This window comes from Oculina patagonica, chromosome 2 (genome assembly GCF_052425735.1).
Source record: "Oculina patagonica isolate OP01 chromosome 2, crgOcupat, whole genome shotgun sequence".
NCBI lineage: Eukaryota > Metazoa > Cnidaria > Anthozoa > Scleractinia > Oculinidae > Oculina > Oculina patagonica.
In genome coordinates this window covers 40,942,144-41,082,911 of record NC_135759.1, presented here as the reverse complement: position 1 = coordinate 41,082,911, position 140,768 = coordinate 40,942,144, and the positions used below count along the sequence as shown (strand labels likewise).

The 140,768-nt window shown below is 37.8% G+C and overlaps 13 protein-coding genes, 1 long non-coding RNA gene and 1 pseudogene across 19 annotated transcripts in view; 6 read left to right on the top strand and 9 right to left on the bottom strand.

The window, feature by feature from the left end:
* LOC144641602 (dihydrofolate reductase-like) overlaps positions 1-4,728 on the top strand; it is a 6,788-nt gene extending 2,060 nt beyond the window's left edge. Inside the window, exons 3-7 of one of the 2 annotated variants that reach the window (XM_078500648.1) lie at positions 2,060-2,165; positions 2,657-2,780; positions 3,901-4,013; positions 4,342-4,434; positions 4,686-4,728. In XM_078500648.1, coding sequence (XP_078356774.1) covers positions 2,060-2,165; positions 2,657-2,780; positions 3,901-4,013; positions 4,342-4,420 — 422 coding nt within the window. In that variant the 3' untranslated portion in view covers positions 4,421-4,434; positions 4,686-4,728. Of the gene's footprint in view, positions 1-2,059; positions 2,166-2,656; positions 2,781-3,900; positions 4,014-4,341; positions 4,581-4,685 lie in introns of those variants that run through there. The other variant, XM_078500647.1, reaches the window with a different exon arrangement.
* Positions 4,729-14,969: 10,241 nt separating this feature from the next.
* On the bottom strand, positions 14,970-20,944 carry LOC144644718 (peroxisomal membrane protein 11C-like). Its single transcript, XM_078504242.1, has 4 exons — positions 20,592-20,944; positions 17,067-17,302; positions 15,878-16,369; positions 14,970-15,512 (listed from the first exon to the last, which is right to left on the bottom strand). The coding sequence occupies exons 1-3, from the start codon at positions 20,835-20,837 to the stop codon at positions 16,078-16,080; spliced, it is 774 nt and encodes a 257-aa protein (XP_078360368.1). The 5' UTR covers positions 20,838-20,944; the 3' UTR covers positions 14,970-15,512; positions 15,878-16,077.
* Positions 20,945-22,153: 1,209 nt separating this feature from the next.
* On the top strand, positions 22,154-26,908 carry LOC144644719 (HEPACAM family member 2-like). Its single transcript, XM_078504243.1, has 3 exons — positions 22,154-22,284; positions 24,664-24,794; positions 25,749-26,908. The coding sequence occupies exons 1-3, from the start codon at positions 22,263-22,265 to the stop codon at positions 25,890-25,892; spliced, it is 297 nt and encodes a 98-aa protein (XP_078360369.1). The 5' UTR covers positions 22,154-22,262; the 3' UTR covers positions 25,893-26,908.
* Positions 22,381-25,879, bottom strand: LOC144644720 (uncharacterized). Its single transcript, XR_013569183.1, has 3 exons — positions 25,751-25,879; positions 24,193-24,308; positions 22,381-22,862 (listed from the first exon to the last, which is right to left on the bottom strand). It is a non-coding gene; the product is annotated as an uncharacterized LOC144644720 (long non-coding RNA).
* Positions 26,909-34,315: 7,407 nt separating the features above from the next.
* Positions 34,316-39,849, top strand: LOC144641649 (uncharacterized). The gene is made up of 3 exons (XM_078500693.1): positions 34,316-36,365; positions 37,148-38,256; positions 38,345-39,849. The coding sequence occupies exons 1-3, from the start codon at positions 36,227-36,229 to the stop codon at positions 39,842-39,844; spliced, it is 2,748 nt and encodes a 915-aa protein (XP_078356819.1). The 5' UTR covers positions 34,316-36,226; the 3' UTR covers positions 39,845-39,849.
* Positions 39,850-41,386: 1,537 nt separating this feature from the next.
* On the bottom strand, positions 41,387-48,005 carry LOC144641599 (dihydrofolate reductase-like). The gene is made up of 6 exons (XM_078500645.1): positions 47,787-48,005; positions 46,293-46,342; positions 45,786-45,891; positions 43,981-44,107; positions 43,193-43,305; positions 41,387-41,616 (listed from the first exon to the last, which is right to left on the bottom strand). Exons 1-6 carry the CDS (start codon positions 47,894-47,896, stop codon positions 41,538-41,540), a joined length of 585 nt encoding a protein of 194 aa, XP_078356771.1. The 5' UTR covers positions 47,897-48,005; the 3' UTR covers positions 41,387-41,537.
* A 4,632-nt stretch (positions 48,006-52,637) lies between these two features.
* Positions 52,638-54,482, top strand: LOC144641544 (microfibril-associated glycoprotein 4-like; annotated as a pseudogene). Its single transcript, XR_013568569.1, has 3 exons — positions 52,638-53,182; positions 53,486-53,863; positions 54,127-54,482. The product of XR_013568569.1 is annotated as a microfibril-associated glycoprotein 4-like (transcript).
* A 9,054-nt stretch (positions 54,483-63,536) lies between these two features.
* Positions 63,537-64,965, bottom strand: LOC144642085 (uncharacterized). The gene is made up of 4 exons (XM_078501082.1): positions 64,878-64,965; positions 64,622-64,717; positions 64,258-64,318; positions 63,537-64,118 (listed from the first exon to the last, which is right to left on the bottom strand). Exons 2-4 carry the CDS (start codon positions 64,685-64,687, stop codon positions 63,769-63,771), a joined length of 477 nt encoding a protein of 158 aa, XP_078357208.1. The 5' UTR covers positions 64,688-64,717; positions 64,878-64,965; the 3' UTR covers positions 63,537-63,768.
* Positions 64,966-68,370: 3,405 nt separating this feature from the next.
* Positions 68,371-69,622, bottom strand: LOC144642084 (uncharacterized). The gene is made up of 4 exons (XM_078501081.1): positions 69,534-69,622; positions 69,281-69,376; positions 69,083-69,140; positions 68,371-68,968 (listed from the first exon to the last, which is right to left on the bottom strand). Exons 2-4 carry the CDS (start codon positions 69,344-69,346, stop codon positions 68,619-68,621), a joined length of 474 nt encoding a protein of 157 aa, XP_078357207.1. The 5' UTR covers positions 69,347-69,376; positions 69,534-69,622; the 3' UTR covers positions 68,371-68,618.
* A 10,224-nt stretch (positions 69,623-79,846) lies between these two features.
* LOC144641612 (uncharacterized) lies at positions 79,847-81,269 on the bottom strand. The gene is made up of 4 exons (XM_078500658.1): positions 81,140-81,269; positions 80,882-80,977; positions 80,528-80,585; positions 79,847-80,387 (listed from the first exon to the last, which is right to left on the bottom strand). The coding sequence occupies exons 2-4, from the start codon at positions 80,945-80,947 to the stop codon at positions 80,038-80,040; spliced, it is 474 nt and encodes a 157-aa protein (XP_078356784.1). The 5' UTR covers positions 80,948-80,977; positions 81,140-81,269; the 3' UTR covers positions 79,847-80,037.
* Positions 81,270-83,195: 1,926 nt separating this feature from the next.
* On the bottom strand, positions 83,196-84,892 carry LOC144641610 (uncharacterized). The gene is made up of 4 exons (XM_078500657.1): positions 84,864-84,892; positions 84,600-84,695; positions 83,668-83,725; positions 83,196-83,545 (listed from the first exon to the last, which is right to left on the bottom strand). The coding sequence occupies exons 2-4, from the start codon at positions 84,663-84,665 to the stop codon at positions 83,196-83,198; spliced, it is 474 nt and encodes a 157-aa protein (XP_078356783.1). The 5' UTR covers positions 84,666-84,695; positions 84,864-84,892.
* Positions 84,893-93,631: 8,739 nt separating this feature from the next.
* On the bottom strand, positions 93,632-94,930 carry LOC144641541 (prokineticin receptor 2-like). Its single transcript, XM_078500554.1, has one exon. It carries the CDS (start codon positions 94,749-94,751, stop codon positions 93,702-93,704), a length of 1,050 nt encoding a protein of 349 aa, XP_078356680.1. The 5' UTR covers positions 94,752-94,930; the 3' UTR covers positions 93,632-93,701.
* Positions 94,931-95,947: 1,017 nt separating this feature from the next.
* On the bottom strand, positions 95,948-115,227 carry LOC144641502 (G-protein coupled receptor GRL101-like). 4 transcript variants are annotated; one of them, XM_078500505.1, is made up of 13 exons: positions 114,206-115,227; positions 111,569-111,943; positions 110,942-111,191; positions 107,416-107,536; positions 107,148-107,219; positions 106,742-106,813; positions 104,537-104,608; positions 103,194-103,265; positions 101,490-101,800; positions 99,231-99,509; positions 98,275-98,684; positions 97,510-97,591; positions 95,948-96,911 (listed from the first exon to the last, which is right to left on the bottom strand). In XM_078500505.1, exons 3-13 carry the CDS (start codon positions 110,964-110,966, stop codon positions 96,751-96,753), a joined length of 1,677 nt encoding a protein of 558 aa, XP_078356631.1. In that variant the 5' UTR covers positions 110,967-111,191; positions 111,569-111,943; positions 114,206-115,227; the 3' UTR covers positions 95,948-96,750. The 4 variants fall into 4 exon arrangements, with proteins under 4 accessions (XP_078356631.1, XP_078356632.1, XP_078356630.1 ...); XM_078500506.1 differs by having other exon boundaries at positions 114,648-115,227; XM_078500504.1 differs by lacking the exon at positions 114,206-115,227 and having other exon boundaries at positions 111,569-112,559.
* A 2,406-nt stretch (positions 115,228-117,633) lies between these two features.
* LOC144641114 (uncharacterized) overlaps positions 117,634-140,768 on the top strand; it is a 32,054-nt gene continuing 8,919 nt past the window's right edge. The window contains exons 1-18 of the mRNA XM_078500164.1: positions 117,634-117,766; positions 119,837-120,430; positions 121,260-121,505; positions 121,932-122,055; positions 122,622-122,693; positions 122,788-122,859; positions 123,458-123,532; positions 128,051-128,122; positions 128,614-128,673; positions 130,095-130,169; positions 130,785-130,856; positions 131,492-131,563; positions 136,385-136,456; positions 136,831-136,902; positions 137,147-137,218; positions 137,817-137,888; positions 138,772-139,082; positions 140,286-140,567. Of these exons, the coding sequence (XP_078356290.1) occupies positions 117,715-117,766; positions 119,837-120,430; positions 121,260-121,505; positions 121,932-122,055; positions 122,622-122,693; positions 122,788-122,859; positions 123,458-123,532; positions 128,051-128,122; positions 128,614-128,673; positions 130,095-130,169; positions 130,785-130,856; positions 131,492-131,563; positions 136,385-136,456; positions 136,831-136,902; positions 137,147-137,218; positions 137,817-137,888; positions 138,772-139,082; positions 140,286-140,567 (2,467 nt within the window). The 5' untranslated portion in view covers positions 117,634-117,714. The remainder of the gene's footprint in view (positions 117,767-119,836; positions 120,431-121,259; positions 121,506-121,931; positions 122,056-122,621; positions 122,694-122,787; positions 122,860-123,457; positions 123,533-128,050; positions 128,123-128,613; positions 128,674-130,094; positions 130,170-130,784; positions 130,857-131,491; positions 131,564-136,384; positions 136,457-136,830; positions 136,903-137,146; positions 137,219-137,816; positions 137,889-138,771; positions 139,083-140,285; positions 140,568-140,768) is intronic.
* On the top strand, positions 133,563-134,730 carry LOC144641545 (neuromedin-U receptor 2-like). Its single transcript, XM_078500567.1, has one exon. The coding sequence runs from the start codon at positions 133,632-133,634 to the stop codon at positions 134,652-134,654; it is 1,023 nt and encodes a 340-aa protein (XP_078356693.1). The 5' UTR covers positions 133,563-133,631; the 3' UTR covers positions 134,655-134,730.

Below are 140,768 nucleotides of genomic sequence, written 5' to 3'. Positions count from 1 at the left end.
ATGAGCTTATTTTTAAATTTAGCTCTTTCTTACAGAAATTTTAGCTCTTTCTTACAGAAAGATGATGTGTTCGTTTGTTAGCCCCTACTTGTACTGTTGAGGCTTGTTTTAGAAATATTATATGGATGCACATAGGTTCATATATCCTGTCCAGCATACTTAAAATATCTTCGCCAACATTAATTGCCTGATGCACTCAGCGCCCTAAGAACACCCTGCTTTATGTTGAATCTATATTGTTCATCATTGTGTTATTTGAGTACTCATAATGATTCAATTTAGCGCCCGGGGCACTTATTTACTTTTGGCACCATAAGGGAGGGCGCTTATTCGGGACAGGGCGCTTGTTTAATTTTTTTTAGAAACAACCAAATGTTTAAAACAAAACTTTAATAAATATTAAAATAACTAACAATAACCGAAACTGCAACGGTAAAAATTGTTGAAAGTTTAGTTACTTTTAAAAGAAGTATTGTTCATTTTAACAGCAAATGTATACATGTACGGTACGGTGAATGTTCATGAGTTTATCTATTCAACGTCGATGATTTTAGTAGGTGCAGCTATCCACAATAATGGGCGCTTATTTGAATAGGGGCACTTAAAAGGATGCAGGCTCTTATCAGAATGGTGGCTCTTATTGGAATAGGGGCGCTTATTGACAAAAACACATGTAAAGGGGGGGGGGCCTATTCGGAAGGGGTCGCTTATTGGAACGAGGGTGCTAACTCGAATCATTATGGTATTACCATAATAACAAATGTACCTAAAATCTACAGTTAAACATCCCTTTACAGTGAAGACCCAAATATTTTTGAAACTCAAAATTCCTTCCGATTATAAGCCCACCCACCCCCGATAATAACCCCAACCAGCACCCATGAAAATAAGCCCACCAAAAACGTCTTTGAACAGATATCAACGCTGCCGGTTTTAGTATTAATAGTTACTGTACTTACTCAATTGAGCTCTGGGGTGCTCTTTAAGTTATCAGTGTTTCAGGGTTGCAGCACTTATTCGGATCAGGGGCACCTCTCTTATTTGAGGGTGGCATTCTTTAAAAAATCATGACATTTGTAAATGATAACAAGAGAGAAACGGCAATGAAATATAGCCACTTCAAACTGAAAACTACTTGTAATCCAGAAGAATAAATTTCAAGTCCAAGGCTGGTTTAGGTTTAGTTGTACTGTCCTTGTTCATCTACATCTACATTTTATTAAGTTGGTAAAAGTCCATTCGGATATCACACCAACGTCTTAACATAATTTGACTCCTCAAACAATTTTAAAGAGTCTGATGATGAAAGAGGCACTTATTTGAGTACGGTGCTTTTTAAGTATTTTTGTTCTAATTCAGCACAGCAGTCAATGGGGGCAGCAGTCAATGGAGGCAGTGTCTAAGGTCATTGCCCCGAAATAGAACTGAACATAGATTTCCAACCAAACTTTGCCTATTGGTTGATTACCTTAAGGGGACTTAATTTTGAAAGAAAAAAGTGGGGTCCCCATATTCGTTTAAGAGCAGGAAGACCTTGTATATTCCCCATAATTCCTTAATAATTCCCTTGCGAGCACTGGCAAAGTACACATTTCCCGTAATAATTTATTTTTCAAACATAGGAATTGACCTGTTTTCGTTTTACAGAAAGAACTTGATCGCTACACCCAAAATATGAGAAAAAATTGATAGGTCACCATCCTTGTTTACGAGAAAAGAAGATTTATTTTTCTCACAGACTAAGCCGCATAGAAAAAAGCCGCCATTTTGTTTATGTGCATGCGCTAATTACGTGTAAAATTCTGCGCAGTAAGGATGCGCAATGCAATACAGGGCAATGACCTTAAAAACAAACTGAACAGTTTTTATAGTTGATCTCATTCGTTTACAACTTTTATTTATAACATCTGGGAAATTATTTGTATATGAAGCTGTGGTTTTGTCGCTAAGATTCTTAGAGGTAATATGTTTTACTAACTAGTATTTGGTAAATTTATGAAATAGACTGAATTCAACCTATCAGTTGAAATTTATTCCTTTTTGTATATTGTTTTAACAGGCAAGCAAAATGCTGTTATCATGGGTCGAAAGACCTGGGAATCTATTCCAGAAAAGTACAGACCTCTTCCACACAGACTTAACATTGTGCTGAGTAAAAGCATGAGGTACAGTTCAGAACTTACCAGCAACTTTTCAGTACAATAAATTATGTTGGATTGAAACCACTTAGTAAGTCTGAGGTTTCTATCCATGTAGAGGGGGGCAGGTGGTCTTAACCTCCCACCTCCCTTACCTTTTACGGCCGCTTCCCGTATCTTTTACTCCCACTTCCCACCCTTTTGCGTATTGCCTCCCTTAACTTCTCTTTGTGGCATATATAATGAATATAATATAATGAAATATTGCAAAATTTTGCTCATTTTCTCCCAGTTCCAGCCACCTTAGGAATCCTGCTTCCCGTCCTCCCTTTCCCCACTTCCCGCTCCTTTTTCTCTCGGGCTCCTGCCCTTATGTCCCCCACCACATCCATGTAATACATGTAATGTAGACTCAACGTAAAGAATTTGTAAGCTCATCACTTTCTGGAGGACTGATTTGATTAATACCTGCAGCATGTACATAAAAACAATGTGTGGTTTGTTTTGTTCATTTGCAGTGCAGTACCTGAAGGTGTCCACCTCTGCTCCAGCCTGCAAGCTGCATTTGACATGCTGTCTGCTGCACCATACACAGACACTGTGGAAAGCATCTTTGTGATTGGTGGAGCAGGGGTCTACAGGGTACGTATAATTATTTCATATTTGCATACAAAAGACAAATATTAGACAGGCAGTTGTTCACATATAATGTCAGTACAAACATGTACAGAAGAATCATGGAGCTGTATGACTGACTGTGTCTGACTGATTAAAAATTATGTTATTGATTGATTGATTGATTGAGTCATTGATTGATTGATTGATTGATTGATTGATTGATTGATTGATCAATCGATCTATTGATCGATTGAAAGAACTGCCACTGGAAAGTTGAACCTGTCGCTTGAGATCATTTTGTACTGGTCAACTTGATCTTGTAGCAAGGTTGGTGCATTGACCTAACACCAAACACAACTCTGTTGTGCGAGAGTGATTGAGCGAGAAGCCTGTTACATACAAACAGCACACTTGCACAAATTTTAATTGTAATATACAACATTAAACTCTGAGCTTAAGGTTTCTGTCTGCTGGTATATGCATAAGGGGCTGGAAGGGGCAAAGTTCCAAGACAGCAATCATGCAAGGTCAACTGAAACAGAGAGTGCAATAACTGTCTTATATTTATTTATGCCCAGTTATGGTTATGCCAAGTTGGATTAGAAGTCCTGTATGGTGGCTTTTTCTGTGTCTATAAACTGTCAATCCCAGCGCATGTGTGATGATTTGCAAATAAACTCTGCAGATATGAGTTAGGATAATATGCGAGCCATGTGAGCCAGAAATCCCAAATCCCAATAAAAGGCTAACTGCAAGCTACCTAAACTAACTGTAGGCTAACCAGAGTACTATTTAGTCTAACCGGAGTGATATGTAAGCTTACCAATGTGTTATTTAGGCTAACCTGAATGGCTCGCATGACTCGCGAGGCATGTGAGCCATGCAAGCCAGAAATTCCTAATCCCCATGAAAGGTTAAACCGCAAAATACCTAAGCTAACTGTAGGCTAACCAGAGTGCTATTTAGGCTAACCAAAGTGCTATTTAGGCTAACCAATGTGCTACATATGTATTTAGGCTAACCAAAATGGCTCGCTGGCTCGCAGATTATCCGGAGCCCCAAAATTATACTAAGAAACAACAAATATACATGGCATTTGAGTACTGTTTGTGACTTAGTGTTGTTATCATCATTCATCCTTTAGGAAGCCTTGAAGCATCCTGGTGCCCACCGCCTGTACGTTACACGCGTGTTCAAAGATTTTGACTGTGATGTGCACTTCCCAGACTTTGACAAAACTGTTTTTAAGAAAATAAGGTCAGGAGAACCACGTATAGAGCTGTATGTAAAACAATCCTTTTTTTAAGCTTAATGTTTAAAGAGAGTGTTTCTAGTTTAATTGGTTAACCATTAAAATTGCCTGAGGGACAACACCCTTTCTTGTCATGAGATTCAGGCGCTCATATTTTGAGACAACTAATGACAAAATTCCCCTAAGATTAAGCTGCTTGCATAACTCGTTGATTTAAATCTGCTTATTTCAGAAACTTGTTGTAAGAGTAAAAGAAGGCATATATTTATGGCTTTTTTGTATAGTTAAGCCTGATTTTAGTTACAAAATAAAGTTTTTATTTTTTACTTTTAGTGACCCAAAAGTTCCAGGCGAGAAGCAGGAAGAAAATGGAATCGAGTACGAGTTTCAAGTGTATCAGCGAGATATCTAGTTTCTAAAATCAATCTGATGGCTGGATTATTGCATAAACCAACAATAATATTAATAGAGTTAATGTGAAACAGAATATAATGTAATGGACTAAAGGATTTGAAAACAGCCATGTGAGCCTTTAAGGCTTAAAGTACAAATACAATTTTATAAAGCGGAAATCTTGGAGTGTTCTTTTTTGATCTGGCATCAATCCAGGGGGAGATGCAATCCTCTCAGTACAAGTTTCAAGTGTATCAGCGAGATATCTAGTTTCTAAAATCAATGGCTGCATTATTGCATAAACCAACAATAATATTAATAAAGTTAATGTGAAACAGAATATAAAAAATGCCGCCCGCTTTAGGAGCGCCCTTCTGTTGGTTTTTCCTTAGTACACGTACTTACCGTACTACCCAGGGGCACTTAACAGACCGTTTTGGTGAATATCTATTCAGAAGACCTATAATCGCTTACAATTTTCGGATTAAAGTGTGATGAAAAACTGGAGATGTCTACAGCTCTAGCCTGTGTAGTTGGCGGTTTTGTTGGGGTTTAAAGCGCAATGTAATGCCTGCTGTTTTCGGAGAGAGAAAAAATGTCGTTTTGGGCACGAGAAAAGGCCAGCTACAATTTTCGTGAAGGCAACAGCGGCTAGTAAATTCGTGATTCGATTTAGCGCCCTCCTTGCAGTAAGCTCCCCCTTCCGAATAAGCGCCCCCCCCCCCCCCCGCTTCGAATGTGTTTTTGTCAGTAAGCGCCCCTTTTCCAATAAGCGCTCCCAAGGCATTCTAATAAGCGCCCCCATTCTAATAAACATTCACCGTACCTTACATGTATATAGTTACTGCTAAAATGAACAATTCTTTTAAAAGTAACTGCACTTTCAACAATTGGCTACTGTTACCGTTTCTGTTATTGTTAGTTATTTCAATATTTCTTTAAGTTTTGTTTTGAACATTTGGTTGTTTCTCAAAAAATTTAATAAGCGCCCTGTCTCGAATAAGCGCCCTTCCTTGAGGTGCTTAAAGTAAATAAGCGCCCCGGGCGCTAAATCGAATCATTACGGTAACAACATTTCGTTCCCTAAAAATTTCTGCAGATTGAAAGTTCAGCTAGCGTATCCGAAAAGATAAACCTTTCTAAGCGTTTAAAAATAAGGCTTTAAAACGCACAAAAAGGACACATAACGTAAAAACGGTGTTCCGACTCCTGTATACATTCAACTCTCTTTAAGACGGACACCTTCGGCATCCATGTAGAGAGTCGAGGTAACTTGACACCAGTAATTCTGAAATAATAAAGCTGAACCTATGCACAATGAATACACGTCTGTTTTGAGTCTGTTTAAAGTCGCTTACTTTAACAAAACCTGCAAACTGGGACAACAATAAAATAAGAAAATTGATTCGTTTGTTCATTACAATCGATAGTTCACTGCTTCTAAAAAATGAAAAATACATATTGCAAATTGTATCACGTCTATGTGTATTCGCTTGTTTAAGCAAACGTTGACGGCTTCTAGTCTATTCGCTTGTTAAAGCAAACGTTGAGAGCTTCTACAAACTGTAATACTGTAAGTAGGAAACGACCTCTTTAGTGCCCATACACGTAAACAGAGAAGTAATCCGTTAACGTGTCACTGTTTTTGGTTAGTAAGCTTGGTATACACGTATCCTAAGGGCGCTGACTAACTTTTCTTTAGGTCGATACGAAGCTTGGAAGTATTTTCACTAATAAAACATGATAAAAACACTTCTCAAGTGTCCGTTAATGATTTCAAAGTGTCCGTTGTCCGTCTTAGAGAGGTGTCCGTACAAAACGAACGTTTCAACTGTATAACATTATGCCGCACTAACGTACTTACACTACGAACGTTTCAACTGTATAACATTGTGCCGTACTAACGTACTTACACTACCAACGTATCAACTGTATAACATTGTGCCGTACTAACGTACTTACACTACGAACGTTTCAACTGTAAAACATTGTGCCGTACTAACGTACTTACACTACGAACGTTTCAACTGTATAACATTGTGCCGTACTAACGTACTTACACTACGAACGTTTCAACTGTAAAACATTGTGCCGTACTAACGTACTTACACTACGAACGTTTCAACTGTATAACATTGTGCCGTACTAACGTACTTACACTACGAACGTTTCAACTGTAAAACATTGTGCCGCACTAACGTACTTACACTACGAACGTTTCAACTGTATAACATTGTGCCGTACTAACGTACTTACACTACCAACGTATCAACTGTATAACATTGTGCCGTACTAACGTACTTACACTACCAACGTATCAACTGTATAACATTGAGCCGTACTAACGTACTTACACTACGAACGTTTCAACTGTGTAACATTGTGCCGTACTAACGTACTTACACTACCAACGTATCAACTGTATAACATTATGCCGCACTAACGTACTTACACTACGAACGTTTCAACTGTATAACATTGTGCCGCACTAACGTACTTACACTACGAACGTTTCAACTGTATAACATTGTGCCGTACTAACGTACTTACACTACGAACGTTTCAACTGTAAAACATTGTGCCGCACTAACGTACTTACACTACGAACGTTTCAACTGTATAACATTGTGCCGTACTAACGTACTTACACTACGAACGTTTCAACTGTATAACATTGTGCCGCACTAACGTACTTACACTACGAACGTATCAACTGTATAACATTGTGCCGTACTAACGTACTTACACTACGAACGTATCAACTGTATAACATTGTGCCGCACTAACGTACTTACACTACGAACATTTCAACTGTATAACATTGTGCCGCACTAACGTACTTACACTACGAACGTTTCAACTGTATAACATTGTGCCGTACTAACGTACTTACACTACCAACGTTTCAACTGTATAACATTGTGCCGCACTAACGTACTTACACTACGAACGTTTCAACTGTATAACATTGTGCCGTACTAACGTACTTACACTACGAACGTTTCAACTGTATAACATTGTGCCGTACTAACGTACTTACACTACGAACGTTTCAACTGTATAACATTGTGCCGCACTAACGTACTTACACTACGAACGTATCAACTGTATAACATTGTGCCGTACTAACGTACTTACACTACGAACGTATCAACTGTATAACATTGTGCCGCACTAACGTACTTACACTACGAACGTATCAACTGTATAACATTGTGCCGTACTAACGCACTTACACTACGAACGTATCAACTGTATAACAACGTGCCGTAGTAACGTACTTACACTACGAACGTTTCAACTGTATAACATTGTGCCGTACTAACGTACTTGTTGTCCGTTGTATTTTTCCCTTGCTTGGCAGCGGTTGAGTATTAACGGATTTGGACAGGTTTAACCAATAAACGAATTCCGGTCTGTATGAAATCAAAATTTGTTCTAAACGAGGTCAGATATTCTCTATTTTCGCATTTGAAGACGGAACGTTTCTAAAAAACTCGATCGGGGAAATATTTCTTTCCAATTGTAATTAAGTTTATTCGATAAAACAGTCATTATTACATTTTTTGTATGAGACCAATGTTAAAACAATTTTTTTTGTCGGTGGAGCAGTGGTAAATGGTTTATAAATAGAGGATAATACATGGTTGCGCGGAGATATGAAATTTATCTTCGAGTGTTCAACACGAGAAGATAAATTTCATATATCCAAGCAACCATGTATTATTCTGTTTATTATATAAACCTACTAATTACGATGTTTTTGACGATTTCCGAAGATTTCCGACCATTTTCCGAAGAATTCTGAAGATTTTCAAAATATTGTCCGAGGTTGTACGAATGATTCCGAATATTTTCCGAAGATTGCCGAAGATTACCGGAGATTGCAGAGGAAGATCCGAAGATATTTCGACTTAATATCGATAAACACTGGCTCATTTAGCATTGAAACATGGGAAACTCTACGAGCTGATTGATCAAAAATGATATCACACATGTGTAAATATCATTTTAATCCACACATTTTTTATCGATTTGCTACCACTCACTATACCACTGCAGTCTATATAATAAATGGTTTTAACCAATCACATTGCTCGCAGTGTCATGTTAATGTCATAAATAGTATCATTTCGACTCTTGTTAATCGGTCGTCGGCGACCGCTTCACGAAAGCAGGCAAACACTCTTTTTTTTTCTGTAGAAGAATATTGTTTTCCCGGCCCAGGCTGAATATTCTTATTTTTCTGGCGATGTTAGCCTGAAAATTGTCTTGTGAATATTCTAAATCTTAATTTCTAGCGTATGACATTTCCGTTTTAGAGTGTATTTGGATCATCAGTTAACAGTTAGTTTGGTGTTCGGTTTAGTTCATGTCTTTTGTGCTGTATACCATACATATGTATTACATGTACCGTTCATCAAACTGTCGTGGAGTAAATCGTAATAAAAAAAGCATCGAACATTTGGCTAGTGCAGGTTCATCGTTTTATAGGCAAGTTTTTTAATAGTATTGTATTTACAAATTTTCAACACAAAAGTTATATTCTTTTCAAAAAATCTCATCCTCTTTTATTCTTAAAATATTTTTAAAATTTTGCAAATTTTAGCCTCGCTATTCTTATCAAATAAATTCATTTCTATAAAAAGAGTGTAGAGGAACATTATATACCAACGTAGAATGGGGCAATGCTAGTTTAAATTGAAGAGAAAAAGATACGTTCTGAATTTAATCAGAGAACTGAACGGCTAGGATAAACTTGACCAAAACTTTCTAGTTATGCAAGACAGGTGAAACTTAATAGAAATGGCAGAAATGGCAGTTGGGCGAAGAAGCAGTTTTCCTCATTTATTGCCCTAAGTCACTGTAGAGAATTTTCTCTTGTTATCATATCCATGTTAATACTAGGGAGCAAGTTTTAGTAAGATGAACGAACAATTGTCGAGAAAACGTTAATTTGTTAAATGTATGATCAGAGGCGAAATTGTAGATTAAAAAAATACAAAGCTAAACAAATGTTTTGTGCCGACGGGAGATTACTGTTTCCTCCTCATACAGCCCGATTGTGTTTCTATGAAAAAAAAAATGAGTTAGGTCCACAAAATTCTTGTCAATTTACCTCATACAATGCGCCATATTCTGCGACTAATGGCTTCAGTTTGTGCTCAAATTAAAACAATACAGCTGAGCAAAAACCTTTTTTTGGAAAAATTACTTAAAAGACATCGTCAATGAATGAAGTCTCTTACCAAGGGAAATCACAAAATGAAAAAATTGATATGCAAGAGCAATGTTGTATGTGCAGCCGTACAATTGTTACTAAAGACACAGTGTTGACAAGACCATACAAAACCAAACCATAGCCAAGCTTACAAGAAGCTCATTCTCTCGAACTATCCATGTGTATCGATCATGATGATGAATAATACAGAATCACTCGCCAATTCCTTCAACGAAATCAGGTCAGTGTTTCGTTGCCCGACCTCGCCAGAATTCATCTGGGACTTAAATGAGACAACTTCTCTGAAGATTATTCTCGCCGTCATGACCATTGCTTGTCCCGTTACCATTCTGTTAAACCTCTTGGTGGTAATAGCCGTGAAGACGACAAAAGAATTGAAACAGAATTCAAACATCTTACTGTCTAGTTTGGCTGTGGCTGATCTTTTGGTGGGCGCTGTATCTATGCCACTGACTATCACTTTAGACGTGTTACTTCTGCAAAGGATTTTCTTGAAGGATATTATCTGTACTGTAGATATCATCAGTGACTTTGTACTATATTTTATTTGCGGTGCGTCGTTTTTACATTTGCTGCTAATTGCTTGGGAGGGGTATGTGGCGATTGTAAAATGGATGAAGTACAAGGTTATTGTTACAAAAGGCCGTCTAAAGAAGTACGCGAGAATTGCATGGCTGTTAGCATTACTAATGGTTGTTGCAATGATTGTAATGGAAACCTTTGGCGTCCCTTATGACGTTGTTTTAGCCGTGGATGTTATAACAAGCATTTTCTGGGCTGTGTGCATTTTGTTTATTCTATACTGTTATGTTAAGGTTTATCTCGGAGTGCAAAAGCAGAACCGAACGCAAATCCGCCCAGTGAATCGTGCTTTGGTTAAAGCGAAGCTTGAAAGAAAGGTTGCTTTCACCACTTTCTGGATAACACTTTTCGTCTGTATCTCGTGCGTTCCCACCCTTCTACTTTACCTGTTCAGGGGAATTTGGCCTTTTCTCCGTGAGAGTTATATCTTTCGATGGGCAGATACAATGTTTCAGTTAAACTCTCTCGCCAATCCACTATTGTACTGTTATAGAGACCGCCGTTTAAGGAAAGCTGCACTGGAGCTAATAAGATGCAGAAAATCTCAAAGAATTCTTCCGACAGCAGTTCGCACTATGTGTCGAACTAGGAGACGCCGCTATTCCTGGGCATCGCTAGATGTTGAAGAGCTTCAAATGGGACAAAAACGCCCCCGCTTAATAAGATCAGAGTCGGATACGGCTCTAGGAAGGTCGAATGTGACATTGAAGGAAAGACCCATATCAGCTTTATCGAAGGTAGCAAACGAGAAGGTCTTTACACAACAACGCAAAAAACTAGTTGTAAAAGTTCAGATTGAAAATACCCCAAGAAAAAAGCGCATTCAGTGTTATTCTGAATTATCGAAAATTACCACAGAGATTAAAAGACCTCAGCATCATATCGTTACTAAAATTGCGCGATCATCGTCGCTGAATGAAAACTCCTTTGTCACACTAACAAGCTATCATCAAAATGCAGCAGAAAAATATTTTCCGAGATCCAGGTCGTTGCCAACTTTGTCAACAAACTTGAACACACTAGACAACAAACTTACTGTTGCTAAGTTAAATAATGAAAAAGAACCTGAGTGGAACAGTTGCGAAGAAACGAAACTTTAATCAATTTCATCAATAATAACTTCATATATATATATATAACATTTAATTTCTTTCAACGTTCTAATGCAGTTTAAATTTACAATCGTGGCTACTCTAACGGCCATAGGGCATTTTTGCGTCTTTGAACAGCAGTAGAACAAATAAAATTGACTATTCAAAGTAATGGCATGTGTTTGTTTTCGTTGTGTCTTTTTCTGTCTTCGGTAGTTTGCTCTCAAAAAAAGATGAAACGTTCCCTTACGAATCAAGAGAAAAACCCCTATTTACTGCTATTTTTCATCTAGTCCAGGATAAAACTAAAACCAATCGTGATTTGTGCTTACGCGCAATTTTTCGCGTGCGCTTGTTGTTTTTTATTTCCTCGCGTCAAATGTGCCGATTGCATGTTTCTCGCGCTTTGGGGTCGTTTTTAGGTGACGCTATACAATACAAGATTCGAGCCACAATAGGTATTTCCGTTTAGTTTGATTCTTTTTTTAATAATAATAACTTAGGTCTCTTGTGTTACTGAGTTTTCAGAATTCTGCTCAGATTTCCCGCGCTTGTGGTAGCGGTTGCTTGTTTCCCGCGCTCGTTGTCGGTTGTATTTTTCCCTTGCTTGGCAGCGGTTGAGTATATTTACGGATTTGGCCAGGTTTAACCAATAAACGAATTCCGGTCTGTATGAAAACAAAATTTGTTCTAAACGAGGTCAGATATTCTCTATTTTGGCATTTCAAGACGAAACGTTTTAAAAAAACTCGATCGGGGGAATATTTCTTTTCAATTGTATTTAAGTTTATTCGACAAAGCATTCATTATTACAAATTTTGTCGGCGAAGCAATGGTAAATGGTTTATAAATGGTTTTAGCCAATCACATTCAGTCAACACTGTGTCTTAAGGTCGCGCAGGACCCTTGCTCATTAATAAATTCATTAGCCAAATTTCTTGACGGGGTGCTATCTTGTTAAGCTTCAATTCGCTACATTTTGAACATCGATTCCTCTAAAATTTATCAAGGATATTAAGGGATGATGGAATTACATCGTGATTGTCCTTTTACTGAGAGATGACCGTTTACTGTAATGTTACAGGCTCTTAAAAGTTTAACTGCAGATAATGCGATTTTGTGTATAAGTTTTCGGCTGTAACAGCGCACCGAATTAAATGATTACATAACCTAGTGATGAATCATAACCTCTTTTGTGTTATGACAAGAACGAAATTTTCGATTTCAAAAACCTCTAGAAGTTATCTGCTTCTAAGAGAGTAAAAATGTGAAATCTAAACTTTGAAACGTGCTATCTAATAATAATAATAAAAAAAAAAAAAAAACTTTATTTAACGAGGGTAACATAATTTACTGGTGGCCCAGTAGTTTACAATATGGCCCTCCCTAATTAATTACATAATCTTCATTTTAAGAACGAAATTTCAAAATTCGCTCTTGTCATAACACAATAGAGTGCACCAAGTTCATGTTCCTCGCGAATCAACTCCTGAAATTCTATATCGGCGAAGAAAACTTGGACACAAAATTGCAGGATTATCCGCTTCCGAAGACCTTCCGAGTCAATGTTTACAACCGACTTCTGCTATATTCGCAGCTGTGAATCTAGTTATGATAATTCGCTTTGTTTCAGCGCACGGTACGCTAAGCTGAGAACAATACCGTCTAATTACTTGTACAAAGAACTTTAAGAAAAACATTGTCATGAATATTTCGTTTGTTATCGGCTTCAGTCGTCGCAGTTCGTGCATACTCTTTAAATAAATGCATACATAATGATTTCAAGGGTCCTGCGCGACCTTAAGTAACCGGCTTGTACGGCCGCACATACAACAAAGCTCTTGCATATCAATGTTTGCATATTTCCCTAACAATTGTTTTCGCTAGGCATGTTTGGAAAGAGATTTCCATGTGAAGTGGGTAATTTCCTTGGTAAGAGACTTCATTCATTGACGATGTCTTTTAAGTAATTTTCCAAAAACTGTTTTTGCTCAGCTGTATTGTTTTAATTTGAGCACAAACTGAAGCTATTTGTCGCAGAATATGGCGCATTGTATGAGGTAAATTGACAGGAATTTTGTGGACCTAACTCATTTTTTTTTTTTTTTCATAGAAACACAATTGGACTGTATGAGGAGGAAACAGTAATCTCCCGTCGGCACAAAACATTTGTTTAGCTTTGTATTTATTTAATCTCCAATTTCGCCTCTGATCATACATCCAACAAATTAACGTTTTCTCGATAATTGTTCGTTCATCTTACTAAAACTCGCTCCCTAGTTTTACATGGATATGATAACCAGTGAAAATTTCCTTCAGTTCGCGTTAATTTAAGTCGCGTTAATTTCAAATACCTTAATAAACACAAGGTTAAACCAGACTGATTACAAGACTGACCAAGACTGGTAAAACGGCAGGAGGGCAAAATTTATTGAAATAGACTGTAAGTGAGGGTGGGCAAGGGGTGTGGGGGAGGTGTTGTCCCCATATTCTGCAAATACTATAACGCGACGACAAAATTGTCCACATAACGTAAATAGATTCATTTTTAGGGTTAAAACAACTGAAAATAGGATCTATAAAATTTTACTTTAAAATACGTGGTACAGGGTAAGAGTTGACCTCCCGGCACGTACCGTGAAAAATCTGAGCCTTCCTGAAACTTAGCACTCCCATTCTCAGATGCGAAAAAGCAATTGCGATATGTTTTTTTTTTGAAAAACTTAGGATGGACAGTTTTCAAAGTAAATTTATTTTGTTCATGACCTTCAATAATAATGCCCATGCATGAGACATATTTGTTTGTAATGAAGGTGTGGTTTTGTCATTCAGGGCCAAATTGACTGAAAGCCAATTAACACAAACCCAGGATAAAAAGTTGATTGAGGGTTTAATTTCTCTTTTGTAAAAGTGTTTTTATTACCTATGTTTTCTAGAGTTTCAGATTTGTCGGTACCAAAACTGGAGAACAGAACATATAAACAGAAAATCTCACTGAAAATGTCATAAAACTGAATTCAAAATTCGCGCTTATCCAAGATTAGCTTAATCATGCAACAACCCAGCCCTGATCCATAGAAGTAATTTCTTTGCTAGTTCCAGGCTCTCTGTGGTGGAAAAAGTAGGTGAATAAAGGAAAAAGTGGGGGAGTTAACCAGTGGACTAGCATTCCAGCTGGGGACAGAAGCAACACTCCTAGCCACTTTATGCTAAAGGGACTGGAGTAACACAGCAGCACTGGTGACCTACCAGGCTCCAAAATCCAAAAAAATAGAACAGACTTGAGCATCCTTATCATTTTAAAATAATAAGGGAAGCCTCAAGCCATGCGACCCATACTGCCAGAGCTTATCCCAGTTTCGGTAGCATTGAGCGGCTAGGAATATTTCAACTCCCCCCTGAATGGGATGCTAGTCCATCGCAGGGTACCCCCCAGCATTATGTCGCCGGTATCCATTTATACACCTGGGTGGAGAGAAGCTCTATGTGAGTTAAGTGTCTTGCCCAAGAACACAACACAGTGGGCATGACCCTGGCCAGGTCTCGAATGTGGACTGCTCAATTCGGAGTCCGGCGCACTAACCATTAGGCCACCGCGCCTCCCAAAGTCCTTATCATTTTAAGCTACATGTATAAAAAAATCTGGTCCAGAATTTTACTTTGTATATTATTATTATTTTAATTACCTTATTTTATCAGCTTGGCTACCAGATACATTTGTACATGTATACACATGAATATAAATAAAACAAAAAATATAAAAATATGCATATGTAAGGCAATACACCTATAAAGGTTTTTTTACTGAAATACGTATGTAAAAAACAACCCTCCCCCTCTCTCCAGTGCAATAAACCTTTCTATGAAGATTACAATGTATTCTAAGTATATATATTGTGTCTATTAACTTTATCCAACATGTATTTTTTTTCTAAAGTGAGTAAACTACATAAAAATACAATAATAGAAATTTATTATAATTACTATTATTTTATGAAATTGTATGCAGTAAAGATCTAAGGAATAGTATTTTTAGTAGAGTTTGTTTTTCCAGCTCTCTTATAGGGTCTGGTATATTTACAAACTAGGGGAGAATTGACTGATCGTTCTGCTTACAAAACAGGTGCCTGGTCAGAATTACATTAGTGCACATTTGGCAATTTGATTTCCTCTATACATGTAACTCTTCTGGGTCACTAAACTACAAAATGGTTGTTATGGATGGCTTCTAACCGTCATATCTTGTGCTCCCTTGTCCCTGGCTTTTTTGCCGTTTGTTCTTTTGAGGTTGCCTTCACGGTTCAACCATTGTGTCACCACACAAAACCCTAAAACTCACACCGCTAATTCCGTATCACGGGAGGTGCATAAAGCAAATCGTACATGATTGGAAAAACATATTTTTAAAGACATCAAAACTTAGACATCATATGCAACAAAATTCAACAAATCCACCTATCACTTCACACTCACCTTCAGAAAAAGTAAGCTGTGCGAGTAGGTGTGTCTGGTCAACCAAAATCACATCGAAATGAAAATTAATAAAAAACGAAAAACAAACAAGAAGCCATCCATAACAACCATTTTGAAGTTAAGTGTCACCCCCCTTTAAGATTTTTCCAACTTGTAAACGTCATTAGCAGATAGTACAGCAAAAACAGCTCTTGTTAGAGTTATTCTGCCAATATAATTTTGATAAGCTAGCTAAAGACAAAATTGTTAAGTGTTCAGCTTGATGAAAGGTCCATTGTAAATGTAACATCAAATGCTACCAAGAGCTTCATCAGGCAATGCAGAGGCAGGTTGGAAGTATTTGTATAGCTCACACAGAGATGATACTGTCCCAAGAAGTCCAACAGATCCAATTGGAAGCTTTCCTGACCATAGAATTCCAGAAGGTGCCCAGTTGATTGCCATCCCTAAATCAGCAGTAAATCCAACGACAGAGATAATAAGCCGCTTCTGCAGATATCTTATTTGATTTTGCCTTTCCAGTGAAGAACTGTCAGATTCTCTGCTGCTTTGTGGAATGCTGTTATCAGCTGACTGTGTTCTAAAAAAAAAAATAATAGCAGTTCATTATAGGCTCATTATTATTATGAATCAATTTTCAGACACAGATAAACTGATTAGATTTGCAAAAGAAAATGGCACAAAGTACCTAAATTAAAAAAAAAAAATCAGTGGGAAAACATTCTCTGCTGCTTTGTGGAATGCTGTTATCAGCTGACTTTGTTCTTAACAAAAAACAAATTAATAGCAGTTCATTATAGGTTCATTATAATTATTATGAATCAATTTTCAGACTCAGATAAACTGATTAGATTTACAAAAGAAAATGGCACAAAGTACTGTACCTAAATTTAAAAAAAAGTGGGAAAACATCCAGACCTTCTGGGGCAGCTTTCATAACATAGTACTACTAATAAACAAAGTTTATCAGAATGGTCACCCCTGTTAAAGGCCTGATCGAGTAAGACGACACTTTTTTCAACAGCGAGTTCTTTCTTTCTTTTTTCAACAACAACAACAAGTTTTTTCTTTGTCTTCTTCTATATCCTCCAAGTTTCTTCTTCTTTTTCCTTTCTCTTCTGCTTCCCGAAATCTGTTAATAATCTTTGTCTTTCATTTAAAAAAAAAAATCAATGTTTCAGACTACATTGTAGTCACACCAATAAGAACAACATTGCTGCCAACTTTGCAACATGTAACTAACCCTTATTTAAACACCTTCAAACAGTGAAACTGACCTGGATATCTGCTTGCTCTTTCCTCGTTGGCGAAGCTTTCTAAGAAGCCACAAGTCTCTTATTATGCATGCTATGAGTGACCCTATCCAGCAATAAAGACCCAAGTCCCACAGCTTGTCAGATTTGCCATGAAGTAATTTCTTGTCCCTTGCCCAGGCAATGTGCTCAAGAGGATAAAATGTCAAACCACAGAAGATGTCAACAAGATTTGTCCAACGGACAACTTGATCTCTTTCCTGTAAAGACAACAAATAACTGCACCCTTCAAACAAAGTACAGTAACATGAAATACACAACATTCACTGTACTCTGTTAATGGCTAAGAGGGGTTCACAAGGTTCACAGCAAAACAATCTGTCAATGGCTAAAAGCCATTGTTTTGCGGTTAACCTTGTGACATTTCATCAAGAAACACACTGAGGATGTTATGTACGACTAATCCATTGACAGTCTGACTGCAGTTTGTTTGTCCATTAATTTGGTTTTGTCAAAGGGATATTATCTTTACTTGACTTATAAGGGTTTCTCAGTGCACCCAATGTGCTTACTGGTCCATGTAGGAGGGGGGGGGGGGGGTATCCAAAAAAGTTTCATAGTTTTATATGGGGAGGTTCCGCCCCGAGCTCTAACCCCTTACCCTTTTATATACCATTTTGACAGAAATTGAACCCCTTTCGTATATCTTTTACTGAAATAAGGTACCTCTTTCATATACCTGAAAGACCTGGGATACCGTAATTGAACTAATAAACGCCCGGGGCGTCTATTAAATTTTAGGGGTCCTGAGGGGGGCGTTAAATACATATGAGGCGTTTATTAGAGAGAGGCGTTTATAACAGTTTTACTGTAACAACGTCAACAAAACAAAAAAAAAGATGTGTAGTTTGCTCGTACAATAAGATAATTGAAAACAGAGTGCGAATGGGAGACTTATCTACTTTGCGCTAATGCAAAGCCTAGAAACTTCGTTAATAGCTGGATATCGATGTCTTCATCGTCATAGGAGTCCACCATGTTAGCATTGTTGGCCTCTTTGATGTCCGAATCAAGAAAAAACTAAATAAATTGCGTGATTTTACTTGGTTCCTTGGTTTTCGAGGTGATTCTTAGGAGGGGTCTATTAGACGCGAGGCATTTATTAGAGAGGGGCATCTAATACAAACTTCACACGTCAGAGGAGGCGTTTATTAAATAAGAGGCGTTTATTTGAGAGTGGGCGTTTATTAGATCATTCACGGTAGACTTAGAACACAATGTTTTCTTGCCATATTTATATAGCGCTTAATAAATCAAAAACATACAGCCATAAATTGCAACTGTTCGAAATATTTTAATTAAGGGCCCTTTTAAAAGTCTAAATGACAGGTTTCCATACCATTTCGTATACGTAAACTTGTGAAATCCCTACCCTTTTATACACCTGAAGCCTGAAAAAGGTACCCCTTTCTGGCGGAGCCTCCCCGTATAGGCCATATTGTAATATTGTAACTTAAGCTAAGCATATATCAATGCCAAAATCAACGTAAGTCAGCAATATGAAAGAATTTGAGAGAATTTGGCGTGTGGCTACTAAAGTTTGTATACATTTACAGCTCTGAAGGCATAAAAGCCTATCCTGTTTGACATTGCAATTGGTCCATGTAAAGATACCCCGTTCAAGACAAAATGGGTGAAAACCATACCCTCTTGGGCCACACATTCCCATTTAGCCCTTATAAGGGATTACCCTCCAGGGGAAATGTGGGGATTTTTGCTTCTGGTAAAGTGAGAGGAGATTAAGAACTAGTCAGGTTTGCACTCAAATTATCCTTGATCTAAACTCAAAGATACATGTTTGTGAATAATCTTGCATAGAATGTAGTGAATGACATTTATGGTACTGTGGTACAATGTTCTTTATAATAGGTCTGTTAAGAATCTATTAACGTAAAGATCCATGTATAAGCCGCACCTTTTTCCTCTAAATTTAAGTCAAAAATCGGGGGTGCGGCTTATCTACGGAAACATCTCTGGTTGGAGTTCTCAAAGGCCTAATTAATATTCATAAAAAAACTTCTCAAGACGTCACTGAATAAACATATAACAACCTGAAAACTTTGTTGTTGTTCACTGCCTTTTAGTTCCTTTGCAAAGCTGTTTTCAGTGAAGCCCGCCGGTCACTTTGAAGCATGTCTTTCCGCCGCGTGCGAGAAAGCACCAAGATAAACGCAAGTACTCACAAGGCAAATGGCCGACCGCTTCGCTTTTTTATTGACCTTCACAGCAAATACATCTGCTGGATTATCAAACTCTTATTCTGCATGAAGTTTTTATCCTGTTGCGGGTAGCAGTTTCCAAGAATCTTGAAAACATGGTTTCTTTCGAAGAAAGTGCCGCCATGCTGCCGCCATGTTTGTTTTCAATGCCCAGACTCCTCTCTACATTTCAAAGCTTGGCTACTAAGCATTAACCATTCGCGTACGATTTGTACGAATTACATGTGTTTTAGGAGTGTTTAGAAGTGATAATCTCGAAAAAATGATATCAAGAGAGCATCCAAGTTCATGATATTGTGAACTAAAACTAACAAGGAGGTATAACAAGTGAAATTTCGCTTTCGTAAGACTTTACTTATATCATACATTGTAACAACCGCCGTGTCAGTGTTTTGAAACCGTGCTTGTTTGCCCTTGTTTGTTTACCAATATAGAACTTCACTTGAACTTCAAACTTTGTTGTCTGTATGTTTTTTTTCCAAACTTTGAGCTTCCAAATCGGGGGGTGCGGCTTATCTATGGGTGCGGCATATACATGGAACTTTACGGTAATTGTGGCCACAGCTTGTACTATACCTGGCGTATCCAATCGAACAAAATCGAACTAAGGAATCAATCAAACCCAATCGAATACCAATTGTTCGATTGGGTTTGGTAAAATCGAACAAAATGGAACATCTATTTTTCAATCTGACTCTACTTTGTTTGGAATCCGTCTCTTGATAAGTAAATCATGCAAGACTAATGAGGGGGATGGTGCACCGTCCAAATGTCCGCAATGTAAACAAACAGAAGTTTGGTTATCCAACGTTCAATTGAGTACGATTGTCGACTGTTCGGTTATAGAATGTTAGATTTTGTTCGATTGTCAACAGTTCGGTAATCGAACGTTCAATTTTGTTCGATTGACCAGATACAGTATGTCCAGGATTGAACGCTAATGAGATGCACGTTCCTCATGACATGCATCACAAAATGTCCTCATTAAGAAAAGTTAACCAAAACACACCAAATTCTGTCAAATATGAAGCAATATGGAAATGTCAAATAACACAGTCGAACATGAAGTACTTATTAAACAATACTTGCGTTCAATCCTGGACATAAGTGGGAGTTTGTAATACACATTTAGCAGTCCCCACAGGTTCTACAGGTGTCTTTCTGTCAACTCGGGGTCCTATATCGTCATGGTATAAGGAGTTTGCGAATTCCCCTTGGTTTCTAGTTATCACTGCCGGAGTTTTTATCCTGTTTAACTGTTATTGCCTACCTCTTTTCCAGTTCCATAATTGCGTGCGTACGAAAACATGGCCGCATCATCGAACAAGCGAAGAACCGTGCGACACTCGCTTAGCGCCTCCGCCAAAATTCGAAACTTTTCCCCACTGGACTCGAACGAGAACTTCTGCAACCCTCCACTTGCCAAAAAACTGGCATATTGAATGAGTCTCATTATCTTCTCTCTTCCTCTGTACGTTTCCAAAACATTCGCAAATTCCGCTAACTCTGCCGCCATCTTGATCAGCTGAACTTTGACCGAGACACGTTTCTTCAAGGCGTTCTATTCTTTGCTCGGGAAGACCTGGAACCTGGTACAACCAAACCTCGTGCCCAGGTTCCTCTCTGCGGAAAAAATAGGAACAAGTTTATCATTTCAACACTAGGTGTATAATCCGAGACGGAAACAATGTTCGTGATACTAAACCCAAACGTATACGTATGGGTTAAGCGAAAGAATCTAACCGCTTCGAGCGTCCACCCTGAAGAAATAAGCTTTATGTAATATTTAACTAGTTAAATTGGGTTAATGTAAAGTAAGTGATGTCACTTGATTATCGTCTCGAGTTACGGACACGTTTCACTGTGAACTTTGATCGCGTCGATCGATACGCCTCGTGTTTACTGTTGTTTTATTTGTACGTCCCGCCTCACCCTATCGAAAAATTGGGGCCAAAATAATGGAAATTTTAAAAGGTCGCGGGAATTAACGCTCCACTTAATTAACGGCGCGGAAATTAACGCTATAAACAAAAATTAACGCGAATTTTTGAAATTCGCGTAAATTTCATGAAGCGTTAATTTCCTATAATTGAGAGGAACCCGAGGATAGTGCACATGATGGATCTAGATAGGCCTAGATATATACTGCATATAAAGCCGTTTGCATTACTGGAGAGTTTTTCTTTAACGAATAGATAGTATCGAGATCACTCTATCTCGCGAGGAGGTTATTTTGATATAGCAATGACGTCATTAAAAAAGTTGAATAAAAACTTGGTCGAATGCAAAATCGGTTATCCCTGTCCTTTCATTGTTGGTGTGCACGTTTAAAGCTTCAAAAGGAAGCTACAGTCAGCCGTTTCTTTCAAACCACCAACTGGGAAAATCTTTTCTATCCAGTTTAATCAGGAGAATCAAGGGAAAAGCCGACTAAAAATCACGCGTCACTCTTTTTTTAAGCAATTATGCATGATATGATTTTGTGCATGTTTAAGGCTACGTTTACACGGGACCGGACCGGACCCCCTGGACCGGATCGGCTTCGGTTTACATGGAACCGTTTGGAACTGAAACCGGTCCGGAACGAATCCATAACTGGACTTGCAAAATAGCAGGTCCAGTCAGTTTTGGATCCGTTCCGGACCGGTTCCAGAACGGACCGTGTAAACAGAAGGCCTATCCGGTCCGAAAATCGGACCGGATCCGTTTAGAACCGGTCCCGTGTAAACATAGCCTAATTGTTGTTATCGTTCCTTTTCCGCCAATAAACAACCCGTCACATAACAAATGCACATGCTATATACCAGCAGCTTTGTATTCTCCAAGAGCATGTTGGGCTCTCTATGAACCAAGCGCGACAGTGCGATCGGGTGGCGGGCACGGCAGTTCTATCTTGACAGAACAGTAAAAGAAAGCTTTTCATATTTAAGCAAAGTTCAGGATGCCCTCCATATTGAGCGAAGGTAGGTCGAGGTACATATCCTATCCCCATATAAATTGAAACACTTTGCGTAAAGCAGTAAACGATTTATAGTAACTAAGAATATACCATGGTATTTCAATATTACGTTATGATGACACTTTAGAAGTAGCTCATTCTAACACAGAGCTATCTAAAACTTGAACAAGACGCTAAAATCCGATTATAGTTAAGCGAAGTAATAACAAGCAACCTTATTTCACTTTCTAAATATTTTTTGAAGTTTCATCGCATTGCTGTTTTTGTATTTAACGAATGTGATCGAATGTGGTTAATTACTGCTATAATTCAGTTTTTCACTAAGGTATATCGCCGGCGTTCTATGATCGAAAGACTGTGGCATTCATCTGACGAGCTAAATTTAAGCTTACTATTTATACTATTGCTAGCAGCCTTTTCATATTTGAAAATTTTACCAAAAATAATTTCACAAGCTCTTTCCTCGTAATTTTATTAAAGGTTTTTCAAAACGTCTTAGAAGCCATGTGTGTATCAATGAAGCTGATCCCGGATCACACCCGCCAATTAACACTGCTCTACCTGTCATTTCATCAAACGCACCTGTTGATAGGAAGAAAAAACATCACTTAACAATTGTCTACGAGAAAGCAATTTGGTTTTAATTTGGTGCCATTCGAATAGTTCAATATTGTATTAACAATACAAAAAACCCAAGTACCCATTTAAAATTACGAATAGATATCAGTTTTGGTCTGTATCTAAAGAGTTTCGACCGACTGATGGACCAGTAAAAAAATTGTTCGATTTCAGTACAAGGGTCCAGTCCTTAAAGTGTCACGCCAGTTTGACCAAACTCGACTGCTAAGTGCGACAAATTCCTGATATTTGTTCTGACGAACAATGCGTGAAAATGAGTCAGAGTTTGTTGACCGATGCATGAATTAAAGCAACTCTAAGGTCCTGTCCACACTGACCCGGGTAAATTTGAAAACGCATCTTTTTTTACACGGATAGGCCAACCGTCCACACTGAAACGGCGTTTTTGGTCACCGAAAACGGAGCTGTTCAAAAACGCTCTCCAAAGTGGGTGTCGTTTTCAAATTTACCCGGGTTAATGTCGACGGAAAACATTTTACACGGCGTTTTCAAATTTCTCCGTTTTTAAATTCACCCGGGCCAGTATAGTGTGGGCGGGGTCATAAGCAGCAGTACCAGGCTTGCGAGTCATAGGTAAGACCACGTAGGACTTGTCTGAACAGTTCTTTAGACCACACGTACATTTCTAACATGTTACCGGTCAAATGAAGAAAATAGATCATATGGCGAAGAATAAGAATAATAGAACTTGAAAATCATGAGACTCGACTCTCTTCTAGCTTTCTGTTGTCTGAATAAGCGTTCAACTTTTCCCTAAATGAAACCGCTGGAATCTTGCTCACATAAGTCAGACCTCTGTTAACAAAAAACTACCAGAGGTTTCTCCCTCGAGTTATATTAGCCCAAGACTAAACATTGTCCAAAACTCGAAAATCGTTTGGAAGCCTGGGGCTTACAATATCAGTTCCTATGTTCGCCAAGTCAGCTGAGTGCACTCTGATGTTTTTCCACGAGTACTATCTGACACTAAGGAAGTCCAGTAAGGTTCGTTGCAAGGGTTGATTTTTAAAGAATATATGTGAAAAGCCATTAGCAGAATTTGTCAAAATCAACTGTCAGTAGATTTTCGCTTATTATAATTCTTACGCATTTAAAGAGAAATACCACGCATCATTTGCGACGATTACACAGGCCCGTATAGGGTGGGGGGGGGGGGAGGGTTCGAACGAACCCCCTAAAATTGTTGAAGTCGGCATTTTTGGGGGGTTGAAGAAATAAAAAAATACACAAAACAACCAAAAGACTGTGACAGGTCGATTACACGGACGCCTACCTTCCTTGCCAGGGTTATCGGAGGAAGCCGCAACATTTTGGCACTATAATGTGAAGTTCTAATCTTTTGGATTGGTTAATTGATGTTTGTCTTGCTTTCCATCCTTGTCGTGGCGCCTGCGGCAATCAGAACTAGCGTTAGTTGGCTTGATATAAGCAAGCATGCGCATTTCTCAGAAACCAAATTTTCAAGATGTCTAAATCACAACACACACTAATTTCAGAGCATTTCATTTTTTTTCCTGGGGAAAAAAAATCCTAGACCCCCCCCCTTTTCCACACCACCCTAGAGGCTCGCACCTTCGGAGCTCGTGTTAGCGCCTCCGGCGCTAAAATACGTTCCAAAAAAATAAAAATACCCCCCTCAACAGAATCCACCCTACGGGCCTGTTATAGCAAAGAACGTTTTTTTAGATTATCGTCGTTTCTATAGCCATCTGCTCTTTTCTTAATCTGTCGTGTATGTCGTTAGTCCCTGTCATAGAGAAACATCCTGAATCCTGCACAGTTCAATTAGGAAGAGATTGCAAGCTTTTCTGTCATGTTACTGGCAAGAACCTCAAATATCGCTGGTACAGAAGGTCCAGATGCCTGGATGGAGAGGTGAGCGATTGTTTCCTTTCAATCATAGTCCTAGGGTCCATTTACATGGGTCATCCTCCTTTCATGAAAAATGGAATGATCCTAGCGCTAGGATCATCCTAGCGTTAAGGCTAAATGCAACCCTTCACATGTAAACTGAAAGCTGAAAACCATGAAACGGACGGGGATGCTCGTCGGAAATTTTGAAAAGGACCCCTAAAAGAGACCAACCTGGGTGTGGCTCAAGCTTTTCTTGAGCCCTTAAAGATACTAGAAAACTAAGAATAAAAATTTATATGTGTATATTTCTTCGTTTGTAACCCTAAACGAGACCATTATGGCTAAAAATATTGGCGTTTTGCCTGGAACACCCTAAGCGAGACCAAAAATCCGAAATTTACAACCCTAAGCGAGACAACGAGCATCCCCGTCACTTTCATATGCGCGTCCCCCCCCCCACCGGGCTGAAAACATATAGCGCTGGGATTGTCTTAGTAATAGGATGAGTCTAGGATGATCCTAGCACTAGGTTCATTCCATGTTACATGAAAGGAGGATGAACCAAGTGCTAGGATCATCCTCTTTTCATGTAAATGGGCCCTTGTATTATGTAATGATTATATAAAGCGGTTACTTACTAACTTGACAATAGTCACAAAACCAATCACTTCGTACGACTATAGTCAAAGTAAAGAACCAATCAAAACTCGAAGAAAAATGTAGCCGCGTCGTGAAAAGGCGGGAAAAGCAAGCGAGCGCAAGGAAAAAAGGCGCGGGAAAAACGACCGCGGGAAAAGCAAGCGCTTGAAAGTCACGATTTGGCTTCTGATTGGCTGAAAAGACATGTAATAAACGGTTTGTTATCACGATACTTTGTACGAATTTTACGAGTCAATTATTTATCTTTACCCTTTATGTAAAAATGTAGCTTTACTGAGCCCTGAACTGACTATTTGTTGTATCATTTGTTACCAGACCTCTTCAGTACTCCATATAAGGAAGGCGGCCATGAATGACGCCGGGCAGTACTCGTGCATCATTTCAAATGATAAGGAGTCTGTGATCACGTGGGCAACCGTTGACGTTATTTCAGTGATCTCTTCTCCCAAAGTCAGATAGCAAGATTGAAGCAGCAGATTCTTTTTGCATCTTTCTTCTTCTATTACTTAGACACTTGAGGATGTTGAACATTTTTTTCAAAACTGTAGAAGTACATCCCTAGTTCTGTCATTTAAGCTCGCGTTAAGTGAAACACTACTTTTTTTTGTGAAACATGTTGCCTTCGAGCAGGCTCAGGTTTGTGAATACGCTTGAGTGGCGACGCCACGTGATCGAGCGTGGTCTCGCGCGCCACTCGCGCGTGTTTTCTGAAACGTGAGCTTGCTCGTAGGCAAGGAAATACGTTCCAATGTAGACTTATAAAAAAATACTTCTGGCTGTACACCGAGGAAGAGGTTTTCAAGGCAGACTAATTTCATACTCGGGAAACACAGAATTGTTGTCCGACGCAGACGTAGTATGGCTCCGTGTTATATTTGCAAGACTAACTTAAAAGCTCTATTAAAACCTTCCCCTATTTTCAATTGATGACCTAACCAGCAACCAGTTATAACACGTATGTATTTCTCTTGTTTATAGTCAAATTATAAGCGTTTATCAAGTTACAATGAAATAATATTTAATATTTTTTTGTTATTAAAAATGTTCGAGATAAAGTCTTATCAAGCATAAATATAATTATGCCCAGATCTGGGACATTGTAAAACAAGCCCAGAATAACAACTAGAAATACAATACATGTGAGAACAATTACAAAGAGACTCCAGTTTTTGAAAGAATAGTGTTTTTTTAATCGGTGTTACAAGAGGGTTCTAAAGGGGGGGGGGGGAGGGGTATAAATCCTATTTTCACAGCCCAAACTTTGCCCAAATCCCATTTCCCAGCCTATTTTTTCAAAATCCCAGACCTAGTTCTATTGTTTTTCTGTCTGTGATTTCCATTCCCAGTGACTAAATCCCAGTCCCAGTGATCCAAACCTCATTATCCAAATGCAAATTTGTCCAAATCCCAGTTCCCTTTTCCCCCTTCCCCCCCCCTTACAATTCTTACAATGAGGATCCAGTGTGCTACCACCCTGCAATAAACTGCTGCTACATTGTAGCTACCTGTAAAACAGAACTAAAAAAATGTTTTTTCTCTCGTTTTCTTCTTTCAATAACACCATCATTATTTCCTGCCAAGTTAAGCTCTTTAGCACTGGCCAAACGGTAACGCAAGTGGACGCAAGTAGTCTCGTTCTGGCCAAACGGACTCGCAAGTTTACTCGCATGTGCACGCAAGTGTTAAAAAAACGATTTAAATGCTACTGCGTGCGCTGCAATTCAGTACTTGAAGTGGACAGCAAGACTTACGTTGACAGGCATTGTGTGGCCAAACGGTGAAAAACTTGCGTTGACTTGCGTGCAAATTTGATTTCGATCAAAGTGAACGCAAGTCGTCGCAATCCAACACAAGTGCACGCAAGTTCTGGCCAAATGGAGACGAAAGTGGACGTAAGTTGAAAACTTGCGTCTACTTGCGCCTCCGTTTGGCCAGGCCTTTACATGGAAACATGACAGGGTGGATCATCCCATTTTCCCGTCCGGGTGCATGCCCAACTTGTAATTAAATTAACAGCTGGTTATGCTAACCAAATGCAAATTTTTACTAAACGATAGAAGACCTGCGCAGAACATCATTACATCTTGAACGTGAAAGGCAAAGAACGAAATGAGAAACACAGTCTAGAGTAAATTCTTTTTCTAAACTTCATTGCATTGTTACTTCTCCGTTTCACTCTCATTCATGCTCAAACTTCGCTTAATATCCTAATAAAAGACATTTTGGCTGCCACTGGAGTGATTTAAAGTTTCGGTATAGTTTTATATTTGATTTTGCATGCAGTCTCTTTTGTACTTAATTTTTTTTACACGTAGCTTCTCCTAAGGTCGCTTAAACTCGATCACTGGAGACGGCTGAGTTTTGGATACTTTTTACATGAAGTAGCAGTCATGAATAGAACGAGACTTCATCAAATTGTATGCATACCGTAATTAAGTGCGTTTGCGACGATAAAATAAAAGACAAAAATTAAAAAATTAAACTGGCACTTTCCTTTAAAGACAAAGCGATGCCGGCGCGAATCTGGTGCCAATCAACCCGCTTGCTAAGAACGGCATCAGCCAAAATTTGTCATCTACTCGACTGTAATAAGAAAATTACACTTGGAGAGCTGTACGCCTTAACAGAGGCGACACATATTTTGCGTCGCTGGCTACACTGTCAGATAAGGTAATTGAAAACTTTTAAAACGTGAGATAAGGTAAAATTTTACAGCATTTAAGATAAGATGTAAAGTGGTTAGGCGTTTTAAATTTATCATCACCGTCAAAATTTATTCATAGCATTCAACTGAATGGGTAATTAAAAACTGCGTCTTCACCGTGAAAATGCCATCAAGTCGAAGTAATAGTAGTCTCAGGCTAATAACTAGCCTGAATTTCTGACGTCTCTCTCTCTCTGGTCGCCTAATAACTGACTCTATTACAATGGACAGCCGTCCAGCCTCGTTTTAAAAACTAGCTCAAACTAGAACGAGGCTAAATGGCGGTCCATTGTCCACCCCTCAGGGGGTGATCGTCTGAGCACTGGGAAGATATAATCAGCGCAAGACTCAGCCAAAGTCTGCCACCAAAGTTCCGGGCCAAAGAAGTCGGAGACTCAACATGTCAAATGTTGCTTTGACTAAAGCTTGTTAATCTAATGAGCAAGGATCCAGTTTTGATTGCATTCGCGCGAAAGCAATTTGCACCCGTAGCGCTAATTGAACATATATTTTTTTCTATCCATGAAAGAGGACAGCACATCTCCTACTTTGCAGGCCTCTTGCTTGGTCATTAAAATTTCCATTATTTAAATATCATAAGATCCACTGGTTTATAGGAGCTCTCCTAGCCAATGGTAGCTGCAGTTGGGTGGCACGCTCTTGAAAACATCACTTAATAAGTGTGATGCTTTCGGCGGTGTTTGTTTAAAGTTCTTAAAAAGCCAGAAAATGGAAATTTCATACTCGATTTGTTATTCTTACAGAGCGGATTAGTAAGCAGCAAGCGGAATAACAAAAGGACTAGATAACAAAAGGTAGGTGAGGCATAAACAAAAAGTACGATACCCTTTGTGATAACGTTGTCTTGAGAATCAGATTCCATGCTGAAACAAAAGACCATCAAATTTATGCCAGTCTATATTTTAGAGAGCACATGCAATATATCAAACAGAAAAAGAAAAGACACCTTGGAAGTTAAAGCGTTTGGCATTATTTTTTCGCACACAAATAGTTTTTCAGGCTCTTTCACTGAGAAGGTGAAAAAAAAAAAGAAAACAATGATATGAATTTAGGCGACCACTTTTTTGAAACATATCTTTGTGTTCAGTCCTTGCGCGTGGGCCTTCAGAACAACAGCTTACCAGGCGTATCGCTTATCGCTTTAGGTTATTGTTTTCCATGATTTGTTTTTTAACTTTCCTCTCCCAACAAAACTGCTGAATTTAGTCAACGCTTTTTCATCCCATTGATCATACTAATAATTTGACCATGTGGGCCATACCCCTGAATTTTGTTCGCGGTAATAAAGAATACATTGTTTACTTTGGGACATTTGAAACGTTTGTGAATAAAAGAGAAGATTGATGTTTCTATTTTTATTTACTTCCACCTTTCTGGTTGATTATATGTCCGGGCAACTGTAAGAGATAAAATGAAGTGAAATATTGTTTCCCGTCTTTTTTACTTGGTTTGTTTACGATTCTCAAGATCTAAAGCCATTTATGCGAAAATAGAAACAAGGTTACAAGTGCCTTCACCCGCCTTCGCTTTAACAAACTGACAAGAAAGCGTCCTGTCTATCATAACACTATTATGTTTTCTACCAGAGGAAAGCAGCAGCCTTAAAGCAGCGTAAATATAACGCTTTTACTTGAAAAAAAGGAAAGAGATAGTTTAAACTAATGGGTAAATTTCCCGGAGAAATATGTCAGCCCCCAGCGGAGAATTTGATAAAATGAATGTGGAATAACATCTGTCTTGTATTCAACAGTGTACTTGTGTCAGATGGACATATCCCGTTTATTAGCTTTTACTGCATGAATATTTCATTTCATACACCAACGATCTTTTCGCAAGATCAGTATATTGCTAGCACTCTTAATTAGCCCTAAGAAAGACAGGTGGCTTCGGTCGGCGATGTTTTTTAGTCAAGCTTAAAAGCCTGGCACTTCGACGCTGAAATTACATCACCGCGGTCTAATGGAAGACGGCTGAACATGATCAACCCGTAAGGTTTGAGACTGCACATTTCTACCTTAAATAATCTTGGAGAAACTGGGTAAGCCTCGCGTTTAATATCATAAACTAAACATGAATATATATTGATATTATATTCTGTTGCTACTATTGGTTTAAAACGCCCCATAAAAAGTTCAGACCAAATATTCAACTGTCAAAAACATAAATATATTATTTGAATGTATATCGGCCTGCGTTTCATAGTTCCTCAAGTGTGATTTCGGCGTTAAATCGGTGGCTTTTAAAATCGGCCATTCGGCCAAGTCACGTCCTTTATGTCTTTTTTTAAATATATTTTCCGGAGAGTTTGTTGAAGGTATCAGCAATATTTATCCTCTAGACCCAGATGCGTTTCTTTGTTTTGATAAGCAAATGAAGGGAACTTGTTGGTCAAACAAGCCAGCATTTAAGCGAAACGTGAACAAAACGGAATAAATATTCAATTTTGCGCCTATTTTAGGTAAACATCCACTATTAATTTCAGTTGCGAAAGAGAGACTGATTCTAATGGAGAAAGCTATGAATTCATAATCGAACTCGGGAAGCTTTGAAGTTTAGATTGATTTCGAAAAGCTCAACGAAGTCAAATCAAAATTAAAATTAGCATGAAAAAGAAAAACACTTTCTTTTAGCTATACTCAATAATTTCTTAGCTTCTAAACACCTGTCCGTAGTCTTCATTAGATTTGTTAACATATGAAAGTGAACACTTTTTATTGTCAGTTCATACGGAGATAGCCAATCAATAGTGCAGGCGTTGTTCTATAAATAGTTTTGTATTTTGGGCATAAGCACAAGTCAACCTCGTTCCCAGGGCTTTTCCCTGGAAACGAGGCATAAAGGTCGGCGGGACACACTTCACGACAAGTCGCAGCGACAGGTCTCTGCGACAAGCCGCTCCGTGTGTATAGTTCAAAACAAGTCGCTGCGTCAAGGAGCTTGTTCGGTGCACACGCAGCGAATTTGGAAGAGTGGGAATGTGAACTAGTTTTCCAATTCAATATGGCGAAACGCTCAGTCATTGGTTAGTTTATATTTTGTCGCAGCGACCTGTCACAGAAGGGTGCACACACTGCGACAACTGCTTTCGCTCACTTTGTCGCTGCGATCAGTCGCACGAATTCAAACCAGTTTGAATTCGTCTGACTGATTGCAGCGACAAAGATCGTCGCAGAAATGCACCATGTCACACGAGGCAACATGTTGCAGCAACTTGCCGCCGCGACATGTTGCAGCGACTTGCCGCCTAATGTCAATGTGTCCCGACCTTAATGCACAAGAAGAACGGACACACTCATTCTTCTACGCACTCCTCAGAAGGAATAAGAATAAACTTATCACAAAAAGAAGGAATATTTTTTTCTTGTGCTTATGTTAATGCTTATTCCCGAGCGAGGACAGGCATAACAGACATAACATGTATTTACATTCGGCGGAACTAAACTGTAAGTGGGAGTGACAGAGAATGTAAATAATTTCTTATTGGTATGAACCCACGTGAGCCGTTATGATGTTAATTGACTGCATTGTATATAAGGAGTTGATAGCTGTTATGTATTCATCTCAGCTCTCTTGCTTTTCAACTTTTACTTTATACACTTTTGTTATCTTTGTAAAATTTTATCATAAATTAATTCCCAAAGACTGCCGAGTCTGTATCCGCGAAAGAAAAACATAAAAAAGATTGGTGATCATATGATAAAATGATTATTGACCGAGTCAGGTTTAGCTAGGTAGACGGATATTTGGCTCTCGGTCAGGACGTAAGACCTCGAGACAAACATTTTAAGTGCCCGGCCCTCCCACTCAGTCAATAAGTACATACTGTTTTGACTATTTTCCAATTCTCAATTTCTTCTCGCTATTCTAAGCTAAGCATGTTTCCCACTTTAAATAAAGTATTGTATTGTATTGTATCTCAATAAAATTCAGTGCCTTGAATAAGAATGTCGGCGGGTTTAATTAAAGAATATCGATTGAAATATTGTTGAAATGGACTGATCTAAACTATGATAAAAAAAATGGAATTCAAGCCATTTTAATTCTAAGTGATTCTTGCTTCAAGTTTTGATCATTCACTTCACGGGGTAGTAACAGCTCCAACATTCAGAAGTTTTTGCCGACTAATTATATTGAGGAATAATGCTGACTTGAAGGATTATAGCAATTTATTCAGTGTAGTTGTAATGGTCTTGCACCACGAGTAATAATTTTACACTGATTCTGGTCTGCAATAGATGAATGTATCAGTGATAACTTAGTGCCACAAGTAGCTTGGCACAACACTGTACTAAATATAGAACCTTCATCAAATGTTTTTTTTGTGTGTTTTAATTAAAAGAGAGAGGCATCGAGGAAACCGACGTAGATGTCAAAACCATCTGATGAACTTCAATTTTGACGGCTAGCTAAGTCACAAGGAAAATATAGATTGTTATTTTCTGTCGCACTCAGTACGTATGCTAATCTCGGTTCAATTGTGTTTTCGGTCTTCCAATTGCAAATAGGGAACAAGGTAATAAAAGAAAAGGAAGAAGCAAATGCTGTTCTAGATAACAAAGATATGCTTTTAAATTAAAGACGGAAATTCTTTTGTCCAATTAAATCTCTTTGCTCTTTAGGTGGATGAAAAAATATATATTCCTTTTAGTCGATGTTGCGATAAAAATGCTTTCTATGGGTGAAATATGTGACAATTGTTTTAAAATTTATTTTTGGGCACTGTAGAAGCTATTTCTACAAAAACAAGAAAACGAAAATAAAATAAAACAAAAGAGAAAGAAACAAACCTCCTCACTGATTATTGTTAGCAAGCATAATTTAACCTTCTCTTTTAAGCTTGGTGCTCTTCAATGGCTTCTTGCTCTGTGTTTGTTTGTATCACGCGATCTTAGAAAATGTAACTTATCTCGTAATTTTGCTGCGTGGTTGAGAGAAAGTTGCAGGAGATGTTGCTTAGCGTAACACCCCTGGGCAACGCATTAAAATGGTTGGTCAGTTGCAGCGTTGCTGTAGAACTCGATTTCACTTTGTGCGACGTCGCTCCGTCGCTGCAACGGAAATATTGCGAGGCATGACCATTTCAAGATGTACAACACAAGGCAATTTTTTCTGCGAGTTAAATGGTGTATCTCATTACGTGCAGCGTAAACTCCAACCAAGTGCACGATCACTTTAAATAAATAAAGTTTCGAGGCTGTGAGACAAATTAGACGAAAAACAGTCTTGGTTAAGACTGCCTTTTACGTTTTTAGTTTGATAATTCGCTCGATTTGAAACAGAACGCGGCCTTCACGCGGTCAGTATAGTGGCAAGCTTCTGCTTCCCTTATATATCTCTCACTTTATTGTTATTTTTTATTTAGATTGCAATCGGTATCACAAGTATTTCTTTGTACTCTCTCTGTCCTAGTTTCACACAAACACCTGGGATATATATTTCAAAATATTAAATTTTTTCACTACAATAAGGCGTCTTCAACTAGTTTTACAATCTACACTACCAGGTAGAATCAAAGCTTCGTATACATTCTAAGAGTCATTTCCAATCGGCGGATCCAGAGGGTCAAGGATCAAGGATAAAGGGTCCCTATCCTAGACCCGTGGATCGCCTTCGCGACTTTTTCGCCGGTACTTAAAGCAACGCAAAATTTGAAATGCATGTTTTCCGTCCACATTAACCCGGGTAAATTTGAAAACGGTACGCTTCGTCGCACGTTGAGTTTTTGAGCTATTGTTAAGCTTATTAAACCTTTTGTTTTGACAGAGAACACGTGACTATTTGACGTCAGCGTTTTCAAAAAGTCCCGTTTTCGCCGTCCACACTACACCACCTAGCCGGCGTTTTAAAATTTATCCACTTTGGAGAGCGCTTTTGAAAAGGACCGTTTTCGGTGTGGACGGTTAGCCTATCCGGGTAAATAAAAAAATGCGTTTTCAAATTTACTTGGGTCAGTGTGGGCGGGGCCTAAGAAGCAAAACCGTCGCTCATAACTTCAAAGCATGTTCTTGTAGTGTGCCTACGAGTATTTCTACTCCCCCCTCTCGGATAAGATAGGTTATTCCCCAGCATTTTGTCCAGGTCTCCCTAACGATTCACAGGCAATCATAAATTTCCCCTAGCGTTTTTCAACCTTTTATTTACAGCAATTTTCTTTTAATCTGAAAACGAGGTTGTATAAAACAAAATAACGAGCGCATGCATTGCCGTGTTAAATATACAGGCCTATTAATGATTACACTGGCGTTAAATTGAACAAAGGCCCTCAAATTATGGTTATTATGTTTATTTATGGAGGTAAATTTGCTCGAATCCTAATAATTTCCTTTAATCAAGTTTTATACACCAAAATACAAGCTACGGTAATATTGACAAGCTTATTTTACTTGCTAAACAACAGCTGCATGTAATCTCTCTTGAATTGTCAATTAAATTTCAAGCTACAACGTTTTGATTGGTGGTCCTTGGATTAAAATTTGTTTTGCTCAAAATCCATTAGAATGAAACAAAATGGAACTGATATGTTTTTGACATATAGCATTCACATCACCCTGATGGCTAAAAAAAAAGAGAAATATAATTGATTCGAGGCCAAAAGTGATAAAACACGGCGCCTTCCAATTGAAAATGTCGGTTGTTTTATTCCTCCTTTATTTACAAGCGATGCACTTTTGACGTTTTCTCGACACAACGCGAAAGATGAATAATATTCAGGGTAGAAAACAAAGGCAACATTTTTTATAGCTTCTAATCTACGGCAACAAAAACACAATTAAGCTTAGACGTTTGCTGCAAATCTCCATTTTGCAAGCGATCATTTGTCCATTGCCAAGGGCAACCACAATTCTAAAGGCTGGTGAAGAAAGAAGCGGACTTTCACTCAAGTAGCAGTTCTTGTGAGGTGTTCTAATTCTACAGCGTACTTTGTTGGAAAAGTCTCTTTATTCGTACGTCTGTCACTACCTATTTCCTGTTCAACCTGACATAATCTTTCGTCTTGCTTCCTAGCAAGTACGAGACATGGAAAAAATTACCCAGCGTAAGTTGGGACGCCGCCATGTTTGAAGTCTAATCTGTGGGAAGAAGTGAACGGCCAACGTTTTGTCACCTACGTGATCTCAAGGAAGATTCCTGTGGCTTTCACCTCCCTTCATATTGACAAAACATTCAATTACTTTACGGATTTATGATCTAACGGAAGAAAGGAAATTCAAAACAAGAAAAAATTATGTTCGAGGGTGTTACCACATTTGACCAATAACACTTCATTCGTGTTTTCTTCAGCTTGACTTCACCGGTTAGAAAACGATTTTTAAACCCTTAGCGACGAATTAACTACAGTGCGCTCTGCCGCCGAGATCGCTCCGAGGTAAGACACAAAATTATCAAATGTAAAACTTTTTTGGGATGGTTTGGCTAGACAGAGTGTTTCTGCAAAGGCACAGTATGCTAGTCTAATAATACTCGATAGAGGCGGCAATCACATTACAAAAACAGTCGGGGACGTTTACTTCTTGAATAACTGTATTAGATCAATTTATTTTTATAATTTTCTAAACCCTTTGTTTACTCTAGTCTTTACCCAGTTTAGTACAAAAAATATTTTAATTTTGTGCAGTTTTCTTTGTCAACATGCAATGTTTAAGTCAAAACCTTCGCCAAGGAATTATTAAAGCGTAAAAATGTGGACTACGATACTCCTTCAAAATAAGGAGTCTACTCCGTTGGGTATTTACCGAGTACAAATACTAATATCGACTTATTTCTCGAGGGAACTTCGAGCCATGATGCGTTAATTAATGTAATTTCAGACTTCACGAAATAACTTCCGATATTACAACGAAGGCGACCATTTTTATTATATTCAACATTACATTATCAATTAATATGATTACTATAAAGGAAAGCAACGTCGACGAAAAGTTAAAAAAATAAACCGAAGAATATGGGACGTACGTTTTGTTGAGTGGCAAAGCTCACAGTTTGCATAACGCGTGGGTTTTTGGCGCCAAAACACCTGCCTCGCATTTGTAACAATAATCATGGCGGAAAAGAAAAGAACCTAGCATGGATGCTGTGCTTGTGTCACAAAGAGACAAAAAGCAGTCAGAAACAACATCCTGTTTCCTGTTCTAGGCATCACCGAAAGACACTTTTTCCAAAAAGATGCACAAAGTACAGTTTTTCGTCGGCCGAGACAAAATTCTCAGGTACCGTTTTTAGGTTTATCTTCAAATGTCCAAAAATAGTGCGAGAAAAAATCAAAGATCGCCGCGATAGCGTCGTCTTGCAGTCATAATGCAACTTAAAAGCAGTCACAAATGAAATCTCTTTCGAAGCTTTCTTTGTTAAATTCATGTATGCGGAATATCACTAACATTCGCCATGTCTGGCGCATGTAATGACTTTTTATGTGATATCGGCTGACCATCCTAAGTCAAAGATCATCCAGGTCATTTCTTAAATTGTTTAACATTATTTCCTGATCAATCGTCCAAAAGGTACCAAATAAATCAATTTTCTGAACAATCTTGAAAGAAGTAACGCAAAATAAAGCTCTTGAATAAACTGAAACTTTCTCGTTTATCGAGAAAAAAAAAAAACGAGAAAAAATGCTTTCCTTAATATAAGTAGCTCGGATCAAGGCCAGTGGCCCATGCATAGCCACAATTTTGGTTTGTAACATGCAAGTGGAATGGGTAGAAAGCTGGGAATCCTTTTTATTTTTTGTGCACTTTTACCAAGGCATCGTACTTAAAATGTTGTTTAAGAACTGTGGTGGATCCACACTTGTATAGGAGGTACGAAAACCTCACCTTTTCACCCTTTGGACGGGCCACGGCGTGTCTAAACCCCTTGTAACTAGTCTAAACGCAACGTGTCCAGACACGTAGTCTAAACGTAATGTGAAGAGACACGTTGTCTGAGCCTGAACAATAAGTGTCTAAAAAACTAGTCTGAACGCAACTAACTTGCAAAATTTATTCCACAGCGATGAACAACAAGGGGTCAGAAGCTCTGTTCCAGGCCAGCTCGACTTGCAAGCTTCGCCTCGTGCGTATGCTCGTGGAAGGTGGAACGTCGGTAAATGTTCGTAACGAGCGACTCGAGACGCCGCTTATGCTCTGTTGTCAGTCTAAAACTGATATGGACGAGAAGAGTCGAGTTGTGAGTTACTTACTCAGTAAACAAGCGAAGGTAAACTTGCAAGATATTGAAGGCCGCACCGCACTTATTTACGCTTGCATGTCAAATTCTGGGAAAGAAGTCATCAAAGCTTTACTTGACGCAAAATCTAATCCATGGATAGAGGATGAAATTAAAAATACAGTGTTTGACTATGTAATGAACGCAGAGGACTTGGAGACCACTAGACTTTTGATAAACGCTTGTCGCGAAAGCATGATCGTGGATGCGCGAGACAATGTTCAGGTGAAACATTTGGAGGAATGTTTGGCTAACATTCAGGACATACGCAAATTCTCCTGGCCGCTAATGGGGCCCAGAACCCGCAGAGATCACACGCAGTTGTACGCCGCTGAAAAGGAAGATCCGCCCATCTCTAGTAGCAATCTTTTGAGTGCTGAATTGGGTGGCGAGGATGGTGAAATAGCTCAGCCGGCGCCCGAGCGTCGAAGAAAAAGATCTGTGTGCCATTTTGATCCCCTAGATATTCAAGAAATATTAAACTGTTCAGAAGAGGCTGGAAAAAATACAACAAACACAGAAAACGACCAAGATGACAAAAGCGAATCAGAAGAGAAGAGGAAAACGTCCGTTCGTTCGCTATCAGAGGAGGAGAGGTTTAGTTTTCAGATCTCTGATGCCGAGAATGCACCACGCGATCTGTCTTCCGGGCTGGAGAAACTTCTAAAGCTACAGGACTCGTTTTGCTCCTCCTTCGATTCAAATGAATTTCCGTGCACAAGTGATTCGCGCAGAACTTCAGAGGACAAATCTCGCACCTCTTCCATAAATCAACATATTAGCCAAGAAGCCAACTCAATGCAAGAAAAGAAGTGCGTTTTAAGTCCTGACAAGCCAGAAAAGGAGGATCGACATATTTGGGAAGAAGCAAACTCAATCCAAGAAAGAAAAATTGTTCCTGGTTCCAGCGAGGTAGAAAAGACAGTCGAGACCAAATGCGATCGCTATCATTGAGCCTGGGGCTTCCGGAGAGGAAAGCAAGAGTGAACACTGTAGTTCATATTCACTTACCGAAAGAAGTGAGACTGTTAATTCCAACCAATATGAATTGTTCAATGAGGAAAACAGCAAAAGCGAAAGACTCTTCACGTTTCGAGTTTCCAGCGCGGCAATAAGCAAAACCGAAAGTTACACATCAGTTTCGGAAAGTTCAATTCAAAGTCTCAGACATGTCGTCATCAATTCCGCCATAGATAAAGCATTTGTGCAAAACGCAGAAAACAGGTCAAACCGGATTATATCTCCTGTGAGCAGTCAGCAGTCATCACCCGTGATGAGCCCCTTAGCTTCTCCTCGAGTGACGCGCCGCGTAACCCACACGTCAGTTACATTAAAACAGAGTCCCCGAGCCTCGCCTGTGCCAATCTCTGAGAACAACCGACGGGAGGCGGTGCCCATTGTTCGACGGTACACCATGTCCGCGATGGACATGGGGAAGTTTCAAAACGCGGGTGTCAAGACCCTCTTGGCGCTGCCAAAGCACTCTACTGACGCGCGGAGAGGGTCTGCCGTGTTAGAATCTACAAGCAGAGGGGGTCCTGACGGGGACATTGCCCCTCCCGGGCTGAGGAAGAGCAATAGTGATCTGACAGACTGGACGTCCATGTCACGCAACCTTCAAGGGAAGGAACTCATTGAGATTGGACCAAAACAAGGGCCAAGCCTACAAAGTTTCCAGCAGTTGACTGACCATGGCAAAGAAGGAAGCCATGTTCCCGAGTTTCTTTTGCCGAGTATACCTTCGGCGAAAATTGGAAGGCGTTCGCCGAACTTCATACAACCAGAGAACAAAACCCTCAATGCAGATCCCAGGATAGAATTTGCCCTACCCTGGAGAAATAACGGCGAAAAGCATCGCTTCTATCTCGGTGGTCAAGAATTCCCTTTGGACGAACAAAAACGCTCATCAAGTCCGAGTCGCACTTCATTACCATCATCACCAAAAGACCTTACAATCTCGCCCAGCAGCCCCTGTGATGTCATCGCTACAGCAAAAGTAGCAGACCTCTCTCCGAGAGGCGCAGACAACACATCAGGAGATGTCCTTCCGGACCTTCTATTCAACTCCGCTACCAAATTGCAACACAGTGAAGAAAGTAATCACAAGCAGGGAGGGTGTGCCGTGGTGACCCCTCAGAATTTCAACACTAGAACTCTCAAAGACGTCCTTACACCAAGCTCAAACGTGTCTGAAGAGCGTAACGCTGCCCCTTCATACAGTCAGCAGCGAGCAACAAACCGCAGACCTCGCCCAGGGACCCTACTACCACCGCTGACCATAAACAACAGGCGATCGCCGACGCATGACCTGGAAGATGGGTATTTCTCGGGGTCACCTTCGCCAGCGGACGTGGAAAGTCCAAGAAAAAAATTAAGCAATGAACAACAGCGGTATTCATTTAGGCCTATATCTCCCCGCTCGCCCGTTCGCTCACCAAAGTCGTTCAACTCACAGACAGGAAAACCGCCCCAATCCCGGTAGAGAATTTTAACCCCCCCCCCAAACCACCCCCCGGCCGGCCAAAACCCCGGGGGCAAAAATGGCAGGCAGAAAAGGATAGTTGTTTTATAGCTCGTTGTTAAACAAAATAACAGGGCCTAGCTTTTCAAAGGGCGGAAAACGTAAACAGTACGGTGGAGAACGCTATACACTGGATGAATGACTATTCCGTGGATGTGATGACAGAACAAAAAAGCTACGCTTTTCAATGGATGGCGATTTATCAAGCGGAGAGCATTATCCATCCTTTGTACAACCAGGGGCTGGCAAATAAATTAGGGAGGGCTTAAAAAGAACATCAAATATAAAAAGACTAGAGCCATAACCAGTGAAGAATTTTTTTACAAGACAAATTCAGAAAAAAAAAATCCATAAATAAGACGGAATAATTGTTACTGTTCGCAAATTGAATTAATTGTTAATATCGTCCCGTTCACACCGATTGCAAAGCGTTGTCGGTTTAAGGAGGTTCGAAAGAGTGTCTTGCAATTCAAATTACACCTGAATCGACAATAGTACGAATTGTGTTTATGTATGATGGATATGCTTGTGGGACTGTTGTTGAACTGTTGTAATTTTTACTGACTTCACAAACGTTACCATGGCAACTAGAAGCTTTCTTCAAATATCTACAGCTACTTTTCCGCCATCTCTAATTATCCACACATCCTTTAAACACAATGCTGTCAGCTTTCAGTTCATTTTTAAACATGGACAAACTTGATTAGCTGGTATGAACGGGACTGACTAGTCTCAACAAAGACAACGGCCGCTAGAAGCGGTGCAAAAAAAGTGATTTTGAATGATTGTGTGTACAGCATTCAATAAATTGGTTAAAATCAATTTTGGCTGATTGTATTATTTCTCCAACTTTTGGGGATGAGCGGGGATGGCAAAGGTATGGCGGAGCACGAGTGGCGCAGTGGTGAGAGCGCTCGCCTCCCAACAATGTGGCCCGGGTTCGATTCCCCGACTCGGCGTCATATGTGGGTTGAGTTTGTTGTTGGTTCTCGTCCTTGTTCCGAGGATTTACTTCGGGTTCTCCCCCGGTTTTCCTCCCTCCACAAAAATCAACACTTCCAAATTCCAAAAGGCCTTATCACGGTTTTCAACGCCATCTTGACGAGTAGGCGAGGCGGGTAGAAATTACAGTGTTTGTATGGGAATACGACTGCAAATACCTTTTACAAATAATCTTTCCCGCGAACCGCGTCAATCATTCGGAAAAAATATAGACAAATGTATGGGAAATTAAATAACGTAACTGAACGCTTTCTAGCCCAGCTACATCCTTCAAACTCGGCGAATAAAAAATTTTGCCTAGTATCTTAACTTTACAATTCAAAAGTTCTCCACAATATTCAATTTTTGTAAAATATATTTGCCGTCGGATTCCCATAAAAACACTGTAATTTCTACCCGCTTTGCCTGCCCGTCAAGGTGGCGTCGAAAACCGTGATAAGGCCTATTCGATCGGGAATACACGGCCCCACAAGCTAATAGCTTTAATCCTCACCACGTCTAAATAAAGGTAATTTATTTATCATTTATTTATCTCCTGCTTGCTGGAAATTAATCTCTTTCCCAAGGCCTTATCTTTTTTCCCGTCCACTCGAACGAGAGAGAGAGGCTCAAAAATATTTTCTTCCCCTCTTCAGGTCCCTAGCCTTGCTTTTCAAACTTTTTCATAAACACAAAATCTGTACTGGATTTGATTTTCCTCGATGACACCCTGAGGCACTTCACTGGGGGCACTAAAAATGAAAAAAATAAACCAACAGAGTATTATAAAGCGAAAGCGTTAATAGGAGGAGAACCCGCTTGTTACCCCTGCATGCTCTACCAACTGACAGGACTCACAGGGGTTTAGCTCTCTGGTGCTCTGGCCGTTAAATAACAGAGCCGTAGTACAGTTGAACCCCGGGGTATCCAAAAAAAGTCACGGATACATATTTTATCGACTCAAAGACGAAGGCAAACGTTTTTACGGCAACAGAACGTTGTTTATTGTACTGTAAATGTAACAAATGCAAACTGTGAAATCTCTGACTAAAATTAAAAGTTTTTACGAAAACCTTACAATCTAAAGTCAGACACTCGAACTAAACTTCAGTAAACTCAACCGTGGAATTATTTGAATATGACACAACTTTACTATATACTAATATAATATAATAAAGTTATAGTTTTATTTCTTGTATATTATACAAGAAATAAAACGCATTTCAACAGCAACAGAACGTTTTCTATAAAGTTTCCTTTGAAACTGAAACTCTGACTGTAACCGTTCTTAAACTCTACAAACTCATTTGAAAAAGTCGGTAACTTTACTTCAGTTTGCAAGGAAGCTTTTAGCTTGCGACACAACCAGGCGAACTGAAGATTCGACAAAACCCTTTTCAAGACACGCTATAAGCTACTCTTTGTAATAAAATCGTTTTCACTCGTCCAATTCTGTCATTATTGACCAGGGTGAAGTTAGCAAATAATCGCGACAATGGAAACTGACAGTGCACGGAAAAAAGTGTCCGTAAAGCGGGGTTGACAATGTATGACAGTTGGTCACTTGGGACACGGAAAAGTGTCCGTTGTCCGTATTAACGGGTGTCCGTATTAAGCGGGTTAATTCAGTAAAGAGAAAATGTATGAGGTTTTCGTCGGGAATAACGAAACTGTCCGTAATACCGGGGTGTCCGTATAAAGCGGGTGTCCGTAAAGCGGGGTTCCACTGTACTCCAGTGCAATTTTTGTGTGCACAATAAAAATAATACGAAAATCCTTCGGCTTGAGGGAACCCCCCCCCCCCCCCCCCCCCCCCGCCCAACCCGTTCGCTCCTCTGAAGTGAGCTACCTGAAGCTTCACTTTTGGGTTACGTTTCTGGGTTTTACTGGGTCGTCACACAACGCTTTTCCTGTTTGAGTGGGGAATTTGTTGCGTGATCACGTCACGCAATGGAAACAAGCTTGTAAAGAATGCGCAGCGTCTTTGGGGAAAATCTCTCGAAAGTCTAACAAAGAGTTTCCAATTCCAAGAAAAGGCCAATCAGAGGAAATCACGAGCATCTGAAAGTGTTTCCATCTCGAATCGTCGAGTCAACACGTTTACATCAGAGTGGCTGGAGTAGCCTCTGTACATGCCCCATCCCCCCTCTACCCCCCAAAAACAGGACCCTTCTCCTCGATTTTTTTTAGTGGAGAGTGGGGGGGGGGGGGGGGATGTACACAGGCTACTGAAAGAGGTTCATCTGAACTTAACATGAACTGTTTCTTTCATAACTTCTCAAAATTGTCATATCTTTGTTTGAGCAATACGAGCGAGGAATCACCTACCTTAAAAGTCTGTAGATATTCTTGTCAAACGTGGGAAAAAATGTGTCTGACTCGAATTCCTTGTTTATTTCTGTTAAATATATTCTGTGACAGTAGGGAGACTCGATTGCTTCCTGAAAACAAAGATATACACTGTCACATTACTGTACATGTATACACAAAAGTAGAAAATAGTAGGGCACATGACAGCATAAAACTACTTAAGCCAGGCTAACGATCAAACATTTTCATCCAACATCGTGTTTGTCGCACCCATCATGGAGTGGCTAAACGAGCGAACAATGTTTGATCAAACATTTGCTATGGTGAGCCCACATTACGTTTCGTGCGTGATACCGCTCAAATTATCGCGTGATGTCACATAGATTCGGTTTTTTATTGGTTACTTTTTCCCACCTGGCCTTGCTTTGTTTGCAGAGGTGGCTAAATGATTAAACATTTCCTCGTGAAGCAAAATGTTGGATGAAAATGTTTGATCTAGATCAAACATTGGAAACCATTTAAATGCAATGTTGAGAGAGACGGCTAAACCGTCAAACATGCTCTCCCAACACGATGTTGGGTGAAAATGTTTTATCATTTAGCTGGAGCTTTACAGTCTGCAGTGGGTTTTAGATTTGCTGCTTTTTGCAATTATTACCTCGTTACTTGCAGGTTATCAGCTCACAGACCCCTTTTCAGTAAATATGGTTCATGGTCGTGCCTTATTTAGTTGGGCATCATCTCATATCTAATGTCCACTCACAAAAAAAATGTTATAATACGTAAACAATCTCTGATGTATTTACCCTGTACACTTCAGCACCACCGACCACAAAAATATCTTCCACTGTGTCGGCAAAAGGAGGATTAGATAACATGTGTACTGCTGACCAGACACTGCTACAAACATGATGAGCACGAAATGGACGAACCCTGATTAATCAACAACAATAAATAAATGCAGTTAAAATGTACTGGTTTTTACATCTACCTCTAACCCTATGGGAGGCGCGGTGGCCTAATGGTTAGTGCGCCGGACTCTGGATCGAGCGGTCCGAGTTCGAGCCTCGGCCGGGGTCACTTGTGTTGTGTTCTTGGGCAAGAAACTTTACTCTCATAGTGCCTCTCTCCACCCAGGTGTATAAATGGGTACCGGCGACATAATGCTGGGGGGGGGGGAACCCTGCAATGGACTAGCATCCCATTCAGGGAGGAGTAGAAATATTCCTAGCCGCTTAATGCTACGGAAACCGGGATAAGCCCCGGCAGTGTGGGCCGCTTGGCTCGTGGCTTCTCCTTTTCTAACCCTATGGGTTGGTGTAACCAAACTTGCTTCTATGAGCACAACTAACAACTGTCAGTACCGGTATTTTAAATAAAACAACCTTCATGAGTTCCTTGACCAATTGGTTTTACCTAAGCCTTAGTGCATTTTTCATCCAAAATAGTCATTGATTGCTCACTGTAAACATTATTTTTGCAGTCAGGTTGCTTAGACCATTGACTAGCCATCCACCACCGTCTACTAGAAAATTATGGTTAATAAGAAACTGGCCGGGGGGGGGGGGGGTACTCAAAAAAGTTTTGTACGGGGAGGCTCCGCCCCGAGCTTTTACCCCTTACCCTTTTATATACCATTTTGCCAGAAATTGTACCCTTTTCCTTTACCTTTTAATGAAAAAGGTACTCCTTTCATATACCTGAAAGGCATGGCATAGACTTAAAAAAAACACAACGTTTTCTTGTCATTTTCAAGTAGCGCTTAATAAATCGAAATAATACAGCCATAAAGTGCATCTTTTTGAAATATTTTAATTAAAGGCCCTTTCAAAAAAACCTAAATGACAGATTTCCATACCCTTTCATATACCTAAACTTGTGAAATCCCTACCCTTTTATATACCTGTAGCCTGAAAAAGGTACCCCTTTCGGGCGGAACCTCCCCGTATTAGGCCGTTATAGGGAGTACCCCCCCCCAGGAAACTGGGGACATGTATTAATTTTCTGCTACCCCCCTTCAGCTAACACCAAGGCACTGCCTAACTCATAATTGCCTTAGCTTGGGCAAGGAATGGCGGAAACATCCAGTTTTCCCTGCTGTCTTCCTCTTGGGACTTGACATAAGTTCAAGTTATTAAAGGGACTGTGTCACTGCTGAGTTAAGTTATTTTTATTAAACTTTGCCAAATACTTGCTATGGAATTTAATGTTTGCAAACAAATAACTTCTATAGATCTAAATGACAAAACCATTAGATAACTTTATTGCAACCAAACCTGTCTCTTGGGCGTTATAATTTAAAGTTACTATGTCACTTTTGGCCATCCATACCTTCTTTTGTATTTGCTGTGTTATTGAAATGTCCCTTCACTGTTTTAAGGGGTTATTTTCTATAATTCACCGAATTTGATTGCCATTTCCCATGCCTACTGAATTTGGCTAAAATCTGTGACACAGTCCCTTTAAGTGCCTTGTGTCACCTTTTCTATCACCTATTCTACCTTACTGTATGTAAAAAACCTGTCTGAACATATTTTTTTCAATGATTAAGCAACAGGAAAACCAGGCCTATGAAAACAGTAAATTTCCAAGAGTCCACCAGAGTACTTACTTTAGTGTGTTACTGATGACAATGTTGAGTCTGCCAGGGAGGGGTTGCTCAGTAGGATCAAGAGATTCCCAAGTTTTTCTCCCCATCAACACAGCATTCCATTTACCTAAAAGTACATTGTATGCAGACAGTCTACCATCCAAAAATCACCAAAGATTACTGGTCAGTTGAAAAAGACTTTATTTAATGCTGGCCTGGCTGATGGCATTTTCACAGTAAGCTTGTGAAAGCAGTTGGTTTTTTTTACAATAAAATTATTGACTGACACAGATACATGATTGTATTATTTACATTGTTTTCCAGAATAAAATTTCCATGTACCCTGGTATCTGTTATTTTTCATTTTTCCTTAAGTTCTCTTTTACATGACTTTGTATGAAATTGTTCTTTTACATGTACGTAATCATCAGAACAATGTTTGCATGCAGTAGTAAATACCTCTCCAGCCTCTACATTTCATTGTTTGTTTTTCAGCAAGAAAACATGTATCATTAGTGTTGTCATTACCTTTATCTCTGACTTCTGTTGTAATTCTCCGTAAAAACTCCAAGTCTGTCCTACATTTAAACAAAAATGATATTTTCTGTATGCATTTTAGTCGCTGGCTAAATGGCCACAAAGAAAAAAAAAACTTGGAGGGCTGCTGTCATTAGGTCTTTAAGTAGCTGTTACATTAGCTGTCACCTGTAACATTTCACTCTGTATACAAGTGTAACATAACACAAATCAACATCTTCACCCGTAACATTGTTATGCTCGGTTGTATCGATGAATGAATGAGGACACGCCGGTGGCCAAGTTGACTATTTTATTCTCAAGCAATAACACAAGCACGAGTTCATCCGGGAACTCGAGATCAGATGACAACATCAAGTGCACTCAGCCGCAACAGGCGATACGGGTTATGGCCCTTAATGACAGTCCTGAATTATTATGATTTTAAAACAAAAATGTAAACTAAGAGGGTCTATTGTGTTTGTTCCAGAAAATATCCATACCCCTCTCATGGAAGGTTTTTGGTTTGAATCTTTCCACCCCTCCGGAAATTGCAGATAAGGCCCATACTTTCCTTTAAAATTTTTGATTTTGAGATCCCCACCCCCTTGGAACTTTCAATGATCTTCTGTAGGGTAAGTATGGATACTTTCTGGAAGAGCACATTATATTCTCGTGGTTTAAGCCAATTTTGAGTATCAGTTTGCAGGTACATTGGTATTTATCTGGCAGTTTACGGTCAAGAAATTATGGTGGTTTGGGTCTTTGGGAGAAAATTTGTGGTCTAGGAAGAGCAAAATATGGCGGTTTGTGGACCTGTATGACCCCCGGTATAATAGGCCCTCAACTAACGCAAAATACATCCGTTACCCTGCCCTGGACAAGCACAATTTGAGAGTTGTGACATCTAACTGACAGCAAATTACTGTGATTTTTAAGGCTTCATTTTGACTCAGCTAGTGAGATGTACATGCAGGTGTTTTAAGTAAATATCCAAGTCTTTCCAGATATCGGGGGGGAAGGGGGGGGGAAAGACGGGAAGCGCCGGAGCAATCTCAGACGCGGTTACCAAGCTTTTTTCTACTTGTGTGCTTAAGAAATTAAGCTTTTCAGATAATTAGTTTTTCACTCAGTTCATGCAGGTTAAAATATGGGCAAGTAATTTATGTAAGCTTCCATATAGTCACCCGAACCATATAGTCGCCCAGATATCCCATAATACCTCTGTAAACCCATGTAAAACAGGAGTAGTCAGGGGTATTCATATAGTATTATAGGATAGCTGGGTGACTATATGGAGCATAGCATGGAGTACTATGCCAAAATGTGAGTATGCCTTTTGAGATCCTGACTATTTCTAAGTTTAAAATTATCTGGAGAAGTCCTGCCTGCCTAAATAAAAATACACTGTAGATCACGTATAATATAAGCTTACAATCCTTGTCCTATATCATAATATGATTAGATGTTGTGTCTGACAGAACACAAAATCTAGATCTGACTGACCTTAGCGATGGCCAAGGCAACTTGGCGTTGTTCCCAATTCCTCGATTTGAGGCTATAGCAGCTACACAGCTGACACGGCGAAGATTCTTGCCCGACAAATCTGAATCCATGAGAAGTACTTTATACCGTAAAGCATACAACCCGGAAACCGGGTTGTTGGAACAAATTAATCCGTCATTTTGAAAATTGTGGTAGGTATGTCATGTAAGGGAATACATATTGTCTCGTAAAAAGTGTTGTCGCTGGACTCAAGACTGCGGGCGCGACGAAGTGGAATCCAGTCTACCGTATTCGCGGTATTCGCGGCTGATCAGGAGGGCAAGAAACGACCTCAAACGTGCCAAAGTGATCTGAAGTTTAAGAAAAATAAAAATTTCACGAGCGTTCTAATTAATTGCGCAAAATTAAATCCAATTTTATATGCGGACGATTAAGCAATATTTTCAAGATCAAAAACAGGATTGCAACATTGCCTAAAAGGGACTATGTCACGGATTTAAACAGATTTTTGACCCGCCAAAATTTATATTTGTGTCGCAGGAAAGCTAGAAATAATAGTCCATTTTTATTAAAAATTGCTATACAGTAAACACCCGCTGTAGACCTAGTGGTTTAAGCGCGGCGTGCCTTTAACCCCGCTGGCCAGCAATATAGCGGTTCTTATGTGGGTTTGAAATTTTTCGAATCCCAACTTACAAAGAAGAAGATAATACTGTATTGTCTTTTGGCCTTGCGGGCTGAAGCAATAAGTTGCGGGGACAAACCCATTATTTTTCTTCTCTACATCATGCTCCTCCTTAGAAATTAAGAACCTTATTAAGAACTACTTAGCCTAAATTATCACCAAACCAATATGGTTCTTACACGCGGGTGTTTACTGTATTAGTGCACTTAAACTGTTAACGAGCATCTTTGGCTGCGGATGGCTCGGATGGAAACAGAATATTGCAATTTGAAAAAGTTTAATAGGCAAACGTTTTCAGGTTGTTTCCGCGCGTCTTCAAAATATCGATATTTATAGCCGTAGCTTGATTTCTATCCGAAAATTAAAGTTATATATTCCTAGAGATGTTTAAAGATAATGTTTATTTAGGGTTTAGTTGCCTACCACTAATTTCAGAACAGTTTAGACCAAAAATCTGCGAAATCCCCGTATGATAGTCCCCTTTAATATGTCATCAAAACTTCGGAAAGTAAATGAATAGATAAGAACGTTTTTGTAAAAATGCCATCATTGGCTTCAATAATCAAACAATGTTTTGTTTACTTTGCGAAAAAAAGGCTAAAATTAGTATGATAGGGCACAAATGGACACAAATCTGCGGGCGAACTCCTTCGAGTCGCTGGCTGTAGAATACAATTTCCCTGTGCAAAACCTGGAGATCGAAAGGCAATAAACGAAGCAGACGAAGGGAAGTTACGAAAGCCAAGTTCCTTTTATCCCAGTTGTGATCGCATCCCATGGCTATGTGTTCTAGTGCATTCGAGTATTGTTCTACAATGAGCCATTAACCGCATTACAAATTGCTACAAATTCATTTCTCTGCGCCATGATTCAGCTCTGAACTGATGTAAACTGCTTTTGGAACACACTCACAAAATGATCTAGCTACTGGAAAAGAAAGAACAATTTTGTGTTGTGGTGCATTTGACTATGGTCCTACTATGGGTTATAAATGGCATTACAATTCATTTCTCTGCGCCATGCTTCCATCAGAACTGATGAAAACTGCTCTTGGAACACACTCGTGTTCAACACCAAATGATCTAGCTACTGCAAGGGAAAGGTAGGACAGACTAATTCATAAATTCCGTGAATTATTATGAATTCAGTATTATTTCAGTAAGCCGTCGTTGGTCATCTTTGTGAGTTTCAGGTGAATTAATTTGTTTAAATTGCTTAGAAATTTAGCAAGAGAAGGCAATCCTGTATGACTAGCATCGAACTAAATGTATGCGACTTATTCGTGGCTTTAGTAGTTATTGTATTATTGTATATACACTCTCCTATGTAACCAGACTTTCTCTAATTGTAGTGATTTATAAGCTAAGCCACCGAAATATTCAACATGCTCGAGTTGCCAGGGTGCTAAGAGTCGCTGAAAATATCATCATCCCGCTCTGTTTTTGATGTAAGCCGAACGGCCGAGGGTTTTCGTGGTTTCCTCAGACACAAACATTTTAGTTTTTTTAGTTTATCGAGAGAACTGTCGATGAAAAGAAGAAAAATTTGATTTTAACTTTAGTCTAACTTTCCCAGGTTTCAAATACAGTTGAATTCCGATTTCGCGAACTTCGAAGAGAAACAAATATTGGCTCGAGAAATCGGGAAGTGAAATTGCAATGTTCGACAGAAAGGGGAACGAGTTTTGGTTCGAGTCATTGGGAGTTCATTCGGCCGAAAAATCGAGGGTTCGAGAAATCGTATTTTTTTTTTTTTACTGAGCAACAATTTCCACTGAAGCCAATATATTCCAAATTTTTCAGTAGCAGACTAGTCGCGGTTGTAATTGAATATTCACTCCGAACACGAAAAGACAGCGCGGGTTCGTTGACAGGTCACTTTCAATGTTGTGTACTTTACGTTTCAGGTTCTCCTTTACCTCAACCAGTGAATTTAGTTACGGGCTCAACACCAAACCTTTAAAAGGGTATAAAATGTTTCAAGTTATTAGAGTAGTACTGTGCTATCGTTTTGGCAAAAGAAATCATCTAAGTAATTTGGTTGAGGATGTTTGTCAAAATTATAAACATTAACTGTATGTCTAAAGCATTTTATAATGATCGTCTCCAACTAAAGGTAGAGTTTCTCGCAGAAGTTTGGCAAGTAAAACTTGCAATGAAATAACACAAGATTAAACTAATATCGCTCCGGTTTTCTTAATGTTTTTTCTAAATTAGACGAAACGCCCTTCTGGCCCTTCGCATCATCATTTTTCTGTCACTCAGTATTATTTTGGGACGGTAAATAGAGACATTTGTCACAGATTTACAGTAGAGTGTCTGAAAATATTGATGTACCATTTTGATTATACATTCACTTTATTTAAGCTCGTTTAGATAGTTTAACAACAAATAAATGCCTAAGCAATGACTAACTGCGGAATAACTTAATAAAGTTGTTTGCTGGTTTAATATTTAAAATTCACTATGCGAGTCTCCAAGGAAATATAATTTGCTGAAACCATTTGTATTCAAACACATATACGATATGTTTTTTTATTTTTGACGAGCTTGCCTGACAAGATGCATATGCATAATTACTGCTTAGCTTACTCAAACTCTATTCGCATGATCATTTCAAAGCTTACTTAAGAAATACCACTTACCGCTATTAAAATTCTTAACGCTATTTTTTTTTCTTTAAGCGTTTTTTAGTATTCCCTAAGTAAATTCAGGGCTCAAACCTGTTTTTAGCCCACTAGTCTAATTTTTGCTAGAAGAATTTCTATCTACTCGCAAAAAAGTGAAGGCACTAGCAACTTTTTCAAGCAACTATTTTCTTGATGGTCAGAATTCTGCTTTAGGTTATCGTAGGCCTTCGCAGGCAAATTTTATTTTTAGTATTTTTCCCTCATTAAAGTAATTAAAAATGGATTTTGAACGTGGACAAGTAAAAGTGCCTAAAAGATTGCGTGAAATCAAATTCAAACAAAAAATGTTTTCCAGTAGATTGTTAATTGAAAGCGTAAATATTCTGTACACCAAGCTGATTTTCACGTTATTTTCGGTGATTTTGAAGTACTGAAGATTTGCATACATGCATTTTTTTTGTCATGAATCGAAAATTTTAGGCGTAATGAAATCAAACAGAAAAGAGAAACTGTATGATTAAAGGCTTAGGATAACACAGATTGAAAATGAAACATGAGAAACGATTAAGGCAAATGGTTATATTTCCGTTTAGCTTCTTTTTCTTTTTTTAATCAAAATTTAAAAATACTTTGAACATTCAGTGACCAACAATAACAAGTGCGCAAATACTTTGCTGGTGCATGCGAGGGTATTGTCTCCTTTCTAGATTTTAATTTACCCTACCCATCATTGTAATGGTAAAATCTTTACTCGCAAATGCTTGCTAGTGGATTTATTTTTGGCTCGAAAAACCGAAAACCACTCGAATTTTGGGCTCGGCGTAAATTTCGGCCCTGCAATTTAGAGTATTACGACCAGTCTTTCATCTGAATGTTTAGTGTTTTAATTTTATTCGCAATAATTTTATTGGAATACCAGATATACCGCGCGGCAAAACGATTGGCTGCATTGAATAGTTGGCAGAGAATTTAATTCTTAAATTGTTAGTACAACGACAATTTTTTTTTGCCGGAAGATACGTGGCCCCGGTGTAGCTACGCTACGATGTAAAATAATAGGTGTTCACAGTCAAGGACATCAAACACAGTTCTTAAAATACTGTTAAACACGGCGATTGATGTAAGTTAACGGGATAGTTAAAATCGTGTAAAATAAATCGACATAAAACAGAGTCCATAATAAAACAAAATAAATCCTGACATTAGGAAGCTACAGAGTGAGGAATTTTCAGGATTTTTTTTTCAAAAGCGGCTTTGTCTCCTTAAAATCGAGGATAGACATTTTTTTTTGTTAGACGAGTGGAATCCGTCATTTACCATGTTTATCTTTTGTAGGAAATATTTTGTGTGAGAAACGTCCTTGCCCAGGTTGTCTCATTTAATGAAGAAAAGCCCGGCAACATTTGAGTAGAGCAAGTCATTTATTTAAGATGATAAAGGCTGACAAAAAAGCTTTAGTTTGATGGTTTCGCTACGCAAATGAAGCATGCACAAGCATTTTAATGGCAATAAAATCCACTAATGAGGATCTGAAGATTTTTTTAAGCTTGAATATGGTGTCACTAAAAAGTAAAAACACTTTCTCTTGTTTTCAAAACTGTTTCTTGATGAGGCTGTCATCATTTTTATGGATCTGTCAATATTGCACAAAAGAGTACGTGTAACAAGTCCGACACTCAGGAAACATGAAAAAACGTCTTGCACTGGACTCAGTGACGCAAACACCTTGTTCTACTAAAGATGAGTCACATCAGCTTTTTCACCAGTCCGTGATACAGTTAACTACGGTGAAGTTGGGCTTTGATCAAAATCGCACAATGCCTTGTGTTTCCTCGGGTTTTCGTTGCAGTTTGCTGTTCTTGGCGTTGTTTGTGATGAGTCAAACTTTAGCTAAGCCAGGAAATAGCTATAATAGCACCCCAGTCAGTTCTACAGCCACAAAGCGTTGTAACAACGTGTACAACAGCTTCTATGCTGGGCCAAACAAGAAGATTGAAACTATCCTTCAAGAAATGAAGAAACAACTCACTCAAGTACAAGATGACATCAACATCCTGAAAGGGAACAAGACATCTGTGAAAGGTAACAACAGTTCTGTTTGTGCGTCTAAATCTGTGTTCCGATTATTTTCCTGTAGGACATTTTTACTACGAATCTCAAAAGTAAGTGATTCGTTTTTGAGCAATTCTGTTATCATGATCAGAACGCAAGAAGTAAATTGCAAAAATTTTTTCTGACAAAGTCCACCTGTAAGGTCACTCGCCAAAAAACATTTCTGCTGTTGGAGTGGTAAAACTGAAACAAACTTCGGTCTTAGAAATAAGGCTATGATTGTAGCTAGGTCTGACACTACGATGATGAAAACCGTTATTTTTTCCTCAACAGTCAAGAAGAACTGTGCTGAGCAGTACAAATCCGGTCAAAGAATCAGCGGTGTTTATACAATCGACCCTGATGGTTCAGGTGCCTTTGATGTGTTCTGTGATCAAACAACAGCCGGTGGGGGGTGGACAGTGTTCCAGAAGAGACTGGACGGCTCCGTTAATTTCTACCGCGGCTGGGCCGACTACAAACGTGGCTTCGGTAACCTGAATGGCGAGTTTTGGCTGGGACTGGACAAGATACACCGCCTGACAAGAGCAAAGAACAGGCTTCGAGTAGATCTGGAAGACACTGCAGGCAAAACCGCTTACGCCGAGTACGACATGTTTGCAGTTACGAGCGAGAGGACTAAGTACCAGCTGAGCCTTGGATCTTACTCAGGTAAATTTTACATTATATATTTTTATCTTTGTCTGTCAGCAGTCTTATTCTTCTCGTCAACACTTGGTTCAGTAACCAATCAAAAAAATTAAAAAAAATTGAATATTGAGAAGAAATAGTCATGCCCTGGAAATGTGAGGCAATAAATTCGCGGCTATGAATCAACAAAGCTATTAAACAATCTTTTTGTGAAGCGTCTTTGACTGTATGCATTTTTCAGTTCTTCCTTCATTTGAGGTCACATTGTCGTGTTTTGTTTTCAGGAACTGCTGGTGATTCTCTTTCTTATGCACGTGGTCACCCCTTTTCAACCAAAGATCAGGATAATGACAGCTGGAGCAGTAGCCTGTGCTGTGAAGTATAAAGGAGGTTGGTGGTTCACTGCCTGTCATCACTCCAACCTGAACGGTGTCTATCATCATGGCGCACACTCGTCAACTGCTGATGGTGTCAACTGGTACCACTGGAAAGGATGGAATTACTCCGCCAAGAGAGCTGAGATGAAAATCAAAACAGTGCACTTTTAAGAACTTTCTGTCTTTGCTTGTTTGCTGAGCAATACAAATGAAAGTTTGTTAAAGAATCACATTGACTGGGTGATTAAAATAACTGAAAAAATAACTTTTGCCTTTATTTATTTATTATGTTGCTATTTCTATAATTTGTTTTCCTCTCCCTTTCTCCTCTCTCGTTTCTTTCCAGTCCCAAGTATCGTTCTAGTTCGCCCATTTTCTTGTTCGGAAAATGACCGTTTTGAAGAGGGACACAAAGTTCGTTCCTAGATGAATGATTTGTTTGTAAGCCAAACTATCCATTGAGTTTTACAAGATACTTTCAACAATTTTCAGCAGCATAACTCTTTCAGAATTTGTCTGATTTCCAATACGCTGGCATAGATCTTTCCTTTGCGCATTTGTTGTTCATTAAAGTAACTTTGTGACTTATGGTGTCATCAGTATTTACTGCAAAGGGTGAAGCCCGATAATGCGCCTCCGCCTAGCTAGAGGGCCGTTGAAAATCAAATGTGCCATCAGGCTGGAGGTGTTTAGCAGCTCCATCAAATGAAGGAAATTCAAAACATTAAAGAGACTTACCTGTGAGTTGAAGTTTGATTGGAATTCTCTTCGTCAACAAGCACTGAGGAATTACATGAGATAGCATTGCGCCTGGCAAACTTAGTTTTTAAAGCACTTACCATGTGTGCAGTGTAGAAACTTCCTGTCAAAATAAGTGAAAGGGCCTTAAATGGGAGGGCACGTAATCCCTCAGTGCTGGTGACGGTTACAATTCCTTTGACCTTTTTAATTTTTAAATTCTCTTCCGTTCTGTCAATTATTGTAAGCATAGCAGGTCCATATCAGCATTTGCTGCCATTTTATCTAACCTACTTTACTAAATAAAGTTTATCTTATCGTATCCGTCACAAATCACTATTACAGATTCAAAATGATTTTATTCAATTATTTTTCTTTCACTTTGATCCTGCTTTTGTGTGTGTACTGGTTCAAATCATGCTGTTTTGTTCTTCGCTCTTCTGACTGTGGCGACACAAGCAAAGGTAAATGTACTGGTATCTTCGATGTTGTTTCTTAAAATATTCTTTACCCATGAAACACGTGGCTACGGACATACTCGTATGATAGCCATTTCATAAGCTTGTCTTTTATTCGTTTATTGAGCAGGATGATTGCGAGGCAAAATAAATGTAAATGTCATGGCGGGCCACCGTGGGTTCGAGCAGTATGCTATTAATCGAGGTTCAAGAACCTACCTTCTCAAGCCATATATTAATTATTAATATTGTTATTAGCCTACCAGAACGCCCCATTCTAGTCAGGTGGATGACTTTAGAAACCCAATAAAAAACGAGTTGAAAACCACACGTGTTTGGAAACGATGTTAAACCCATGTGTAAAATGTTTCTTAATCTGCATATTCATAAAGCAACACAACAACAACGTGTACAAAATGGCTGTTCATGCAGACAATAAATTTTACCATCTAACATTTCATTTCATTACGAAACTTACACTGTGTACATCTCTTATTTGTTTGTGGATTCAACAGTTATTCAAGTCCACAAAATTAGAAGGTCTTACTGAAAATTGACTGCTTTCACGTTCGATGCTATCTCTTCCTTAGGTTTACTTTTTTTGAAGAAGCCACGTGGTTCCAACGTTAGCACTTTCAACGTCCACAACTTTCTGCCGTTCCAAAAAATAAAGCCGCCCATTTGTTTTTGTAGAGGGTACACTTTGGTACCGGGCCTTTCTTTCAAAGCTCTCCTTGTTGGTTTGTCTTTTCTTGTCTAAATCTAACTCCGCACTTAAACGATGACACGAAAGGTCCTTTAGAATGTTTAACTTTGACAAGCCACAAAATTGTCATAAAATCGAAAACAAAAGCAGAACAAGACAGAAAATAAGTTAACATTCCTTCTGCATCGCATATTTAAGGCGCAATTTACAACCAGTAAGGTAATGCTTTAATAGTCAAAACCGAGACCATCTCAGTTGTTTTGTGTGAACAGAACAAGAAATTCAGTTCCATTCAGCTTGCTAAAAAAAATCTATAGCTTTTTTTTGACGGATTGGATCCGCGGAAAAAGTAGAAACACTGACGCAAGCCATCCAGAACTCTATATTCATCGGTGCCCAGACACTTATTATAGTAGTCCTAATTACACTTTAGTAGACTGAAATCGTTCCTTACAAACGAGCGTCTGAAAATGGAATTTTGCTCAGCAATATCTCCGAGATGGACTACCAGTAAGAATAAGCTTTAATAGTCAAAACCGAGACCATCTCAGTTGTTTTGTGCGAACAGAACGAGAAATTCAGTTCCATTCGGCTTTCGAAATTTCCAGCAGGAATATAAGTTCGAATCGACAGTCGATGACAGCGACAATGGCCTTCAATATATTACGTCTCTTGAACATCAACTCCTTCGCTATTTAACATAATTGTTTAGCTAATAGAAATGATCATATGAAATTCATACATTTGTACTGCGGATATACATGATCATATGAAATTTACGTGTACTGAATAATTTTGAAAAATGCAGGGCAGCCGTTTTCGCAATGTTTCGAACCCACGACAGACACAAAAGGCGAACATCAGTTACACAAAGCTCAGCAAATGTTCTAGTCGCAAAAAAGCAACTTAGTTCATCAACTAAAGAGATAAGTAAAAGGTCGAGCTTAGGACGTGAAGGAAAAACGTAACTTATTTATTTACACTGAATATTTTATATATTTATGCATAACGTAACATTAGAGACAAAATGACCAGGAAAGAACCAAATAGAAATCAAATCAGAGCAGACTTGAGTAGAGATGGAATAGACAAACTTGTTGACTGCTGTAATTTGTCAGTAATTATTTAAGGTCAGCAAAAGAAGAGGTACAACGCAGACAAACAGAAAACGTGATTATAGATTCAATTATGAATAAATGACAATAAATAAAACTAACAAAAAGAAACTAACTAAAAAATAAATAAAATGATTTGATTGCAAAATTAAAAGCCAGAAAGGTGAAAAACGTCGTTTATTTAATTGATTTGTTACTTCGAATAACTTAAAATTAACAATCGATATCCTTAATTATAACCCACCCATTAACTTTTGCACGCGCTCATTGGACAAAAAGCATCACGTGGTATCAGCGAATATACCCCGTCCGATTTGATATACGCCGCCCGATTTTGTGGGCAAGCACAAAACAAACGAATTAAGTCACCTTATTCAATTCTAACTTTTAATGAAATCACAGAGTTAAAAAAGATCACGTAAACCAATTAACTTACATTTGTTTCATCCACAGTTACGCCGGTTTTATTGCGTAGGTTTTTCCTATAAATTTACTGGCGATAAAGCGCGTTGTAGAAATTAATCGGAGGGTTATAAAATAAATAAACCCCTCTCTGGCTTGCTGGTATATTGGAGGATAATGCCCTTGGCTGAAAGATTGTCCTCAAAATTTCACAGTTGCCCTCGAAGCTTCGCTTCTCGGCCAACTGTTCATTTTTCGACAATCTTTCATCCTCGGGCATTATCCTCATATATATTAGCCGCCTGAAGGGGTTTATTTACTAAATGGTGATAAAATTGATATTTCCTACTGAGTGAATACGGTTCTCTCTGGGCCTTTTTAAATGTGATTCGCGTTTTGTTCGGAACGTTTCACTTAAATCCGCCCAACGCCACGGACAGACGCACGAAGTCCAGAAATTTCTAAACTTTATTTACGAGTATCTACCAAATTTTCTTAAAATTCTTAGATGATGATAATTTGATAATTCCTACTGAAGGGATATACGTTTCTCGGTTCTTCTAGATGGGATTCACGTTTTCAGCCCGTTTTTAATATCCACCTTTCACTGATGATGAGTTGTTGCTTAGAGCACCAACACTAGAAATTGTACCGACGTGAATTTTAGCTTGCGTGAAACAATTCTATAGCTTTTTGACGGATTGGATCTGCGGAAAAAGTTGAAATAGAGACGCAGACTGTGGAGAAATTTTCTTAATTTCATTTACAAATAATTACCTTTTTTAAATATTCTTTAGTACCAAGGCACTAATTATACCACTTAATAATAATAATAATAATAATAATAATAATAATAATAATAATAATAATAATAATAATAATGATAAATAATCAACTTATATTGCGCAATTATCAATTTAAAAATTTTCAATTGCGCATTACAATATAATTAAAAAATAAAAAAAGCTAAAAAATTAAAATTTACAATTCACAAGCTAAAAAAGGTTTGGCATAAAAAGAAATGTACAATTAAAGAGCTTTCTTGAAGCTTTGCACTGATGTTATGTTTCTTATTTCACTTGGAAGATCGTTCCATAATTTAGGGGCGGCCACATGAACAGAGCGATCCCCAAGGGTAGCGAGCGATTTACATGGGCTATAATTAAGGCGTAAACCATTGTTGGAACGCAGGTAATGTCTTCCAGCAGTTTCTCTAACGGAGATAAGTTCATTTATGTAGGCAAGAGCAAGACCATGTATGGCTTTAAAAGTAATCATCAAAATTTTAAACTGAAACTATACGATATTTAACAGGCAGCCAGTGCAATGACTTGAGCAGAGGTGTGATGTGGCAATATCTACTCTCCTGGAAAATCAATCGCGCGGCTGCATTCTGAACTCTCTGTAATTTACAAAGATGGCATTCGGGAACTCCAAATAAGAGACTGTTACAATAGTCAAGCTGGCTTGATATAAAAGCATGTATCAGTGTTTCTGTGCATTCTTTGGATAAGAACCTTCTAATTCTTCCAATGTTGTAGAGATAATAGAACGCTGCGGAACTGGTCTTCGTAATATGATCAACCATAGATAAGTTTGAGTCAAGCCAGACTCCAAGATTCTTAACAGGAGATTGTGGAGCTATATTTGCTTTACCGACTGTAACGTGCGAGATGTTTACTTTGGCAAGCTGCTGTTTTAAATTTGTGCCAATCAGAAGAAACTCAGTCTTAGCCTCATTCAGTAGTAGTTTATTATCATGCATCCAATTCCTGATGACCTGAATACCAAGCTCGATAGCAGCAATAGCATCTGAGTGACCCGTTTCATCTGCAGGGCTAAAGGAAATGTAAAGTTAGGTGTCATCTGCTTAGCAATGAACAGATGGAAGATAATTTTGAATGACATCTTAGTAGCGAGCTTGTATAGATGGTAAACAAGAGCGGCCCAAGACAGGAACCTTGAGGAACACCGCAGTTCAAATTGAAACTCTCAGACTGACACCCACGAACCGATATCTGCTGACAGCGTCCTGATAGATACGATCGGAACCACTCAAACGCCCTGCCTCCAAGTCTCCGCTTGTTAAGTGCCGTCAGCAAGATATTGTGGTCAACTGTGTCAAAAGCAGCGCTAAGATCTAATAGCTCTAGTAGAGTTACATGCTACTTATTCATGTTTAGGAGGATGTCGTTTTTAGTGTAGTGTTTGAACTACACTTATGCGGTAGTTGTGGGTGAGGTGGAAGTGCTACCGGGATAACACTAGGTGTGGACTAATGCTCACTAAAGTAGAACCAAGCGTGCCATTCATTTCAAAAGATCGGCTTTCAAATAGCTTGCGTTGCAGCCGGAGTGTCACCCGGGGGGGGGGGGGGGGTACTCCCTATAATGGCCTATACGGGAAGGCTCCGCCCGAAAGGGGTACCTTTTTCAGGCTCCAGGTATATAAAAGGGTAGGGATTTCACAAATTTAGGTATATGAAAGGGTAGGGAAATCTGCCATAATGATATTTTAAAAGGCCTTTACATTAAATATTTCGAGCAGACTCAACATTTGGCGGTATCGTCTTAATTTATTAAGCGCTACTTAAAATGACAAGAAAACTTCCCGTTTTAGGTTAATGTGATGTCGTGTAGGTATATGAAAGGGGTGCCTTTTTGCAATAAAAGGTATACAAAAGGGGTACCTTTTCTATCAAAATGGTATATAAAAGGGTAAGGGGTTGGATCTCCGGGCGGAGCCTCCCCGTACAAAACTTTTTCGAGTACCCCCCCCGGGGAGTGTCACAAAATCCTCGGGCTACTTTCAAAAGATCGTATGTAATTATATGCAAGATTAAAATCCTCGCGTTTCCAGGTATAAATCGCAATGATTTCTTGTCTTTTGCCTCTAAAGGAAACAGCAAATACATGTCAAAAACTTCGAGTTGGCAAGTAAAGTTTCTTTGATTTGTCAAGCATGAAAGCGAAAGTTTCTAAATTTTAATACCACGAGTAATTTAATCTAAAGCAACATGACCTTTTCCCGACACCAACAATCCGTCACGCAAATTGAACATTTCTGAAGTATTTCCTTCCATGAAGGGAAATTTTGCGGAGAGCGGGATATTTCCTAAGAAGAAACTTTTCAGACCGTGAGACATTATAACAAGAGTACGAGTGCCGTGTGAAATCTTCGCAGTGAAAAAAAAAACAATACTTTCACTGCTGATTCCTTCTGTTAAAAAAAAAGCAAAACATTTACGACATTTACCGTGGTTTTTTGTTTTTTAACGTGGAAACTGTGGCTTCACTGTGAACTAACGAACGGTTATATAGGTTTAGTTTCGTCAGTTGGAAGGATTTAAGGGCCGAAAATTTCCAAGTCTACTTTGAGAGGTTTGTGAACTATCGTTATTCAACTGCACAGAAATAGTTATTGTATTGTCCATCTTTTCCATTTTCATTGTGATTTCTTGTAAGTGACATTGTTTGCTTTTGGATTTTCGGACGGTCTGTAGTCAGCATGAGTTTATAACCGGTCAAATGGCCGGAGGAGGGAAATAAGCGAAAACTTCGCATATTGTGATTATAACGAAAATTAAACTGAAATCACTACATTTCGAAATAAATGACGATGTAAATTTTATTGTCAACAACAGTAATGCAATGTGATATGTAAAAACGTGATGCTTATCGTCGTGTCCAAGGGAGGACAATGTTGTGTTGCATTTATTTATGGTCTTAACGGTAACCGCGTTGGCTTTATAGAGGTGTCAATCTTAGTTGCTACATGCATTTCAAACACTACACTCTCCGAATGGAGCACTCGTTGACTTTCAGGAGTGCAGTTTCAGTGCTGTGGTTCTCCCTGAAAGCCGATTGCGCAATCGGGTATAAGCCCATATTAACCATATGATCATGTATCTGGTGAAAGACTGCCTTCTCCGTAAGCTTCGATAGGAAAGCCAAATTGCTAACTGGTCTGAAGTTCTTAAATATAATATCGAGACCAGGTTTCTTGAGTATTGGGCAAACTAGCGCTTCCTTCCAACTCTCAGGAAAGTGTCCAGCTTCTAATGATTTATTTACGATTGTAGTGATGACCGGAAGTAGAGCGTCACATTTGCTGACCAAGCGGGAGGGCATGGGATCAAGTGGACAGGTCTTCAACGCCGAGTTCTGGATTAGTGATTTAACATCTTTGTCAGACAGAGTCTTGAAGGCAGATAACGTTGGAATTACCATAGCAGTACTATCAACAGTAATAGACGCCACGGGGACCGTTAAATTTGTGATATCAGCATCAATTTGTCTCCGGATGGTATCAATCTTTGTCACAAAATATCAGTTTAAATTATTACACATCAGTAGCAATCATTCCTTAGAAACAACAAAAATAAATAAAATGATTTGATTGCAAAGTTGGAAGCCAGATAAGTGAGTAACGTTTATTTCATTAATTTGTTACTTCGTACAACTTGACGTTAGCAATCGATATCCTTAGATGGTGATAAAATTGATATTTTCTACTAAGTGTAAAGAGGTTCACTTTTTAGCCGGGACTTTAACTTAAATCCGCCCAACGTCACGGAGAGTTTTTAATATCCAAATGTCATTGACAATGAGTTGTTTCTTAGAGCCCCGACTTTTGAAATTACACCGACAAGAGAAATTCTAAACCCTTTTTGACGGATTAGATTTGCTAAAAACTTGAAACACAGTACACACGCAGGCCGTCCAAAAATTTTCTTTATTTCATTAACGAATATTTTTAATTAAAGTAGGATTCACAGTTTAGTCTGAACGTTTATTTAAATCCACCCAACGTCGCGAACAGTTTTAAATATCCACCTTACATTGACGGTGAGTTATTTTTTAGAGCACCAACTTTTGAAGTTGGTGGAAGTGGAAAATTCTACTTTTACGACGGATTGGATCTGCGGGAAAAAAATTAAACACAGACGCAGGCCGTGCAGAAATGTTCTTCATTTCATTTATAAATATTTACCAATAACAATATTTTTCGGTACTCAGGCACTAATTATGCTACTTCTTATTACACACCAGTGGTAATCGTTCCTTACAAGCAATTGTCTACAAATGGAATTTTTCTTAGCGGCATCTTCGACTGCTTACAATATAAAAACAATATAAAAAAATCAACCTTCATCAAGGTATTCTTGGTGCCATTGCTCTTAACACCGAAAAAATAACGTGAGTAGTACAATTGTTTCTTTTTCTGTCTGATTACTATGCGGAAGGCAATGGCAACTCGCACAGCTAAAGGAAAAATGTCTTTTTATTGCGACCGCTTTTTACATGTTCAGTGATACCGCACTACACACCGACTACGAATTTTAACTACGGAATACAAAAAAGTTTTGCTTTGTTTTCGGTGAACAAATGTAATACAGCAGAACCCTGTGAAAACGACAACAGATAGGCCATAAAAATATAGTGGCATTAACGGGACATGTTCAAATTATGATGTTAGTACTAATTCTCTTTATTTGACCTTATCACAGGAATAATTCAAACGCAGCTAAAACTAATGCATTTTTTTTTAAAGAATAGTATCATCCCAATTTTTATTTGCGTTTGTCATCCATCTTATCAAGCATTTTAAGTGGTCGTACTAACGGGTAAATATATAAAAAAAAAGGTTTGGCACCTCAAAAGATGGTCGTTGGCTGCAAAAAACGAGGTGCTTGTATTAAAGGGGTTTTGAAATCAAAAACTGACCAAGGCTTAGTCCGAACCAATAAAAGGACCGTTTCGGCGAAGCGGTTGTGAAACCGGGATGGTGAGACAAAGTTGCAATATGTATCTAACTGTTAACAGATTTTGTAAACACGTGACACGATTGAGAAAATGACAACACAACGACACGATTTTGAACATTTTATACCCATTTTATTTTCACTTAACCTCAAAATGTGTCACAACAAATGAATTGAATCCGTCGTTTATAATACTTGCGTCATTTTTTAGCATGCTGTAGTAATATTATACCTTTACAATATCACTTCCCTTCACCTTGTTTCTTTTGATCAAAACTAGATTTGCTTAAGCACTGACTGCCTACAAAGAAACCTTGTGTTAAACACTCAGTTGCTTCGCACTAGCGTTATTTACTGATATTTCCCTTATTTACTGATTCTATAAGCTCCAAAGAAGGTGTGTCTATTTGACACCCACAGTGCGGATGGATACACGGTCATCAAGCTGATGTAGTCGCCCTTCTCCAGATACTTTATTGCACTAGTAGAGATGCTTCCGTAGTCTGCACGGCCTTCCCCGAGTCCCGTCTGCATCAGGTTGACTCCAACCCCGTTTATAGCGAGGGCCACACGGTTATGAAAGGTCGGTCCATCGGGATACGTCTCAAAAAACACTTGGGCGTAGATATAATAATACCCGCTCTTTGGTACTATCAGTCGGCCTTTTTCATGTGTGAAACCTTTCAAATTTCCGTCTACCCGAAATTGGGGTATTTCTGTCAAAGCATAAACATTATTGTTGATAACAGAACAATAATCTAAACAGTTTGCTCTACAATGTAGTTACAATGTAATCAAGGATTCGAACAGCTTCCTGGATAAGAAAGAGTTTAAATAAATGTGTAAAAGAGCTACCTAGATTTGTTTGCGGAAATTTTACGGCGACGCTCAAGGTCCCTGTCAGTTGTCCCACGATCTGTGAAGAAAAGGTAAATAACGTGCGTATTATTCTGATTCCTTTGCTACATGCTCGTTTTTAATCTAAACATGCATAGGATATTTCGTTTTGCAGTCATTATATTCCCCACTTGAATAACGAACTGTAAAGGACCCATCCTTATTAAATGAAGATAAACCTTTTTGGGTTGAAAGGTATCGAAAGCGAATAAGGTAATATTTACAAAGAGAAATATCTATTAAAAATATAATCACGTTTCGAAATCCATACTGCTGTCACCTTTTTGGAAAGAATAAATGAATAAGCCTGGTTGATATTTACCGCAGATTTTTTTGCTTGTGTCACCACAATGAGAAGAAAGAAGAGGAAAACAGCTCGTCGCAACATGATTTGAACCGTCACTCACAAAAGGAACACCTGAGTAAAGAGAATATTGAAATAATTAATAAACGAAATCATTATCGAAAATTGAATCTGCTATACAGCTTAAGCGTTTGTTTGTTTGTTTGTTTGTTACGTTGATTTTATCTGAAAGGCATTAGGTAATTTTAGCTTAGGATTGAAGGGAAGACTGCACCTTTTCAATTCAATTTCCAGGCTTGAATGTTATGGCTTGCTTGCAAGGGTGTAGAAAGATAAGTGAAGAAGCTCTTGTTTCTCAGCAATCTTATTGGCTCGTATAACTTCACGTGACCAATCATTTCTTATTAAATCGATGTGTTTACTCATTCTAATCAGGTAATTTTCGGGCATTTTTTCATTATTTCTCTGTTGCTAACTAACAGACAGATTTATCGCAGCAGGGGTCGGGTGTAAGGAATTGTTTGTTTTCCTACTGAGACGTTTTCATAGCGGCATTCTGTGGTCAGGCAGACAGTTGTAAAATTTGTTTTATTACTAAGCAATGTTCTACATAAAGCTCTTGCAAACGCTGGGTATAGCTGCCTTGCCACAGCCCAATATAAAAATCGAGACAAACAATAAGGAGATAGTGATACTGCTTTCATGCTACACAGAAGACCATGAAAGCGTGTAGAACTAAACAAAAAATGCTTCTATTTCAACCTTTAGACATTTAAATAATTAGAATCTTTTGAGTACGTTTTGAAGTTGGGTATGGGGCTCGATGGGCGCTCGTTTCTACAATTATTTCTAGCTTTTTTTCCTCTTTGTATCAATCAGTTCAGTTCATCTACTAAAAAGATCAGCAAAAGATCGAGCTTAGGACGTAAACGGAAAACAAACGTCTTTCATTCCGATTTATAGTTTACACTGTATACAGCTATTTCAATTAACGTTGTCAAATTAAAGCTTAAAGACAAGTCCAAAAGGTAGTATGGGTAGAAGAGAGCTACTGCTCGTGCTGAATACTAATGAGATATAACGACATGACAAACGCGAATTTGCTCGTTCTCTTTCTCTTCAGACATTTGGAAACAAGGTACTTTTAGCCACACTGAATTCTAGAAAAATTTTCAAAACTCAAAGACATGCGACAGTGAAAGTAAAGCAACAGAAAAAGGTCTCCTGCGAGGAAAACCAAATTCTTCATGGAAAAAATATAAACTTGTACATTTCCTCTAGGCCAATATGCAAAATTCAAGTGAATACCCAGACCACCGTTCGGTCTTGTAAACTTTAAGCTTTGATCTGACAACGTTAATTGAAATAGGTGTATTTTATATATTCGGGCATAACGTAATACTAGAGACAAAATTTCAGAGAACGAAACAATTAAAAATTAAAGGTACCAAACTGGAGTAATGGTGGAATAGACAAACGTTTTGACTTCTGTCTGTTGTCAGTTATTACTTGAGCTCAGCAAAGGAAAGAGGTACAAGGGAGGTGATGGGCAGTAAACATAATAAATTCAACTATGAATAAATCACAATAAGTAAGGAGAAAAACCTAACTCAAAAATAAATTGTAAGCACTAAATGACAGGCCCCAAGGAAAACGGAGAGTTTTGTTTCGCCGAGACCCTCAATGTTCTCCGAGTCGAATCCGAGGGGAACATTGAGAGCGGAGGCCATTTTAGTTGTTTTGTGTGAACAGAACAAGTAAATAAACAACTCAGTTCCATTTGGCTTTTAAATTTTCAACAGGAATGTTTGTTCGAATTAACAGACGATGAAAGCGACAATGGCTTTTAATATATCACCTCTCTTGAACATCAACTCCCTTCGCTAAAGAACATTATCGTTTATCTTATGGAAACCATATATGAAATTAACAAGTACTGAATAATTTTAACAAATGAAAAAACGAAAAAATGCAAAACAGCTGTTTTCGCAATGTTTCGAATCCACAACAGACACAAGGAGAACGTCAGTTACACAACGCTCAGCTTACTTTGTTCTATTCGCCAAAAAAATGTTCATCATTAGATCAAGCTTGGGACGTAAAGGGACAACGTGCCTTCTTCCATTTCGATATATATATTTTACGCTGTATATTTTATATATCCGTGTATAATGTATCATATAAGAGACGAAATGACAAAGAAATAAATAATAAGAGATCAAGACGGAGCAAACTGGGGTAAGGATAGAAGACACAAACTTGTTGACTTTTGTCTGATGTCTCGATTTTGTCAGTAATTATCTGAGCTCAGCAAAGGAAAGAGGTACAACGCAGATAGGCAGAAAAAATGATTATAGTTTCAAATATAAATAAATTACAATAATAAGAAAATTAAAACAAAAAACTAAATAAAAATAAATAACATTTGATTGCAAAGTTAAAAGTTGCATAAGTGAAGAACGTCGCTTATTTCTTTAATTTTTTACTTCGAATAACTTGAAATTAGCAATCGATATCCAAAGATGATGATAAAATTGATACTTGCTACTGAGTGAATACGGTTCTTGGGCGTTTTTTAAATGGAAATTCAAGTTTTAGTCGGAACGTTTTACTTTACGTCACGAACAGTTTTTAATGGCAGGCCCGTAGCCAGAAAAAAATTATGATGAGACAATGTTCATGGTTAAATTCACTTCCTATGTATTTACTTTACCCCTCTCCCGAGAAAAATGACTGACGCAAGTGCCTCGGTTTGCCTCAAAGCGGTTACGACTCTAAATAGCCACCTTACACTGACGATGAGTTATTCCTTAGGGCACCAACTTTTGAAGTTATACGGCGACGTGAAAAATTCTAAAGCATTTTCAATGGAATAGATCTGCAGCAAAAGTTGAAACACAGGCGCAGCCCGTCCAGAAATTTTCTTAAATCTGTTAACGAACATTCAGCAATAATAATATTTTCCTGTACACAGACACTAATTATACTTCTTATTACACACAAGTAGTAATTGTTACTTACAAACAAGTGTGTAAAAATAGAATTTTGCTTAGCGATAACTTTCGACTCCATATAAAGGTATTCTTGGTGACATCGTTCTTACTTAACAACAAAAAAAGAACGTGATCTTGTACGATGGTTTTCCCTTTCTGTCTGATTACGATGCGGAAGGCAATGGCAACAGGCACAGCTAAAGAAAAAATGCATTTTTAATGCGAGAGCCTTTTACATGTCAAGTGATGCCGCACTACATGGTGACTACGAATTGCTTTTTATTGGTGAACAAATGTAATACAGCGGAACCCGGTTAAAACGACAACGGGCAGGCCAGAAAAATGTTGTGGCATTAATGATGGAAGGTTCAAATTATAAACGAATCCTCTTTATTTGATCTTATCAGAGGTATAATTCAAAAGCGGACATAAATAAAGCATTTTAACTAAACAATATTGGTCCACTATTTGTTTGCGTTTGTCATCTATTTTATTAGGTATTTTGAGTGGTCATACTAACGGGTAAATATATAAAGAAAATAAAAGTTTGGGACCTCAAAAGGTGGTCTCTGGTCGCATTAAGGACGAAGTCAGATGTCAATTTTTTTTCTCAGGACAGCAAATTGACTGAAGTTTTGTCCGAAGCAAAATTCGTGACCGTCCACACGAATCCTGGATGGTCGTTAGTTTAAAGTTCCAATATCAAACTGTTGAGAAATTTTGTAAGTCCAGTTTGAGGCGAAAGAGAAAATGACAACATGCATGACGACGTGATTTTGGACATTATATACCCATTTTATTTTCACCAAAATAAATGTCAAAATGTGTCACAGATTAAATCCTTCCTTTATCAGACTTATGTCAATTTTTAGGATATTTTACTTTTATAATATCACTTCCCTTCACCTTGTTTTTTTCTCAGTCAAGCCAGAGACTAGATCGGCTTGAAGATTTACTACGTATAAGGAAACCTTCTATTCAACACTCAGTAGCTTCACACTTAGTGTTCTCCTGCACTACCCCTATTTACTGATTCGATAAGCTCCAAAGAAGGTGTGATGATTTGACACCCACAGCCTACTGGAATACACCGTCTTCAAGCTGATGTAGTCGCCCTTCTCCAGATACTTTATTGCACCAGTGAACAGGCTGCCGTAGTCCGCACGTCCTTCCCCAAGCCCCGTCTGCATCAAGCTGACTGCATTACCGTTTACGGCGAGAGCCACGCGGTTATGAAAGGTCGGTCCATCGGGATACGACTCAAAAAACACTTGGGCGTAGATATAATATGACCCACTCTTTGGTACTATCAGTCGGCCATTTTCATGTGTAAATCCTTTCAGATTTCCGTCTTCACCAAATTGGATTAATTCTGCCAAGACAAAAACATCATTATTCTTGGTCGCAGAACAATACAATACAATAAGTAGTTAGGATTTTATCAAGGTTTAGAAATGCGTTAAAATAAATGCGTATAAAGAGCTACCTGTATCGGGCGAAAATACTTGGCTTGCGCTCAAAGTCCCCTTCAGCTGTCCCACGATCTACGAAGAAAACGTAAATATCGTACGTATTATATTGATTTCTTCGCTACCTGTTTTCCTTTTTTCAATCTATACATACATGCACAGAATATTTCGTTTTGCAGTCGAAAGAAAAAAGAATAATACTGGTTGATATTTACCGCAGATTTTTTTGCTTGTGTCACCACAAAGAGAAGAGAGAAGAGGAAAACAGCTTGTCGCAACATGATTTGCACCGTCACTCACAACAGGAACACCTGGGTAAACAGAATATTGAAATAATTTATAAACGAAATCATTATCGAAAATTGAATCTGCTATACAGCTTAAGCGTTTGTTTGTTTGTTTGTTGACGTTGATTTTATCTGAAAGGCATTAGGTAATTTTAGCTTAGGATTGAAGGGAAGACTGCACCTTTTCAATTCAATTTCCAGGCTTGAATGTTATGGCTTGCTTGCAAGGGTGTAGAAAGATAAGTGAAGAAGCTCTTGTTTCTCAGCAATCTTATTGGCTCGTATAACTTCACGTGACCAATCATTTCTTATTAAATCGATGTGTTTACTCATTCTAATCAGGTAATTTTCGGGCATTTTTTCATCATTTCTCTGTTGCTAACTAACAGACAGATTTATCGCAGCAGGGGTCGGGTGTAAGGAATTGTTTGTTTTCCTACTGAGACGTTTTCATAGCGGCATTCTGTGGTCAGGCAAACAGTTGTAAAATTTGTTTTTTTACTAAGCAATGTTCTACATAAAGCTCTTGCAAACGTTGGGTATAGCTGCCTTGCCACAGCCCAATATAAAAATCGAGACAGACAATTGGGAGATAGTGATACTGCTTTCATGCTACACAGAAGACCATGATATCGTGTAGGCTAAACAAAAAAAATGCTTCTATTTCAACCTTTAGACATTTAAATAATTAGAATCTTTTGAGTACGTTTTGAAGTTGGGTATGGGGCTCGATGGGCGCTCGTTTCTACAATTATTTCTAGCTTTTTTTCCTCTTTGTATCAATCAGTTCAGTTCATCTACTAAAAAGATCAGCAAAAGATCGAGCTTAGGACGTAAACGAAAAAAAAAACGTCTTTCAGTCCGATTTATAGTTTACACTGTATACAGCTATTTCAATTAACGTTGTCAGATTAAAGCTTAAAGACAAGTCCAAAAGGTAGTGTGGGTAGAAGGGAGCTACTGCTCGTGCTGAATACTAATGAGATATAACGACACGACAAACGCGAATTTGCTCGTTCTCTTTCTCTTCAGTCATTTGGAAACAAGGTACTTTTAGCCACACTGAATTCCGATCTAGAAGAATTTTCAAAACTCAAAGACCTGCGACAGTGAAAGTAAAGCAACAGAAAAAGGTCTCCTGCGAGGAAAACCAAACTCTTCATGTGCAAAAATATAAACTTGTACATTTCCTCTAGGTCAATATGCAAAATTCAAGTGAATACCCAGACCACCGTTCGGTCTTGTCTTGTAAACTTTAAGCTTTGATCTGACAACGTTAATTGAAATAGGTGGATTTTATATATCCGGACATAACGTAATACTAGAAATAAAATTCTAGAGAACGAAACAATTAAAAATTAAAAAAAAGGTACAAGGGAGATGATGGGTAGTAAACGTGATAAAATCATCTATGAGTAAATCACAATAAGTAAGGGGAAAAAAACCTAACTCAAAAATAAATTGTAAGCACTAAATGACTGGCCTCAAGGAAAACGGAGAGTTTTGTTTCGCCGAGACCCTCAATGTTCTCCGAGTCGAATCCGAGGGGAACATTGAGGGTGGAGGCCATTTCAATTGTTTTTTGTGAACAGAACAAGTAATTCAGTTCCATTTGGCTTTTAAATTTTCAACAGGAATGTTTGTTCGAATTAACAGACGATGAAAGCGACAATGACTTTTAATATATCACCTCTCTTGAACATCAACTCCTTCGCTAAAGAACATTATCGTTTATCTTATGGAAACCATATATGAAATTAACAAGTACTGAATAATTTTAACAAAGAAAAAAATGCAAAACAGCTGTTTTCGCAATGTTTCGAATCCACAACAGACACAAGGAGAACGTCAGTTACACAACGCTCAGCTTATGTTCTCGCCAAAAAAATGTTCATTTAGATCAAGCTTGGGACGTAAAGGGACAACGTGCCTTCTTCCATTTCGATATATATATTTTACGCTGTATATTTTATATATCCGTGTATAATGTATCATATAAGAGACGAAATGACAAAGAAATAAATAATAAGAGATCAAGACGGAGCAAACTGGGGTAAGGACAGAAGACACAAACTTGTTGACTTTTGTCTGATGTCTCGATTTTGTCAGTAATTATCTGAGCTCAGCAAAGGAAAGAGGTACAACGTAGATAGGCAGGAAAAATGATTATAGTTTCAAATATAAATAAATTACAATAATTAGGAAATTAAAATAAAAAACTAAATAAAAATAAATAACATTTGATTGCAAAGTTAAAAGTTGCATAAGTGAAGAGCGTCGCTTATTTCTTTAATTTTTTACTTCGAATAACTTGAAATTAGCAATCGATATCCAAAGATGATGATAAAATTGATATTTGTTACTGAGTGAATACGGTTCTTGGGCGTTTTTTAAATGGAAATTCAAGTTTTAGTCGGAACGTTTTACTTAACGTCACGAACAGTTTTCAATGGCAGGGCCGGCGCCAGACAAATTATGACTAAGGCAATGTCCATGGTTAAATTCTCTTTCTATGTATTTACTTCCCCCTACCTCCAAGAAAAAAAAATGTGGCAAGTGCCTCGGTTTGCCTCAAAGCGGCTACGACACTGAATAGCCACCTTACATTGATGATGAGTCATTCCTTAGGGCACCAACTTTTGAAGTTATACGGCGACGTGAAAAATTCTAAAGCTTTTTCGACGGAATAGATCTGCAGAAAAAGTTGAAACACAGGCGCAGGCCGTCCAGAAATTTTCTTAATTTTATTTATGAACATTTAGCAATTACAATATTTTTCGGTACCCAGACAGTAATTATACTTCCTATTACCCAACAATAGTAATCGTCTAAAAGCTTCTCAAAATAGGATTTTGCTTAGCGATAACTTCGACTCCATACAATATAAAAAATCAACCTACATAAATGTATTAAAACGTGATCCTTTACGACTGTTTTTTTTTCTCTCTGATTACTATGCGGAAGGTAGACTTGCCCCAAGTCGCTCGTTTTTTTCTTTGCATTTATAGTTACTTAAATAAAATCGCTTTAAAATCAAGCGCGGAAGACCACTTGAGTAAAATCGCCTTTGAAATCGCGCGCGAGAGATCACGCGGGATTCATTTGTGTGAACGCGCGCGCGAAAAAACCCTTAGGAAAAGCTCGGAACGAGCGACTTGTGTCACTTGCAGGAAATCGATTCTGGCTGACGTTTTTTGCCGCGAAAAATTGCATCATGCTTGTGTGCACTGAATGGGTTTCTTTTATCGTATTGACGTCAGTTTCGCGCGTGTGCCGTGTGTATTTTGACGCGAGTTTGGCGTGTGTAAAATTTTTTTTTTGCCCCTCTGTTTTTAACTTTGTGTGAAAAATCAAACCTATGGCTCTGGATGGCTGTGTCGTTTTTATCGAATGTGAATAGGATTGGCACGAAAGAAGACACGTGTGTTGTTTGTTGCAAAAGCGGGTTGTCAGTCGATGTGAGAAGAAAATTGTTTTGCGGCCAAGTACCATCAAAAGCTTGTAACAATTTGAAGCTGTTGCTAGGTGACATTGACATTAATGTCTGTCGGAATGAAATCTTTTGTCGGAGCTGCGCTGACAGAAATGAAAGTGTTGTGAAGAAAGTGCAAGAAATTCGAAGTCAGTTCAACCAGACTAGATTAAAGATATTCGAGGATGGGCACGGAGAAAAGAGAATGCTTGTCGAAGATGAAGGTGAATCCTTGCAGAAAGCGAAGCGACGGACGACCGAGCCGACCGAGGCGGCGAAATACATGTGTGCTTCCACACAAACCTCGCAGGCTACTGAACCACAAACCGAAGGAGAGTCTTCTGTTCATCAAGTATTCAATTCTTTAATGATTTATGCGTTCAGGAAATTATTGGACTTTCCATCGTAAAGCAATGTGAAAGGCACTTTCTTACAATAGAAATCAGAAACATATAGGTGACAAGTTACATGTATATATGTCTGAATTTATCAAAACCAGGTCAAGGAAATTTTCACCCTTTTAAGCCCAAATCGCTGTAAACGCGTTTTTTTTCTTGCCAGAGACTATCTCCAAACTCGATGATATAAAAACTAAAGGGAATGTCAGTCTTTTTTTCTCTTCTCCTCTCTCTTCTCTACCTTTCAGCGCTGTATTTCTTGTTTTTTTCCTTTCTTGTGGCGTTTTAAGCCAATTCGCGCAGTAACGTACTTGTTCAAGAATACTGACGTCACTTTTCTTTGACCCGGTTTTGATAAATTCAGACATATGATTCAATAGTATGAGCGTGGAAAGCCTGGATTTCTCTCTAGATGCATAGAAAATGATTGATTGTAACTCGAGAACCTCATTCTTGGCCTTTCCGGTCATACTATTGAATCAATTGATTCAATAGTATGAGCGTGGAAAGCCTGGATTTCTCTCTAGATGCATAGAAAATGATTGATTGTAACTCGAGAACCTCATTCTTGGCCTTTCCGGTCATACTATTGAATCATATGTCTGAATTTATCAAAACCAGGTCAAGGAAATTTTCACCCTTTTAAGCCCAAATCGCTGTAAACGCGTTTTTTTCTCGCCAGAGACTATCTCCAAACTCGATGATATAATAACTAAAAGTGGCTATAAGCCACTAAACTCGGAAAAGTTATTATGAAACAAGAATCGAAAACAACAAACTGACAAATAAAGGTTTGCTAATACAAATGATGTTATACTTTCCAAACTTCTGTTTACTTCACTTTGATTGTCATTAAATACTGATCGAGAGCAGACCGAAAGGCCAAGAGATAGAGTTCCCATCTGTTGCAAATTGATTTCTTTCTTTTTATTTTTCCTTTTTGTTATTTGAAAGTAACGAAAACTAATAATAATAATAATAATAATAATACTAATAATAATAATAATAATAATAATAATAATAATAATAATAATAATAATAATAATAATAATAATATCATTGGCTATAAGTCGAGCGATTTTTTTTTCACCAAATCGTACCGAAATAAATTCATCTTTAGCTGAGTGTTTTGGGTTTTCTAACTGGTTCTAAAAAAACAAAGGTTTACGGTCTCGGCTTATAGCTGAATAAATATCATAATATTATTTCAAGAAAACTGACATTAATTAATACAATATTTCGGTTGGTGACTAAGCATGTTAATTCTATGTAATTTAACAAGAAATGTAGGTATCAGAGAAAAGGTCTAATTTTCTAGAGGCCTTTAAACACTTGCACGCATTGCGTGCATATGTCTAACAGGAAACGAGTGAAGGAGTGATGGAGTGAAGGAGTGAAAGAGTGAATTCACTTCGCCCACTACAACTCTTTTCCGAGTTAAAAACTAAAGGGAATGTCAGTCTTTTTTTCTCTTCTCCTCTCTCTTCTCCACCTTTCAGCGCTGTATTTCTTTTTTTTTTTCCTTTCTTGTGGCGTTTTAAACCAATTCGCGCAGTAACGTACTTGTTCAAGAATACTGACGTCACTTTTCTTTGACCCGGTTTTGATAAATTCAGACATATATAAAATTGAAACAATCGACTGGTCTTACTGGTCAATCATGTGAAACGAAGCGTAGCTGCATTTCAACCAGGCCTTCAACATGTCGCCGGTTTATTCAAAGCAAAGTTTAAGCTTCATCGAAGGCGCGGAAATGGCTTTTATTCAACCCAATGTACGCGAAACTAAAAATAACACGCTAATCTGTCATATTCAGTCGAGTAAATCCATGGATGATAATATTCTTCAATTGCTTTTCAATAAGAAGTTTTCGAAGACGGGACGGATCGGAGTGCTGAAGATAAACATAGCATATATCATAATCTGTATATAAGCTTAAACATCCTTCGTTTTGAAGGAGCTTGTTTTGAATTTGTTACGGTGTGTAGATCCACTGGACCTGTTGGAATTCTTAGGTTTGATAGTTTATTTATGAATTGAATTGAATTTAATCAATATATGTGAAAACGGGATTTGTTTTCCTATTGTTTGTCGAACACGAAAAATTTCAATAGTTATTTCGCCTCTTGAACTTTAGAAAAAGCTAAGCTTATATCTTGATTTTTAGTTTGTCAGTTCAATATTAAGCATACCTATATAAGTTTATTGGTCATGCAGAGACAAAAATATTGCGACTATTTGTTGTTCGTAAATCTGAAATTAAAATGGATAAAAGTCAAAACACTGTACGTTCAATCCATTCATGGCATCAAGGCCATGTGTTAAATAAGTCCTCGTGGGATTGAAAGTCCTAATGAACTTCTTTTAATGTAATGCATGCATAGTACTATTCCTATTGTTGGCCGATTCTTTATTTTAGCATTAATTCCAAAAGCAAAACATCAGATTAGAATTTTCTTGCATATTTTGACTGAGGGTGCCGAAACAGAAAACTTGGGCTTAAGATTTCAGAATTTGATTTACATTTAACAGGAACTTCAAGCAGTTTGAAACCATACAATTAATATTTGACCACCTCTTTCAGTTCAAAGTTGGCTAAAAAGGCACGCCGCCGCACAGGGAAAACCTTTAAAAAAGCAGTCACTTAATTGAGAAACACACAAGTTCATCCTGTGAGTCACGGAGTGTGCGTGACATGAATTTTCTTCACCGTCTCTCTTGCTTTAAACCACATGCCTGGCCGAAAAAATTCTAGTTTACCCTAATAATTCGATTTAGCACCCTCCTTCCAATAAGCGCCCTCTTCCGAATAAGTGCCCCCCTTCGAATGTGTTTTTGTTAAAGCGCCCCTATTCCAATAAGGGCCCCCATTCTTATAGGCATCCCTATTCTAATTAGCACCCCTATTTTGAATAACTGCCCCTACTGAAGTCATTGACGGCGAATAGATAAACTCAAAAATATTTACCGTACCTGCATACTTGCATATATTTACTGCTAAAATGAAAATTCTTTCAAAAGTAACTGAACTTTCAACAATTGAAATGCATGTTACTGTAACAGTTTTTGTTATTGTTATAGTTTAATTTTCATATTTACTTAAGTTTTGTTTAAAGCATTTGGTTGTTTCTCAAAACGCCCTGCTGGGAGCCAAATGAAATCATTACGGTACACATGCAAATATTTATTTTGATTCGAATGTTTGATAAAGTAAACCCAAACCAGTTCGTGAATGGCATTATTATAAGTCAGTCCATTTCACGACAAAACAAAGAGTAGATCAGAGTAAGTCCAATCCCTTTGCATTTCTCCATTTAACGTCATCTGACGATCTAGCAAGTATATAAATAGAGCATATATAATTGACTGCGCAGTTAATTCCCCTGACGAGATGACGTGTATCCGGTGCCTTGAAACATTCTTGCTGAACTTGCAATTTTTGATTCTCAAAATAAACTCAAAACAAAAGCTGGAATATTTTCCTACATTCATCGTGTTCCAGGTTACTAAATTGTTCGACTTGTACTTGCTCCAAGCCATTAACGGTAGAATAACAAAAATAATATATATTTCACACAAACAGAGCGCAGAGTATTCGTAAAATAATATTTGTAAAATAAGTGCATGAATGTTTATCACGTGGCATGGGTCTGATGTAGTGCTTAAAGTTTTAAATAGCTTGATCGACATATCCAAGCGGTCTTTGGGTTCCAGCTTAGCTTTGTGATGACCCAGTCCTCTCTTCTGGTAAAACACTTGTACTTGAATGACACAAAAATATACATTTCGTCTAAATAGAGAGCAGAGTGTTTGAGTGATTGCTAGTAAAAATCAAAACTTTCGTGACTGTGACCAAGGAGCCTGCTGGGCCACGTGGGTCGACAAAAAAATTGTTTTTGATTATTTGAAGCGAAGGAATAGTTCCAACGCTGTGGGATGCCATTTGTGATATTAAAACCAAAAAGTTTCGGAACTCAGTAGGTTTTAATATTTCGGCTTTTACTGTTTATGTAAGTAACGGATGGAGACTGCAAAAACAACGATCCGAATGAACTGCCGAGTGAACAGCCTGACATGTGCATAAGCACGTGAAAGGTCTGAACAAACAGACTAAGCAGACTAAGCAGACGAAGGTCGAAAGTGCAGAAAACCATCCATAAGACTGACTGACTAGAGGGTTTACTGACTAGATGGTAAAGAAAAAGTCCTAATAGTTATGTTTGTGTAAGTAACCGACGCAATGAGTGGCTATGGTGGTTTACTTAGTAGTGACCTGTTATCCCTATTTAACTTTATCGCTTAGGTACATTACCATTGTTATTTAAATTGAAGAAATTATAATAGTGAGCTCACTAATAAGTTTTCCTGGATCGGAGAAGATTGTCATGAAAGCTCAGAAAGTCTGCCATTCTCGTCAGGGGCACAGTGACAGACCCCTTAGAGAGATAATTATTTAGCGAAGAGTAAGCTAGAAAAAAAGGGGATAAGCGCGCGCGGGAAGACGTTACATTGATCTTTTATCCGTATTGTAACGTATCAATAAAACTAAAAGCCAAATCAGGGTAAATCTCTCTAAACCACGTTTCAAACTGTGGTACCACAGCTGGCCCTACGTGGCTGAGCTAACTGTTATCAATCTATACCGATGAAATGTTAACAAAATGTTAAAATAAGGCAAAATGTAATGACCTAAGTCATAAAAGTTCGTTGAACGTGTTTATAATAAATGATGAGATTATATTACTAGTAAGTGCCGTAAACTAAATAAGCTTTCGCAGCTGCTATGTTTATAACATTGTTGTTAGGATTAAATTTGGTAAATTGAATCTTTAAAAACAAAAATAACAAACTCACCATCGGAAAAACCGAGCGCTTGGTACGGAACAAACTCTCTTGGCTGTTTACATTTGTTTGCTCGCGAGGGCTGTTTGTACGCGCGTGCTTTTATTTGAACGTCTGCATCTTGCGCGCGCGCAGCCTGGGCTCCAAAGAGAGTCGACATTAGCATAGCTCGCGATTCAATTAAGGCGAGGGAATAATTTCAACGTCGTGGAGTGCTACTTATATTAAAGAAATTTCGGAAATTCGGCTGCTAACTTGCTGACTATCTATTGGTTTTTACTTCAGTGGTAGAAATATGTTGTTTACTGATACAAGAAACTATTCCGTTTAAATTATATTACCTTCAGTTTAAAACTAACTTACTTTATACCTAACAAAATGGCAAATACCACAAAAAGTTATCGAGCCATGAGGGACCTTCCCAGATACATCCTACCGCTTTTACAGGACCCAGACTTTCTCAAGGCTGGCTTCCTGTGGGTACAAAAAAGCAATAAAAAGTGCTGTTCTACAAACATGCTCGTCTATCTCAAGGGCGAGTTGAGGTCTGACACAGCTGACCCACGGGGACTGCATCTTAGGTTGGACATGGTCCGCCATATGGTGGGATATTGATCCGGCATATGGTTTAAAGCAAATTGTTTTTGATTATTTGAAGCGAAGGAATAGTTCCAACGCTGTGGGATGCCATTTGTGATATTAAAACCAAAAAGTTTCGGAACTCAGTAGGTTTTAATATTTCGGCTTTTACTGTTTATGTAAGTAACGGATGGAGACTGCAAAAACAACGATCCGAATGAACTGCCGAGTGAACAGCCTGACATGTGCATAAGCACGTGAAAGGTCTGAACAAACAGACTAAGCAGACTAAGCAGACGAAGGTCGAAAGTGCAGAATGTTTTTGATTATTTGAAGCGAAGGAATAGTTCCAACGCTGTGGGATGCCATTTGTGATATTAAAACCAAAAAGTTTCGGAACTCAGTAGGTTTTAATATTTCGACTTTTACTGTTTATGGAAGTAACGGATGAAGACTGCAAAAGCAACGATCCGAATGAACTGCCGAGTGAACAGCCTGACATGTGCATAAGCACGTGAAAGGTCTGAACAAACAGACTGAGCAGACGAAGGTCGAAACTGCAGAAAACCATCCATAAGACTGACTGACTAGAAGGTTTACTGACTAGATGGTAAAGAAAAAAGTCCTAATAGTAATTATGTTTGTGTAAGTAACCGACGCAACGAGTGGCTATGGTGGTTTACTTAGTAGTGACCTGTTATCCCTATTTAATTTTATCGCTTAGGTAAATTACCATTGTTATTTAAATTGAAGAAATTATAATAGTGAGCTCACTAATAAGTTTTCCTGGATCGGAGTAGATTGTCATGGAAGCTCAGAAAGTCTGCCATTTTCGTCAGGGGCACAGTGACAGACCCCTTAGAGAGATAATTATTTAGCGAAGAGTAAGCTAGAAAAAAAGGGGATAAGCGCGCGCGGGAAGACGTTACATTGATCTTTTATCCGTATTGTAACGTATCGATAAACTAAAAGCCAAATCAGGGTAAATCTCTCTAAACCACGTTTCACACGATAAGTGACCGTTCACACGAACCCTGGATGGTCGCTAGTTTAAGGTTCCAATATATATTTAACTGTTGAGAAATTTTGTAAGTACAGTTTGAGGAAAAAGAGAAAATGACAACATGACGACGTGATTTTGGAAATTAAATACCCATTTTATTTTCATCAATTGTCAAAATGTTTCACAGATTGAATCCTTCGTTTATAATACTTGTGTCAATTTTTAGCATGCTTTAGTTATATTATACCTTTACAATATCACTTCCCTTAAGCTTAACCTTGTTTTTCTTTCAGTCAAGCCCAGATCTGCTTGAACAATTAGTAAACCTACAAGGAAACCTTGTGTTTATTGCTCAGTAGCTTCACATTAGTGTTGTTTACTAATATTTCCTCTATTTAATAATTTTATAAGCTCCAAAGAAAGTGTGATGATTTGACACCCACAGCCTACTGGAGTACACCGTCTTCAAGCTGATGTAGTCGCCCTTTTCTAGATTCTTTATTGCACCAGTGAACAGGCTGCCGTAGTCTGCTCGTCCTTCTCCGAGCCCCGTCTGCATCAAGCTGACTGCATTACCGTTTATGGCGAGAGCCACACGGTTATGATAGGTCGGTCCATCGGGATACGACTCAAAGAACACTTGGGCGTAGATATAATATGACCCACTCTTTGGTACTATCAGTCGGCCATTCTCATGTGTGAATCCTTTCAGATTTCCGTCTTCACCAAATTGGGTTAATTCTGCCAAGACAAAAACATTATTCTTGGTCGCAGAACAATAATCTAAACAGTTTTCTTTTCAATGTAGTTAGGATGTTATCGAGGAATTAGACTTGTTCCTGGTTTAGAAAGAGTTAAAATAAATGTGTATCAAGAGCTACCTGAATCGGGCTGAAATACTTGGCTTTCGCTCAAAGTCCCCGTCAGCTGTCCCACGATCTATGAAGAAAAGGCAAATATCGTATTATTCTGATTCCTTCGCTACATATTCGTTTTCAAACCTTACATACATGCATAGGATATTTTCGGTTTGAAGTCATTATATTATATTGCCCACTTGAATATTGAACTGAAATGGACACATCCTTATTGAATAACGATGAAGCTATTGGGTTATCGAAAGTGAACAAGGTAATATTTACAAACAGTAGTATCTGAAATATTATCACATTTCAAAATCTTTATTGCTTTCAGCTTTTTGGAAAGATAAAAGAATAAGCCTGGTTGATATTTACCGCAGATTTCTTTGCTTGTGTCACCACAATAAGAAGAGAGAAGAGGAAAACAGCTTGTCGCAACATGATTTGAACCGTCACTCACAAAAGGAACACCTGGGTAGAGAGAATATTGAAATAATTAATAAATGAAATCGTTATCGAAAATTAAATCTGCTATGCTGCTTGACGTTTGTTTATAGTTCGTTTGTATGGGACGTTGATTTTATCTGAAAGGCAATAAGTAATTTTAGTTTAGAATGGAAGAGAAGACTGTACCTTTTCAATTCAGTTTCCAGGCTTGAATGTTATGGCTTGCTTGCAAGGGTGTAGACAGATAGTTCTCAAGCTCATTAATGATTCATGAATTTACAAGCCAATCAGGAAACGCCAATTTGGTCAGGTGCGTGTGTTTTGATGAAACTGACTGGGCAGAAGCCTTTCCACAGTATTTTGATTGAATATCAAACCCTAGAGTTTGATAAAATATCAAACGCTTGTGATGAAGGATTTATCCTTATTTAAATATTGGTGACACAAACACCAAAACGAATCGACAAGCTTCTGAAACGTTGAAATAAAAAAGCTTAAGTTGTGAAAAATACGGATCATACATTATCATCACAAACTGGCCTAATTTCAAACACAAGATACTATTCACGAAAACTTAATTTTTGATTTCTTTTGTTTAAATGGCGCATAGTTTGCAATCAAGGAATCATTGCAAACAAAGGATATTATTTAAAAAAAAAAAAAAAAAAAAAAAAAAACAACAATAATTTTATATCACGCAAACATTTATTTTTTGTTATCTTTTGTTTAATTAGCGGATTATTCGCTAATAATATTCTTTGTTTGCAATAACGCCCCGATTGCAAACTATGTCCTAATTAAACAAAAGAAAAAAAAATTAAATTTTCGTGAATAATATCTTTTGTTTGCAATTAGGCGCCGATTGAGAAGCCATTTAAAAAAACTCGTGCTTCGTGTTTCACCGGGGTCAAACACTCGAAAACAATAATCACAAACTATGCGCTAATTGAACAAAAGATAGCAAAAATTAAATGTTGACGTGAATAGTATCCTTTGTTTGCAATAACGCCCCGATTGCAAACTATGCGCTAATTAAACAAAAGAAAAAAAAAATTAAGTTTTCGTGAATAATATATTTTGTTTGCAATTAGAAGCCGATTGAGAAGCCATTTTAATAACTGGTGCTTCGTGTTTCACCGGGGTCAAACACTCGAAAACAATAAAAACCCTTGGCCTACCGTCTCGGATTTTCATCATTTTTCTCGTTTTTGGAAAACCCGGTAAAACACTCGCACTCGTTGTTGAAATATTACGTGAAGAAGCTCTTATTTCGCAGCAATCTTCTTGGTTAGTATAACTTCACGTGACCAATCATTTCTTATTAAATCAATGTGTTTACTCATTCTAATCCGGTAATTTTCAGGCATTTTATCATCATTTAACTGTTGCTATCTAACAGACTGATTTTTTCCCAACAGGAGTCGGATGTAAGGAATTGTTTGTTTTCCTACTGAGACGTTTTTATAGCGGCATTTTGCCGTCAGTCAAACAGTTGTAAAATTTGTTTTATTACTGAGCAATGTCCTACATTAAACTCTTTCAAACATTGAGTATAGTTGGCCTGCCACAGCCCAATATAAAAACATGCCAAGAAAGGAAAAAAAAATGAACTACAGCGCTGAAAGGTAGATAAGAGAGAGGGGGCGAGAAAAAAAACTAACATTCCTTTTGATTTTTTATATCGTCTACTTTTTTCTGGCGAGAAAATACGCCTTTAAAGCGATCCCCTTTGCGCTTAAAACGGTGAAAATTTCATTAACCTGGTTTTGATAAATCCAGTCATATACAAAGACAATAATGGTTTGGGACCTCAAAAAGTGGTCTCTAGTCGCATAACTGACGTAGTCAGCTTTTAAGGGTTTTAAAGATAGCAAATTGACTGAGGTTTTGTCCAAAGCAAAATAAGTGACCGTTCACACGAACCCTGGATGGTGGTTAGTTTAAGGTTCCAATATATATTTAACTGTTGAGAAACTTTGTAAATACAGTTTGAGGCTAAAGAGAAAATGACAACATGACGACGTGATTTGGAAATTATATACCCGTTTTATTTTTACCAAATTGTCAATATGTGTCACAGATTGAATCCTTCGTTTATTATACTTGTGTCAATTTTTAGCATGTTTTACTTATATTATTCCTTTAAAATATCACTACCCTTCACCTTGTTTTTCTCTTTACTACATACAAGGAAACCTTGTGTTTTAACACAAGGTTTAAAAACACTCAGTAGCTTATTCCCTTATTTACTGATTCTATAAGCTCCAAAGTAGGTGTGATGATTTGACACCCACAGACTACTGGAATACACCGTCTTCAAGCTGATGTAGTCGCCCTTCTCCAGATATTTAATTGCACCAGTGAACAGGCTGCCGTAGTCTGCTTTTCCTCCTCCGAGCCCCGTCTGCATCAAGCTGACTGCATTACCGTTTATGGCGAGAGCCACACGGTTATGATAGGTCGGTCCATCGGGATACGACTCAAAAAACACTTGGGCGTAAATATAATATGACCCACTCTTTGGTACTATCAGTCGGCCATTTTCATGTGTGAATTCTTTCAGATTTCCGTCTTCACCAAATTGGGTTAATTCTGCCAAGACAAAAACATTATTCTTGGTCGCAGAACAATAATCTAAACAGTTTTCTTTTAAATGTAGTTACGATGTTATCAAGGTTTAGAAAGCGTTTAAATAAATGTGTATCAAGAGCTACCTGTATCGGGTGAAAATACTTGGCTTGCGCTCAAAGTCCCCGTCAGCTGTCCCACGATCTATGAAGGAAACGTAAATATAATAAATAATAGTACGTATTATTCTGATTCCTTCGCTACATATTCGTTTTCAATCTAAATATACATGCATAGGATATTTTCGTTTTGAAGTCATTATGTTGCCAACTTGAATAACGAACTGAAAAGGACCCATCCCCCCTGGGGGGGGGGGTACTCCCATCGTGTATAAATAAAGGTTTTGATTGATTGATTGATGTGCCGCCCGATAGGGTATGGTTTTTGAGGTTCTCGGTCCTTAAATAGGGTATCATTTTTGCTCCTTTTGGCAATGTGTTCCCGGTGTGATCCTTAGATAGGGTACCTAAATTTTATTAGCTAAAATAAACGCCCAGCTAAACGATAAAAAGATATCTTAAAACTGAATTTTATGTTCAGGTATTAGAAAAGCGATCTTATAAAGATTTGTGTCTTGCCGTGCGCGGTTAGCCGTTATTTGGGTCGTCACGGAACGCTTCTCCTCCCTCCTTTTTCGGTTTTGGGCCCTTAAAAGGGTATCAATTTTCGCTTTCTTTATCCTTAAATAGGGTCAGGGTTTAAGAACCTTGGCGGCACACCCCTATCCGAAATTTATGGGAGTACCCCCCCCGGGACCCATCCTTATGCGTGTCGTCGTTCGCTTATCTTTTAACGTTTCGAGGGGTCTTCGTTTTCTAAGGCCGGGGTCTTCGTTCTCTAGAGGGCCTTCGTTTTCTAGGAGTCTTCGTTTTCTTGGGGGTCTTCGTTTTTCGGTCTTCGGTCTTCCTTTTCTAGACACCCTTTACAAACAGCAGTATCTGAAATAATATCACATTTTCAAACTCTTACTTCTGTCAGCTTTTTGGAAAGATAAAAGAATAAGTTCAATGATATTTACCGCAGATTGTTTTGCTTGTGTCACCACAATGAGAAGATAGAAGAGGAAAACAGCTTGTCGCAACATGATTTGAACCGTCACTCACAAAAGGAACACCTGAGTAAAGAGAATATTGAAAAATTAATAAATGAAATCATTATCGAAAATTAAATCTGCTATGCTGCTTGACGTTTGTTTAGTAAAGTTAGTTCGTTTGTTTGCGATGTTGATTTCATCTGAAAGGCAATAAGTAATTTTAGTTTAGAAAGGAAGGGAAGACTGTACCTTTTCAATTCAGTTTCCAGGCTTGAATGGAGTTATGGCTTGCTTGCAAGGGTGTAAAATTCTCAGACTCATTAATGATTCATGAATTTACAAGCCAATCAGGATACGCCAATTTGGTCAAGTGCGTATGTTTTGATGAAACACTGGGCAGAAGCCTTTCCACAGTATTTTGATTGAATATCAAACCCTAGAGTTTGATAAAATATCAAACGCTAGTGATGAAGGATTTATCTTAATTTAAATATTAATGACACAAACACCAAAATGAATCGACAAGTTCTGAAACGTTGAAATAAAAAAGGCTTAAGTTGTGAAAAATACGGATCATACATTATCATCACAAACTCGCCTAGTTGCAAACAAAAGATATTATTCACGAAAACTTAATTTTTGATTTCTTTTGTTTAATTGGCGCATAGTTTGCAATTAAGAACTTATTGGAAACAAAAGATATTATTCACGCAAACATTTATTTTTTTGTTATCTTTTGTTTAATTAGCGGATAATTCGCTAATAATATCCTTTGTTTGCAATAACGCCCCCATTGTAAACTATGCGCTAATTAAACAAAAGAAATCAAAAATTATGTTTTCGTGAAAAATATCTTTTGTTTGCAATTAGGCGCCGATTAAGAAGCCATTTGAAAAACTCGTGCTTCGTGTTTCACCGGGTTTCCAAACACTCGAAAACGATAAAAACCCTTGGCCTACGGCCTCGGGCTTTCATCATTTTTCTCGTGTTTGGAAACCCCGGTAAAACACTCGCACTCGTTGTTGAAATATTACGTGAAGAAGCTCTGTTCGAAAGAAATACTGTTCGGAAATCACGACAGCGAAGCCGAAGACAACGTGAACTGGAAAATTAATCTGTACACGCTATTTTGTGGATTTGTTGAGTGAACTAACGTATATAAGGGCGAAGGAATGTTCATATAATTTAAAACATAAGTATTCGAGGTGCAAATTATATTTCCACTTCACGTTGTCTTTGGCTTTGCCGTCGTGGTTTCCGAACAGTACTCCTTTGGGGTACCCCAGGGGACGTTTTGTAGTAGAACACGTTTTGCTTTCTGGGGAGAGCATAGGCAATTATTTTGACCAATTTCAGCGAATATTGCATAAATTGTTCAAGTAGGTGGTACAGATCATCGTAAATCGGCAAATTTACTACCAAATTTGATATTCCAGCTAGTTTAAAAGAACAACGGCGTGCACCTGATTGCACTCAAATTAGGCCAGACTATAGTTCGAAGACTGTTCTTTCGAGGTCCGAGATCTCCGATGAAAACTAGTTGAGAAAAAATGTGTTTTCGGCTGCATTCCGAAGGCGGTACCCGATTCGTCGATGTCGAAGTTGCACGCCTTGTGTAAATATTTGTATTCTGTACACGAGTCGAAAACTTAAACTCTTAGAACTGCTCTCGCGCGCTACAAATCGCCAAGAAAACGGCATAAAAACAAACCTTATCAATGCGAAAATATTTCTACTTCATTTTATTACAAATACGAGTCGTAAAAACCGATTTTAGAAAGCTTAAATATTTACAATAGCAATTAGTGAAGAAATTTGAATATTGATATGGGCATGCTGTGACCTCACAAACATAGGATGGTAAGCCTGTAATAAAAGTAAAACAAACACTTTTATTCCGATGTTTAGTTTACACTGTATTTTTTTATATCTGCGCATCAGTAATGTAATATTAGAGACAAAGTGCCAAAGAACGAAACAATTTAAAATAAAAAGGGACCAAACTGAAGTAATGGTTGAATAGACAAACTTTTTTTTATAAATGTCTGTTGTCAGTAATTATTTGAGCTCAGCAAAAGGAAGAGGTACAAAGGAGATGAAGGGCAGTAAACGTAATAAATTCAACTATGAATAAATTACAATAAGTAAGGCTAAAAAACTGACTCAAATATCAATAATTGGCACTTAATGACTAGCCTCAAGGGGAACAACTAATTTTGTTTCAGCGAGATCCTCATTTTACTTAAATCCACCCAACATCACGAACAGTTGTTAATAGCAGGGCCGGCGCCAGAAAAATTATGACTAAGGCAATGTCCATGGTTAAATTCTCTTCCTATGTATTTACTTTTCCCCTTCCCCAAGATAAAGGACTGAGGCAGGTTCCTCGGTTTGCGTTAAAGCGGTTACGACTCTGAATAGCCACCTTGCATTGACGATGAGTCGTTCCTTAGGGCATCAGCATCATTATTAGGGCATCAGCTTTTGAAGTTATACGGGGACGTGAAAAATTCTAAAGCTTTTTCAATGGAATAGATCTGCAGAAAAAGTTGAAACACAGGCGCAGGAAGTCCAGAAATTTTCTTAATTTTATTTACAGACATTTAGCAATTACAAATTTTCCGGCGTCAAGACACTAATTATACATCTTATTATTACACATTAGTACTACTTCAAACAGGGGTCTAAAAATGGACTTTAGGCTTAGCGATATCCTCGACTCTATACAGTATAAAAGAATCATATTATTATTATTATTATTATTATTATTATTATTATTATTATTATTATTATTATTATTATTGACGGACCGCCATCTTGGTTTCTAAAGGCGAGCGAAAACTGAGGGAGAGTACAAAATGCCCGTGGGTAGGGGAGCTGGGTACCCTTGCAACCCCCAGCACCCCTAATCACGGAAATTTTGCACTCACCTCAGTTTTCGCTCGCCTTTAATTTAGAAACCAAGATAGCCTGCGAATACAGCCGCCTTTCATTCGCGTCCCGCAACGAAGAGCGATTTTGCTCTTCGTTGCGGGACGCGAATGAAAGGCGGCTGTATTCGCAGGCTAAAACCAAGATGGCGGCCCGTCGAACGCAACGATCGACCCTGGACCTTGACTGTACGACTTCACGGAAAAATAGGTCATATATCATATATAGGTCTTTATAATTATATATCCGCGAGTGTTTTACTGGAAAATAGACCACTCGTAAAATTCATACGAAACTGCATCCGGGACTGTAGTGGCTTATTTCCCATATCCTCACTAGTGAGGATATCGATGACGTAATTTCCCGCCTTTTACACGGTTGTTTGTGCAAGGCCGCCAAACGCCGGTTGGAAATGGCAAGCTATCGAGACGTCTATCGATTCGTGAAGTTCACTGAAGCCAAAATAAAATGTTTTACTGAGGAGCTGCAAAATGTTAACACGAAGAAAAAACTTCATACGACTTGAAATTATAAGAGCCCCTTTCCTGCCTCTTTCTTGTGGAGACGAAGAGAAGGAAAATCAGAAATTCCAGCTGCCGAACTGCAAGACTTCGCGATCAGAAATCAGAAAAGCGGTGAGTTTGAGCAGAAACTGATTTCAAACGACGAATAATATTATCAGTGACAGTGATGAAAGCTAATAAACAGTTTTACATTTACGTTATAAATCTTTTGAAAGCTTCAGTTCGCGAAATTTTGTCTTTCAGTTTGCAATTTGCTAAATTGTTATATAAGCCGTCGCTCGTGTTTAACCTTTTGATGAATAAAAATGTTTGAACTTTTACCATTAATTAAATCATGCATATTTTTTGTCTATATAATAAAAAGAAAATTACACGGTGGCTTGAAGATATGAATTTTATTTGCTCGTGGTAAAGGCAATATTTAACTCATTCGCTGGGCGTATTCGTAAAATATTCCTTTACCACTCGAAAATAAAATTCATATCTTCGCGCTGCCGTGTAATATGCTCTATATATCGTCGTATAGGTCACATGATAACCCTACTAGAGGGAAAGAGGAACCAACACCGCCTTCTCAGTATCCAGTTAGGCTCTTACCGAAAGTGTTCGTAAAAAAAGCATTAAATGCTAAAAGAAGTGCTCGTTTTTTGCCAAAAAGTGCTAAAATAATGCTATTTTTTTTAAAAAGTGCTCGTGGGTTACATAAAAATGCTCACTTTTTCCCGATTTTTTTATCTTAGAATATTACATTTTTCAGATTTTCAGTTACATTTTTCAACAACAAAATGTAACGATCAATGTTTGATGTCAGAGTACGCTCTCGAGCTATCTCTGCCTTGGCTGGCTGACTTCCATTGTTCCTCGATGACAACGTGGATGACGTCATCTTGGAACGAGTGTGATGGACTGAGTTTCTAGAAGGCAACCGCTGACCTATCAAACCTATTCCCAGGCCTCCTCGGCTCCTTTGACTAAAATGAGGGCAAAATGCATCTTTGGACGCCATAAACAAAGTCAGATTGTGCTTTTTAACACAAAATTATACAAATAATCAGTCGAAAATCCGAAATAATGCTAGCAGTGCTTTTTGGGATAAAATGTAAAAAAAAAATGCTCGCGAAGCCAAATAATGCCAAAAAAAGTGCTAGCACTATCGGTAAGAGCCTATATCCAGTTCCCCAAGAACACGGAGGAAGTTAAGAGAGGATTTGGGAGCAAATATTTTCTATTGATATTCACCAACTGAAAAGGACCCATCCTTATTAAACGAAGATGAAGCTTATTGAATTGAAAAGGTTATCGACGGGGTATTTCAAAAAGGTGTATCTGAAATATTATCAAATTCAGTGCAAACTTGGGAATCCTTTACTGCTGTCGGCTTTCTGGAACAAATAAAAGAATAAGTCTGATTACGATTTACCATTTGCTTGTGCTACCATAATGAAAAGACTGACAACTAACAACAGCTTGTCGTCTCTCAAACGTAAAATCCACGCTTAACAAAGACAAAGTTGTCTTATCACACTAGTAAAAAAATTATTATTAATTTAGTGGTGATAAACGAATACTAAATGCACTCTCACAGCAGCGATACTTTTTACTATGTATATTTTATATAATATATGCATGCATATATTAAAGACAAAATGACAAAGAGTCAAAACAAAGCAAACTGGAGTAAGGATGTCATAGGGGCGAATTTGACGGTACGATTTTTGCCTACGATTATCGCATTCTTCACGCCCCCACCATTGTTTACTCCATGACTACAAAATCAAAAAACGAATCACGTGTAAATCAACCTGCCACATCCTTCCGACAGAGACGCGCGCGCGTGTTAGTCATGCCGTAGGCCTGTCGTAAGCTTGCCGCATGCGAGAAAGTCGTACCGTGTCGGCCTTTAAACAAACTTGTTGGCTATTGTCTCTATGTGCAAGTTTATATCCAGTAAGCGTTTGAGCTCATCCAAGGAAAGAGGTACAACGAAGATAGGCAGCAAACGTATAGATTAAACCGTTTGTATAAACTACATTTTTCTAAGATCGTAAAAACTATCATGGGGTATTTTGGCAAAAAAGCTTCATGTTTTAGTTGGAAGGTTTACCGGGTTCTATCTTTATATATCAAGCCGTTTTTTCATTAGTAACAAGAAGCTTGAGAAGCTTAAACGCTTAATAATTAGCTATCTGTTTTGACTTGAAAGGCAGGGTACAGTACAATAAAAATCACTGGAAAAACAGTCACTTAAACCTATTCAGGCCGGGGGGGGGGGGGGGGGGGGGCTTTTGAGGCCCGCGCTGACTTTGGACGCTTATAACTTTTCAAGATTCAACCAAACGCTGCCAAACTTTGCCAAACTAAACGCGTTTATCTAAAATTTACCTCGCAATAATTTGGTAGGATTAGTTATTGTGCCAGTAACCTGTGTTGAACTCTTACGAGATTTTATCCAATTTACAACAACGCTTAACTTCATGCGTTTATATAGATTGAAGGAAGTCTATGGCCTAATATTCGTGTAACTTCAGGCCCCGTTTACACGGGTCCGGACAAATTTTTGCACGGACAAAAACTTGCACGGTTCCACCTTGCGTTTACACGGGACCGGCGGAACTGGACGCATTTTTGAACGGCTAAGTGTGCAAGTTTGGGACCTGAAAAAAGCAGGTCAAATTTTTGACCGGCACGGTTCCATATTTCGTACGGACTCGTGTAAACACCCGAACCGTGCAACTTTTTGCACAGATAGCGCGGTTAAGGCCTGGAATCTAGTTATATTTTGCCTGGTTGCTTAGCAAAAATGAAACATTTTGTTGCATTATGCCCCTATTTTGTTACATTTTGTTTTAAAAATTAAAAATTTGAGGCAAAAGAAACCCAGAAAGCAGTTCACAGATATGAGAAGACGAGCGGCGGTACGTCGGGGGAATTTCTCCTTGTCGTTATGAGGGTACTTTTCCAAAAACATTTTGGTTACGTCTTCGTACTTGCTCCTGACCGTTTCCCAATCAACTCCTTCCCCTGCTTTTCTTGCTTCATCAGACCACGTAAAGTTCTTGTCTGCCGCTTCTGCCGCCATGTTTGATTTGCCGCGTGCTGCATTAGCTACAACATGATTGGCTTAAAACATTAGCGATAAGCAATCACAACAGAGACGTAAAAAAAGCCATTCAAATGCCGCGACTGGTCTAAAATTTGCACGGTTCCGTGTAAACACCACTGCAATCTGTAACAAAATTTGCACGGATCCATGTAAACAGGCGGTCCAGGTACAAAATTCGTCCGTGCAAAAATTTGTCCGGACCCGTGTAAACGGGGCCTCAGAGTTATTATTATAATATTCACTGATAAACAATCGTGTCTTTTTTGTTAAAAAAAAAACGCATTGTTCTCACAATTAAAGCGTGGAATATAATTACCATAATTACCATTTGGAAACCGTGTTTTGATCGGGAGACCTTCGGAAATTTCAAAGTTTGGACTTTTTGGACAATTTTGGGGCTGAGATTACAGCGCGGATACAAAACTTCATGAGCTGCCACTGCAGGCAGGTAAACTAGGAATACTATAGTGTGTTAGAACAGAAGCGGAATTCTAAAAGAGCGCCTTTAAAAAAAGAGAGAAGGCATTGAATTCAAATTTGCACATTCAAACCACCATAACTTGCTGGCAAACTTTAAATTAAAAAATCCGCTTCTGTTATGACACACTAGAGGTATTGACTGATTAGTCTTTGTCAAGATCACAGTGTGCTATCTCCTACTCGTTCCGCAAACTCTGCCCCAAAATCAAGTTCTTCCCAATTTGGAACTAACGAGGCTATAACATCGCCGTTAAGTGCAATCTACCAAATAAAAGAACACATTCATAGTCTTTCATCATTTCTGTATGTCTCTGTAAAATTTGAGCTTAATCGCATCCATAACAGCCGAGAAATAAGCGTTTTAAAAGATGCAGGTCGAACAAAATTTCGCTTCATGAATTTATTCATGTTGTAGGTGTCCCCCTCGACCTTAATCATTGTTTATGTTACTTTTTTTTCACGAATGTTTCGATTGATAGCGCAAGTTGCGGCATCCCGGATCTTTTTGTCAACTTACCTCTCAAAAAGATGCAAAATAGTTCTGGATATTTAGTTTTGTGTATTTTTTTAATAAATTTTTGATAAGTAATACGTACGACCAACGAAAATACCCAGTTTAGGTCATAATTTTTGACGTTTACAAGTGTCAACACAGTCAACACACTGCGCTCATGGGTGGCAGGTGCTAGTGAAAGCTTGAAGCTACCGATCTTTAAAACAACGAGTAGAAATTATTGATCCTTTTTTTCCTTTTTTTGTTTTTTACAAGAGGTCACCGTGGCGTTATCAAGGAATTTGCTCTGTTTCTCTACAAATTTGTCCCGAGTAACTACATGGCTTCTTGAATGCAGGCGTGTAATAAGATGAAATTTCATTCAGATTGATCGTAAACGGCTTCATCGTACCTCAGCTCCCGCTGTTTATATCTTTATATTTTCAACTATTATAATATCCCCCATTCAAGACGATAACTTCAAAATGAAATCTTTGAACAAAAGCACATAAAGAAAACTATTATTTAAAGGAAGGTATATGTTTTGAATAATAATCCGTTCTTCCTGGCTTCTTCGTTGCGTCGATTTTTACTGTCGGAGAGCGTTATTAACATTAAAAACAATATCCAATAGCAATTCACTTTGATTTTTGGTAGCCTTCCTTTCTGTTAAGCTTGCCCCAACAGGCTTTTTGCAATGATACATATTTATTCCCACGTAAATACAGTTTTTACTTTTAATACATGCTTTTTATATATGATACAATCACTTAGATATCAAATGTAAACAGGATGTTTTTTTAATGGACCTCGTGTATATAAGCGTTTGAAGTGCCTGCTTCAAATTTGCACGTACTCTGCTATCATTTTCGCGTGACGTCACAGACCAGCTGTCATCACACACTCGTCGGACGAATTAAAAGTGTACGTGTTCGGCGCGTATGTCGGTAAGCCTAGTTGCTAAGCAACCAGCAAAAATGTGTTAGCAGTATGAATTATATTGAATTGAACAACTTAATTTAGAAAAACGTCATTAATTTTGGTAAAACTTAGTGAAAGAAACTGAAATAGAAAAGATATTAAGATGAAGCTACTACTTTACAGATATGAGAAAAATTCACGTTGAACTTAAACTATGAATATTAAAACTGGCGTAGAATTCACAGGTTGAAACTAAGTTGAAGCTATCGAAAGCTATGAATCCACGATGAAAAAACTGGTTGGGATTTACAATACATGTTAGGATTATTCAAATTATAATAGAAGTTACAATTCGTGACACACTTTGTTAAGAGGCTCATAAAATACAGTTCTGTCAGTTCTTTATTTTTTAAGTTGTAAGATCTTTCTGCTTTCTCCTGTCATAACCTTAACAACTTTATTAAATTATCCTCAGTTTTATTGCCTATACTTTTACATTATATGTACAAAATGAAATCAAGCAATTAGGTAAAATACATCTGTTTCCTACGGCACCGCCAAAAGAACTAAAATAAATGTAAGTTAAAGTTCAGTTTCTAGCCTCTTTGCATACTAATCTTAATGCGATGTGTTACTTAATTCAATACTGGGAGCTCAATGTTTTGTCCTGCAGGAGAAACATTTAGTTTTACAGAACAACGTCTACATTTTGAGAAGAAATAGAAACATAAACTCTTGGTAGCCGCACGATAACCTGAACTAAAAACAATAATAATAAATGGATTTATCACTGTACTAAGCAGTGGAAATATATAATAAAATATGCCGACAAGTAAAAGGCATTTATCTTTGATAAATATTGCTGGATAAAACGATTTCAAAAACAAATATATGTATAGTGGCGTCCAGCATGTGAAAAATCCAAAAACAATTGATCCAAAGATCTTCATAATGTTTTGATTTTGTCTGAGTCTCTTTGCCTTGTACATGTTACCTTTTCTTCCACTGTCAGGGCTGTTATTGAGCTGTGCGCTTCTTTTTAAATGCTTCATAATGAGAGGATAGAGAACTAGTATTAAAATCAGCGGTACACAATAGATCAAAGCAAAACTTAGGAAGTGGTAGATTTTTAGAGCCAAGCTACTCATTATGTTTCTACAAAATGTCTGTTGTTTAGCTTTTACGATTTCACTGTGAACGAAGTACGGGACTAGCCCCAGCAGAGGAACAAACCAACTCAGGAAAAGAAGAAATGTTCTCATCCTTCTGGTGATATTAATAGCTTTCAGTGGAAATACTATTGCAATATATCTGTCCACAGCGATTAGCACCAAGCTCACAATAGACACCACGTACGAAACTGCTCGTGAGTAAATTCCCAACTTGCAAGCGTATGTGGCGAGTGTTGGGTCCGTGATATGGCTCCCACCAGCTTGCAACATCCCCTCGGTAGCGTAGAGCGGCCATGAAAGGATAACTGATAATAAGTCAGAAATCGCCATGTTCACAATGTAGTAGTTTGCATTTGTCTTTAGACGTCTGGTCTTGATGAAAGACACAATCACAAGAAGATTTCCCGCCAATGCCAACAGGCACTCGATCGAAAGAACAGCCGTGAATGTTGTTGAAATACCAAAAGAACACTTTGTTTGGCTGACATGATAAAATGCAGTTGAGTTATTCATCCTATATTCTGCCTCCAGAAGCTTTCTGACTACAACACGGCTTCAAAAGACAAACGCGATTGCAGAATTGCTTGTATATTGGTTTTTCCAATACGCCAATGCATATGACTACGTGCCCATTTCAATGGTTTCTCAAACTTCACTCAACAATTTGAGGAAATTACACTTATCAACAGTGAAATCAGTACACCTATCCATTGTTATGTTAATTTTGCTGTTTGTTATTGGTAGTGTTATGGGGTGACCAATAAAATACTAGGGACTCTTGATGCCTTCATTGTTTTAGCAAGGTGATAGTTTATGACCAACTATTATGCAAGTCGCGATAACCTCAATATGAAAAAATAAAACAAATATAATTAATAAATGCAACAAAAACTCAGAGCACCATATGTGCGAAAGAATAATCACAATTTAAGATTCAACAGTGGCATACCGGGAAAGCCTATATAAACAGTCGAACAGGTGCTCGCGTACATCTAAGAAATAAACTAATTACTTAATAGTTTGTATTTTTTGAGTCAGCTTCCCCAGTCAATTAACACAACCTTCATTTGCTTTAAGCTGAAATTAAAGATCATGGACAGTCCGCATAACCAACGAACCTTCAGGAGATGATTTGTTAATTAAAAGAAGGATTGGCTCCACTTTCGTTTATTTTTCATTTCAGGGAACTCGCACTCACGCACGTACTGTGAATAGTGGCCATTATCCATTTAAAGTGTTTATTCAAACACGAGTAGTTAATATAGAAGTTATCTTTACTTGGAGTTCCTTTTTTTAAAGCATCCTGTGCGCTGGCAGACGTTCTTTGTAATTCTCTTAGAACTTCCTGCTGCACTTTAACACGAAAACACTGTTCGAAATCTACATTTCGGAAAGTTAATAATATATCTTTTATTGAAAAGTTTAGCGAGCAGTGTTGCTGCATGGACATTTTTTTCGTCAATTGTATTTTGACTCTATAATACAATACACTGAGATTAGTTCACTACAAATGTTCACTGTAAGCTTTAGTTTTCGGTATCCGTCCCTATAGATTGCGAGTTATGCAATTTTTCTACAGTTAACAGTTATTTCCCGACAAAGAGTGGTTGATGATTGTGTTTCAATCTCCGCAAGAAAAGGTTAGGATTATCCTACTGATTTGGTTTAGTAGGATAATCCTTTTCTTGCGGAGATTGAAACAAAAAGACAAAATAGCAATTTTTTTTATTCTGCAACCCTTGAAACAACATTACTTAGGTAACTGAGATGGGAACCGATGTGTAAACAAACTGTTATCTGTAGGTTTCGCAGAAACTTTACGGTTGAAAATAACAACCGTACCTATAAACTGTGTGCTCTTGAGCAAGACACTTTACTCTCATTGTGCCTCTATCCAGGTGTATAAATGGGTACCGGCAAAATAATGCTGGGGTAACCCTGCGATGGACTAGCATCCCATCCAGGGGGATGAATAAATACTCCCAGTCGCTTAATGCTACCTAAACCGGGAAAATAAGCTAAGCTCCGGCGGTATGGGCCACCTGGCTCGACGCAGACTTTACTTATAATACTGCCAAGCCGAATTCTGACGCTTTCTTTGTGTTAGCTTAGCAGGGTGAGCTTCACTGACTGCCTAAATTTCTTCTGCTGTCACATGGAAGCCTTTTTGCCTGGATAGCACCGAGTTTGAGTAGCCAATCAGAGCGCGAGAAACAACACTATCCATTGGTTTGTATATACTAAACAATATATTGTGAAATAATCTTTCATTTTACAAGGTTAACCGCTTTAATAAAACCTTACATAAAACACTTTCAATGATTCTGTTTAGCATTTATATTTTATAAAGTGTTATTATAGAGTTTCGCTATAATTTGTTTTAATTTGTATATTACCGTGGTGATCGGTAACCTTTTTTGTTTTTTCACTTTTTATCACTGTCCTTAGGATAATATACAATTAGCTTGCTTCTTTCAGCAGAAAACAACATAAGCCACATGTCAGTTCTGGTTTAACAGTCCATCATAATTGTGTCGATACTTCCATTGCCATTGTTTTCGGGCTGTACTTCATTTTTGGAATCACTCTTTATCTCTTCCATTATCAACGAGAACTTCTTTTCTTTAACGCTCTCCTTCGTTTTATTTTTGGTGTTGGGCCTTTTTGTAAAATCTGTAAAATTATAATAGCAAGCAACAGATAAATTGAAACTAAATTAATCCCTTGTCAGCCTTTTTCTTAAACTTTTCTTTTTCTTGAGAAAGATATAAATCACTCAGTGACACCAGCTATACTAAGAAAGAAATTTTGATTTCTCCAAACAGGAGTTGCACATGTAACTGATTTTCCTCGCACCGGTCTACGGCGCTTTATACAGTAACCGAGAAAATTCTCGCGCGCTTTTGTCAAAATTTATGGACGATAAGAGTATAGATTATAAAAATGACTTAACCTGTAACGCGACGTAAGGCAAATGTCGAAAAACTTGAAAAACTTCGCCTTCTGTTTTTTATAAGCTGAGCATACTGAGTTTATACCGATACTTTAACACAGTTAATAAAATTGAGGCCCTGAATTGTGTGTACTTGACGACGTTTTAAAACCTCTTATAATACCTTTCCACTATCCATTATAAGTGAAATATCCATGTAGGCATGAAAATGTCTGTCAGGAAAACGTTTGCTCAAGAAACTCTTATTTCAGTGTTTATCACATTTTATGGTTTTGCCCTGAATTATATCTGAAAGCAGCGTCCATAGTTCATCCTTACCAGGCAAGTTGTACGATCTTGAGATTCTTTTGCGCAGAGACACTAACAGACTTGAAGACCAGCCTTTCAGAACGCTTCTTACCTGGTTACAGATAATCACCAAAAGTGTGTGTTGTCATAGTTGTTTTACTTTTTGCCATCACTAATGGCAGGTTAATTGCCTTATATTGTATGTACCACAGGCGGCCCAGGCGTGGTATGTGATCCAATGTGATATATAATTTGGCCGATTGCGTAAGCCTGGTTCAGCCGTTTGAGACAATGTATGCGAAAGCTTCGAAAATTGCTCTAAATACTACATCTGTAAAGGAACTGAAAAAAAAAATGGCTTACCTCTTGTATTTCTTGCATTATTTTGCCTTCTCTGTGTTCCTAGGGTGGGATTTAGGTCATTTAAGCTAAACCGTCGAAAGAGAACATCACAGAGAAGGCAAAATAATGCAAGAAATACAAGAGGTAAGCCCTTTTTATTTCAGTTCCTTTACAGATGTAGTATTTAGAGCAATTTTCGAAGCTTTCGCATACATTGTCTCAAACGGCTGAACCAGACTTACGCAATCGGCCAAATTATATATCACATTAATCATATACCACGCCTGGGCCGCCTGTGATTGTACTCTGAGAATGACTTAACAATAAGAAAGCAAGCTAGCTAAAAAAAGGAAAGGAAGGAAAGGAAGGACGTAAGTAGCTAAACAAAAAACCATCGTCAATCATGTTGAACAGTTACTCATACGGTAAAAATGCTTTGCACTTTACTATTACCTTTGGTGTGGAAAACGTATAGAGCACAGGGTTGATAGAAGAATTAACTGGCAGAACAAAGACTGCAAATATCACGTAAGCCTCTCCTTTACCGTCATGGAAACGACCAACAAGAGCAAGGATACTAACAATTATTACAGGAAACCAACAGCTGAAGTCCGTCAAGATAATGGCGAACACTTTTCTTGCCAAAGCGGACTCCCTTTTGATGTTATTGGAACTCATTTCGGATTCGCCGTGAGCCTTGACCCTCTGCTGTGATTTAAAAACTTTCACAATGATGGTGATATAAGCTGCCACGATGAAAAGGAATGCTGTGAGATTCAGAGCGATAAACACACCAACTGAGTACTCCCAGCCTGCCAGTCGTTTTGGAGATAATTGTAGGGGAAGACATACCGACGAACGACCTTTGAAAGAAGAGAGGCAGGGTGGTTAGATTGAAATGGGGTGGAAGCCAGGCATAGTGAAGTGATAAAACGATTGTCACTGGTAAAAATTTGAAAAACTGATCATTTTGTTAATGCCACGAAAACCGACAAATGAAGGCGGAAAGGGGTGGGGGGGGGGGGGGGCTTGATCTGCCGTTATAAAGCAGGAATTGCTTAACGAACCCATTATTTTGTTGACATATCCTAATGCAAACACTTGAGTGAATTTGGCTCTTGTATTCATTATGCCAAGTTATGGGATTGTTTTATTTATCGCTAAAAAAAATAGGACCGCCACCATCTTAAAGTGGGCGAGCCGGCACACTACTATGCAGTCAGCCATGAAGAAATGAAGTTATAACTGTCACCATAATTGTCATCATATCGTAACTATTTTTTTTATTTTTATTTATTCCTTTATTTGGCTCTTTTGATATTTTTACTTTTGTAGCCGTTGATATGTATTTTTATCAATTGAAATAAAGACACATTATTATCTATTATTATTGTTATTAGAAAACATACCATAATAACCATAGTGCCTGTCGTTATTGTAGAAATATGGAATGTCAAAACATGGTACAATGGCTATGACAGCTCCACAGATCCAAACTGCTCCACAGATCACGTAACTTCCTTTTAATGTCAACCGAGAACATTTGAACGCGAAGACGATACTGATCAATCGGTCAGCGGTGATTATAGTCAGCATTAGTACCGAGACCTCGCTCGACAGAACTGATAAAGCACCGGCTAGTTTACAATACTCTGACCGCCATGTGATATCGTGACTGAAATAATCGCCTATGAGAAAGAAAAAGCGAATAAACAAACAAACAAACAAACATTTCCGAGTATTCAACTTGAGAACGCTTCTTCATTTACTTAAACATCAAGTTACATATTTGTTTCGGTGGGCACTGTGTTAACCATCTTTAGCTAAATAGGCTTAAAACATTGGCCGTTCCGAGGTTGTGCAGGGAACTGGGGCGAGTTTTTTAATTTTAAGCAATCGATAATCTGACACCACCACATGAAAGAACTCGGTGAGATTGGTCATTTGACCAAGTTTGACGCTTTTAGGATGAACAGAGACGAAGTTATGGGCTTTGGGTATATATACTCTTTCTTATAGTGACTTACAGTGGTAAGGAAAAGCTCTCTTTTTTCGTTTGTTTTATCATACCGTAAAGATAATCGTAGAATTTTCTTTCAATGTATCATTTGACGCGTCGCGCTCACAAATTTACCGTGGCCCTAAGGCACACGACCTAATCAGTGATCATTCCAAAATCAAGTAGATTTATACAATTTGTTACCCTAGAAAGGATGCAGTTTTTCTTCCCTAAGGAGTTTTGGTGCTTTGAGGTTTGTCACCTGTTAAGTTTTCGTCCAATCACAAATTTATTTCTGTTTGATTTACTTTTCTCGGAGTTACGCCGAACCGAGTTGTTTATGAAATAAACTACCAATCCCGATGTAATCTACTATTGACTAATTTACGCAGTATATTATCATATGAGCTGTGGTTATATTAAACCACTTTTAACTTTTGACTAAGGTCCTTTAAAAAGGACCTTAGTCAGACTAGTCAGCCGGCATACGATTATTTTTCGGTGATATATTTTACACGGACGGGAGCGTGTCTAAACGAAAGATATCACTGTGAAACTGCTAAAGATAATTAAAAAAGACTTTCAGCAACAAAACTATCAGCAATGCAATAAAATTTCGCTTCGCCATACAGTTTTCATAATTGCGATGGCATTGAGAATGGCGGAGGCTGACTAGCGTCCTTTAAGGTCGCGGGGGACACCTTAACTCATCATTATGCATTTATTTAAAGCGTATGCACGAAGTGCAACGACTGACATCGACAACTTTACGAGATATTCATGACTGGATAAAAATATGGGTGCGTGTTTCTTTGATATTTTAACAAATTTTAAACAAAACTTAGCGTTATACGTTTATATAGATTGTAGGGTCTATGAGCTAATTTTTATTCAATTTGTTTTTGTTTCTGCAACTCAGAGTAATCATAATAATATTCGGCATAAACAATCGTGTCCTTCATAAAAACGCATTGTTTTCACCATAAAAGCGTGGAATACAATTACCATAATTACATCTCTCCTTTGGAAACTGATCGTGTTTTGGTCGGGACACCTTCGGAAATCTCAAAGTTTGGACTTTTCCGACAATTTTGTGGCAGAGAATACAGCGCGGATACATACCTTCGTGACTTGCCACTGCAGATAGGTAAACTATGGATATTGTAGTGTGTCATAACAGAGGCGGAATTTTAAAAGAGCGCTTTTAGAAAGAGGTAGAAGGCATTAAATTAAAATTTGCGCATTTAAACCGCCATAACTTGCTGGCAAATTTTAAATTAAAAAATCCGCTTCTGTTATGACACTCTAGAGATATTGACTGATTAGTTTTTGACAAGATCACAGTCTGCTGTCTCCTACTCGTTCCGCAAACTCTGCCACAAAATCATGTTCTTCCAAATTTGGCACTAACGTGGCTATTACATCGCCGTTAATACCAAATATAAGATGACATACATAATTTTTCATCATTTCTTTATGTCTCTGTAAAATTTGAGCTTAATCGCACCCATAACAGCCGAGAAATAAGCGTTTTAAAAGATGCAAGTCAAGCAAAATTTTGCTTCATGAATTTATTCATGCTGTAGGTAACACCCGCGACCTTAAATGTTGTCTTATCTACCATACATTGACTAGATTCTGAAAACATTGAAGAGAGAAAGGAATTTACCTGCCCAGACGTTGTCCAAGATAGCGATGATCATTAGATAAACTCCCATGAGGAAATCAGAGACAGCAAGATTTGTCAAAAGACAAGTTTGAACCGGGTGATCATCACGTCTGATCAGGCGCCATGCTATCACGGCCAGGTTACCAAGCACAGCGAGGATACCGAGCAGCCAAATGCTCTTTCTGGCGGTTGGAGACTGGATCATTCGTTTACAGTCAGATACGGCATCTCCTGCTTCCTTAGGATATTCACATGTTACGTTGTTATGGTACTTTGTGACGTAGCAACACAAAGAGGAAGTATCAACTTTTCTGCGATGAAATGAAAAAAGTAAATTCATTAGGAAGATCTGTGTTGAGTATGAAGCATTGTCAACTGCAAAGCGCACCTATGAGGGAACAACATCAGTTAGTCGGAATAATAATGATAATCGAAATGCACCAATCACAGCGAGCCAACGTGCCATAAATAGCGAGGCGTAAACAATCGACGTCATCGCCTGATGAAGACTAGCAATATTGCAGTCGAAACGTCGCGATCAACATCTCAAAGCGATTCTATATCGTGAGACAAACGAATAAACGTTCTATTCACATCTTTAATGAATATGATGTATTACTTTAATTTCCAGAGGTGAATTTAATTCTGATTAGTCTAGGAGCTCGGACTATGGCGTCATATTCACCGCGCTAGGTGGTGAATATAGAATCTCAAGGTTTGGCTACTAGCCATGCCACGTTTGCCATCCAGGCCAGTGAACATGGCGGCATTTGCTGAATGAAAATTTCTCTCATTTAAAAGAAATCACTCCAAATCTTGGATCTTTAAAACGTTGGGAAATTTGCAAATTATCTACCAAGGCTTTTGGACCGAAAATATTTTCAAGAGATAGTTTTCAAGGCATTAGAATTGATCGTTAACATGGTGGTTTTGATCGCACCGACGCGGCCATGTATTCAGCCGAGATCGACAGGCAAAACATTATTTAGTTCTCTTCTCACTGGAGCTAGTAATTTCGAGAGGATTCACACAAATACCCAAAAGTCACCAACGGCTAAACAAAGGTACCAGGTATCTATCTTTTTCGTAGTGTTTGTTTTGTTACGTTTTATTGCTAAAACTTGAGTGTAAATTACGATTTCAATCGATGAATTAAACTGGTTTACAAGTATGCAAGCGAGCACTTGTGTTTGTTGTTTCGTGTTTTCTATTGTTATTTTGCAGTTTTTAAAAAATTCACCTCTGAAAATTATACTAAAACAATTATTCGCCTCAGGCTCAGTGATTATTGTTGAATAATCACTTCGCCTTCGGCGAATAATTGTTAAATATTCTTAGTAACATTGTAACACATGTTATGAAATATAATTATGCTTGATTAACAACTGGGCGTAAGAATGGCCAGAGCAGGCCCCTTTTGTTAATTAATTAATTAATTAATTAATTAATTAATTAATTCTTTAAACATAGTGTAAAATCATTTATGCGATGCACCAAAGGGGAACCTGTAAAATACAGTCATGTTTTTATGTTATAGTCCGGCGTGTCTTTCACAAATTTTTTTTTTCACCTGCTGTTAATTAAGAGAACACTGTTTGTTTCCAGAAGGTTAACTAAAGTACCAAATTTTAAAACTCCTGGAAAGTTGGAATAAAATGTCTTGAAAGCCGCTGTTATGTTGATAATTTATTTTTCTAGACTTACACGAGTTTAAGGCTAGAAAGTTGTTTAAAGGTAGGTAGCGGAATCTCCTTTAGAAAATTCCTCTGTAAGAACCTGCAAATGGGGAAACAAGAAAGACTGGTTAGACAGCATACCAAACTGCAGTTCATCCTGTTGTGTGGTAGTTGTACAGGGTAACCAACCTTGCCACACACAAAAAAAAACTACTTACAATACAATTACTTACAATACTGCGCAGACTCTTACTTAAACTACTTATAACCAGATATCACAATAGAAAAACACTTCAAATACAATTACTCTACGTTTCTTAATTATTCTATTTACAGTTACTTTTTTATGGTTAGTAGAAGAAGGTAAGGAGTATTTTTAGCATTGTTTCGGTGACAGTCTTCTTCTTCTTTTTTTTCGGATGTCACCTTTTTTTTGCAACACTCACAAAAAAGAGCTACTCACAATACAATTACTTACAATACTGCGTAGACTTTTACTTAAACTACTTATAACCGGGTATCAAAATAGAAAAAAAACGCTTAAAATACAATTGCTCTACGTTTTCAATTACAATACTCTATTTACAGTTACTTTTTTTATGTTTAGTTTTTTAGTAGTCTCCTTGCTGTGGTTCAGTTGCCAACCGTAAGTTTAGTATAGTTAGTTTAATTTCAGTTTTAGGGACTGATTTTAGACAAATTAGGTATCTTCACTGCTGATAAATTGTAATTTGATCTAATTGAATCTTGTTCTTGTATTGCGTACTAAAGTCAAGGGGATGCATTGCTTTTAATTTTAGATCTATAATCAGCTGCTTTCTTTATAACGTGGGATACCCATCTATTCCATTTTTTTTTTCATCCAAACACGAGTGAATAATGCCCAGGTTAGTCATTTGTATTAAATTTTATTAAGTATATTTTCATCCAGAAATAATAGTGTTGCTGAATAGATAAATAATTATGTTTTACTCCGAAGGTCGTTCCACTGAAACTGATTTCCGTTTTCAAATTTTGCATGATTAAAATTTGGGTTTTTGGTTGGGGTTTCTCTGTGGATTAAAAACAAGGGAGAGACGGGAAGGGGAAGTGGGCTAAAAAAAAAAATATACTTATGAGTTATATCTTGTAAAGAAACTAGACGACATTCGAATATCTGTGAAATTTTTATTCTCTAATTCGCATCGAAACTTAAGAATCTTTTGGATGCAATACTCTATACTACACAAATAAGGCCCTTGGTGATGCATAGGTAATGACGAATATTAAATTACAGATTCTTACTACAGAAATAAAATGCTTGCTTTAATTTTATTTAATACGGTTTTAGTCAATTACATGAAGAAATTGGTAAAAATAATAGTTACTTACAAAGCTTTTAAATAACCGAGATCATTAAAGAGGTACCAAGGGATCCTCGATAGGCAATTGTTGGACAGGTCACTAAAAGAAAGGTGAAAACATTTATTGTCCAGCCATATCCAAAGTGAAAAGAATGGAACATAATTGTGTGTTAGCTTTTTAACAACTGCAACCGGATTATATGTTTATGATTTAAAAGTTGCTATGCTACTGTTTCTGTGAGGCCCTCTTTCACGTTGCATGCTTTGCATCCGGCTGTTTCTTGTTTTGAAAAAGATTTATCACTGTTTGGCGAGCGCTTTCGGCTTTTGTTGCAGTGATCTTCTTGATCCCATTATGTATTTTGTCGACTCAAGATAGAACGAATTAATTGCATGAGTGGCCTTCGTGTTTTAAAGCTGTCTGTGTGAAGAGTGCTCTAATCCCATAAAAAAGATGAACTCCATATGGAGGGTCCTGAAGGGGATCCTAAATCCCAGTTCCCAGCCCAATTTTGGTCCAAATCACAGTTCCCAGGCTTCAAATCCCAGTTCCCAGGCTAATTTTGGTCCAAATCCCAGTTCATAAACAAGAAATCCCATTTCCATAAGTACAGGTTAAAAAGCTGTGCATATAAAGACTATAAATTTGGCTTCATCGTTTCTGGGGTAAAGACACCCCTTCTTTCCATTCCATGCCACATGAGACCTCTTATCATATTGACTGTATTCTGACCACCAAGCTATTTCAGAGTTTTTAAAAACTCTATGACTTCAGGATCCCACTAATATTCTGATGGGGATACATACACTTGCAGGAATCCTTGAAGGTACTTATAGAAAATCCAATTTTTTGGTATTTTCCCTTCTTTGACAAGTTTGTCTAATGTAAAATCAACTTCATCCGCTTGCTCAACACATATAGGAAGTATGTTTATTGTAATCTGTGTAATTTATTTCAAGTGGATCATTAATGGCACCAGTATCTTGTGAAGTTTCCTCATCGAGTATTACAGATTCTGCATCACTAATCATCTCTGTAGATTCGAAATCAAAATCAAGACAAAATTCTTCTGTGTCATATTCAATGTCCACACCACTAAGACTTTCATCAACTTCATAAAGATCAGTCAGAACATCACTTGAATTACGATATCACTAATCACGTGCTGACAAGTTTGCCATGTTTCAAAGGTGAATAAGCCAAAGTTTATCGATATTAATTTGAAACATCTTCGACCTTCCTCGGAAATCTTCGGTTACCTTCGACAATCTTCGAAAAATTTTGGAAATGTTCGAAAACATTCGTATGACCTTCGGACAACAGTTCGAAAATTTTCGGGAACTAGTCGGAAATCTTCGGAAAATCGTCAAAAACCTTGTTTTTAGTAGCGCTTAAGACATTGTAAATATTAGTTTTTAGTTAAGTATTTTAAATAATTTTTAGCTTAGCATTATTAATAATATTTTAGGTATTTTAATTGTGTCCCCAATTAGTCCATAAGGGCTAAAAAATACGGACACAGAAATAAAGTTTTTATCTTATCTTATCTTATCTAGTAGGTTTATAGAATAAACAAAATAATACATGTGTACATGGTTGCTTGGAGATATAAAATTTATCTTCTCGTGTTCAAATCGATATCTCACTCGTCACTGCGCTCACTCGTGAGCTTTCGAGTTGAACACTCAAAGATATATTTCATATCTCCGCACAACCATGTATTATTCTCTATTTAAACAAACCACTGATCACAGACACAATATGATCGCAGCGTAAAGCCTGGAAAAATACTAACTTTTTTGTGTCATCAAAGTGGGATAATTCGAGTATTTGTATGAAATTATAGAGTCAGAGACTAGCGAGTCTCACAAAGAAGAAAAAATCCCATTCCCATTTTCCAAAGTGTTTGTCCCATTCCCAGTGGTAAAATCCCAGTCCCAGTGCACGAATCCCATTTTTCCAGCCCAAAAAGAGGCAAATCCCAGCTCCCATTTTACCCCTTCAGGACCCTCCATATGTAAATGCATGCAGGATGAAATGCTGATTAAGCTGGTAAGAAATGAGGTTGTTAAGTAATTCAGACTAAGTAATTCAACTAATTAAAAAAGGTAGGAAAACGCTATTTAAGTGTTAGAAAAAAATGGCTGTCACATGTAATTCGAGCTCAGGCCCATATTAAATTGTCTGTTAATTTAAGCTGTTTAATTTAATGAAAAATGCATGTAAACGTACAGATATTGAAGATCGTACAGGCCATGGAATACACTTGGAGAAATACTGTGTAGCCCGCTGTTGGAAAGGTCTCTAGAAAAAAATATTTGTTAATGCTTTTCAAACAAGATATTAATCAAGAAACAGTAAAAATAGACGTTGTAATATACAATACAAGGATCCTGAACTGTTGAAAAGAGCTCCTTCATTAATTACTAATTAAGGAAAGCACTGGTTTCAAAATTTACTCCTATCAGGACGGAGATTGGTGGTCCACCCTTCAGTTTTTTCCCAGGGAATGCAAAGACGCTGTATTGACTGCATGAAAAACAGCAAGACCTGGTTATCTTGACAGAATAGGATGAGAAGGGGAAGGTGACGAGGAATTGCGCTCTCATAAAGGCGTAAAAACTTAAAACATACTTACAGAAACACTAGTTTGTTCAGTCTTTTGGAAGCCTTAGCATCAATTGAACTGATCCGGTTGTTGGATAGATCTCTGCAACAAATGCAGTCGTTAATATCGTAGAAATTATTATTATTATTATTATTATTATTATTATTATTATTATTATTATTATTATTACTATTATTAGCAAGAACAGAATGCTTTAGTGTGAATGGAGCTACCTTTACTCAAAGTAACTACATTTCGGCCCAAATCGACTGAATAAGTCGTGTATGACAGAACTTACAGGTATCTCGCCTCACGTGGCAGGTCTTTTGGAACTATTGCTAATTTTCTGTTACTGCAATTGACTCGAATCCAAAATGGAGCTGCAGGATTGAAGGAACAACTGCAAACTTCAGAACAATCTGAAAGTAATAAAAATTGGAGAAATGTATGCAATAACACAAAATTTCTACCTGTGTTTCAACTGATGAAACATAAAGACAAATGATACCAAACTGCGTATTCCTTATTGGTTCTGATATATGGATAAAACAAAAAAAATATAACTTGGTATTTTGTAGGTACTTAACGAAATCAAACATCGCAGTTACGGTCTTATCAGTAGTGATTGGTCCGGTCTATTCCTCAGTCCGGGATAGTGTCCACTTCTGGAAACGCGCGAAACAGTGGCGTGACGTAACAAGATTGCGGTTGTCAAGTCTTCCTGAGTGAACTCGATCCCATTTCAATTTGTCTTTTTTCAAGTTTTCTCGGGTTGCGTTACCTGCCAGTTGGCAACACAACAACAAAGAAAAATTTGAAGAAGCGTTATGCGTGACATTGGGCAAAATGGCGGTGGATTTTATGCGGGTGCGAGGGATTACTTTTGATGCGTATGCTTGTTTTGGTTGTCTTTTGCATCAACTGATCAGCTTCAATATATCTCTTTAAAGTCCTTGAACAAATTCAGAGACATTTTACAGACATTCTAGTTGCTTTGTGCGAAATCTGAAAAGTTTGCTGCGATAAGGATGGACGGGCCGCGATTTTTGCGGGAAGCGATCGTCTATGCAAAATGAGACTACTTGTAATTAATCCTTTTGGACTTTTTTACCTTTGCTTAAGTCGGTGACTTGGTAGATGACCGTCGCCAAAGGATATCGCAAATATGTCCAGGATCTCGACGGATAATCTACTAAACGTGTTTCAAATGTAAGACGCAATAGGATCAATAGGATGCGAGTTTTGTTTCCTTTCTGGTTTCTTTTGGATCGGACGCGCTGTCAGTGCTCGTTGCAAAAGCACATTGAAATATCAAGGAACGCTATGGAGCGAAATCCACCCAGTCTGAACTTGCCAGAAGGAAACTATTTGCGATTAGCTTCAATTTCTCGATAACATCAAGTCAGGAAAAAAACATTATCATCATGGAACATGTAACATGGAAGGAATAAGTACTCTGGCTAGCTGCACCATCCAACTTTTTGATTGTGCCACGTAGGAGACAGAAACTTCAATTTATACTCGTTCATTTCAGTGTCGTGAACTCTATTATAACCTCAAAGTTCTGACATTCTTGTTGATATGTTCATTAGATGCTCTAAATGCTATATATATAGTATAAGCACACGTTTTCATTTGAGGAAAGCCTCCGGACTTTTTGATTTCCTGGCCAGCTCTTTTGCCATGCAGTTCGAACTGCAACATATTGAAATATTATTGTGTTACCAAGCCAGGCTGTTTAATTTACAGCTAGCGTTATGTGTCGTTTTCTTCAGCAGAGATTTCTGTAGCTTTTACGAAGCTTTTTATACATTCGTTTAATCCATAGAGTCTGAAGAGAAGTTTTAAGTTTAACGCAAAGGCTATGTTAGGGCCTGTTTATATGGAAAGGAGTTGTCGCTGGTAGGAGGGTAACACTCTCCCCAGAGCCATATTTCGCCGAGCGTTAATATAGGAAATGTTGTCCCTGTTGACCAAGCCAAAACGTGGCCCTCTTGGTTCAAAAGACTGGCGAGACAACAACTTTATCATAAACCCTTATACTTAAAAAAAAGAAGAAATTTACATTCAATGAAGATTTTTAAAAAAAATATCTAATGTTGCAGCGTTTTCTAAAATCAGGATGACCAAGACCATTTTTTTGGACGAATTTACCGCCGACTTCAATTTCAAATTATCCGCTATTTTGTTTTGACCCACTGTATCGTGTGTTCATGCTCCGTATGTGTCAACTTATCCCTGGTAGGCGCTGCAAAAATAACCAAACTGTTTATATGGAAAAAGATGGCTAGATCCCCAGGGTCACCCTATCTTCAAAGGGAGTGACCCTCCACCCAGGGTCACTCTGCCCACGGAACCAAGTTTGCAATTTCTCATCCAAAGGGTTCGCAGCTTTTTATTAAGAAACGTATGAAAGGCGCTCTCGCTCGGGGTGGGACAACTCTCCTTTATATAAACAAAGCGCATTAGGATAATTATCCAACACGTAACGATACCAAATGTAGATATTCTCATGTTAGTTTGCATGATTGCGTTAAAATTTCTAATCTTAGACGTCGCTAAACAGGGGTCGGGATGCTATGTTCCTTCATCAATGTGGCGTAAATTGGGAGAGTACCTTCGCTCAAAAGTGGAGTTCATAGCTTCCATTCATTAGCAGAAACCAAGTGCTCTGTCAGTGTTTTGTGCATAGCGAGCGACAGAATGGAAATAAAAGCGCTAGTCTCCGCTTTATAAATTTCTGGCCAAGAGATTTTAATCAGTATCGTTCTGCAAGCAGTGAATTTTCGATCAGTAAATAAAACGAATATTGTTTCATTCAACTTCGAGTCGCTGCAATTCAGCATGAATATTTCATGTCAACAGACTTCGCATCATTTGACTCCAAATTCGCGTAGTTATTAGATAATTGTATGTTTTGATCTGCGGATCAAAACATTTCCAAAAGTGGACATTATATATCCTGGACTGTTCCTCTAAATCGACAATATGGTTTACGTTTGATCGGTATTTCGTGCAGTTGAGAATAAGTCGGTAATCAAGCAAGGGTTTACAAGTTCGCCAAAGCCATAAATGTGTAGATATTTTAGTTAGAATATTGAATTTTAGGATATGTATCCAAAAAATTCATACAAATATCCAGTTGTAACGATTATTAAGATGGCTCCAGGTAAGGTGAAGTCGATAATTTGGCTGTGTTCATTATTTTTCGTTTGATTTATTCGTCAAAATAAATTCTAAACAAGGGATGAAATAAAAAGATAAAATAACAAAAAAGGTGAAACTCTGAGTTGTATGGTGCACGTAATATAAATATTAAATATTATTATTATTATTATTGTTATGTTCCTTCGTGTTTGCTTGTCCTTGCGCCGGGCCCCTGGTCCTGGGGCACTGGGTGCGTTGCTGCCCCCTCCTCTTGCGCGTCCCCGGTTCTCTGTGTTCACTGTGCTTTTTGGCCGGGGTCTTCCTCTCTCTGTCCCTTTTTGTGCTCCGTGCTCCGTCTGGTTCGTTTCCGTTCTCCCCCCTTCGGCCTGTTTCTCCGTCCTTTTTTGTGTTTTTCGTGACTTTCCGGATGTGTTTCTGTCTGTGGTCTGCCATGTTTTTTATATATATTATTATTATTATTATTATTATTATTATTATTATTAAGTATATTTATTTGTCAAACCTTAGCCGAAGGTAAACTGTTTTTTTTTTGTAACACCCTTTGCCCATAAAGGCATTGCGAAACAGATTAAATACTGGGGCTGTATGTGCTACTATTGCTTGACAGAACTGGTTTATCAATTTTTGTCGAAATACAATGGGAAATCATGTCTTACGTTGTGCTGCAACTGTAATCATCATTTCGTCTCTTCCAAATGAGTTGGTTGCAACACAGTTGTACCGTGCTTTATCATCGTATGATGTCAGATTGTATATTACACCTGTGCTGTTTTGCAAAACATCTTTATCTTTAAACCACGTGATTAGCTGGCGCAGGGGCACCCAGCGCTTGACACCACAGCGGTGACCGCTGGCCAAGTAGTATTGTTTGTGTTGCGTTTACTGTCTTGTCAAACGAGGGGGCAACTGCAAAGTTAAAAATAAAAACATCAATAGTTTTAAACATTGCACATTTTTAAGATAAACTTAAGAACACGCTGATAAGCAGGTTTAAAGGAATTAAACGTATTAATGCCCTGAAAGTGTATCGTGAAATTTTCAAAAAGATGGGATTTAATTAAAAACTCAGTTAAAAAGAGCAGTCTTGTCTTAGAGTAGACAAAGTTGGACGATCATTAATTAATCAGGAATGATCCCGAGTTAAAGGTGCGTATTTAAGAACTAAATCATTTGAAGATTTTTCAAAAAATCCCTAAGTCAGCCCTCTTACAAGCCTAAAAGCTACCGACCGATAGGAGGTGATTTAGGTAAATTAATGGAAAAAAATCTGTCCATCTTCTTACCGCCTCGGTTCAAATCATAAACCTGATAACGAGCGTTAAAACTCAATCCTTTCCATTTGTTAACAGCTTCCACAGACATTGCATTTCCACTCGATCTCACTGTGATAGGGAAATTGTCATGTTTGTAGCAAAGAACTGTAAGGACGCTGCCTGAGCTGTTCAAGTCATCGCGTATAACTAGGAATGTGTCATTGAGACACGACCATTGCCTCACGTCAAAACTTGAAATATTTAGCTCCACATAGGTCCCGTGGGGAGCCTTGATCTCCCATCGTTGTTGGCTTTTACACGAAGAAGGTGGAAAAGCGGATGACTGAAATGTTCCCTTGACTCCTTCCAACGTTTGGTGACAAATACTGGAGGACCACACCCAAGCTGTGTTTGGAACAAGGTAAATACTTTAAGCAGGCCTTCGAAAATTAGCATCATACTTTTATTGATATTCATGCTGAAATACCAAGAAAATTCTTACAAACCTTATATATCGGATGGACCTCCACACTCCTAATATCACAATAGCACCTTCATTGTTTATCTCAACAGTAAAGCCGAGCCAAACCGGAGTTACTTACACTCATCCCTAAATACAGAGAGACCCTATTTTATCGTAACACGTTGTCATGGCAGCGTAAATAGCGATCAGTGAGACGTGCTCTAGTTTAATAATTCTTAGAAAAAAATGTTAAAATGAGTGCCCAATCACATCTTAAAAGATCGCGCTTGACTCTTGCTTCAGTTTTAATGAATATACAAATGCTTTGAGAAAGGCGTTATCTTGTAAAGCTTTAATTCGCTGAATTTTTAACATCGATTCCTCTAAAACTTATCAGGGATATTGGGGGATGCTTTAAATACATAAATTTTGTATTTTTACTGGTAGATCACTATTTATAGAGAGTTTCTAAGTCTTAAAGTTAAAACTGCCCCTTATGCGATTTCGCCTTCAGGTTTTCAATGAATATACAATGAAAGCAAGGGCCCAAGGAGAACTTTGAGGGGGGGGGCATTTGTCGGAAAAAAAAAAAAAAAAGAAAAAAAAAAAAAAAAAAAAGGGGAAAACCCCCGGCCAGGAAGACGCCGCGCAAGAGCCAGCCCCGCCGGGCCAGCCCGGCCAGTAATCAGGCCCTTAGGTGACTTTTAATCTATCCGGCCTATTAAAATATCCCATTCCCAAACGAAATGAAAAGCAGTCTTTTGGCAATTAAATCACTTTTAAGAATCGAAAATCATTGTAAAATGGGGGGGGGGGGGGGGGGGGGGGGGGGGGGGGGGTGGGGGGGGGGAAAAAAAAAAAAAATTATTTTATTTGGAAAAAATAATTCTTTAGGAAACTTGTTTAGGAAAAATACTAAAATAATACCATTAAACTAAAATATCGAAACCCTGTATTCACAACGTCACAGGTATTACATTATCTTTGCACATCTGCCACGAAGTGCGAAAATGTGTTTATAAATGTTTATAATCCAATCGAGGCGGCAAACACACACGGAAATATATGTCACTCGCTGTTGTCATGGCTTTGGAAACCAATGTGGAAACGCCAACCGCCTTATACATATTATAACTGCAATAAATTAAATCGGATAGCGACGGATTTGAACATACCCTTGGCCTACTAATTAAAGCTTTGACTACCTTGTGGCGACTCTGCCGGACTATATTCGCTGTTAATTTGATACGTAATTTATTAAGATGATTGTAAAAAACAAAAGATGTTTGGCTGGTAGATGATTTGATTTAAAGCAAGAAAGGAGAGCCAAGCGAATTTCATGGTACAAATAAAATGCAGTTTAACTTTAATATTGTTTCAAAAATTGATCAGTAAGCAAGCACGAATAAAAAAAAGGAAAAAAGGTGATTCAATAAAATCCCCAGAGAATTCTGAAGCAGTATAAAATGTCATTAGGATTTTACTGCGGAACATCTCATTATCAGAAAGTCGATAAGATACCTCTCAGTTTTATGCTTAGACTGAAATAGGGCTTTAAAGAGGCAAGTTCAATTTTATATCTTGAATTTGCTTTTTCTGCTGTTCGTTTTAGCTATACATATGTACGAAAAAATGGAACTATGCACAACAAGAACGACGAAACTGTCGACCAATATATGTTTTTTTTTTGTAATAATTTTAGGGGCTTTGGTGGCCAGTTTTCAAAGTTTGCCTAAGCTAAATAAAACCTAAATGTTTAACAAATTAAGGGTGTTGTGAACACGACTCAATAAATTTTAGCGGATCAACGTTCTGAACATGCATATTTTATTGGTTAGTATTACGAATGTAAAATCTTTTATTAGCTAAAATATAAAGCTATATTTTAGCTATATACATATATACAAGTTTTCAAAGTTTGCTTAAGCTAAATAAAACCTAAATGTTTAACAAATTAAGAGTGTTGTGAACACGACTCAATAATGATTTAGCGGATCAAACGTTCTAGAACATGCATATTTTATTGGTTAGTATTACCAATGTGAAATCTTGTATATAGCTAAAATATAAAGCTATATAAATCTAAAATTGAAAATTGAACACAACAAAATTTTGGTGGAGGACACATATTACTATTTTATATTGGATCTACATTCTGGAAGATCACCCGAAAAATTAAAAAAGGAAATTATATTATTACGTACCACTTTCCCTGTCCAAGATTAAAAACAAAAACCAAAGCTTATAAACTTGCAGTAGATATTTCTTGTCCATAAGGATAATGTTGTCATGTGTGGAATAGCAAATGAAAAAATTGAACAAATTAAAGCCCCTTTTGTTTATTTCTCGATAGGCAAATAGAGCACTGGTCAGGGAAATTTACATAAGTAAATTTCTTACTTTAATTTTATCATCCTTTCACAGCTGATATGATGTTAGTGGGAGACTAGTTCAATACTGTAATTTATTGTTAAATACACCAATCAGAGGAAAATAAAATGATGGCCGGGTTAAATTGTGTACATGGATTTAATTAAAGTTTCTGCTAGTGCGTTTTCCGTCATCTCTGAAAATAACTAGAAAGATGTCTTTCTGGGCACTTTATAATCGGTTGCAGAAATTGTAGCAGCGATTTAAAATATTCACCTTTTACAAGGTTTTGAAGTCTTCAAAAAGAAGTTGATATCTGTCAGTATTTAATAAAAGATACGGAATTTCCAGCAATCAGCATAGGTAATCCATGAGACCGTGTAATATAAATAACACGCGTGTTTTCGGAAGTTGCAGAAATTTCCCGAGTCGCAAAACCACGAGGGCAGTCTTTGCAACTTCCAAAAACACAAGTAATATTAATTCTTGATTTTACGAGAAATCATTTGATTCCTTGTTTGTAACATCGAGGACTTTTTTAATTAAATCGTTCGATTCGTCTCGTAAGTCGTAACCGTCGAGTCCTTGAGCTGATGTACTGTCCGGGCCGCGATTTTCTTTACTGCGCACTTCTGTACACCGAAACTTTTCAGCCTATTCTTATCGCGTACTTTCTAAAGCTTTAATGGCCATCTTCTTTTCTGGAAGGACATCTTTAAGTGGTGAGCTATAGTTTGTTTTCATCATTGTGGTGTCGATTAAGTTAAGTTGTACCAGCTACCTGAATTAATGGAATTATCGTAAATGGCACGGAAAGCTAGCAAAAACGAGCCCCTTGTTTTGATTGCTTTCGGTAGCAATTTCAAATACAAATTGAACAGTTTGACGAGACATCTTTCATCTCTGGTGGAACTTTTCGAACAACTAATCGGGATTGACGCTTAGCTGGTTCTCAGTCGCCCTATCGTTTCTATCGCATCGATCGTTTGCAGTGGCGTCGTGACGATCTAGCGATTGGAGCATCGGAATTCTCAATGATCGTCCCGATCGCCTGGTTGATCGACGACCTACAAAAAACAATAATATTAGTCATAGATCCAACACAATGACAACTTTCAATGAAAGAGCAAACCTCGTGGCTTCCTATCTTCTCAGTTATTGCCTTGCCGTTTTACGGAGAAGAAGGGAAAGAGAAGCTGGAAGGATAGAACACGGGCGATCCAAGCGATCGCGATCGCCCCAATCGCCAGAGACGTCTGTGTAATGTTCTCATATAATCGTCCCGATCTCAAGAAAACTTTTTAAAGTGACAGAGGCGATAGAAACGATCGGGGCGATTAGATGAGAACCAGCCTTCAGTGCTACTCAGTCATACTCTCTTGCAATTGTAAAACAATTTTTAAATCCCGGCGAAAGTTCAGTAGTAATTCATTTCTCTTGACGTTATCGTCGTCTTTCCTTCGCCCACTTCACAAAAACGATCTTCAAGAGCTGTGTCCTTTTTTAGGATTTTAATTTTGCTAATTTTCTTTAGTTCTTCAATATTAAAATTCGCCGTCAACTTTCTCGTGACGAGACGCCATTGTTGCAAAACAATTGCAAAGCAATTTCTTTCCCGTTGCCAACGCTACCTGATAGCTAATCGCATTTTTAAGTAATTTTGCCTTTGATAGGAAAGAAAATTATAGTAAAAGAATTACCTCTGTCTCGGCCAATCAGGATTAAGTTCAGTTTTCTTAATATTTACCTAACAAAAACTTAATTACAAAAAACAAAGTACGTTCTGAATTTATTTGTTTTGATGCTGGCAATGGTAATTAAAACATCATTATTTTAATTACTTCTTGTCAAATTTCTGCTCATCAAAAAACGACATTCAAGAGAGTACATTTATATTTTCCTTCCTTTTTTCACAGTTCTTACTGCAAATCGGTATATTGTTAAAATATAACTTTTGTGGGAGTAAATTTAAACACTGACGCGAACGGAAAACCTAATTCTTACCATTCAAATATTCATGAATTTACAAAAAAGAGGACGGTTGAATTTTTACAAAAAAAGTTAGGATTTAAGCTTCTAACCTTAGGGCACAATATATAAAGGCTGGAAGCTTAGTGTATTTCCACATTAACTAAATCATTTTATAATTTTGAAAAGCACCAGTCTTCATCAAATTTATCAATAATAAGGACACCCAGGTGGTATGTTGTGAGATGAAGTGGACATGTCATATCATAAGCATAACAATAAAATGAACATCAACAAACGCATGCAATGGAAAAAAACTATAAACAAATTATAAACTAAAATAAAAAAAACATCAAATACAAATTATTTCAGAAAAAAAAAGATAAAGTGAGGTAAACATTAAACACACAAGATGAAAAATCTGTAGAGCTGGTTTTTGCCAATAAAAACCGCGTCACCTAAGTTCAACTTTCAAAGTGTTCATTCAGCGAAAGTCACTCTTGAGCTCTCGGAAACTCCTACAAACAGAACAACGCTTTCCTAACAGTAAAGCCATTGTCATCGAACTTATTCATAGAAGGGACTTATTACTTTGCAATACGCCGAGGCCTGAATAGCATGACTAGCGTGCAGTAAAAAAAAAAAAAAAAAACCCAAAAAAAAAAAAAAAAAAAAAAAAAAAAATTGAAGAAAGAGGAAAGTTGAAAATAGCAAGAATAAAGATGAGTAATATTAATTCTACTCTGCTGAAAAAAAAAAGCAATACATACTTTACCCACAACACTTTAAAATGGACCTTTCACACCCACACACCTTGGTTTCACAACCTAGCTATAGTCCGTGAACATGAATAAATGTTTGGTGTGCGTTGCCAGGCAACCTTAACACTTCACAAACCGGTAATCCCATCTGACAGTCGCCTGAGCACTTCGCTTCCTCAAATTAAGTTAAAAAAAGATGGAGCTTTTACGTTTTGCATTTTCGCCTGCTGTTGCTGTTTATAATGCAGGATCTGGTTTTGAGTCTGCATCAGGTTCCTTATTTTACGGGGGAGTTTTCCAGTGACGCAGTGTTTGAAAGGACCGGCTACTAAGACCAACTGGGATGCAAGTAGGAGCAGCGCGATATGAGGTTCTATGATAATCAAGCGTTAGTCTTTTGAAGTAGAAATAAACACCTGCTTATTGCAAATAAGCGTTTAAGAATAGTCAAACATTATTCCTTTGTTAAATTTCATTGGCTTAAGGCGTGTTTATGAACAAATAAGCAAAATATTGCGCAGAGGCCAAAATGATGTAACGATTGTACAATGAAGGTTTTTCCAAAATTATCCACCTAGGGAAGGCAGCTTATTTGTGCTTTTTGCTATACAAATATGAACGCTGGATTCGTGTTCTGGTTTCTGTCGCTATTTCTCTGGAAGAAAGGTAAGTGAGCTTTGTCATATTTGGTAATCGGTTTGAGTGCACGTCGTAGCAATATTAAAATAAAAAATATAACAAATGGCAACATCGCAACTTCGACTGTAAGCGTTAATTGCGTTGAAACAAATAACCCTTAGCTCACCAATATAAAGAAAAACTAAGAACAAATTTTCCCTCCGTTTATCGTACATATTTTAAAATCGTTTTAAGTAGAGGCAGAAATGATCACATCATGACAAACTTTGACTTTTTGTAAACTATGCTTCTCGAAGATAAGGGATATAACGATTGTGTGAAAATTTTTTGTAGAATTGCTTCTCGAAAGTTGACAATGTCGCATTTCTTGGTTACGACTACTCTAACGTCAGTCAAAGTGCCACATCTAAACAAATACTGATCAAACTACGCTAGTAGCTTCTGTCGATATCTAACGTCTGCCTATATCAACCTGATCATTAAATTTAGAAATAGATTTCAGCTGTTTTATTTTTTTCAATAAGTCTTTATCGGCCTGCTAACATCGAACTTCGTATAGATACAATCGCAAATGGCATCCGAGCTAAAATAGCTATTTGTTCTGGATTCACTCTCCTCGCGCCCCGGTTGGCGTTTTTATTTCAAGTGTGTCTAAAATGTATAGCTTAGAAAAGTTAGAAAAGCTTGGAAGTATATTTATTGATTAACTCATAAACTCAAAAGGGAAAGACTCCTTGTTTTTTTTTCTTTTTTTACGTAGTACGTGTTGTTTTGAGGTTTGGAGCTTTATAAAATCTCATTACCATTTATATAAAAGAAACATTTATTTAAGGTAAACTTGTTTTATGTTGCTCAACATAGCTCGAAGCTCAATTGTTTTATTCTGCTCTCAAGGAAAGTAATTGCTGTCTTTATAAATTTCCATCATAAAACATGTTTTATGTCACGACAGCTCCTAATAAAAAAGATCATCGACTAAAATAACGTCAAACAAGAATCTGTACAAAAGAATTTTTCTTCTCCAATCAAATGTCCTTGGAAACGGTCAATTAATGTCTACACGCACGCCTTCTCAGTGCGGGAAAAATATTATTAATCCTTAAACTTTGAGTGCCAACCTAACAAATAAAAATAAAAATAAGATATCAAGATTTAAAAGAGAAGCAAATAGTACCATGACAAGTTTAATGATTACGCATAAGATTTTCATCTAGTTGACTTGAATTTGGTGTGTGGGAATAAATCGGATAACAGTGAAAAAAATTGATAAAATATCGTTATCTAGAGGACCGTTTAAATCACCTCTTGAGGAACTCCTTTTTGTGGTTAATACCTAATGGTTACTGTATTTGAGGTAAATGTAAACTAAAATTTCAACAGTACACGAATAAAATGTCACCAACTTTGTCTGTAGCCAATGATTAAAATATTTAAAAGAAGTAGCCGATGATATTTGGTACTCAGTGGAATATATAATACGTAACGCCAACGTTCTTTAGTTTCCATACAGATTGAAAAATTATGTCATACCGTAGGTCTTCATTAACTTACGGAAATCAGCGGGCACGTTGGTCGACGAAAATCAGTTACTTAAGGCCGATTTCAGACAAACACCATATTTTGAATAAACGTCGGCTCAGGACGTTTATTTGAAGTAAGACCAGCGTCCAATCGAGAAAATAGATAGAAGTCTTAATATAAACCTTGCTGGTTTTGCAATGCAAAGATGGGGTTGCTTTTTAAACCCTCATAGTGTTCGGAGCATGACAACCCATATCAAAGCGGGCTTATAGCTTTATGCAAGATCTGTTCTCCGCTCGTAAGTTTCTCTACAATATCCGCAACTTTGAAAACATTCAGCAAGTACCTTAACCAAGAACAAGTAATCTTAAACGCAAATTTAGTTATTCTAACAAGCTTTAGAAAGGGAATCATCGACTTTTACGTCTCAACGGGCACCCACACGGCAAACTCGTAAAACAGTATGATAGATATTTTTGTATCATTTTTTACTGATGTTTAAACCGTGGTTAAATAAAGTTTTTTTCTATTTTATTCTATTCTATTCTGTTCTAACTGGAAAAATTGTCTTAACAGTTTTGACTACTACGAGTCCCCCTTCGGCTGGTACACAACTAGCTGCTACAACCCAGTACTATCCGACCTTACTTACTACATACCAGTACCCCGTGTCGACATTGTCTGGTACTCGTCCACCTGCTGCCTGCTTTATTGCTCTTGATGGAAAGAAGGGAACCTTTGGAGATAAGCTAACTTTAGAGACATCTTCTGGGCCCGCTGAAGTTCCTACGTCGCCGACGACTTCACCAATAACTTTACCCACAAGTTCAGTCACGAGTACACCCACGACTTCATCCACGGCTACATCTACCTGCATCCAATACAAGCAATGGAAGATCACAGTTCTTAAGGGGCACTACGTGGAGATGACTCTTGAAAGTATTCAACTAGGGCCAGGGGCATGCCTGTATGAGATGTATGTGATTGTAAAAGATGGACATTCCGAGTCAAGCAATGTGCTTCATATTCAGTGTGAACCTGATTCTACGCCTCGTCGCATTTGGTCCAGTGGAAATGAGATGTTAGTGGAGAGATATGGTAGTAGCTCACGATCAAGTGCAAATACAGGATTTAAAGCTCGCTTCGAGGCGAAACTGTTAACAAACGGAGGTCAGTACATCGCTTGTTTTGATAAGATGATTACAAATCGTGTCTTGTAAGGAACACACCTGACAGAATATTACAATGATATTACACATTACAATGATATATTACTCGGTGAATCTGAAGATAACAATCAAAGACAAAAAGGCGACGCAATTATATTAAAAGTGAACATACGAAAGTAAACCTCCGTCTATATGAGACTTAACACTACCGCTTTGTCGTGGTGGGGGAGCTTGCGTGCCTCAATGACCTTGAGAGCTATACCGTCGGGGGTCTTCCCCCAGCAGGTCTAACCTTGGCGGGCAGGTCAAAGGGTAGAGGCCAGACAAAATGGTAGTCACTGGTCCTCCAGGTTGGGGGTTGGGCGTGCGGCTAATCCCCGCACCCTGTAAAAATATATGATTACGGAAACCGAACAGAGAATTGACGAACTCATCAGGGGGTGCCGTCGGGCGACATGCGAGCCACCCGATGATAGCTTTCTTAGCTGGAATTCTGGTGTCACGCGTATGACAGCTGCGGGGCAAAGCCGCAAGTTTTATTTTTTCCGGCCTCAAGAGTCCTCATGGGCTCGATGAGGATGAGTGATGAGTGAGTGATATGAGACTTAAGCCATAATCGTTGGGACTGTTTCTTAAAGCGACCTTTGTTACAATATGAGAATGAAGAAGAAAAATTGCCAATATTTTTATCCTTATGCTTCACTGTGGGTGGAGTGTCAGGTTGGGTAAAACGCGAAAGCGTTCGAGTTATTCTTTGTATACAACATGGGAGGGAATGGATGTCACTAAAGATAACTTTTGTTTACGATTTAATCTCTTGTTTTCCATAGCTGCCCCCAGCTTTCAATCTTTGGTGGAAAATGTAACACTTATTTGGGGTCATCCGTCAAACTTGCTGTGCCAAGCGCAGGCTGCCCCTGCTCCTGAAATAACGTGGTACAAAAATTCAAGTATGCTTCAAAATAGCACAAGTGTTATTTACAGGACTCCACCGTATTCACAACCAGAAGAATACACCTGCGTGGCTACAAACTCTTTTGGTTCGGAGAAGAAAGAATTCCTGGTTACTACGCAGAGTAAGTAATAGACAACTTTCGTATTTAGTCTCGGTATTGCAATGGAAATAGCTGCAATGGAGGCTAATGCGGGTAATCTTATCAAATCAAATGCAAATGCAAATCACATGACTCTCTTTTTAACGATATTCCCCCACATTTACCTCCATTGCAAGCTATTTCCGGTCCAATACCGAGAATACGAAAATGGTCTATTGTCGCTTTTTTTTTTTATTTATTGGCGATTATTTTGTTTTCACATATGCACGTATGATAGGTCTGTGAAAATGTTAAGTTGTCTGCGTAGGGCTAGATGGTGAGTACTTTGTGAAACTGCCGAAGTATCTAGCTGAAGCATTCAGCTGTCTTTATCTGTGCTAGCACATAAAACACGATGTGGTGACACTCGTGTAGATCTCTGCTTAACCGCTGTGATTTGACTTGCAGAATGCTCAAGGTTATGCAGTTGTTCAGTGCTGAAATCACATCCTTTTTGGATTGGAGTTGAGTGTGGGCAGAAGTGGTACCTTTATACAGTCCCAAACGACATCCCGCATGTGGCCAAGTATTTGTAAGTTGATGCTCAAAATGTTTTCGACCTGCAGTTCTTTGCTGTTAGTCTTCAGACTTTAATCTTTTACTGTTAAACAAGAAATAGAGTTCCACTTCATATAATATACTGTATATTTTCAACATAGAACAAGTAAATTAAACACTATCCCTAAATGAAGAAGAGAGAGTTTTGTGTTCACGAAACCATCAATGCGCTTTAAGGTTTTGTGCTAGGGGAAGTAAAACTGACTTTTTCTCTTGTGCCTACTATCCATCTTTTTTAAGTCTGTTTGATAGATGGAAAGAAAACAGAGTGTAGTAAGAACATCATCAGCAGTGATTGATTTCGTTAACTATAGCAGATCGGTTGTGACTGATCAATGACGCTGATGTGACAGCAGGTAGTACTGGTTACATGGTAGCAGTACCAGGGAGCGGTCCCCTGAACTGATTTCGTCAACTTTACAACTGTTTTTGTACAGACAATGAAAACCATTATGGACTCTACTTGTTGGTTTCTTCAGGCTTAAAAAGCGTTTGCACAGTTATAAATATTGACACATTGTATGTGCTGTTTGTTTGCAGGGTTTTTAGCTGGGGCAGTTTGCAGTATATCTTTCCAGGGTCGTTCAGACAATTAACAAACCTTCAATACTTGTGAGTAAAATTAAAAAAAAATCATTTTACCTGTATTTTGAGCTGCGTGGCAGTATACGACGACCTTAAATGATATATTTTTATCCCTGGATAGATTGCTGAAAAAAACGGAACTAGCTAACTTGACAAATAATGCGTTCTGGGGACTCAAACAACTAAAGTATCTGTAAGTAGAGAGCGACTGTTGTTTTAATAATCCAGCATTGGTGAACATGAAATAATCTTCTATATTTACTGCAACTTAAATACAAGATGAAGGAATGATGCTCACGAATGTTTGCTATTACATAATTGCAATTAATACGAGGTGAGGTTCATTATACGAACATATTGCGTGCCCATTATTTCTAAAAAAGGAATAGAAAAACAATTGATGGACAATTCTTGCTCTATTGGTGTCTTAACACCGAGTTATGATGATGATGATGATGATACAATGATAATGATAATGATGATGATGATGATGATAATGATGATGATGATGATGATGATGATGATGATGGTATTGATAAGCCATAAGCCAAACTAGTTGTTTATTTGAAAACAAACAAACAATTGAGGGCTTCAACAGTGACGTCACTTTTTTAAAATTTGAGGCAAAATCAAGCAATTGGATAATGAAAGGGCTTTGATAAAATTTATTGATCATTACATTTAATCTTATGATTCACCTGCTTGATTTAAGATCAATTTTTTGGTACAAATTACATTATGTTTATTCTTTGAATTGCTTTTGATCTTTCCCTCTCTTTTTTTTACACCAGGGAAATAACTGAAAGTTTTCGTCCACTAAAAATCTCGGAAGGAGCATTCAACAGGCTGAATTCCCTAGAATATCTGTAAGTAGGTCAACACAAGTAACGGCACTTTTAAGACCACCTTGTTGAATAAAATACTTATTTAAGTACTCAAGGGTGTGCTAATTTTTTATGGCATCGAGCAGGGGTGGAATTAAATTTAAACTCTTTTTAATAGCAGCGCAGAGTTAAATTATAATTATGTAAGTTGTGTAATGTTAAAGATGATTTCCAGTCCGTACTGCGCAGACTCAGGGTTTGTTTTCATTTTTGTTTTGAATTCGTTGAAACGTTACACTTCGGTGATAGCGTACATGAAGTTTTTTAGTTCGCCATTACGGATCGTTTCGTTCAAGAATTCACGATGAGCTAAAACGTCCGTTTGAAATACCGTCGAGCTTCTTTTACTCGTTATTATTTTTTTGCAAGGATATCTGGCGTTAATAATGAAGAAAAAGGTAAGTTTTGTCCCGGAATTTTTATTTTTGCTAGTAAACATTCTTCTGTTTGTGAGACTCACAAACATTGCAGGCGGAGATTGCGCAGTACGGACTGGAAATCATCTTTAATAGTTCTGGTAAATACTCTTTTTCTTTGGCCATCATAGTTTAACTAACTAGTGTATCTTATAGATAGTGATTGCTGCGCAGAGTGGCGTGGGCGATGTAGAAGAGTTTTTAATGACTTTTTGTGAACACAAGGATAAACAGCTTTTTTATTAACATAAAGAGGATTTTTTAACTCAACAATAAACAACAACAAATATGAGCAACAATAAAAAACAACAACGGATATGAGCATGCTGCAGTTGTCACAGTTGGAAAGCTATAGACACAAACACTTGTTTATTATTTAGAAGTGTTTGTGTCTATAGATTTTGAACTGTGACAAAAGTCTTTTTTCATTAAAAATTGCTGTGGCTTGAACAGTGAAAAGAACTTCAATGATATCGTCATCAGTCAGATCGGAAAAGGATTTGTAGTCGGTATCCGGATTCTGTTGTTGGTAGAGAGTAAACAAATGTTGGACGTCATCCTCAACAGTTTCTTTGTTTTTGTTTATAAAAAGAGCACTGGCAAGGATTTTGCTTTTGCATTTGGATTTCAACTGTGACAATTTGCACTCAGTGCACTGGAGAATTTTCTTTCCACTGTCTGCAGCAATTATTTTGGTGTGACACTTGTTGCAGGAAAGGAATCTTTGTACAATACAGCAGCAGTGCCTGCAAGAAAGAAGGGAGCACATCATGTCACAAAAGAAAGCCTGATAACTTTTTGAAAGCCCAATATATTTTAATAGCACAACCTAGTTTTTCAAGATGTCTTTATCGGGCAATATATAAGGCAAAATGATCAAAACGGGAGAATTGAATTAGCAAAAACAATACAGGGAGGAATAAATTCAGATACACTGGCGAAACATGAGTCAGTGTCATGTATGTCACATTTTCGACTGGGACATTCATTGTCCGCTGTTGATCATTCGCTCGGGATGACAGGGTGTCATCGTTGTCCGCTCTCACGCCAGTCAGGACGCATCATCTTTCGGGTCCCCACCCTCCTCCCGCTGCATCCTCTCCTTGCTCTTGATCTATGTCAATAATTCGTTTTCCTTTGATTCACTTCTTGCCCCCCTAAATCTCTCCAGTCTGGATCACACAAATACAGTGAAAACTGTATCAAATTCTATCAATCTCTATAAATCAACACGAAACAATTATAAACACGCCGTATAAATGAGTAAAAATACCTGGAAAAGTAGCAGAATTTTTTTTGTATGTTCGTCAGTTAAAAATATTGAAAATTTTTGCCAAGGAAGTTTTAACTGCGACTAACGTCAGCCACTGAGCTCAAACTATGCCGATGAAGGCGCTACAACGTTTACCAAACTCGCCGACATTTAGCTAGTTTAACGCTTTTGTTTACATGGTCAAAATATTACTACAGTTCAGATCAATAAAACTATTAGAAGGCAATCAAAATCTTCAACAAGAAATTAAGTTAAGTGAGAGATGAGTAGGATGGCAAAACAAATATAGACGATTGTTGACTGTTCTTGTTCAAAAACTATATCTATCGACGAATTCGATCGGATCAGTACATGTACAGTGACTGAAAATAATTCAACAGAAAGCACTCAAATGCAGGAAGGTAAGTAAATAGCATAGGAATGAAGGCAAAACGTTAAATGAAACGAAAATAAGTTAAATTGCAAAGAATACTCACACTGATGACGAAGACGAGTTCCAAAACCTATCGAAAAGACAAATTCGATTAGAGAGGTAACTGTAAATAATTCAACAGAAGGCACTCAAATGAAGTGAGTTAAGCGAATAGCATAGAAATGAACGAAGTCAATTAGATCAGTTACTGTAAATATTTAAACAGAAGGCAACCAAATGAAGTGAGTTAAGTGAATAGCACAGGAATGAACGCAAAAAGTTAAATGGTTGATTAAATATAAACTCACACTGATCACGAAGCTAAAGACGATCGAGCTCGAACCATGTGCTTCTTACCTCCCGCAAGGCATTGTGGTAAAGAATGCAGCTAAACGCAAGGGATTGTGGTACAAAATGTAAAACTGAAAAAATCGAGAATTTGAGGCCCTTTATTGCCTTATAATCAAGATTATAACTGCTGCTTTGCTCGCTACGCTCGCTGCGCAGCATGATAACACGCAAACTGCGGTGATAAACATTACGGACAAATGCATTGTTAGAAAAAAATAGACCTTTTACTTGACGTTCCGTATGCTTCTAAATAAAACTCCAGAAGTAACCGTTAAATGGAAGTACAACTAAATTTAAATTCGAAAAACAATGGGATTGATGAATGACGAAAGACAGGTGATGAAAAAAAAAACATAGAAAATAAAATACAATGAAATGACAATTTGCACAAAATGTGCTAACTAGTAAAGATAAAGTTTTTCGCTGCCTACATTTTCAATCAGGGCAGGTTTTAAATTATCAGTAAAGTCTCCTTTATTTTGCAATGGATATCTGACCGTCCTTCCCTTTGCTAATATGTCAAAGTGGTCGCTTTTTAATTTACGACCAGTTGACGTGACGTGGTCTGCAATCTGCCTCGTCCGCAGTCGCTCGCGATCGCTGGGACTCCTTAACGCCCTTTCTCAGTTCACTCAAAGAAGAGCGTAGTAGAGAGAGTGACTAACAAATGCGAAAACAACGAAAGGTAGCAAACGGATCACTTCGCGCTCGCTCCCAATCCTCCTACTCGCGCTACGCGCTCGCTCTAAATCCTCCCTCTCCATCCGCGCTCAATCGGCCTATGGAAAAGCCTGTGGAGGAGGCAGGTCTGCAATAGCAGTTGCGTGACTCTTACTTGTGATCGCTTTGATATGTTCCGTTTTTCTGTCATGTGGTCTACGTTTTATTTTTCCGATGCAGAAATCTTGGCAGCCCCAACAACTAGCCTTATATACAACGTTTGACATCTGAGGGCGGTTTAGCTTGTCTTTGTATGGAAAAAAGGACTAAATGCGTTGATTGCTTTGGAAAATGACCCTAAGGTCAATGCATCCATAAAATGTTTTGATGCATGCCTTCAACTGCTTAGTGATAACATTGCTTGGTAAACCTAAAATGGTAGAATCAATTGAATTTCCTTTTTGGGGACAGTGGTGATTTGTTCCCTTTGTCTGTTTTGTTGTCTATTCAGAACATCGTTAATGTTGTAATTAATAATACCGGCAGGGTAACCGTTTTGTGACAACAACTTTCTCAGTTCACTCAAAGAAGCGCGTAGTAGAGAGGGTGACGAGCAAATGCGAAAACAACGAAAGGTAGCGAACGGATGAGGTTTATCTTGTATTTTCTGGGCGTTAAGGAGTCCCATTTCGTGTACAGGCTGGTGAAAGTCTTCTTTCAGTAAATAGATGTTGAGAAAGCGTGACTATGGCGTGTGATGAGAACATCCAGAAATGGGATTGTATTGTTCTCTTCAAATTCTTTTTTATAATTATTAGCAAAACACTTACAAAACTAACTTGCAATACGACATGATGACGTATTAAGATTACATTTTAAAAAACTTACATAATACAGAACACTACGTAAAAGTACAATAAAAACTAAATTGACTCTTTCTATAAACTGTTAAAAAAGGTAGGTAGTATTTGGAAATACAGTAAAGATTTGGATTTCCAATAATGTGTAGTGCTAAAGTTTATATTATACATCACATACAAAGAAAGCGCGAGTTAATTATTTAACGAGCTGCTTATATCATAAGCACATTTATAAAATATAGATAGAGCGGCTTTCACTTGAGTGTCGAAAGTAATTCGCAATTGTTTTGGTTTTGCACTTATGTGCTTTGTGAATGATTTAACCCCCCCCCCTCCCCGGCCCCCACAATTATCTCCCGTCGCCTGCACGTAATTGCTTCGAGTTTCGATTGGATCACTGGATTGTTTGCGTCCTTTGTGATTGGCGAGAGTAACTACTTTAGTTTTGTTCTGACGTTCAATTTTTGTCAGACATTGATGCAGGAATCGGAAAAAATGTAAAATTTTCCGTATTTTGTTTACTTTCAGGTCTCTTGAAGAAAATGAGATTGACTACCTTTTCCCGAATGTTTTTAATGGTCTTCTGTCTCTGAAAGAACTGTAAGCATATCCCCGTCTTCATAATGCCAATAAACATTGAGAAACGTTTGTGTCACGTTTTTCAACAGGCTCCAGCCACCTGACCTCAAAACGTCACTAAAGAAATATTATAAAATGTTTTGGCACGATTTGTACTTCTCTTTTGAAATATAGTTCAAGTCCTCAAGACTGCTTTTTGGAAAGTGTCCTAACCAATGCAAATTTATAACTGTCATTTTAATTTCTTAATAAATTTTGATCATCAAGCTTTTCCTAAACCCTGTAAAATAAGGAATTACTTAGCTCATTATCACACAGTTTCTCTGCTGACAGATTTAATCCAGGCCCCGAGCTAGGTTAACCGCTTCTCGCAGTTTGCTATGTGGTGGCGAGTGTCAAACAACTGACATATATATAATTTTGACAAAACGTTTATTTTGTTATTATTCACGGTCAATAAATTATTTCGTATCCTAGTTAAAAAAAAGCTTCAGGTAAACCTTGTTTTGCAGGATCCTCAGGAAGAATTACTTGCGTAAAATCTCAATGGAGGTCAACACACTTGAAAGACTGTAAGTGCTCAAATGGCATTGCAAATATTTGTCATTTGTTCGTTATCTTCTTTGTTTCAAGATGACGCTTTGTGCAAAACTGTTTAGTTTGTTGGTACTGTTAAGTTAAGTTAAAAGTTTACCAAGCAAAACGTAGAATGCAAACTCATTATTAAATGTATGGCAACAACATTTTACCCCGTTTGGGTGCGAAATGCACTCATGCAGTCATGGAACTTCGTGAAATCACGAATTTTTCAATGGAATGCAATATACACTATTTTTGTTTAATACTGTTCTAGGTCACAAAAGTATATCATTTCTTTATAGGACATAGAAAAACAACTCAAGCGAAGAAAGCTCATTCAATATGTTTAAGGGCGATCAGTATTTCACGCAATGAAAAAAAAAAACGGTTTGTAGCTGATCTTTAAATTCTAAAACACGGTTTAAAAGATGATGAAAAACATATAAAACTAAATTCTCGACAACTCTCTCTTGCCTTCGTCAGAGTTAAATTGTCTTTAAAGACCATTTAACTCTGAGAAAGAGCAAAAATTCAAATTTTCAAGATCGGTCAATAGCACAAAGAAAGCAACAATCCCACGATATTAAATGTCCTAACATTTCACGCACGAATTATAAGGCATAACTCGACTGCATCTTTACCACTCACTAACCTCTAGGCGAGAAACTGTGCTGTGTACGCGGCACCGCAGTGTGTAGTAGTATGATCAATTTCAGTCAGTGGCTCGCAGGGATTTTGAAAAGGCACGATTTGGTAAATAAGACGATCCAGCGAATGCGTAAATACCGCACGAAAGCCGCTTCTATGCTGTAGTGTCTCTCATAACAATTAGCAAAGAAGTAACTAAGAGATATCTGATATGACGTATGAGTACCTTATATGTAGTTTAAAGAGTATATGGAAAGAACTGTGAGCTTTAGACTCTGAGATATTATTCCGAGAATGTCCTATAAAAATACAGGGTTCTCTTTTATTCATTTGAATCATAAAACAGCTTTTAGTTTTCTTGTTTTTTTCACTGTGTCCCATGGATATTTTTGTCAAACTTTGTCTGTTTATCTTAAAGAAAATTAAAGTTTGAAATAAAAATGGGTTGCTCCATATTCGTTTTGGAGCAAACGCACCTCGTTTATATGGAATAATTCCTCATTATATCATAATGATTATCTTCACGATCGGTTGCTAAATTGTTTCTTATTTAACACTGGGAATCGGTCTACATTTATTTTACAAAAGTAAAGTTATTGCCTAATTCAAAACAAGAGAATAAATGAGAAGTGACCATACTCGTTTACGAGAAAATGACGATTTACTGCGGTAATCACGCGTGTAAATAAGCGCAGTAAGGATGCGCAATGCAATATTAGAGAATGACGTTAAAGTATACAACTTACCTTTTCTTTTTACAAAACAGGGATCTGTCAAGTAATCAGTTATCAATCCTCGATGAAAATAGTTTTCGTGGCTCAGGAAGTTTAATGAAATATTTGTAAGTACTCGGCATAACTACTTTAGACTATAGAAACTCCCTAGCTAAAATATAACCATATAACTATTGATAATTAGTGCAGCAATTCTACTTTTGTTCAAATACAAATGCTGCAATCTGATTGGTTGAGCTATCGTACACTACCAGCCATTATTGTGCAGTGACTGAAGGCCGTCCACAGAATGATGATGTTTTCACGTCTCTCTTAAGTTTCGGAGGAAGATTCCGAAAAAAAAATATGTATAACTTATTTTCCAGAATGAAAATAAAAGAACAGCATTCACCGTTGCGCAACTTTGAAAACTGAAAACTGTTTAATGAGTTGACACTACTTAAAAATGTAGAGAAATAATTGGATTTCGTTATTTAAAGGAAATTTCAGTTAGAATTTAACTAAAACCACTAGATTACTTGCTCCTCTTGGTTCTATGAGGTAAGAATTTATCCAGCCTTTGGCAATATTAATTATCATGTCCTTGAAACCTCGAGCTCACTATCTGATTGATGAATGCTTCTTCAGAAGAAGTATCTTTATCTTCATTAACTCCTGCATGTATTCATCTAATAGAAGAGGTACAGGTACCTTTAATTTTTTTCCTATTTTATTTTTTGCAGAGATCTAAGATGGAATCAAATAAGTGCAATATCAGAAAACACATTTCGGAATATTTCGTCCCTGCGAGAACTGTAAGTAAATGGTTTGTTGTAGACAGTTGACGGAAAAGTACGATGTTGGAAACACTTCCAGCTTTTAATCATTTTTGAGCATCCCGAAAAATGTCCTTGTTACTTTCCCATACCTCCTTTTACTTCATGCTATGACACCACTGAACTTGATATTTTTTTGTGATGGCTACTTGATAAGTACAGCCCGATTAGCTGTCAAATGATAACGCTAAGCCGTTTGTCTGTTTTCCCCTCTTACGGGCATCATTCTATCGCCATCACTGTCAGAATGTGGTTGCATCATGACCAGAGCGGAAGAAAACTTGTGGACGAATGAAAGTATATGCATCTCGCTGAGTTTTGTGCAATGTGTGATGCTGGAGTAAAACTGACGACGGGGGCATGTAACAAAACCAGGAACTTTGGAACACCCAAGAACAGTCCGGAAAACCCTTCCAACGGCTCATCCTAACCATCAACAACACTTACACTTACCCTATCCACCAAAATCACTAACCGTCCATTCATTTTGCATGTTAGCATGTTCACTTTGTTCTCGGTTATGCAATCATTTTTTGATGAATTACTGGACAATTTTCTCAAGAATCTTTATGTATTTGGCATTAATACCTTGATTTCAAACTTATATTCATCAGGCATCTTTCTAACAACGAGTTACGTGAACTCCCGTCAGGAATCTTTCAAGACCTTTCTGACTTGCAAACTCTGTAAGTATCCAGAGATAATCGATTCTCCTTACATTAAGTTTTATAACGTTAACGATAATATGAACGGGCATATTTCAATTGAATTAAGAAAAAAGGTAATTAGAAAGAAAACTACATCTACTAGAATTGGATTAGCCTAGTTTAACTAATGCCTCATAGTATTCTCCAAGATGAGAAACGTTTCAAACAATTTTAAAAAAGACACTTTAAGATTGTTCCCTAAACCCTACGGGGAGATGATAAGGGAATAGTTGTTTAATTTGAACGGCGATTTACCGGTTGGTGAAAAAAGTATTGTTCTCTTGTAAGTGAATTCTGGGCATCATGATTAACAAAATAACAAAATACAAGCAAACTTTCAACAAGAAGAGATATTTTTATCTGTACGTGATGCTATTTAGCTCCTAACAGTTTACTAGTTGAAAAGTAATATAACTGAGGTCTTTTTTTACTTTCTGTATATTATATTTTAGTTGCTTTTACTCGTTCTATGGTAATCGTATGATGTGGCGCGTGCTAGCGTAATAATTTGAAATCTGTTTTTTTTTTGCATACCTTTTTATACCGGCCTTTTTTTAATTCTCCTGCAAATTATATAAAGAAAAGCGTTTCGCGTTTCTAAAGGTGAATTTCCATTAACGCTTATTTTTTATCTGCGTTAACGCGCATGAAAAAATTTAGAGACAATGTAGGAACGACTTTCGTACACGTTTACTCAAGTCGTTTATACATGCATTGTCTCTAAACGCACGTAAAAAAATATGCGTCAATGGAAATCCACCTTTAAGATGCGCAGATTTTTTTTTACCTTAAATACATGTAATTCATGTGAAAAAAAGAATTACATATCTCATTATTTCGTTTCGTCGATAATCGCACAATCGCGCCATTAGAATATGTAGTGCCTACGTGCTTTGTAGCACAGCGACACAAGACACATTCAGCATTTCATCTTAACTTTTATTGAATCATTTAGAGTAAATTTTATATTTTGTAGTAAATCGAAGCCGACGTAATGTTTCTCTATATATCTTCTATATGCGCCATTGATTTCAACATATTAAACCTCATGTCAACAATTATTAACCACGAACACATAGGGTGGTCTGCCTGTGAAAAAAAAAAAACACATTTACTCTAGGCCAATATGCAAAATTCAAGTGAATACCCAGATCGCCTTTCGGACTTGTCGCGTGCACTTCTGTGCTTTTTTTCCGACAACCTTTCTCGAATTAGCTTTATACATAAGTAATGTGTGTAATATTAGAAATAAATATTGTCATATGTATTAGCAATCTAATCTTCCTTTCGTTTAGCACACATTTTAAATCTTCCGTTTTCATGGTAGTGGTGAACGATAACAACATTAATTGTCAAAAATAATTTTATTAATGATTGTGGTTTACTATCTCGGGTTTACCATTAAACGATTCTAAAACGAAGAGAGACGCGTTGTAAGCTACTATTAACGAAGACTTTACCGAAAAGGCAAAAGCTGTAGTGCTGAACGAGAGTAACAGAGAAAAAACAAACAAACTCCTGTTTCCGTTTATTTCGGCTGCCTTTGAAACAGTTTGATTAGGTCTAAACACGTCTATTAGTAAACTTAACACTACTAATCCAGGCCAATTTGTATTACCATTTAACTTTCCAATATTTCCATCAGTACGTGCTATGTATTATAATGAATCATGTTTTGTTTAAATACAAACCAAAATGCATTTGCTGGTGGTTATCGCCATAATTTCAATTTAAAATTTATGTGTGGATATTTTTCCCCCATAATTTCATTATTTCAAATGATAACAGATGAAAGGGTTAATCTATTATCTTTCATAATCTTCCTTTTTGTATTTCTGAGTAATATTAAAGTTAGCGAAATTATAAAGCATAAATTACCACCTGTCTTGCTTAATGTTCTACAAAGTGTTGATTGACAGGTTGTGAACCATTAAAATGCACTGCAATGGGTTAATAAAAATAACACGTTTACCACCAGCATGATATAAAACAGTTCAAGGGAATTCAGTGTTTCAGAGTGGCTCGCCTAGAGAAATAATAACCAAGGATGGATAACTCTACTGTTTTTAATGATATGAACCAAACAGAGTGTTCTTCCAGCGTTTCCACAGCATTCACGGTTGCTCTCTCAATTGTCAGCTTGTTAGCACTGGCAGGGAATGTTCTTGTGATTGTAACCTTCATCAAGAATATAAACTTGAAAACCAGTTCCAACTACTTCATCGTAAACATGGCAGTTTCGGACTTATTATGTGTCGTCCTTAACTGGCCACTTTACGCAACCGAGGGTATGTTGAAAGCTGGTGGGAGCCTCTTTGCGGACCCAAAACTCGCTACGTTCTTTTGCAAGTTGGGAATTTATTCACGAACAGTCTCGTACGTGGTGTCTGTTCTTAGCTTGGTGCTAATAGCTGTGGAAAGGTACATTGCAATCGTGTTTCCGCTGAGAGCTTTGAATACTACTACAAGGACTCGGACAATTTTTCTTTTTCTAAGTTGGTTTCTTCCTTTGCTAGGCGTTGTCCCTTACTTCATCCACTCTGAAGTCATACAAATAAAGCAGCAGACATTTTGTAGAAACATAATGAGTAACATGGCACTAAAAATCTACCACTTCTTGAGTTCTATTTTATTCTACTGTGCACCGCTGATTTTAATACTAGTTATCTTCTCTCTCATTATGAAGTATTTAAGAAGACGGGCAAAGCTCTACAAAGGCAATAGAAAGAATATACAAGCAAAGAGAGCTAAGCAGAATGAAAACATTATGAAGATCTTTGGATCGGTTGCTCTGGGATTTTTCACATGCTGGACACCTCTTTACATATACTTGTTTCTTAAACTGCTACACCCATCGATGTTCATCAAGGATCAATGTCTTTTTTTTGTCGGTTTATTCTATTATATATTCCCATTGCTAAGTACAGCAGTAAATCCAATTATCCTGATTGCATTCAGTTCAAACTATCGTACAGCTTTAAAAGACCTATTTATGCCTTTGTTTCGAAAATGTCATTCAGGAAGTGTTTCGCCAATGGAACAAACTGCGGAACTGCAAGAATTAACATAAATGTAATAACAAGTTGTAAAATTCTAAAACTTGTTAAAAATAATTTTTAATTAAAGAGCATTGTAAATGTGAAAAAGCAATTCAGTAAAAGCTGTTTCAGTCATCGTGTGAACTTCCTTTAAACCCGGAAAGATGAACAACGTCACCCTGTAGAAGTACTGTATAAATGATTGATAAGCAACCAGGTATACAAGCCGTGCTTCGTATTCAGTATTTGCACCTTATTGCGATGCAGATATCAAAGGTAAGCTTGCTTGAAGGTACTGATTGGACCTCATAAGAGCTCGATAAGTGTCTTCTTCAAATCTCACTTGATTTGCATTTTATAAAAGACATTATACAAAAATCAGACGGGAAGTACATAAACGCTTGTTAAAAAATACGATATTTGGACTTGTCATTTGACCAGCTCACGAAGACCGTTTGAATCAGTTTGAGAGGCAACGCCGACGTAATAATAAAACAAAAACAGCATATATTATAGTTTTCTTTTCCAAATTTTAAATAAAGCTTTTTATGTTTGTGTCAGTCAATCAGTAATCGTCGTATATTTATTAGACGTCAGTAAAAAGGGCTGCAATTATATGCTAGCATGCTAGAAACCACAGAAATTCACTGACTCGATCTAGAAAAATTATAGCAACTAACTCTATTGTACTCAATTAACTGTACTTACTTATTTCTGGATCGATATTAGAAATGAGATTCGATCCAAAACTGCAATTGTAGCGGCTGAATTGATTACGTCTAGCTTAATCCGTCAGATACGGTCCCTGGTTTACATTAAAATCGAATGGCAAGCGACATTTTCTCTTCAACACTCGTTTCAATTTTTTGCCTTGTCAACAGCATCAAAATACAGCATTAAAATAACCTTTGGTGCACACCAACTAATTTTAGATACTAAATCAGCCACGGACAAAAAGACGTCTTCAAGTTTGCTTATATTCGTGACGATTGCATCGTTCGTGCAAACTTGAATAGACAAAGAGTAAACAACCTGCATGTATTTAATCAGACAGAAAAGTGTGTGGTGTCGCTCAGTGCTGCACTTAGTCAAACCAGTGCTAAGGGAACTTTAACTACATACAAATGGGTTTTAGCATACAGCAGTATAATACATAATTCACTTTATTGTAAAATACTGAGTTAATTCAACTAATTTTAGGCCTAAAAGAATGAACAAGGGCGCGCGCACACGGTTTCCATAGCAACGGCACTATAATAACTTTATACACTGAAGCAGCAGTAAAGTCGTCCGATGGTTGATGTCTTATAGCTTCGCCATGCCTTTCAGAGATAAGATTGTTATGATGAGTACCATACCACCTTTTAACAACTTGACTGCTAGAAGACTCGTCAAATTTGCAACCAACTCAACTGTCGATCTCCGTGCAGCATGAGTTTTCTCGAATGAAACAATGAGATAAATGAGAAATAAGCAGAACTGCTTCAAAAATTGTCACTGGAGCTTGTAGGTGAATTACACTGTAAACCGTCAAGCTCAAACATGGTTTTATGTTATTTTGGCGAGTTTTATTATGTGAAGGAGTTTTAACTCTTAACGAGTCATAATAACGAGGCACCCTTGGACTTAAGATTTTTGGGGAAAAGGGGGAGAGGGGGGGTGGGAGGGGGGGGGGGGTGTGGGGGGGGGAAGAGGGAGCAAAAGTTTGTAAGATAACCGAGATTTTTTATCAATATTAACCTACGTTATTTTCTTTTTTAAGTGACCTTTCTCAGAACAAAATCTCTTGTCTGCCTGAATCTATCTTCGGAAAGTTGAAAAAATTAGAAACTCTGAAAATTAAGTTGACTGTTTGTTTAATAACTTGATTGATTGAGCTACCCACTTGATTTAAAGTTTATTTAAATGTTGAAAGATTTATAAATCCTTTCAGATGTAATTGATATTTTTTGATTGTCCTTTAACGTAACTGCCAAACCAATAAAAAACAAACAACTATGTTTAACGATACAAACAAAAGACAGTTTTCTAGTGTTTTTTTTCTAGGTAACGGAGAATTCGTATGCTTCTTATTTGAATTTTGTTTTATCACTTTTACCATTGCTACTTTATATACGGCTGTAACATTTTCTATTATTTATATTAACAGTAATAAATTAATACTATTGAATTTTATTATCTTATTTATTTATCATTTTTTGTTATTAGAGACCTCTCTCAAAACGAAATCTCTGAGATACCTGGATTCATCTTCTCTGAGTTGAAAAGCTTAAAAACGTTGTAAGTTACCATTTTATGTGTTTTTTTTTAATTAACAGCATTTATTTACATCACGTTACAATTACATTACACGAATTTTTACAGGAAAGAAAGGAAAAGGAAAAAAAAAAGAAGTAACATCAATATTCACACAAAAAATTCATTTCATGTGTTACACTGACTACATACTTGCTTTCTTTAGTCTCTCCTTTTATAAAAATGATTTATTAAAAAATGCATTTGAAAAAAATTAACTTCATTCTAGGTATCTGAACAACAACAAGATCACTAACATACGTCCTAATGCTTTCCGCGGACTTGACAACCTTGAAGAATTGTAAGTAAAACATTTAATGTAAATTAAGTTAACGATTATAATGCACAAAACAACATAGAGAAACCAAAGGAACAATCAGAAGAATTACTTCAGAAGATATCAGCTTGTAATAAACATGTCGTTAGTCTTAAAGCCGTTTCAAACATGTGCTTTCTTTTCTCGATTTTTATCTCTCTTTCTGTACTTTAAACACACCTAATCTCAATGTCAAAATACAAATTCTCTTTACCTGGTTGCATACAATCCCCACCCAGCCATCCACCCACCTCATTGGATAAAAAACATTCAAAGTTGTAATCATGACAGGATTAACTTAGGCCCCGTCCACACTGACCCGGGTAAATTTAAAAACGCATCTTTTTTTTCCCGGTTAGGCCAACCGTCCACACTGGACCGGCGTTTTCGGTCACCGAAAACGGAGCTTTTCAAAAACACACACCAAAGAATCGTAACGTTTTCAAATTTACCCGGGTTAATGTGGACGGAAAACATTTTACGAGGCGTTTTTAAATTTCTCCGTTTTCAAATTTACCCGGGTCAGTTAGATGGGGCCTTATAATCACAGTCACGCATAAAAATATGATATTTACCTTTGTAGGTATCTACAAGAAAATTTACTTAAAGATATGCCTGTAGAAACGTTCAAAGATCTTCGAAACCTAAGGACTGTGTAAGTATTGTTCTTATTTGACATTTGCTGTTTTCGAACGAGACGTCGCCTTTCTTGTGTTATTCTTTCTCACTCGAACGTTCAAAGAGTACCAGGTTGCAATGAAGATTTAATCAAAGTTCTGAGCTAATATATTTTACACCTCCGTAATTGCCTTGGGGTTTTACCGCGCATTGTGAAAAAAATTCCCAGTCTTCAAAATTATCTTAAAATAGCTTCTGAATCAAAGCTTAGGTTATTTAAAGAGCTCGCAGGATTTTGTTCTCGTTAAACAGTCACCGTTGACGCGATTGACTTTGTTAACATTTCAGATGTATTTTTCTTGAAATAAAGAAATTGCACTTGCCATGATCCCCAAATTAGAGAGGTACAGTTCAACTTCTGTAATACAGACACCGAAGGGACAGAGCAAAGTGTCCGTATTAAAGAGGTAGCCACTATGACGTCACTTTTGACTTCAATGACAGCTTAATTAGTAACTCGAAATGTTCAGCAACGCAATGCTGCAGGTAAAAAATTAGCAATAAGAACAAATCCGAAAACGTCAAAGATGAATAAAGCATTGCATTGTTGTTTTTGTAACCACAGACAGGAAATTGCATTACGAACACAAAATGATCACCGGAGTGTCCGTAATAAGGAGGTTAAGTTTGTATGAATTTGTTTCCTGGAGCCGAGATTTAGTGTCCGTCGTCCGTATTAGAGAAGGTCCGTATTATAGAGGTTTTTCTTAAAGAAAAAAAAAATGAGACTTTTGATTTTGTCAGGACATCAGGGATTGCCCGTAATACAGGTGGCCGTATTAGAGAGGTGTCCTTAAGGAGAGGTTCGACTGTAATAAAAAAAGTGTTTTATTCAAATACCCCTCTTATTTAATTTTTAGAGAATTAGACAGCTTCTCCTTGTGTTGTTATGCTACTCTGCACCAAAAGGATGTAAAATGCGACCATCCAAGTCTCGAGGGAAGTGCACTGTCAAGCTGCAATCGCATGATCGAGGCCCCAGGCCCCAGACAGAGCATTTGGCTGCTCGGTATCCTGGCGGTGTTTGGTAACCTGGCCGTGATAGCATGGCGCCTGATCAGACGTGATGATCACCCGGTTCAAACTTGTCTTCTGACAAATCTTGCTGTCTCTGACTTCCTCATGGGAGTTTATCTCATGATTATCGCCATTAAAGATCAGCTTTGGGCAGGTAAGGTATTTCATAGACTTGCCGCTCCTAGCCTGTTCCAGGCGTTCGGTTAGTTGTCGCTCGTTAGATTCGCAGTAAACCGCTGGATACGGAAACGGAGGGCGCGTGCGGGCATGAGAACCAAAATGGCAGAGGTCGTGGCGAGCCATTCCTCGGCAAGTGTCATTTGTTTTCCTTCTCGCGCGCGTTCACAGAAATGAATCGCGCGCGATTTCTCTCGATTTCAAAGGCGATTTTACTCAAGTGGTCTTTCGCCCTTGATTTCAAAGCGATTTTATTTAAGTAAATATAGATGCAAAGAAAAAAACGAGCGACTTGGGGCAAGTCTAGGTATTTCACTGCAGGCAACTCGTATTTATATTAATTTGTAAAATCACCTCTTTGCCAATCGCCATTTTTTTTTCCGTACGGTGGTTGCAATTTCGATTGGTTATTTTATTTTCTCGTGATTTTTCTTATGTCTCTTATATAGTACTTAACAAATTGAATATTCGGAACCTTGTTTTCAAGCGCACGACAGTAACACGTTTTAATGTCTTATGGCTTTCTCGTTGTACAAACTAACTTAAGCCATTGAGCAAACGAAACCCTACGAAGACAATCATCTGGCACTTCTGCTTGATGGATGCTTGAAATGAGTAGCTCCGGCCTGAAGAGATTTAATATCGGTCACTCGATCTGACACAGTTTGTTATGGCCGCGTGATTTACGAAACCCTATATGGTGTACATAAGTTCCCTCCCCTTCGAAACATCGGCGGAGGGTTCTTTTAAGGGGGGGGGGGGGGGGGCGATTGTCTACACGGGACGAAACCGCAACCATTTTCTGAAAGGGTTTTGCAATTGGTCTAAATACATTGGTGGTCTATTTTCAAAATTCCAAATACTAAGAATATCCTGAACTTGGAGTGATTTCTTTCGATTAAACAACATTGTATTCAGTAACTGTCCGCCATGTTTACTACCTGGATGACAAAGGTGCCTTTGCTAAGTAACTAAGCCTTAAAATGCTTTTTTTACCACATCACGCAGTGAATAAAGACAATAAAGCGTCATAAAGCTGAGCTTCTTGAATAATCAGGAAGTCCGATTCTTATGCACACTTTTAGAAATTTTACTTACTCATAATAATAATTAATAGTATCGATTCATGAAAGAAGGTAAATGCAAACTGAATGACCTTTGAAAAACCATTTTATTATAGGTGCTTACTTCAGCTTCGATCTAAAATGGCGATCGGGAGAACTCTGTAAAGTGGCCGGTGCTTTGTCAGTCCTGTCGAGCGAGGTCTCGGTACTAATGCTGACTGTAATAACCGCTGACCGGTTAATAAGTATCGTCTTTGCCTTCAGCTGTTCCCGTTTGACGCTGAAAGGAACCTACGTCATTTGCACAGTGGTGTGGATCTGTGGAACAGTCATCGCTGTTGTACCAGCTTTTGACACACCGTATTTTTACAACGTGGACAGAAGATATGGTTTTTATGGTATAATAAGTTAATGATTAAATTTAACGAGTATAAAATTTGACCGAGACAAATTCAAGCGAGTACTAAATTTAGCGTTTTTCGCTAAACTTGCTAAAATTAGTATAAACCGCTAACAATAGTCATTTTAAGGTAATACGCTAAATAATATTTTACGTACGATCGAGAATAAAACAACCTTACTTTTTTGCATGAAAGGGT

What these genes read in the sequence shown, in the direction of transcription:
- LOC144641599 (XM_078500645.1), bottom strand. Translation starts at nt 47,896, where the DNA reads ATGGATTCAGATTTGTCGGGCAAGAATCTTCGCCGTGTCAGCTGTGTA. An exon ending in GTCATCAGTAACACACTAAA is followed by an intron (nt 44,108 to 45,785) that starts GTAAGTACTCTG and finishes TTGATTAATCAG; the next exon opens with GGTTCGTCCATTTCGTGCTC. An exon ending in AATATCTACAGACTTTTAAG is followed by an intron (nt 41,617 to 43,192) that starts GTAGGTGATTCC and finishes TTTCATTTTTAG; the next exon opens with TGCCCCCAGTGAAGTGCCTC.
- LOC144641545 (XM_078500567.1), top strand. Translation starts at nt 133,632, where the DNA reads ATGGATAACTCTACTGTTTTTAATGATATGAACCAAACAGAGTGTTCT.
- LOC144641541 (XM_078500554.1), bottom strand. Translation starts at nt 94,751, where the DNA reads ATGAATAACTCAACTGCATTTTATCATGTCAGCCAAACAAAGTGTTCT.
- LOC144641502 (XM_078500505.1), bottom strand. Translation starts at nt 110,966, where the DNA reads ATGATGATTACAGTTGCAGCACAAC. An exon ending in CCACGTGAGGCGAGATACCT is followed by an intron (nt 107,220 to 107,415) that starts GTAAGTTCTGTC and finishes CATTTGTTGCAG; the next exon opens with AGATCTATCCAACAACCGGA. An exon ending in CTGTACGATCTTCAATATCT is followed by an intron (nt 104,609 to 106,741) that starts GTACGTTTACAT and finishes CCTTTCTTTTAG; the next exon opens with TGACCTGTCCAACAATTGCC.
- LOC144641649 (XM_078500693.1), top strand. Translation starts at nt 36,227, where the DNA reads ATGCTGTGCTTGTGTCACAAAGAGACAAAAAGCAGTCAGAAACAACAT. An exon ending in GGCCGAGACAAAATTCTCAG is followed by an intron (nt 36,366 to 37,147) that starts GTACCGTTTTTA and finishes TTTATTCCACAG; the next exon opens with CGATGAACAACAAGGGGTCA. An exon ending in CAATCCAAGAAAGAAAAATT is followed by an intron (nt 38,257 to 38,344) that starts GTTCCTGGTTCC and finishes GAGGAAAGCAAG; the next exon opens with AGTGAACACTGTAGTTCATA.
- LOC144641610 (XM_078500657.1), bottom strand. Translation starts at nt 84,665, where the DNA reads ATGTTGCGACAAGCTGTTTTCCTCTTCTATCTTCTCATTGTGGTGACA. An exon ending in CACAAGCAAAACAATCTGCG is followed by an intron (nt 83,726 to 84,599) that starts GTAAATATCATT and finishes TTTCCTTCATAG; the next exon opens with ATCGTGGGACAGCTGACGGG. An exon ending in AGTATTTTCACCCGATACAG is followed by an intron (nt 83,546 to 83,667) that starts GTAGCTCTTGAT and finishes TTGTCTTGGCAG; the next exon opens with AATTAACCCAATTTGGTGAA.
- LOC144642084 (XM_078501081.1), bottom strand. Translation starts at nt 69,346, where the DNA reads ATGTTGCGACAAGCTGTTTTCCTCTTCTCTCTTCTCTTTGTGGTGACA. An exon ending in CACAAGCAAAAAAATCTGCG is followed by an intron (nt 69,141 to 69,280) that starts GTAAATATCAAC and finishes TTTTCTTCGTAG; the next exon opens with ATCGTGGGACAGCTGAAGGG. An exon ending in AGTATTTTCGCCCGATACAG is followed by an intron (nt 68,969 to 69,082) that starts GTAGCTCTTTAT and finishes TTGTCTTGGCAG; the next exon opens with AATTAATCCAATTTGGTGAA.
- LOC144644718 (XM_078504242.1), bottom strand. Translation starts at nt 20,837, where the DNA reads ATGGCGGCAGAGTTAGCGGAATTTGCGAATGTTTTGGAAACGTACAGA. An exon ending in ATTATGGAACTGGAAAAGAG is followed by an intron (nt 17,303 to 20,591) that starts GTAGGCAATAAC and finishes TTGTCTTTACAG; the next exon opens with GAAAGAGATCAAGTTGTCCG. An exon ending in AAGAGCAAGCAGATATCCAG is followed by an intron (nt 16,370 to 17,066) that starts GTCAGTTTCACT and finishes TTTTTTTTTTAG; the next exon opens with AACACAGTCAGCTGATAACA.
- LOC144641612 (XM_078500658.1), bottom strand. Translation starts at nt 80,947, where the DNA reads ATGTTGCGACAAGCTGTTTTCCTCTTCTCTCTTCTTATTGTGGTGACA. An exon ending in CACAAGCAAAGAAATCTGCG is followed by an intron (nt 80,586 to 80,881) that starts GTAAATATCAAC and finishes TTTTCTTCATAG; the next exon opens with ATCGTGGGACAGCTGACGGG. An exon ending in AGTATTTCAGCCCGATTCAG is followed by an intron (nt 80,388 to 80,527) that starts GTAGCTCTTGAT and finishes TTGTCTTGGCAG; the next exon opens with AATTAACCCAATTTGGTGAA.
- LOC144642085 (XM_078501082.1), bottom strand. Translation starts at nt 64,687, where the DNA reads ATGTTGCGACGAGCTGTTTTCCTCTTCTTTCTTCTCATTGTGGTGACA. An exon ending in CACAAGCAAAAAAATCTGCG is followed by an intron (nt 64,319 to 64,621) that starts GTAAATATCAAC and finishes TTTTCTTCACAG; the next exon opens with ATCGTGGGACAACTGACAGG. An exon ending in ATTTCCGCAAACAAATCTAG is followed by an intron (nt 64,119 to 64,257) that starts GTAGCTCTTTTA and finishes ATGCTTTGACAG; the next exon opens with AAATACCCCAATTTCGGGTA.
- LOC144644719 (XM_078504243.1), top strand. Translation starts at nt 22,263, where the DNA reads ATGCCCTCCATATTGAGCGAAG. An exon ending in GCCCTCCATATTGAGCGAAG is followed by an intron (nt 22,285 to 24,663) that starts GTAGGTCGAGGT and finishes GTATGTCGTTAG; the next exon opens with TCCCTGTCATAGAGAAACAT. An exon ending in CCAGATGCCTGGATGGAGAG is followed by an intron (nt 24,795 to 25,748) that starts GTGAGCGATTGT and finishes ATTTGTTACCAG; the next exon opens with ACCTCTTCAGTACTCCATAT.